General features: G+C 36.5%; 21 protein-coding genes, 1 long non-coding RNA gene, 1 other non-coding gene and 2 pseudogenes across 41 annotated transcripts in view; 12 read left to right on the top strand and 13 right to left on the bottom strand.

The window, feature by feature from the left end:
* Positions 1–3923, bottom strand: part of LOC18769015 — a 4007-nt pseudogene extending 84 nt beyond the window's left edge. Inside the window, exons 1-5 of the transcript XR_002272741.1 lie at positions 3438–3923; positions 2373–2833; positions 1972–2246; positions 1307–1714; positions 1–383 (exon numbers count right to left, since the gene is read on the bottom strand). The exon at positions 1–383 is cut by the window's left edge and continues 84 nt beyond it. The product of XR_002272741.1 is annotated as an NAC domain-containing protein 82 (transcript). The remainder of the gene's footprint in view (positions 384–1306; positions 1715–1971; positions 2247–2372; positions 2834–3437) is intronic.
* On the bottom strand, positions 8233–9593 carry LOC18769778. Of its 3 annotated transcripts, none has more exons than XM_020569423.1 (2): positions 9312–9593; positions 8233–9205 (listed from the first exon to the last, which is right to left on the bottom strand). In XM_020569423.1, exon 2 carries the CDS (start codon positions 9189–9191, stop codon positions 8328–8330), a length of 864 nt encoding a protein of 287 aa, XP_020425012.1. In that variant the 5' UTR covers positions 9192–9205; positions 9312–9593; the 3' UTR covers positions 8233–8327. The 3 variants fall into 3 exon arrangements, with proteins under 3 accessions (XP_020425012.1, XP_020425013.1, XP_020425014.1); XM_020569424.1 differs by having other exon boundaries at positions 8233–9199; XM_020569425.1 differs by having other exon boundaries at positions 8233–9195.
* LOC18769749 (60S ribosomal protein L6, mitochondrial) lies at positions 11156–12889 on the bottom strand. 3 transcript variants are annotated; one of them, XM_020569427.1, is made up of 3 exons: positions 12731–12889; positions 12593–12654; positions 11156–11963 (listed from the first exon to the last, which is right to left on the bottom strand). In XM_020569427.1, the coding sequence occupies exon 3, from the start codon at positions 11947–11949 to the stop codon at positions 11641–11643; it is 309 nt and encodes a 102-aa protein (XP_020425016.1). In that variant the 5' UTR covers positions 11950–11963; positions 12593–12654; positions 12731–12889; the 3' UTR covers positions 11156–11640. The 3 variants fall into 3 exon arrangements, with proteins under 3 accessions (XP_020425016.1, XP_020425017.1, XP_007202740.1); XM_020569428.1 differs by lacking the exon at positions 12593–12654 and having other exon boundaries at positions 11156–11487; positions 11605–11963; XM_007202678.2 differs by lacking the exon at positions 12593–12654 and having other exon boundaries at positions 12731–12888.
* On the top strand, positions 14038–16692 carry LOC18770692 (putative phosphatidylglycerol/phosphatidylinositol transfer protein DDB_G0282179). Its single transcript, XM_007202647.2, has 4 exons — positions 14038–14365; positions 14800–14901; positions 15054–15214; positions 16373–16692. Exons 1-4 carry the CDS (start codon positions 14278–14280, stop codon positions 16487–16489), a joined length of 468 nt encoding a protein of 155 aa, XP_007202709.1. The 5' UTR covers positions 14038–14277; the 3' UTR covers positions 16490–16692.
* On the top strand, positions 17449–19165 carry LOC18771877 (uncharacterized protein At5g39865). The gene has a single exon (XM_007203598.2). The coding sequence runs from the start codon at positions 18090–18092 to the stop codon at positions 18933–18935; it is 846 nt and encodes a 281-aa protein (XP_007203660.1). The 5' UTR covers positions 17449–18089; the 3' UTR covers positions 18936–19165.
* Positions 22498–26996, bottom strand: LOC18769874. The gene is made up of 4 exons (XM_007204815.2): positions 26275–26996; positions 25138–25293; positions 24317–25000; positions 22498–23893 (listed from the first exon to the last, which is right to left on the bottom strand). Exons 1-4 carry the CDS (start codon positions 26638–26640, stop codon positions 22772–22774), a joined length of 2328 nt encoding a protein of 775 aa, XP_007204877.1. The 5' UTR covers positions 26641–26996; the 3' UTR covers positions 22498–22771.
* Positions 36037–36516, bottom strand: LOC18770631 (annotated as a pseudogene).
* On the top strand, positions 40138–49404 carry LOC18771753 (ubiquitin carboxyl-terminal hydrolase 8). Its single transcript, XM_007204811.2, has 13 exons — positions 40138–40463; positions 40578–40763; positions 41650–41791; positions 43051–43110; positions 43201–43296; positions 43795–44151; positions 44264–44404; positions 44529–44699; positions 44844–45101; positions 45430–45578; positions 47756–48307; positions 48542–48815; positions 49024–49404. Exons 1-13 carry the CDS (start codon positions 40138–40140, stop codon positions 49138–49140), a joined length of 2829 nt encoding a protein of 942 aa, XP_007204873.2. The 3' UTR covers positions 49141–49404.
* Positions 50521–52346, top strand: LOC18769498 (dihydroneopterin aldolase 2). 2 transcript variants are annotated; one of them, XM_020569406.1, is made up of 4 exons: positions 50521–50699; positions 50778–50894; positions 51125–51329; positions 51664–52346. In XM_020569406.1, exons 2-4 carry the CDS (start codon positions 50882–50884, stop codon positions 51866–51868), a joined length of 423 nt encoding a protein of 140 aa, XP_020424995.1. In that variant the 5' UTR covers positions 50521–50699; positions 50778–50881; the 3' UTR covers positions 51869–52346. The 2 variants fall into 2 exon arrangements, with proteins under 2 accessions (XP_020424995.1, XP_007204752.1); XM_007204690.2 differs by lacking the exon at positions 50778–50894 and having other exon boundaries at positions 50526–50699.
* On the bottom strand, positions 53035–55708 carry LOC18770937 (50S ribosomal protein L22, chloroplastic). 2 transcript variants are annotated; one of them, XM_020569404.1, is made up of 7 exons: positions 55519–55708; positions 55272–55422; positions 55111–55193; positions 54863–55021; positions 54050–54160; positions 53669–53735; positions 53035–53584 (listed from the first exon to the last, which is right to left on the bottom strand). In XM_020569404.1, the coding sequence occupies exons 2-7, from the start codon at positions 55396–55398 to the stop codon at positions 53304–53306; spliced, it is 828 nt and encodes a 275-aa protein (XP_020424993.1). In that variant the 5' UTR covers positions 55399–55422; positions 55519–55708; the 3' UTR covers positions 53035–53303. The 2 variants fall into 2 exon arrangements, with proteins under 2 accessions (XP_020424993.1, XP_007202432.1); XM_007202370.2 differs by having other exon boundaries at positions 55566–55708.
* LOC18771813 (agamous-like MADS-box protein AGL62) lies at positions 57193–58081 on the top strand. Its single transcript, XM_007203847.2, has one exon. It carries the CDS (start codon positions 57242–57244, stop codon positions 57887–57889), a length of 648 nt encoding a protein of 215 aa, XP_007203909.1. The 5' UTR covers positions 57193–57241; the 3' UTR covers positions 57890–58081.
* LOC18771606 (L10-interacting MYB domain-containing protein) lies at positions 58638–61424 on the bottom strand. Of its 2 annotated transcripts, none has more exons than XM_020569147.1 (5): positions 61302–61424; positions 60235–60574; positions 60019–60151; positions 59553–59890; positions 58638–59474 (listed from the first exon to the last, which is right to left on the bottom strand). In XM_020569147.1, the coding sequence occupies exons 2-5, from the start codon at positions 60565–60567 to the stop codon at positions 58920–58922; spliced, it is 1359 nt and encodes a 452-aa protein (XP_020424736.1). In that variant the 5' UTR covers positions 60568–60574; positions 61302–61424; the 3' UTR covers positions 58638–58919. The 2 variants fall into 2 exon arrangements, with proteins under 2 accessions (XP_020424736.1, XP_020424737.1); XM_020569148.1 differs by having other exon boundaries at positions 59553–59884.
* On the top strand, positions 63441–68407 carry LOC18771785. Of its 5 annotated transcripts, none has more exons than XM_020568448.1 (12): positions 63442–63750; positions 63866–64098; positions 64537–64753; positions 64894–65024; positions 65545–65653; positions 65759–65798; positions 66026–66115; positions 66233–66332; positions 66452–66588; positions 66675–66777; positions 66998–67686; positions 67833–68407. In XM_020568448.1, the coding sequence occupies exons 3-12, from the start codon at positions 64615–64617 to the stop codon at positions 68116–68118; spliced, it is 1824 nt and encodes a 607-aa protein (XP_020424037.1). In that variant the 5' UTR covers positions 63442–63750; positions 63866–64098; positions 64537–64614; the 3' UTR covers positions 68119–68407. The 5 variants fall into 5 exon arrangements, with proteins under 5 accessions (XP_020424040.1, XP_020424037.1, XP_020424039.1 ...); XM_020568450.1 differs by having other exon boundaries at positions 63863–64098; XM_020568449.1 differs by having other exon boundaries at positions 63845–64098.
* LOC18771505 (iron-sulfur cluster co-chaperone protein HscB, mitochondrial) lies at positions 69848–73139 on the top strand. Of its 2 annotated transcripts, XR_002272708.1 has the most exons (8): positions 69848–70257; positions 70577–70673; positions 70776–70865; positions 71097–71162; positions 71812–71880; positions 72102–72244; positions 72669–72753; positions 72862–73139. XR_002272708.1 is itself a non-coding variant. In XM_007204723.2 (7 exons), the coding sequence occupies exons 1-6, from the start codon at positions 69911–69913 to the stop codon at positions 72237–72239; spliced, it is 807 nt and encodes a 268-aa protein (XP_007204785.1). In that variant the 5' UTR covers positions 69848–69910; the 3' UTR covers positions 72240–72244; positions 72862–73139. The 2 variants fall into 2 exon arrangements, 1 of the variants encoding a protein (XP_007204785.1); XM_007204723.2 differs by lacking the exon at positions 72669–72753.
* LOC18769672 (putative pentatricopeptide repeat-containing protein At5g06400, mitochondrial) lies at positions 73185–76401 on the bottom strand. Its single transcript, XM_007204431.2, has one exon. It carries the CDS (start codon positions 76350–76352, stop codon positions 73209–73211), a length of 3144 nt encoding a protein of 1047 aa, XP_007204493.2. The 5' UTR covers positions 76353–76401; the 3' UTR covers positions 73185–73208.
* TRNAR-UCU lies at positions 76507–76579 on the top strand. The gene has a single exon. It is a non-coding gene; the product is annotated as a tRNA-Arg (tRNA).
* On the top strand, positions 77362–79343 carry LOC18771872. Of its 2 annotated transcripts, none has more exons than XM_020569278.1 (2): positions 77362–77638; positions 78730–79343. In XM_020569278.1, exons 1-2 carry the CDS (start codon positions 77460–77462, stop codon positions 79106–79108), a joined length of 558 nt encoding a protein of 185 aa, XP_020424867.1. In that variant the 5' UTR covers positions 77362–77459; the 3' UTR covers positions 79109–79343. The 2 variants fall into 2 exon arrangements, with proteins under 2 accessions (XP_020424867.1, XP_007202625.1); XM_007202563.2 differs by having other exon boundaries at positions 77364–77653.
* LOC18769609 (calcium-dependent protein kinase 26) lies at positions 80499–84868 on the top strand. The gene is made up of 7 exons (XM_007204810.2): positions 80499–82483; positions 82794–82937; positions 83046–83198; positions 83469–83584; positions 83672–83839; positions 84020–84244; positions 84348–84868. The coding sequence occupies exons 1-7, from the start codon at positions 81496–81498 to the stop codon at positions 84471–84473; spliced, it is 1920 nt and encodes a 639-aa protein (XP_007204872.1). The 5' UTR covers positions 80499–81495; the 3' UTR covers positions 84474–84868.
* Positions 89293–93567, top strand: LOC18771368 (protein WVD2-like 4). Its single transcript, XM_007202489.2, has 9 exons — positions 89293–89673; positions 90695–90941; positions 91056–91418; positions 91507–91562; positions 91743–91820; positions 91950–92028; positions 92379–92450; positions 92581–92688; positions 92878–93567. Exons 2-9 carry the CDS (start codon positions 90705–90707, stop codon positions 93334–93336), a joined length of 1452 nt encoding a protein of 483 aa, XP_007202551.2. The 5' UTR covers positions 89293–89673; positions 90695–90704; the 3' UTR covers positions 93337–93567.
* LOC18769221 (fasciclin-like arabinogalactan protein 17) lies at positions 98026–102037 on the bottom strand. Its single transcript, XM_020568168.1, has 2 exons — positions 100081–102037; positions 98026–98501 (listed from the first exon to the last, which is right to left on the bottom strand). Exons 1-2 carry the CDS (start codon positions 101447–101449, stop codon positions 98428–98430), a joined length of 1443 nt encoding a protein of 480 aa, XP_020423757.1. The 5' UTR covers positions 101450–102037; the 3' UTR covers positions 98026–98427.
* LOC18771742 (E3 ubiquitin-protein ligase RHF2A) lies at positions 104934–110394 on the bottom strand. 2 transcript variants are annotated; one of them, XM_007202079.2, is made up of 9 exons: positions 109954–110394; positions 107603–107740; positions 107426–107472; positions 106859–106921; positions 106676–106781; positions 106071–106453; positions 105868–105975; positions 105379–105751; positions 104934–105227 (listed from the first exon to the last, which is right to left on the bottom strand). In XM_007202079.2, the coding sequence occupies exons 1-8, from the start codon at positions 109957–109959 to the stop codon at positions 105433–105435; spliced, it is 1170 nt and encodes a 389-aa protein (XP_007202141.1). In that variant the 5' UTR covers positions 109960–110394; the 3' UTR covers positions 104934–105227; positions 105379–105432. The 2 variants fall into 2 exon arrangements, with proteins under 2 accessions (XP_007202141.1, XP_020424215.1); XM_020568626.1 differs by lacking the exon at positions 109954–110394 and adding an exon at positions 108210–108304.
* On the top strand, positions 115982–119633 carry LOC18769712. 4 transcript variants are annotated; one of them, XM_020569089.1, is made up of 8 exons: positions 115982–116161; positions 116353–116418; positions 116534–116581; positions 116698–116780; positions 117749–117796; positions 118328–118369; positions 118772–118866; positions 119098–119633. In XM_020569089.1, exons 1-8 carry the CDS (start codon positions 116095–116097, stop codon positions 119426–119428), a joined length of 780 nt encoding a protein of 259 aa, XP_020424678.1. In that variant the 5' UTR covers positions 115982–116094; the 3' UTR covers positions 119429–119633. The 4 variants fall into 4 exon arrangements, with proteins under 4 accessions (XP_020424678.1, XP_020424677.1, XP_020424680.1 ...); XM_020569088.1 differs by having other exon boundaries at positions 116534–116584; XM_020569091.1 differs by having other exon boundaries at positions 115982–116240; positions 116534–116584.
* Positions 125916–127675, bottom strand: LOC18770203. The gene has a single exon (XM_007202605.2). The coding sequence runs from the start codon at positions 126930–126932 to the stop codon at positions 126420–126422; it is 513 nt and encodes a 170-aa protein (XP_007202667.1). The 5' UTR covers positions 126933–127675; the 3' UTR covers positions 125916–126419.
* LOC18769069 lies at positions 133392–135044 on the bottom strand. The gene is made up of 3 exons (XM_020568635.1): positions 134725–135044; positions 134439–134601; positions 133392–133821 (listed from the first exon to the last, which is right to left on the bottom strand). The coding sequence occupies exons 1-3, from the start codon at positions 134993–134995 to the stop codon at positions 133806–133808; spliced, it is 450 nt and encodes a 149-aa protein (XP_020424224.1). The 5' UTR covers positions 134996–135044; the 3' UTR covers positions 133392–133805.
* On the bottom strand, positions 136362–137403 carry LOC109950266. Its single transcript, XR_002272584.1, has 2 exons — positions 136867–137403; positions 136362–136645 (listed from the first exon to the last, which is right to left on the bottom strand). It is a non-coding gene; the product is annotated as an uncharacterized LOC109950266 (long non-coding RNA).

The raw sequence follows: 137614 nt of genomic DNA, 5'->3' as shown, positions 1-137614 counted from the left end.
TCTGTTCCGTTTCAAACAATGAAAAAGAATGTGCAATGATTAAGTCAACGTTGTGTCTAGTAAGGTGAGCTTCTGAAAGTCAGCAATAATAATTTCAGTTCTCTCCCATCGAAGTACATGGCTGACTGAGCAGAGGCTGAGTATATGTCGAATCATGGCAATTCAACGGATCTACCAAGATCATCCAGCTCCAAGAATTGGTCATTGTCACCTAGCAGCATTTGAGCCGGAGCACAGACTGAATTATGCACCGTGGAGAAATTATAACCATCTTCACTCACTCTAGCCAGCTTGCCCAAGTCTCCTAAATCTTCATAAATATCATCACTATTGACATGAGGTGTAGCACAAGCATTTCCAGAAGGAATAACATTACCAAGCTCCTGCAAACCGTGAAGAAGTTTTACATTAGCATACCTTAGAAGTTTAAAGAACATTTGCAATATAATTTGTGTACTAATGTACTTACGAAAGTAATATATTTCTATTACTTCCGTAATTTATGTGTACTCATGTTCTTATAGGTGCATATAAGATCATCCAAAAGGATCCAGCATAAAATGAAAATTTCAAAATTAAAGTTCAATACCATCAACTTCTCAAGTTACGCCATCTAGTTTGAAGCTCTAGCTTCAAGAAATAACATTTGCACTATAATTATTAACACTGAGTCCGTAGTCCCAGCTTCCACACATTATCATTATAGCTATAGGCAAATATAGGCAGCAAAAGATCATTACTTAATGAAAAAACAAGGAGGGAGATCTCCCCATCGGCAGAGGATAATTACATATCATTTCTCCATGAATAAAGAGTAGGGAGATTTACCCTCCATCAATTGACAAGTAAAAACAAAAAATAACAGTAAGAGAAGCACCAAACATCAGCAAAAGCAGTATGAAATTAGAATAAGGAACCAATTAGGTTGATGAAGGAGACCAAGAGAAATAGAGAGAGAGAGAGAGAGAGAGAGAGAGAGAGAGAGAGAGCGAGAGGAAATAAGGCAAAGTACAGATGCACTGAAGTTGCAGAGCCAAGACCCTCATCAGGGAAAAAAAAGGCTAATTTGTCTCTTTCAACAACCTGGATGACATCAATGACAAAAGTAAAATACAAATTACTTATGTTCACCGAAATTTAACCCAACTCTATTGTGCCGCATTAGCACATATGCATTGGAAAGCTATGGCATGAGCAAAGTGTCACAACATAAACCTATCTCAATTAGATTATGATGCATTTCCACTTTGCTATTATCAGGAATGATATATACTACATAGAAAAAAGAGAGGGAAGAATTACACACCTCATTTTTGTCATTTTCTTTCATTAAGGAAGTGCTTCCTTCAGTAAAGCAATTCAACATTGACAGAATATCATCATTGGAAACATGAGGCTTCTCCATTGTAACATGATTACTGGAAACCAATTGGAGAACATTGCAAGAAGGTGGTAAAGCATCTGATATGCACGATTCAGATGAAGGACCTATGTGTATACCCTCCGGGGAATGTGTGCTAGTGATGATGGAACTATTATAGTTGCTCGGCACCACAAGGTTTGGCTCAGGCATATTTGCATGTGGGACTGCTTCTGAACAAATTTCAGCCTCATCATCAGTCCAGTCTTCCTCTTTAAAGGGTGCACCATATTCTGCACCATTTCTAGGCCCTGGCCCATCTTTTTGGAAAATCATACAGATCACATACGAGTCCTGCAACATCAAAAAGCCACAAAACTTAATCAACATCCCACTAGCCATGAAAAGCTACTAACAAATTGTATGAAGTAAGGAAAACTAAAATTATCAGTCCAATTCAGCAGCATGAAAAAATTCTAATCATATGAAACATTAAAGAATAACAAGCTTTACAGAAGGAGAGTATAATACTAAATCGTTTCAGAGTGTGGGACTAATTTTATTAAAACCAAAGAAGAATACAAAATAGTGAGAGGAAGAGTGTCATTTACCTGGAGCACATCACTATCAGCCAGGTTCTTAGCTTCAAGCCTATACTCATGCATAACCCAATCTGTTCTCTCTCCTTTTGGAGCTCGACCTCTATGAAAGATCAACGTTTTTATCCACCCGGAAACTTCACCATTGTAAAGAACAGATCTGTCCTTTCCCGTGGCCTTCCAGTAACCGCATTCGTTGGCACGTTTCACCCTAGCCCCAGTTGGATACTTCCTTGATGTCGGACAAAAGAAGTACCATTTTAGATCACCTTGCCAACAAGATTTTTCTGAAAATAAAAGGCACAACACAATCAGAAACTACATGAGACAAATAAGGAAAGCCAAGGTTAATTAGAATGACAAGGTCAATGACAGTGAAGAAAACAAAGAAGAGAAATTAGAATGACAAATACCTGGAAGATCCCAAGGAGCATACTTGTGAATGTCGACCTCTGCAATGAAGTTAAAATGGAGCCTTTTCCCCATTACCTTCCTCTTCAAATAATATTGTACAAGTTCTACATCAGTTGGAGAAAACCGGAAACCAGGAGGCAACGGTGATTTCCTCATCACAAAATCCAAATGTAAAGTCTCAACTATCTAACAATAGCCTTAAATCTCCAATGTAGAAATCCTCACAATATGCGAAGAAAATAATGTCTCTTAAAAGTAAACAGCAAGTAAAGCAGAGGTTACAAAAAGAACACAATTATAAACAACGCCCCTCCCAAAAAATAACTAGGTCAAGTCCAGTGCCGGAACAAGATTCTGCGCGAACACCACAGCCTCCCTCGGTTCATAAAATAAAATTGTCCAATAATTGATGAATGTTTGTTGTTGAGATCAAAAGACATTTGGATGCGCAATGAAGACCCTGTTCACCAACATTATCAGACATACGCTCAGAATAAGCAGCAGAAAACTGAAGGAAAAATAACAGAAAACTAAACAACACAGCACAGGAGAGAGAGCATATCAGAACAATTTTTTTCATATATAAAAGCTTTCAAGACAAACCAACCCCATCAAAACTGATATGCGAAACCTCAAAACCCTAATTGGTAATCACTTTTTAAATATCCCTGCATACAAATTATATATGAATGATGCCCATTTATCAAAATTAAAATAAAATATATTTTTCTTAAAGTCAAACCCAGATCATAAAGTCATCAGAATCATCTAAAAAACCCATAGAAACAATCATATAGAATCCGAAAAATACAAAACTGAAAACCACATTGAAAACCCACAGAACGCTAGCCCGCCAAAGAAAATAACGAAACTTGAACTGAGGGCAAAACCCTAACTTGAATACGAAGTAAGACACGTACGACGTAACAGCTAGTACAGAGAGAGCGCTTTATTTCGAAAATAAAAAACGAAACCAGGAAAAACAATCAAATGTCTAAATTTTTTTATTTTTTTATTTTTTAAAGGGATCAACTGAAACGTACCATCAAGAGAGAGAGTTATACCTGAATATGGGAGAAATGGGATGATGGGTTGAATGGGAGAAATGGCGAGCGAGGGTGGCGTGAATGGGAGGAAGACTCGAAGCGCGGAGTGAAATAAGCTACAGGTGACGACTCTGGTTCTTCAGTGGTTTTAGGGGTATTTAAATCACGGAAGATTCAAACATAGCCATAGTTTCTTTATTTATTTTGTGCCCAAAAATGTTTCCTTCATTATATAAGCCTGGCCCAGCTGTAGATGGGCTATGTGTAGCCCAAAAACCCTGGTCATGTGATTTAAATGAGTTAAGAAATTTTATGAAATCAACCAATTAGCTATTAATTTTCTTGAATTTATCCAGTTTTTGAAAAAGAAAAAAAAAATCCAACTTCAAAATCAAAACCAGCTTGCTCAAAAAAAAAAAATTTCCTTATAAGGTTTCATAACCGAACCCTTAATGCTTAATGGTAAAAGTCATTCATCCTTATATCACTATTACAATCCGACACATACAAAATTGACTCGTCAATAAAAGCTTATGTTCGAATGTCAGATTATCAGTTGTATGTAAAGTGGAATGAGTCCTTGCACGTACAGAACCAAGATTTTTCCTTGAGAAAAATTAGGGACGAAAAGGATTAGGCTATGAGAAACAATGAGATTGAAAAGGGTAATGGCATAAGAAACAACATCTCATGCATATGGCTCACCGAGCAGCTGAAGCTGGTGTTCAGTGCAAATGAGTTCAGTTTTGCTGTTGTGATAGTTGCACACCTTCTTTGCTATCAATGGATAAATCAGAAGCACGGAGAAAGGCCTTGTTGGTTCACCAATCATTACTTAAATTGCCTTCATTATATGTTTTACATTTCTATAAATTCTGAGTTCTTTCTTTTGCGAACGGATGATTTTGATTGTGAGGTTTTGAAATATTCGCTTGTGCCATGCTATTTGCTTCTGTTAATAGCCACAGACATTTTCGTTAGCCCTACAAAAAATTTCTCTGAAAGCCTTCATTTTACTTGAACTTAGATGAGGTTGCCTTCATTTTTCATTCTTCATTTCTCTTTCCTGAAAAGGAAAATAGATTTGGGGAGGGAGGAGTATATATGCTTTCCAATTATCCGAATTCCACCAGCATAATACACTGGTGCTTCGATTCAGGCTGCTCACAAAATGAAACTGAAGGTCTTGAATAGAGATAATGGCCTTCACAATGGATTACGAGTGTTCACTGGATTTTGTTGCGCATTACTTGAACATGTGAGCTAAAGATATGGCCTTTGTAGTTGGTTTCCATGTTATAATCTTGAATTCTCTAACAGCAAATGGATTAGATCAGAGACTAATTACTTCTTATGAACATGTGAACAGATGTGTTTAGCAGATGATAATTGAGGAGACTCAAATACTCAGCAAGGGAAAACCAGGTGAGTTCAAAGTTGCCAGTGCCAGAGTCATGGATTTCAATTTTTACATGGCTATGGCTGAATGATTAAAATATATAGGTAAGCGTGATTGATAGTCATTCTCCTGATGTTCTGACAAATATGGAAAACATACATTTTCAAAACAGAAATCTATATGCATCCCCTTTTTGGTTCCTATTTGAGGAATAGATTGGGTTAGGTGCCCGAATGAAATTGGTCCCTACATTCCCTTGGAAATAATGATGATGTTGATCAAATAATCTACACATGCAGAGGGGATCTAAACACGATATCATGGGTGCACCTGTTTTGGTAATCCAAATAAAGCTGAAGCTTAGGTAACAAACTGGCATCTGAGCAATTTCACTTTTGTCGAGTGTATTCAGGATCTTATGTTATGTTCAGTTGTGTCGAGTGTATTTAGGATCCTATGTTATGTGCAATTTAGGTTTGATCTTACACAAGCCAATTGAACATACGTGTGCCTCCAATCTGTACGAGACAAAGTTATTCCTTACTTGGACTATCACATTGAGAACTTACAAGCATTTTGTCACTTGGACCAAACTTTTGAAATACCATGCAGTGGTTATTGTGAAGAACTCTTTAGATGGTTTAGTGCAACCGGAACACCACTATTATCCCATGAGAAGGGTATGCATTGTGGCTGTTGAAGTGCATAGAAGGGCAAACAATGAAATGCCCTTCGGGTAGGAGTCTAGTCAAAACCAGTGTCTTGGATTAGAAACATGTTAAATACTAATGTTTAGCACTGTTGTATCATTTCCTTTGCTTTTGTATGTGTACGTAGTGTTTGCAGCTAGTATAATTGAATGGCATATGATAGCACACGTTAAAAGCGCCACATTGTGTGCCATATAGCTTGCAGATCAGAATACAGGCTGAAATAATGAGTTTCGCTTTTGACAGCCTTCTTTTCTATGGGTGTGTTTCTTCGTCCAATCCATTTTAGAATTCATGGGTTTTATTTTTTTCTTCATTCATAGCCAACAAAATCCATGGCGCAAATGAGCGACGCCTCAGAAGATGTCGGGAACTTATATCCGAGCCTTGCTAGAGATGATACACACCTCAGTTATACAGAGTTTGTGGGATTTGACATCAGTTTCTTTTAGTAATATATTCTGATGCAATATAGAACTGAAATTTTAGGAGACATGTCGCAGCCCAAAGCTTTTGTTTAGTCTTTGTCTAGTTGCTAACCATACCTTTGGCATTCACCAGTGACTTGGCTTTCATTAGTTGATATGCTGATGACTTGAGGCGAAGAGGTGGTGACCAAGATTGTGCATACAAGAAGATATCCATGTTTAACATTTTTTTCTGGTATAATTATTTAGTCCGCAAAATCAACTACAAATCTGCAAAAACATGGTTCCATCAACGAGGTTCACTTGAAAAATTATCACAATTTCTTTATCAGTCCAATTAACTTGAAATAATGTAGAATCAAACTAGAGACATTAACTTCACCTAACAAAACATTAGAATTTAGAGTCGTTTGAATCCAATTAATAGTCTCAAATGACATCCAAAGTTAACTTGCGAAACCTGCCAACACTTATTTCTTCTCTAACATAAGTTACTTCGAAATTTACCATAAATAGATTATATATCGATGACAATTGACAGTTTATGATAAGACAAGACACATATATGATATATCCAAAAAGCCTTCAACTATTTGAGAGTTAAATGATTTGAAGTCACATAACTTGAACTCCTGTATTTCTCAAACTCTAACTTGGGCAATAGAGCCTCTTTGGCAAACACCACACCGATTTCCAAGAAACTTAGTCGTTTCGCATGATTTTTGCAGCTCCCATGCGTTCCAACTTTTTTTTTTGGGTCAAATTCACCTTCTCCCTTTTATTAAAGAGTTAGCGAAAATGTCCTCAATACCTCTTTTACCCAATTTTCCATTATTTTGTTGAAATTATGAGAAACAAGATCAGAGGTTTTTGTGTTGCCAGTGTGTAGAATCGTTCATGTCAGACCACCATTAGTTACATGCATGTACTTCTTACCTGAGTCAAACTTAAGACAGAGAGATGGCCGAGATTGTTGTGTACACAACAAACAAACATAAAATAGATTCAAATAGACATTGTTTGCAACAACCAAAAAAAAAAAACAAAAGACATTGTTTGCAAGTGTATCTTGGGCCAAGCACTGGGTCCTCACACTCTAAACCAAAAAACCAAGGGACTATCCTTCTTCTACTCTTCCTTGAACATCAATGGATTCTCGTCACTGAAATGTAGAATTTGCTGCTCAGCCATCTCTCTCTCTCTCTCTCTCTCTCTCTATCCATTTTTGAAAACCTTAAGACTTTAACCTTAAACCAGAATTCAAATCAGAGACACTTTTGTCTTCTTTAGTGGATCTACAGTAACCTTTTCGGTGGATATTGACATTACACTCGGAACATTCCCAGACCAACCCTTCACACGGTTCACCACATGCTTGACAATCAAGAATGTGCTCCCTTTTATCAGAACGAATGACACTCCTTTCCTTATAAACAAGAGTAGCAGGGTGTGGGTGAGTGTCGTGCTTATAAGCTCCCCCTAACTTGACTTGCGGATACCTCCCTAGAATGCAATGAGGATGGCAATGAAAGTCGCAATCTGAGCAGGAGTAGAACCAATGTGTTGGAATTTTAAAAGGTTTTAAAAATTTAACCGTTTATTATACCTTCAAAGCTTTCCAATTTGTTTATATGTTATTTATAATATAAATATTTTGTATTTGGCTTTACGGAAAGAGAAAAACTATTATTTTTTATAACACAATGTTCCGGATTTCGTTTTCCTTCGCATATTTCACAATAATGTTCAGCTGGCATGTCTGTAACTCTATAGGTGAGCTTGAGATGGTGATCGTCGTATCTGTGCCGGGCTGTGAGAGGTAATTTAACACATGGAATACAAAGGTTGAAGTTGCATGCCAAAATAGTACAACTGAACCAACCAATTTGCTTAGAAGCACCACAACCCTTACATTGATTAGAACTACCCTGTTTTATGTTGAAGTAGAGGTCATGATCATGTGCCTCATGTTTAAGAGACTTATTATATTCCCAAAGAATACTGCAGTGAAGGTCAAGGTAGAAGCCTTCCTCCTTGATAAAGTATTCGTCACAGCCCCTATTATCACAGTGGTATCCGAAGCCTTGGCTGAAAGTATTGCATATGTAACACCTAAAAACGCCATCAATAGAAGGAGCCCTCGGAAGGAGTGTGAGCTTGTGCCTGTGAAGTGCCAAAAACCTCTTTGCATCGAATTGGGCACAAATTAAGTGGAGAAAGAAATGACATGACGACTCTTCTTGTCTTGCACAACTATAAAAGGCATCTGTAGTAGTGATGGGCCGCATGCAACCATTACAAGTATTTATTCTATCATCAAGGTGATCATTATCTTTATCTTTATCTACCTCATGATGATCAGTGATGAGGGTTAAGCGATGTTGATGACTAAAATGGTTGATCTGCACAGCTGGTTCTGACTTTGTTTGGTTGATCTGAACAGCTGGTTCTGATTTTGTTTGGTTGATCTGCGCAGCTGGATCTGATTTTGTTTGGTGTTGTTCTTATGTTGGGGGTCGTCGTCGGGAGTGGTCTCCTTGGTGGCGTCAGTGATTTGAGCATTTATTTTGGCGCATGTATTGTGGGCAACATGACTGCAACATTCATGACAATAATAAACAGCGCGGCTTTGGTCCATGTGTCTATTGCAAAAGGAGCAGAAACGTTGCTTTTTGGGGTAAATGTCTTCAAAGCGCCAGGTGAGCTTGAGTCTGTGATTGTGGTCTCCTATTTTGACATGGCGTGGTAGCCAAGAGCATTTCTTATGCACCATGAGCTGGCAGATGCCACAGAGGTATAAGTCGACGTTGCCATCTTTGCCACAGACATCACAAGTGAATTTAATAGTACGGTTCTTCAGGACGGTGAATTTGTGGTCATGACAGTAGTTTTCCCACTTTGAAGCGCATTTGAGGTCTATTCCGAATTTACAGACATGACAATAGTAGATGAAGCCGCTGCATGGTTGGTTACAGTCACTACAGAAGTTGCCATTTTGGGGTGGGTGGAGACAAAGTGGGTGTTTGGGGTGGATCGGGTTGTGTATCTCACGAGTTAGTTTATCTGCACAAGATTTATGGAGAATGAAGGCAGGGCTGCATTGGTTGCAAGTGTAGCTTGAGCCAAGCACTGGGTCCTCGCACACTGAGCAAAAAACCAAGCGACTGTCGTTCTGCTCCTTCTTGAATATCAATGGATGCTTGTGACTGAAATGTTGAATTTGCTGCTCAGCCATCTCTCTTTCTATCACTAATAAGTTGGTCAGGTCGTTCATTAACCAATCACAAAATTAAAGACAAATGAAATATATATAAATTAAGGATGAACCAATCACAAGAGTGTTTCCGTACGTTACCTAAATTAAGGATGAACTGGGAATTGCAAAAAACTTGTAGCTCAAGTGGTTAAAAAAAGTTATCATTGTCACCGAGAGCATGTGTTAGAATCCACCCTCCACCGTATTGTTTGTATGAAATATACAAAAAAAAAAAGAGGAAAGGATGAACTGCGAATTCTGCACGGATAAGCAAATCAATGGCTGTGAAGAGAGAGAAATGTAGAAGTAGCTGTTATAGTAACAAGAAAGAGAGACAGACAGAAAGGAAGGAAGCTCTCCCTCTCAATAAAACATCCCTGATGCATTCTTGCTTTTATAGGTAATGGGATTTTGAATTTTTATAGTAATTTTGTTCAACTTCTTGTGTCTTCGTCTTCTTCTACAAAGAAGCTTACACACACGCTAGTCCAAAAGAGAAAGAACATTGGAGTTTAAAGAAGTCGCTTTGATGGCTGCTTATGACAACGAAGATTCTTGAACTCAAACACTAGTAGGAATTTATCCTTTTCTTTTTCTTTAAAAAAGAAAAAGGTATATTTTTTTATAAGGTTTTATAACTGAAGCCTTAATGCTTACTGGTAAAAGTCATTCACCCTTAAATCACAATCACAATCTGACACATACAAAATTGACTCATCAATAAAAACTTATGCACGTATGTCCAGATTGTTAGTTGCATGTAAAGTGGAACGCATCCTTGCATGTGCGGAACCAAGAATTTTCCTTGAGAAAAATTGGGGACAAAAAGAGTTAGGCAATGAGAAACAATGGGGGTTGAAAAGGGTAAGACATAAGAAACAACAGTTCAAATGTGTAGCTCATTGATCACAAATAGGAAAGTTAAAAAAAATCTGAACTTTTATTCATTGAATCTTTAATTTTTATTGTTTTATAAATTAGATGTCATCCTTCGAATTTGAACACAAACAAAATGCTCAAGCATCAAAAAGTTATACAAAATACTTTATGGAACCTTCTCAAATAAGGATTTGTAGTAAGAATTAGTTTTAAAAAATTCTAATCTCAGTCACTGCTTAGATATGTTTGTGGATTAAACTTTTTTTTAGTTAACGGAGCCAAACCCATACCTAATTATTGTTCAGATTCTTCAATTTTCACCAAGTATACAAACTCTACCAGACTATCACCCAAAACCAAAACACGACACACCATTACCATTTTCAATGATAACTCAAAGACCAAAATACCCAGAATCCAAAATCACCCATTTTGTTTGAAAACCAGATACAAACCATCAAAAGGAAATCAAGCATCACCATCCTATACCTCCACACCAGCAGAATCAACAAAAGAATCAGTCAACTTACATAACAAAAGAAATGAATAATTAACCACATAGATTCTTATCAAAAGGAAAAAGTTGCAGTAGTCCCAATTATTTTCCAGTTGAAAAAATGATAACCATGAAATAGTTTTCTTCCCTCTAGCACCATCAAGCTACTCCAAGTAAGAAAAAAAGAAAGAGAGAGAGTGAAACCATCTTCCATATACCATTACATTTAATCAACCATCTTCATCTCACATCTCCAAAATCCAAAACGACATCGTTTTCAGTCTTAGAAGCAAATCACCCAATTCCCAGGAACAAATGAGGATATAAAACCCCAAATAAACATAATAAAACCAAAAATGGCCAAAACAAATTTTCAAATATTTTTTAATAATACCAAGAAATAGTACTCAAACAATTATCCAAGTATTGATTCTAGCTACACGGAACCACGAGAGTTTCAAGCAAATTTTCCATTTAAATAAGGACATGTGGTGTGTCTTTGTACACAACGGACTCATATTTAGTCAATGAGTCACTGTTCGACAAATGATCAGAGTTGTGATGCAAATTTATAACAGAAATTGTAACTTCAATATTTTCAGAACGTATACATGTACACATTACAACAATTATTATTGTCCCTCAACAGAAATAAGAATTTTAGACCTTCATCCACCTCATTCCTTACCAGTTGACAACAATTACAGCAGACATGCAATTTTAAAGCCATGATTCTTAAATCATAGGCTAGTCCTGTCCAAGAATAATCAACAGTGAATCCTTCAGTTTAACATCTAAAATTTAATGTGTTCTGAGGTTAACTTTATCTCCACTATGGTTCCGAAGTAGGAGAAACCTGAACTCCATTCAGGAAAGCCCCAAAAGTACAGACTATGAAACCTAAATGAGGATAAGGGATCAACTTAGAAACCCATATTAAAAAGACAATAGTTTGAAAGAAAACCCCAGACTACTGTTATTTTCTGATTACAACCAGAATGCAAAAAGAAAGATTACCAACTTCCAGCGATAGATAAGCTTTGAGACATCCAATCACTTAGACTTCTTTCCTTGCTTCTTCTTAATAACTTCATCAACGTACATTATACCCTTGCCTTTGTAAACTTCAGGTGGCTTACAACTACGCACGGAAGCAGCAAACTGGTGCACCCTATCTTTATCAATTCCAGTGCAGCAAACGACATTGTTCTTGAAGCAGAAAACACGAACAGCAGGGGGAACGGTCAACTCAACCTCATGACTGTAACCCAATTTCAGAAGCAACAGGCGTCCTTCAGCTTCAGCCCTGGCTTTGTAGCCCACACCCACAATCTTAAGAAAGCGAAAAAATTTGGCTTCCATCTGAGTAAATGCCCCTGAAAACACCCACCCAGTAAGCATTCTGGAAACAGAAGAATTAACAATTTTGTGGATCTCACACAAATTCAGGCTTATTTATCATAACCTATGCTCGAAAGCAACTATATATAGGTTATGAAAAAAATAAAAATAAAAATAACTCATAAACATTTTACATCCACACTATTCGATATGTGTAGCCTACACTTGGGAATAAAGGAAACAATACTACAATCATCAATGCAATGAGAAACAACTGGAAACAAACCATATTTCATATAACCATACATCAACATGTCAATACCAAGCTCACAATACGAGAGAAATGGATATGTTTTTATCATAAGGCTAAGTTGCAGGAAAGATGGCAGCAGCAGTCTCACAACACAACACAGTCCAAATTACTGCGTGTGAGTCAAAGGGTTTTTTCATTTCCATAATAATTTCCTTCATCCATTGAATTTTCAATAAAACAGGACTATCAAACATACCCAAAAAAAAACCCAGATGAAAAAACAGAAAGGTGAATGACATGAATCAAATTCAAACAGTCCAAAATCCCTAAATCGGAAACATCAACGCATTAAAACGGTCAAAAACAAAGAAATAACATCAAAACTATAGAACTTTTCAGAAGTTTTCATACCGATGGAAAACCAGAGCCAGTGAGAGAGAGAGAGAGACAGGAGGCGGGGTGAAAAACAAAATCTGAAATGAATCTTGGTGAGCATTAAAATTCCTACATATACATGTTTGGGTGTGAGAGTAAGCGACTGGGGCTTACCACTTTAAGATAGACCACCGCTGTCGTTGTCGTCGTCGTCGGAAGACTGAGGTTTAGCTTGGGTTCAGAAGATGGAGGCGGCGACAGCTTGAGACCAAACAGATTTCTTTGGAAGTCTCAAAACGAATAAGGCCTTAAAATTACTTTCAAAGCCCAATACTTTCAGCTCGCCTAATGACCAATTGATAAGCAGTTACTTTCAAATCTTTACATTATTAACAGTTCGCCAGCAAGATTGAAGACTTGAAATTGTACATTGTCAAATAACAAAACAAAGATCAAAATTTTATTAATTTCTAGATCATAGTTTCATAGTCAATACCAGCTATGATGTTTAAATTTACCATGATTTGGGTAAATTATGTACACTATTTATTCGCTTAATTAAGTTTTAATTTTTTTAGAAACAATTTCGGTTGCTGAACCAATGGATAATTACATCTTATAATAGGACAAACGACATTTTAGTCCCTCGAAATTTAGGTGCAATATTGAAATGGGTCTTGAGGTTTCAATTTTACCAATTTGATACCCAATGTTTACGATCTAATCTATTCACACAGTCTGTTAGATTGACCATCTAGTCAGACGTTAAATGATGATGTGGCAATTGTGAAGCTCACCACTAATGTTGACTGCACAATCCAATTAGTTCGCGTGAAAGGCATTTTTGAAAAGAGAAAACTAGCTCATCTTTAGAATGCATTCCAAGGTTTCCAAGTCGTTGCCCCCTTTAACCCAACATCAATTCAATACAAAAATTCTCACATAACATTGCAAAGAAGAAGATCAAGAAGCAAGTTCAAATCATAGAATGGAGAAAGAGGCTTCGAATTGTTGGTATGGCTACAATTCGAATGTCGTGGACATATTCGAATCTTGAAGGCGATTTGCTTTATGTGCAAAGGTACGTTAGGGTAAGAAGGGTTGTGGGTTTTGAAAGCACTTCTAAGTATTTACTGGAAAAGAGCTTTTACTAAGAAGCGTTTATGAGCATAAGTGATTTCTAGAGGAACAGTCACAAACAAGCTCATTAGGTGATTATTCATAGAAGTGATTGTTGCCCTATTCAAAATCACTCCCAAGTAAACCTTGAATGAAACTATTATATACTGGGCCGCTCTTATCATTTTGAAGGCCATGTGCTACAGTGCGACTGGCACACTACCCACAACATCCCAGGGCCGGGCCTCATTATATAAAGGTAAATTTGTTTAATTTTATTATTTACTTACGTCAATAGTAAATTAGTAAAGTAATTTATGGAAGTTTTTAAATAAGTCGGTGCCAGCGGAGAAACCCATAAATAAGAAAAGTCTTACTTCGTTCCACCTAACGTTCCTCTGTCCCCAACCGATAAGTCGTCGCTCATCTTCAGACTTCTTCTTCTTCTCATCTACCTTCAATCCTTTTTCTCACGGAACAAAAAACCTGTCTTTCTCTCTCTGTCTCTCTGTCTTCTGGTTTTTATAAACCCTAAATTTCTCACAGGTTTTTTTCGGATAATATTGTTTATTTTTGAATCGAGGAAAGCAATCCGTGAAGATATGGCTCAGTTCAAGCTGATCGCTTCCCTACTTGTATCTCTATGTCTCGTTCTACCTCTCATCCAAGCCAAAGATGTTAACTACTGCGGTTCGTCTCTCTAATCCTTGGCTCTTTTCCTTTCATAAATTTTATTAAAGTATGATACTTTGCTTGCAGATTAAGCTTTTACTTATCTGTTTGATTCCCGAGAAAATCATTACTTTTTTTACCGCATTTTAACTGATTGTTTGAAGTCAAATTCGATTTGGGCTCTGTTTATTTTGACACAAACACAACATGAAGAAATCTTTGATATTGCGTAGTCAAAGTTGAATTTTGCAATTTTCGTAGTATTTATTTTCCAAGACAAGAAAAATATATATATCTGAATGTTGTTTCTCTTTAGGAAATTTTGGTATCGGATGTATGCATGTATTCAAACAAATGGTGTTTCAGTGTCGTATTTTATTATGGTTTCTTTGTTGCTTGTTGCACTGCTTTTGGTTCAATGGAACTTAAGCGGGTTTTTGGAATATGTTCAGATAAGAAGGCTGACTATGATGTCAAGGTCAAGGCAGTCGAGATAATTCCTTACCCTGTGGCGAGAGGCAAGCCTGCCAGCTTCAGCATTTCTGCAACTACAGGTTCTACTTCAGTCCAACATTTAACTTTTTGAGTGGCTCTTTTTTTTTCATTTAATTTTAGATAAGCACAAAAACCACTCGGATAATCCAATATCATTCGAAGAGCTTGGGGAGTTTAGTTTTGACTGGAGTTCTATATGTTCTGCTAACAGGTGAATCAATCTCTGGAGGAAAATTGGTGATTGAGGTTTCATACTTTGGTTGGCACATCCACAGTGAGACTCATGACCTTTGCTCAGAAACATCTTGCCCTGTTTCAACTGGTGATTTCGTGATTGCTCACTCGCAAGATTTGCCTGGATATACTCCACCTGTAAGTCCTTGCCTAATAAACTTGTATGATTTAAGTTTTTCAGTGTTTCTAGTGAGTTGTCTCTACAAACTTGAATAAGGCACTGAGTTTAATTTTTAGTTTCCAAATAATCCAATACAAATTTAAGGTGATCCCGCCCACATGTTGTGAATACAATGAAATAGTTTATATTAAATGTTAGATAGCCACATTACAAAGTGAATGAAGACAGCCGAATGCATTATTCTAAGTAATCACATTGGTGCAATTTCACTGTCCATGACCATGGTGCACAATGGATCACTTTATTGAATGCATGTTTGAAAAGTGTTGCTGTTTTCCAATCTTCTTTCTCGTGCTTATTCTGTGTAGTGCCAAGAGGACATAAAACCTAGCAAGGTTATCGATCATCACTGCTGTGATCAAAATTCTTGTTCTTCTTCTAGGCTTCTAGCATTACAATATCTCTTCCCCTCTTTCTCTGCATGTCCAGCATTGCACCTACTTCTTTATAGCCAAGCTAAAAAACTTATTGGTATATTCTTCAACAAACAAAATTTCCTTGCACCAATTCTATGAGCTGTAGGTGAACTCATTGCTTGCAGTTAGTTTGTAATTAGTAGCATGTAATAGTCATCTTCTTAAGTTGTCTAAGAAGTGTGCTTTTTCTGAAACCAAGTGCTTTGCCTTTTGCTGTTACTTGCCATTTTCAGTCTGTATTTGGGCATTTTAAATTCAGGTTTCGCTTTCGACCTTTTTTTTTTTTTTTTTTTTTTCAGGTTTCGCTTACTTATCGTAGATATGTTAATTGAATGTTGCATATGAAATTTGAGATTTGAATTGTATTGAATCTCAAGCTCCAAATATTAGACATTCCTATGATTAAAAAATTACTAGGATCATCCCTCTTGTTTTGCTCGTGGTAAAACTTCAACTTTTGAATACTCTAATAATCTGCATTTGGATTATACGTCATTCGGCGTCATTATTCAAATTGCTGCTGTGTTGTGTTTGATTTGTTTCCTATTCGATTCTCAAATTGCTTTTGCAATTACACCGTCCCCATTATAATTGCCACTGTCATTATGTCCTCCCTCTTATCAGCAGTTTTCTTTTGTGATGTTTATATTCGTGTTCTTCTGCTACGTCTTGTATTCTGACCAAGTTTGGGACATGCAGGGTTCATACTCTCTTAAAATGAGGTTGTACGACGGAAACAAACATGAACTGACATGCATTGCCTTTGATTTTGACATCGGGTTTGCATCATCCGATTCATCCGTGGCTGATAGTTAAGTGCATCAAATGTTGGTATTTTGGTATATCTATCGAAACTACATTATTTAGCATGTAAGAAGAATTATCCAGGTCCATACTTATACTTCAAATTTGCTGGTACGTTGTGATGTGTAAATTATTGTCATTCCATCTACTTGTTAAGACTATTGGAAGTTATGGAACAGGAATTTAAATATGAGGTATTGTTATATTTCATGCCATCAAGTGTAATCCTAGGATGACAATAAATTTTTGGCTCGGCTAGGAAAAACCATAAAGAACAATAAAATTGTTAAATCATATAACAAGCAGGTGCAAGGCACGTGCAATCTTTAGCCCATGGTGCTGGCTCACACCGAGTCAAGTGTAGCTCCAGAGTGCCTAAGCCTTACTTCATACAGAAATTTGTGCTTCCATCCATGAATTGATTATAGACTACATTTGTGGGTAGAAGAAACTGTTTCATACACCACATAGAAATAGTTGATGACCATGAATCAATGATCCTGTTGGTGGTATTTTTTCCCGCTAAACATTAATAGAGGTCTCAAGTCTCAAGTTCGAATCTTCACTCTTCTTTTGATCCCGAAAAAAGAACTGAATTGCAAGCCGCCAGTCACGGTGGCCCATCATTGCCAACTGCGTGGACTCTACGGATTATGCTTTATATAGGTAGCGTCCCAACCCAAGAGACCCCATCCCCAACAACTACCTGTCTGATATCAAATGATAGAACCACCGCGCTATAACTTACCCTTACAAAATCGGCATAGAAAGATATAGTGCCCAAGATTTGGTGCACCCACAATTAACGCATGCTTTATGCAAGCAAACTAAACCTTGTGGTTGAGGATATTCTTGCTGCTTACTGCTATAATAACACAATTTTTGGAGGGTTTTGTGCGAGTGTAGAAGCTTTTGAGTTTTGACTTCATCTTGCAACATGATGGCCGTGATGGTTGGGTGGTGATTGCGGGTACAAAAAGTCACTTAATTTGTCATCTCGAGGGTTCCAAAGCCCAGCTGATGGAAAGAGGAAAAAAGAAAAAGCAGAGCTTTTTGCTCGCTTGAGATTGAATCATGGTCTAATGGGCACACCTCACTGTCTCCCCGGAATTAACTCTTGTCCCTCGGACATACGAAAGACATAACCACATTGTAAGGGATTTATAGCTCAAGTGGTTAGAAACATATACTCGTACACTCAAAATTCTAGGTTCGATTTCTCCTTCCCTGATATCGCTTGTATCCAAAAAATAAAAATAAAGCATGACCACCGCATTTCAATGATCATAAGGGGACATTTCAGTCATTTGATCTAGTAATTATGTGATGGAATTAATTACAATCATACCACTTAAATCATGAATGGTATTTGGTAACGGGTCAATTAGCTCTAAGAAACAGCCCCCACCTAAACACTAAAAAGCGTCCAACACCCAACTTTTCTCAGTTTTCACTTTGGAGAGCCACTGGAAGACAAAAGAGAAAATGTCATCCTCCTCTGGACCTCCAATCTCCTGACCAGTCATTTTCACTCAAATACACTCTTTCTTTCTCCCCTCTCTTTATCTGAATGTGATCACATGCCATTCCATGAACTAAACAAAGCAAAGAGATGAAAGGAGTGAGAGGAAAATTTCTCAAGAAATTGAAGTCCATCCCAACAATTGGCACCTTCACAAATGGCCTGCTCTTTCAGCTGAACCCCACAGAAAAGTTCTTCAATCACAACCATCAAACACTGTCTCTGCGAGTTCACAATGATGAAGAAGAGCTCAAAGATGAAGATATGGAATTCGATTTCAATGTTGGCCACAAGGAGAATATTGTTATACCACCCTCCATGAAGTCCACAGAGACAGTGCCTTCCAATGATAGCTCGGGGGATATGGTCTTGTCTCACATCGATTTGGAGCATGAAATTTTTCATGAAGCAAAGGATGAGGAGGAGGAACAACATCCATCTTTATCAGATTTTGAGGAGAAGTGTCCACCAGGAGGAGGCAATTCTGTCATTCTCTACTCAACAAGCTTGACAGGTGTCAGAAAAACGTTTGAGGCATGCAAGGCTATCCGGTTTTTGCTGGAAAGCTTCAAAGTATCGGTGCATGAGAGGGACGTTTCGATGCACATGGGATTCAGGGAAGAGTTGTGGAGGATATTTGGTGGTAGAGTGATCCCTCCAAGGCTTTTCATCAAGGGAAGATACATTGGAGGAGCTGATGAAGTAATAGGGCTTCATGAGCAAGGGAAGCTGAAGAAGCTCCTAAAAGGAATCCCAATAGACCTATCTAACTCCCCATGCACCGGCTGTGCCAACATGCGTTTTGTGGTGTGCTTCAACTGCAATGGCAGTCGCAGAGTCTTCAAAGACAGTGATCTTGATGAGACTGATGAGCTGCACATTAGATGTCCCGAGTGCAATGAAAATGGTTTAGTTAAGTGCTCCATCTGCTGCTGAAAAACTCAACTAGCTTTCCTGTTTCGATGTTATTACGTTTCGGGTTGTAAAATGCTTAGTATCTGTGATGCATTAGCTTGTCTGAAATATGAAGAACTAACAATCTGATGTTGTAGAATTTCAGCTGTAAGAATCTCTGACATATATAGTAGAGTACTAAGTAGTATTGTTGTGGTCCCACAACCATGTTAAATTGTTATATTTATAATCCTGACTCTTCTGTTTTTGCATAGTTTGGAACTGAACATGGAATTTTGAGGCTTGAAGAAAGCTTCCATTTCCATTTATTTCGAATGAGTTCTTGAGGTTTTTGGTCAAGTGAGAGGACTTTGTTTATGCTAATTTTCTCCTCAGGTTGCAAGTAGATTAATGGAACTTCTTGTGGTCAGATGAAAGTTTTGAAATGATGGGCAATCGAAGGCCATGCACATGGCTCTTCCTAAAATTTAGATAAAAGTCACTCATTGATATGGAAAAGTTTAGGTACTAAAGGATGCTGTGGGGCTCATGATAATGAAGCATTCACGCCAACAACTTTATGTTAAAAGTGCCAAGGCATCTTTCCCTTGTTTTAATTTTTTTGTATTTTGATGGGCAAGAAGAGAAAATATAAGAGCAAGCCAGCCTACCACTGCATCTTGGGACTCAAGATTATGAAGTTTACTGTTAGATTACAAATAACCTGTGTTAGTTGGCTAGTATTTGTACCGGCTTGATATTCTAATTAAGTGAAATGTTCTCTTGTCAAACAGTCTAGTATCGTATATTTAAATGTTCTCTTCGGTGTATCATCTCCACCGTGACAAGTAGGCTTTGCTCTGTTGCTTTCAAGTTCATTTTTTCTAACCTTGTTGTGGCTGATGAGTGGAGATTCCCTTAGCTGATGATGACATGGTTTCTTTTGGTTACTGGTCTTGGTTGATTTGGGCCCTTGTTTCGTTTCCTTCCTTTTGTTTTGCTGTTCAAGTAGGTTGTTGTTAGGTGTAATTATGTTGTCTTTTCTTTCTTGGTTGGGGTTTGCCCTCTTTGCTACCATTAGCTTCTATGAATTCATCTATTCATACCCACAAAGGGAAAAAAAATTGTATGCAGTATGTAAGTTATGTTAGACTACGGTATCAAATATGGATCATTAATTATGTGAACTGTTGTTTGAACGAATGTCTACCACATAACACTCTTGGCCATGCTTGCATGGGCTAGGGCATAGTTAAGACATGGTGGTGAAGATAGGAAATGATTTATGTTTACAAAGTTGTATTTACAATTAGATAATCCCCTCGTAATGGGTCCAGCCGCAAGTAAGTATCAAACTTGCATCAAATACAGTACCAAACTCGTATGCATTGAATCAAACCAAATACCTGCTCTAATTAAGTGGAGATAACTAAGTGCCAGTTAGTAGATTGGAAAATGGTTTAGGTTTGGATGGTTGAATCTTGAAAGTTTGGAAGCTACCCAATTTTCTGATACAAGCAATAATAGGGGAGGGGGTTTTTCTCACACACGCTGTTAAGGTGCTATAGAAGTTTAAACTTGAGACTATTGGTCTGCAAGTCAAGGCTCTTTTCATTGGGCTAGACCTATTGGCTTGAAAGCTATCCAATTAATAAAGCAAGGAACCTATAATGATGGGTAAAAGTGATGAGGATTTCTTAATAGCTGTCCGATCTAGCGCATAGTTATTATTAGACTACTGGATTGAACCCCCTCATTATAACCCCTCACTTTTACGGTTTTACCCCTCATTATAGAAGCTCCCTCACTTTTCCCTCTAAACCCTAAACCTAACAGGTAACCAATTTGATCCAACGATTAAGATATTGGACCTTACGTAAGAGCCATATATAAGGCCCTTACTATATAAGGCTCTTAACCGTTGGATCAAGCTAATCAATTTAGTCAAACAATTAACTAATTTGATCTAACGATTAAGAAATAGGACCTGACGTTAGGGCCACATACAAGACCCTTACTATAGAATTCTTGTAAAATCATAACAAGCCGGGCCCAATCCTATAACAGCACTCACTTAGAAGCCCATATATCCATCCCAATATTTAGAGGCTGCAACGTCAAGTCGTTTTAAGGCTGGCTCAAGACAGTGATTGGAAGTAAACTAAAGCTTTGTACATCTACTACTTTAATGTGCAAATCCTTTTCTTTCTTTCTTTTTTTTTTTTGCTTTTCTGTACGGACAAGAATTGCTTTAATGAATTGAAAATTTAAAAAATTATTCAACCCTATTCATAATGTTGATGGCTCTTTAACTTTTTCTCAGTTGTTGCATTCAAGCTTAGTTGGATTTGTGTTGCAAATACAATGACATTGACAAGGTAAATGTCTTGGTCTATTTGTTTGCTTTAATCGAGTCCCTCAAAAGCCGGCTTGAATTGATGGAACCCTCCATTACATTAAGCAAAAAAAATTCCCATTTGAAGAGGTGAAAAAAAAATACTCAACCTAAACCATCACTACCATAGTAAGGTAATTACCGAAAGAAATAAATTTAAATTCGAGAAAAATATCCAAAGGAACATCGTGCCTGAAAAGAAGTTGGAAATAAAATGTGAAGGTGGTTTGAGATTAGGCCAGATAAGGATTATGAAAATCAATTAGGGCTACAAAGAAAAGAAAAATGTAAAATCAGATCTACTGATTATAGTAGAAAATCATTTAATCTTTTAAAAAGAATAATGTTCTTAAGGTATGCTATCTAATCCCTAATTTTATCACACCGTTAATTTAGATCACATATTCGAACATGAATTTACTATTATTATTTCTAGTTATGTCTGGATGTCAGATTAGATAACATATGTTCGGATCCCCTTTTTGTTGATAAAAAGAAAATAAATAAGATGGCATTTCAGCCAAACCATGACAGAAACTTGTACCTACAGCCTAGAGGTTGGTATATACTGAACGTGCACTACAGGAGCCAAAATTCTAAAGAAAACCCTCACAAGTTCACAACAAACACCACATGCCATATGCAGAGTTAAATGTTTATGTTTTTTAGGTAGTGCCCTAGTGGTGGAAAAACTCCAGGCTTCAACTTTTCCCTCAAGACAGCGTGCATGTTTTGAAGAATCTTTTCATGTCCTCGTAGACCAAACTTGAAAGGCATAATCCATCTTTTTGTTTCTTTTCTTTTTTTCTCAGGAAAAAGTTTCCCCATGCATCTTTACAGCTAATGAGATGCACCAATTTGGGAATGGAATATCTGATTTACCAAAAAGAGAAGAAGGAATATCTGAAATCAATTTTATATATAATATATTTTTACAAAACCAGAATCCATCTGTCAAATGTAAGAGGTAGACATAAAGCTATCAGAAATAATATGGGAAATTGGAATCACAAAGTAGCTGCAGAACAGAATAGTTGGATTTTCACTACACCAGTCTGCAAAAGTTAAAAGCCATAGAAAGGGAATTTTGAGATGTGTATAAAGAGTTTGATGACATTGGTTAAGAAGTCAGAGCTCGGTCAGATGAAAGATGAAGTACAGGGTCATGTAAAGAACGGTCAAAGTTAAGGACTATGCCACAAAATTAGGTTAACAAGCACAAAGCTCCAACCGTGGAAACACACACTTTCATTTCCAGCCTAAAATCATACACTTTCTTTCCAGCCTAAATCATACACTTTCATTTCCAGCCTAAATTAGAAAGGGATACAAGCTTTACCTCTCCCATGCCACTCAAAAAGCTTAAGACAACTTTCCTATTGGTTAAATCCCTGTCCCCATTAAGAACACTCAGTTGAAGGGAAAAAACAAAGGAAAAAACAATACAGTTAGAGTAATCACACTTCCTACAATTTACGTTCTCTTATGCAGCGACCTCTGTTGTGGAAAGTTCGGGACTTTGTGAAGCATTTGCCGTCACTTCTGCTACCGGAGTAGTAGGCAACAGTTTTAAGAACTGGGTGTAGTGGAATTCAATCTGTAACCGGTGATGAAGAGGTGTGGATGCCATTAGCCCTTTCTTGATATCTGCCTGCAATTCCCTTATTGGAATTGCAGCCAAAAAGCTCTTTATATACTCTTTGCATGACTCCTTCCCTCGACACACAACCTCCTCTTCCTCCTTCTGCTCCTCCGGCTTGGTTATCTCAGCCTCTACTGTTGATCCTTCCTCCTTTTCATTGACCTGCTCGGCTTGCTGGGCCTGCTGGTTCTTGTATTCACCTGCTCCTGCCACAATTGGCTGATCACTGGTTGTTTTATCATCAGATGATTCTGCAATATTTTGCATCTTGTAAATTATCGTGCTGCTGTCAAACTTTAAGATATACGCCTGGTTGCATCCCTCATAGAGCCTCTCCCCTAGTGTATCAATGATGTAATAAGCTTCTGCTTCCACCTTGAGGATGAAGAAATGGTCATTCCAGCTGACAATATAAACTTGAGGTTCACCATTGCTAGCACATTCTGATCCAGCACGGCTAATCTCATCCCAAATGTTATCAAAGGACATTGCACCATGTAAAAAGTCAAATCGTCCCTCTTCCACTACCTCAGGATGGAAAAAACCAATAAAGGATTTCCCCGAAACTACAGAAAGAGGACGTATTTTGGCTTGAAGGACTGTTTCAAGATCAAAGTGCTTGTCGGGAAATCGCTCCCTATAGGTCTCATTTTCACAAAGATTCCTCCATTCTAATGAGCCTTCTCGAATCAGACTATCAAACTGGGACTTTATGGGCATGAGCTCTCGGTTATTCTGAAACCAATTGGCAATTACTGCCACAAGAGCTGTGCATGCACTCTCGCCTGCTGCTCGCTCACTTCGCTGATCGATAGAAGCAAAAAAGATCTCAGTTTGAAGCTTCATGTGTCCATCACGGTTTGTCACTTCTTTGTTCTCCCAACTACCTATGGCAAAATTATCATCTCCAAATTCAGACACTGACGACCGATTAGCAGATGAATCCTCCTCCGTCTTGTTCCACTGCGAAAAAATTTGACATTATTTGTAATAAGAACTTGAGAATCTTTATTTATAAAGAAATTTAGGAAGGAAACGAGCTTAGAAGATCATGAAAATCATCCAAGCAACATATGTCTCGTACTTTAGTTAGGTTCAGAAACTTTAGATTCAAGGTTGGTAGGAAAGACGAAGTTCTATCTAAGTTCAACTACTTCATTAACTAATTCTGATATCCCGGACATATTAAGATCTTGGCACAAGCATTTCACAAGGGTTTTTAAGACAGAAGTTTCAATAACCCAGGATTCAAATTAACAACCAAAACCTGAGTCGATAAACAAACTTCGGAAGCAAGCTTCCACTAGTTATGGTCAAAAATTGGCAATGCAACCTATCTTATCTTTTAAACCATGGTAACGCGAACAATTAGTAATGAATTCTTACCCCGAGAGATAGGGATTCATCGGAGCTAAGCTGCCTACGATCAAAATCAATGTCATCACCACCTTCTTCACCATAGGCCTTCTTTAACAACGGTTCTCCTTTGGCTTTAGGGGAGCGAATGAAGCTCAGCTTTCTCTTCCTCCATGATAGTAAGCCTCGCTTTGAACTTGTAGAGGACTCAGAGACTGATGCAGTTGAATCCTCAGCTTGTGAGCACCCCACATCCGATTTACGATTGCTGTAGTAAACCCAATCCTCACCTTCACCATTGATTCTCATATTGGAGTAAATTGATCCTCCAGCATAATTTGCATGAGCCAGTGTGCCATAACTGAATGACTTCCTAACAGTGGAATCCTCTTTGACCTCTTCTGATTCACCTTCCTCAAAATCATCCAGTGAATCAGAGTCAAAAGGATAGTTATACTCACCATCCTCACTCCTGGCAGAGCACCTACCCTCACTGCCATCCTCCTCACGACAGGGCTTTTTGGCTTTTCTAGCAGACACATACTCAGTAAAAATCTTTACTTTTCTAAGCCCAGCTTTAAGAGCAGAAAGCTCATCTTTTTCTGTCGAAATGGTCTCTGCTGACTGAGGCGGTGATGGAACAGGCACGAGTGATCTTTGCACTGGCTCTGTGATTTCTTGAGCAGTTCTCAGTTCCAATAAGCTGAGTGATATCTGCAAGTTTATCAGAACTTGAGATCAGAAATTCTAAAACTTCAGCAAATTAAGAAACAGCAGGATCAAGCTAATTTCTACCAAGAAAGGATAGCACAAGTGGAAGAATAACTGGAAAATAATGGGGAGGAACGTACACAAAGTGAGGGGCATGGCTCAGCAGCACCACCAGATGATATGAGGGGGATGTTTAACTGAAGCTCCTTCTGTTCAGCTTCCGAAACAAATTCAGCAAGGTTCACTGATGCTGTTCCAACAACAGGAGCCTTATTTTTGGGCCCTTGATTCAAACCCTGTATTAGAATTGCACCTCAGTTCTCTAGAAAATGGTATAGAGTTTACCAAAAAAGAAAAGAACTATGAGAAAATATTAACTGATATTGATACAGAAATTTGAACACCACTCTAATTCCATATATTTCATTCATGCTAAGGAAATATTTATTGCAAAACACATCTACTTTCAAGCACCAAATCGCATAAAACCCATAACAAAATAAGCAATTCTGAATATAGAGGTGTTGAATTCAAAGACAGATAATAACTTTCAGTGATTCGAAGACCTTGAGGAATGGGTAATTAAAGCAACTATTCATAGATTGTAAAGCTTATGGGCTGAAAAAGCCCCTTGACGATCATATATGATTTTCAACAACACTGCCCCAATCTATTGTTAACTCTGTCTCTAAGTCTCAGTGTGAAAACGCCCCAGTCAATGACCCTCCAAAAAAGTCCAACAGCCAAAATTTGACCCTGTTAAAAGCATAAAAAAAAAAAAAAAACTCCACCAAATCCATCCAACCCTTGATTATACAGGGAGATGATTTTATTTTAAGGAAATTTAAAAGAAATCCTCTGGAGAAGAAGTCAAATGACAACAACAGCTTTGAAAGAGAAATTAGGAGTTGCAGGCACATACAATAAGTATCTAATTTTAATTTCAAAAATTAGGTCTCTACTTTCAAGCTATTTTCAGAATAAATTCTCTAAATAACATTATAATTTTTATTTTTTTTAAAACAACACACATAAGGATATGATTTTTACAACTGAAATTCTAAAACAACAAATTTAACCAAAAAGGAACAGGAAAAGCAAAATTCCTCCATATCCCATCAAAATTTTATACCAAATTTCATTATCAATTGCTGAAAGAAAGAAGAAAGAAGAGTAAAAAAACCCACTAAATTTTGCACACTAATTAGAACATTATCACATGATTGGGACCCAAAAGAGATCGAAGGAGAAATATGAGAACCAAAATTGGAACTTACATTGAAGACAGTGAAGACGATCTCCCAAGGGTGAAACACATTGTCCTTGTAAGCCGAGAAAGAGCAAACGCTGTGAAATTCCTCGTCCCACTGAATGACGCCGTTTTCGGAAGAAGCCTCGACCTCTCTGGTAAAGTTCCTCTTGACGATGGCACGCCTGAGAGAGCTCAAGGCCCCGACCTTGACCTTCGATCCCTTCCACATAATCTCCGCCGTCCACTTGTCCTCTTTCTCCAGTGGCTCGGCCCCACCTGCAGCCTCCCGCACCAGATCCCAGCCCTCCAGCCTCCGCACCACAAGCCCCACTTCGTACTTCTTCGTGGTCAGAGGAGGCCATGGACGCCACCTCATCATCTTCACCACCATGCTTTTGAATCAGTCCCCAGACACCCACAAAAGAAAAAATTTCAAAAAAAAATTAAGAGAAACAACCCTTAATCTGAATCAAAAATTTCTCTAAGTGCTGGTTGGTTCCCGGGAAAATTGATAATTTTGAAGGGTTTTTTGGGTTTGGTTTGAAGGATTTTCCAAGAAAAGTTGGGAGCAAAAGAGAGAGATGGGGAGAAAGAGAAGAGAATATGCCGTTATTTTGGGTGTGGAAATTCTTAGAGAGAGAGAGAGTGTGTGTGGGTTTTAGAGAGAGAGCGTACGGGGAAGGGTTGAATTCAGGAATTTGTGTGTTGTTTGTTTGTATGGTAGAATAGAAGAAAACGTTGGGTTGGGTTGGGTTGGGTTGGGTGGGTTTGTTTTTGTTTACTTGGGTTAAATTCTCCCACCTACGGTTAATAGTTTATACCATATGGTAGGGTTTATAGCTCTATACACTATACCAATACAAGTATTTCATATAATGCCGTATAAAAGACGTATGTTGACTTGGGGCTCAATCTTGCACTGGAATTTCTTCCCAAATCTACTGTCTTTTTGTGGTTGCTTTGTTAATGCCATTTGGTTTGTTTGAGTGTTGTTAGCTTTTTATGTTGTGCAGCATAGCATGCTCTTTGTCTCTAGGTTGACTTGGTAACACTTTTCTTCTTAAGGATGTTCTTATCTTTCCCGAAATGTTAACTTATCGCCTCTAAATATGTTAATTCAACTTATTCTTAATATGTGTCCGAATTATAACGTGACATTATCAATTTTGATCTATATTGTAATTGTGTTTTCAACACAATGATTTAGTGTGCATATCAAGTGTAACGTAAGTAGGGAATATTTTTAAAGGGTTTGATTAGTTACTTTTTCTTCTTATTTTATCTTCATTCATGTTGAATGTCGTATTTTTCATTGGTTACTTGATCAATGATTCAGATTAAAAGTCTAATTAGAGTGTAGTATAAGACACTCCAATCCAATCCAAAAATTTTACCAGCTATAACATCAACATTTTTCAAGTGGTTGAGCCTTGAGTGGCTCTATGTCTATGTAAGACTTGACCCAACATATATATCCAAGCATTTCTTAGTTTGTATCACTCCTTTTAGATTTTAGGAACATAACAAAGTTGAAAAGGCAACCATTTGACACCCAAAAACTTAGAAGTTTCTTGCTTGAGGATTTGGAACTCTATATCCAACATGCAACATCCACTAGATTCTTTTTCCAAATGCTGCAAAATGGGCAATGGAAAACAATTCTTCTTTCTTACATCAAAACATCTCCCCTAGAAAGATTTGATTCTTCAAACTAATTACAACAATTCCCAAGTATCTATTTATGCAAAGTAAAGCACTAAATCTTGATTTTGGTCACAATCATGAACCCAACATGTGCTTATAAGAACATCACTTTAGGTGGTGGCATGCTCAATATTTCTTTGCTGGTGATAATTGATGTGCTTATGATGTCATGCTTGGTTAGTGAGCAATGTATATGAGTCAACGTCTAAATTAATCCATCCCCCTTTTTTAAAAAATAAAAATGAAAAATAAAAAATCCAACCCAATATTGTTGACTGTTTCTTATAGAGCAAGTGAAGGAGTTTTAATTAATTGGTGTTGAAGCTTTTTGACTCCATGTGCAACAGGAGTCACATGTACACTCGATTGCATGTGCATTTTTTGCTTCATGGGTTGGGTAGGGATCGAAGACCTTTGAAGCCAGAAAGAATCCTAGAGATAACAGGTAGGTTTTTTTCATGTCAACCGAAATTGGGTTGTTTTTAAAAAAAAAAAAAAAAAAAAATTTAAACGATGTTGAGAGAGGAAAAATCGAATTTATAATCTCGGATGCATGAATAAATAGGTTTTGTATTTTATAATTCAAATTGAAGATTTAGATAAAGCCAACTGGGTCTAGTTCAGTAGAAAATGCTCTTGACTTATAGACCAGCGACCTCATATTCGAACTCTCATAACATCGTTGCTGTGTGTGTATGAGAAACTATCACTTGTATTAAACAAAAAACAAAAAAACCTTTGGACTTGGGATTTGATTTTGGTTGTTGATTGCAAGTTGAAAGGAATCATTGCCTCATGTTAGCTAGAGATGATGATTATCATGATTGATCAAGTTACACCATAGATTAAAATATGTGGGCTCCAAAAGTAGTTATACGTAACAAATTGGCTCCACCATTATAAGCTGGATCTCAATTCAAAATTTAAGCTTCAATTTAAGTACTTAGCATATGTTGGGTGCCAACCACAAGAATTGAATAATATTAATCTACAGGTATAAGGATACTCATTTCATATAGCTAAGATGAAGAGAAAAGTTTCTGTCTAAGAAAAAATAAATACTTTTGTAAAAGAGAAATTCTTTCAATTCATGTGCTAGTTATTCTTCAACATAAGTTTCTATAATATCGATGATATATAAAGATCTTGTACGTATTTAAAGTTTATTTTCTGAATTAAGGACTTAATATATACGTGTGAGAAATCCTTTTTCTTTATAATTTAGAATATCGCTTATACGACTATTTTAAAAAAAAACATTATCAATGCATAATGACACGATCTCAACTAACTAATTCAACCACTCAAAATAACTTTTAAAAACATGGTTCAGAATTCAGATGACTAAGAAAGAAAGCTAAAACTAAATAAAATAAAATAAAAAGGTTGTTGAATTGCAAGACAACCCTATAATCTCTACATGCACTAACTTTATATTTGTCCTTTCAGAAAATGCTGATGAAATCAAGTAAGACTTGTAGCCTCTTGAAATATCTTTAACAATCAGAAAGCAAAGTAAACACCAACTGACCACATGCATCTGGATTCTGACTTTTGATGCTCTCTGTTTCCCGTGCCTTTCATTATGTCGATGTCATTAATTAGGAATTTAGCCAGAGCTTAATTATCATTATTTTAACCCTTCAAATACTATAATGTTTTCTCTTGCTAGGTTTTATTTAATCATGGCGGTTTTTCATGCAAGCAGGTATGGGTGTTTATTGGTTCGAAACCAATTCAATTTCACCAATCCTCATCAGATTCCAATATAGATTGAATTATGATTTTTTTCAATCCAATTCGTTCACATTAGAGGTTTAAATCCAATTTAATCAAATCAAATTAATGTTGGATTGGATGATCGGTTTCATAATAGAAAAAGATAATAATGGAATATGAAACATTTATCGTCAAGTTTAATATAATCAACCATTTTAATAGACCTAAATGTAAAATATAAATGAAATGTTGGAGAAAATTATTTTAATTTTATAATATATTAAACATAACTTCATCAAATTACTTAAAATGTTTATAACTTCCTTAATGAAAATTACTTAAGGGTCATGCTAAGGAGACCATCTTTAAATACTAATTTATGTATTATGTCTCTAATATAGGTGGAGCCTACCAATACAATGAGTCTCACCCTCTATTAGAGAAATGGTACACAAGTTGGTATTTAAAAATGATTATCCTAGCATTTTCCATTACCTAATGAGCAAAATAAGCATGAAACTAACTAGATTGGATTGGATCCTTACAAGCTAATCCGCCATTCGATCCAATCATGTCAGTTTTAGAAATTAGGAATTCAATCCAATACACCAAATTATAAAAAACGATTAAAATTGAATTGAATCAGTCGATTTGGGCCATACCAAAAAGATAAAATTATAGTCCAAAACAATAGAAAATTAAATAAATAAGCATGTCAATTTAAGAAAAAGAAATATATTAGTGGCCATGGAAAACCCAAATTTTCCACCAATTCTAGAAGGTTGCCTTTGATAGTTTCCCAATTGTATATCTAATACATACGATTCAATTTATTATTTTATACATGTGTCAATCATAGCGATAAAATACACGACAAAGTACATATATGATCAGAAAAAAAAAAGAAGAAAAATATAAGATATGTAGTAAATTTTATTTTGATATTCTGTTAATGAAAAATACTATCATCAATCATGCTTGGGGGTATGGAGCGTGGTAAAACCACTGAGGCTGAACGCTTTCATGCACGTAGATACTATTGATGATACGAGTACGTGACTTCTCTCACCGATTTCGAAAGCTCATTGGCGAGATTCCAGACCAAATTAACAAATCTTCGTATTGTTTTTGTGGTAAATTAATTTGCAACAAATGAACAGATAATTGCAATTATTTTTTCTTTAACACACACGTTCATTCAACAGCCTAATGAAAAGACGAGCACAGAGAACGGTCCCAACAAAAGACCACAACATCACACAAATGTATCTCCAAAGCCCCAGAAAGCCAGAAAGCGACATGTGGAATAAGTAGCCACCAATCAAAGAAAGGGGCATGGTGGGCCTACAGAGAGAGCCACCAATCACAATCACAACACGAAAAAGGAGAGCCTATTGGCCAATGGAAGGATGCCACATGCAAAACAAGAATGGCCCTTATTGGCCCAGAGAGTGATTGCTCCACTTTTGCACTGTAGGAGAAAGCGGCCATTTTCGCGAGGACTCGACATTTCACCTATTATTTTAATCTTCTTTACTTTCTTGATAATAGTCCTTCTCTCTTTCACTAGGGTTTTGTAAAACACACGTTAACATTTTCACATTACTAGTCTTTTGGTACGTGCTCACACTTGTGTCAATTGGTTTTCTTTTCTTTTTCGTCATGCATAAATTGAACCAACAATTAGGATAAGCATGAAAATTAAAGCTTTTATAAATACAGAAACTCCCAATACTCATTGCCCATGGATAAAGAATCCTAACAATTACAGATGTTTAATATAAATTTAACATGAAATGCATGAGGAGCAGCTCCGCCCTGACCCCAAGGATATTGTCACCATAACATATCTAAATAACACAAAATGAGAAGATAATGATGCAACGACCAATATGAACAATATACAAAAGAAGAAGAAAAAAAATCATAACGTAACCATTGGAAGGGGCAACTTGCAAAAGTCCTTAGTCTACAAGTATATATGAAGTGTGCGCATGTTGTTTTATAGACCAAGGTGCCGAAGGTCCTTAATTGCAATTGCACCAACCCCCAATCTTTGCAGCTCGTCGTTTGTGTAAATTAAAATGGTGTGAAAGCTAATCAACCAATTCTTTAAACGGAAAACATCTCACACCAAAAAAGCAGACCTGGCTATGACTCAGAATCTCCACGGCACAATTCCTTCAAATCTCATCCGTATTGGAGTTTTTTGTTGATTGATTCTTAAGGCCTCGGGAGTGATTCTGGGAGGACCATAATCATTTATGGGGAGAAGTACTTTTCATGTGTTTCTCTATATAATTAAGTGATTTTGAGAAGAACCATCTCTCATAAAAAAGTGAAATGAGCCAAGATTAAAGTTTTCAACAAATATATTAATTTGCCATTTGGGTTTTTTTAAAAGTATTTTGTCATCACATATTCACATTCATATTGTTCCCTTTGTCTTATTCTTCCATTCAACAATTAAATAGCCAGATCCGTGAATTCACCAAGAACATAAATAAAGAAAAATAGCTAATCTGTGGAATATTTTGCAACTTTTTTATAGTCAAAAAGTGCTGGTAAGACCTAAATTTCTTATAAAATATGGGATGTACTAAAAATATATAGGTCACAGCAAACCAAGCCAACTGCCATTCCATGATATTAAATTGGATAATATTAAGTCCCTTTTTATATTCAATATATACATTTTGTACCGTTGGGCGTTACTGTTAGAGTGCTTGTTTGTCAGAATTGGATTTTTGAATTTTTCTTTTTGTACTAAGATTTTTGAATTTCAATGCTATAGGAATGAGTGTTTTTCCTAGAACACCAATGCAATTTTGTTCGAGGTGAACCCTTTCTTGTGTTTGGTAGGAAAATCAACCTAAACAAATTTGCAAATACGATTTAGTTTAATCGAGAGAGCAATCCGTCTGTCTCTATCTGAGTTCGAATTTCTGTCACCATAAATTAGAGTAATTTAAACTGTAACATGAGAAAAAAAGACAAAAAAAAAAGAAAAAGTAGCAGCTGTCTATCTGTACTACACAATTACATATGGACAAAACGCAACAGTTCCCACAACTTTCATGGTTCTAGGCCTCTGGACTTCTAGTTTATGAAAAAAAAACTTTATATATGGTTGTAAAATTTTGAAAAAGAAAATTTTAATTGTCACGGAATCCGTGTCTGATATTATGATAGAAGCAGCTCAGAACCATATGTCTTTTTCCAAAATCAAATACCAAATTAAGATAAAAACAAGATGTGAAACCCGGAAATCCCACGGACCACATAAAGAAGACAAAATTGAAGGGCAGCCTCGAAACAAAAGCAAATGATGCATACAATGCTGGACACCAATTGAAAACCCACAAAAGTAAATAATAATAAAATCGCGATGAATATTCTATGTCTGCCCGTAGAAAACTGACAAAATGCTACGTTTATGAATTAAGTTAGTTGATTAAGATAGTGTATCCGTTTTATTGAGTTTACTTTTAACTCTTATTTATGTATATAGAGTAATTAGAATGATGTTTTGTTTAAAATGAAAAAAGCCCTATAATGAATCTTTTTTCTTTGCATAGAAATCCAAAATATGGGTTATGGGAGTATCCTATATACAGCCTTATAAGTTATACTAGTACATAATTTTCTATAATTTATACGTATAGAATGATTATTTTGGTTGATCATTTTAAGGTGATTCTTTTGTTGATGGATGCTTTATTACACTCGTAGTCTCTGAAGGATGAGAATCGACTATGTAGAATTTACATCAAGAATTCAAGTACTGTATACGTTATTAGTACAGCCACTCGAATTTTCGATATTCTTTTTAATTTCTCATCAAACGAATGACATCTTCTTCTAGAAATCCTAGCTATTCTAATATATATATATATATATATATTAGGGAATGGGAAAATATTTAGAGCAAAATGATTGATATATATTAGTGACAACTAAATAATTTCATGGTACAACCATTATTTTATACCTTTACAAAAAAAAAAAAAAAACCCCATTATTTTATACACTTTATTTGTATGTGAGGGTTATTTTTGTGGGCACCCCAACTGGATAATTATGGTCAAAGATAAACGGATACCTAATCCCACATGAAACTAATTATTGTTGATTAGGATCCAAGGCTGCTAGTATACAGTCTTAACTTAATCACCTTCTCATTTGGCCGTTAGCCTCCAATAAATTATTAGTTATCTGACTTTTCCACCCGTTTAGGAGCAAACTTATAAGACTGTTCATACTTTGTCTAGTTCAATTATAAAGGGGGAAAAAAACTTTATAACTCAACTTTCTCACACACAGTAGGGCTGATAATATTACAAACATGATAGTAGAATTTTAAACTTTATGCAAACGAAGTGAAAACCCTAAATAAATAAATAAAGCAATTACAAGCTTCGAAAATAATTTTGCTCATCATTTTTAATGATGGTAAAAACATTATCAACTCAATTAACATACGTAGATATATATAATATAACTAACCTCATTTGATCATTCACGTGTTATAATATAGTTAATTCCGTATAATCATTTAAGGATTTGACTTCTTAGGTATAAAAAAGAAAAAGAGAAAAGAGAAAAGAGAAAAAAGAGCCTAACTTTGGATGGAGCAGAGATGATGGGTTGGGATTTTTGACCTTCAAATTGTAAGCCATGAAGAATGATTATAGGCCATTAGTGGTGGGGTGAAAGAGGCCTTGAGAGCTCTGAGGGCCATGTTTTCCACTTAGGTTTCTCACCTCACGTTTATGTGCAATACTGTCACGAAGGAATCCCAGGAGGACTAATGAAGAAATGGTGCCTTGGGCGTTGGAGGACAGAAATGCATATTGTTCTACTTTCTTGTCAACCTACTAATCAACCAAATGGCACCATTTGCCTCACCAAAATTGAGAACCTCCCCTCCACTCTCGACAAAGTTAAAGTAGCCATGGCTATTGGCAAGCACATTTTACCTTTTTCCTGTTATACACATGGACACAGACAAAGTACAAGCACAAATGCGTTGGTCATTGTTGGATTCTTGAATGGACAAGACAAGAATTATGGCGATGCCAAGCTTTCTACTCCTATCTCATAGGGGGCAATAAAAGATCTGTGTGTCGCATTATTAGTGATCACATTTTTCGTAGAGATGCGATGGGCTCACATAGATGAGTCTCGTATATGTAAAAGATGTGATTCTTAAATGTGATAAAAGTAACGTTAATTATAAGACATTTGAACATGTTTGATTTTAGTTTCTTGAATGACTAAAAGTGATTGCAGGTAATCAAGATAATTTCAACGCGCGTTTGGAAAAGCATAGTTAAAAATGTTTATTTTTTGGTCAAATAGTTAAAAATGTTTGAGGTTGCAATTTAGCATAAATCTTTCCTACAAAGCAGTATAAATCGGATCCTTATAAAGAAAAAAAACCCTAAGTTCATAGCAGCCCAGATATTATAATTGTTGTGACAAATATTTATGAGGTGTTTGAACAGAGGAATCATAAGCACCAAAAGAGGTGCAATATGCATACTTCATCAGGACCCAATTTATTAGAGATCCTATGAGCCTAATCCACTCGTAAGCATCAGAAAATATGAACCCACGCATGAACCCATGAAGATGGAATCTTGGTAATGCTTTTTCGGCCCATAGATTTAGAAACAGAGGTTGGGCTTAAGGCAGGGCCACAGCTGGTTCCAAGAGCCCATTTAGTGTATGTGTTTGGGCTCTTTGTAGTGAAATTCATAAAAAAAACGAAGATCAAGAAGTAAGGGATATTCATTTTTTCCTTTTTATACAAGTGATATTGGGAGAAACGTAAATAATATCTAAGACCTAAGGTGTACGGACAAATACTCTTAATCACTTGAACTACAAACTCATCGCAAGTGAAATTCAATTGATAAACTCATAAATGATCAATTTATGTACCAATCTCTTCACCCACATTATAATTTCATTTAGGGTAAATTACAGTAAACCCCCCAACCTATAGGGTCATTTACAAGTTCATACTCAATTTTAGGGACATTTATGGGTACATACTCAACGTCATGGATAAAACATACATAATAATATATGATGATTACTAATAAAATGCCCTAGTAAAAAGATGAAATAAAACTAAAATAAGCAATTAGGTGGAACTTATGGTGGTTTTCCGAGTAATTTGCATCGATTTAGGCGGATTCCGGCGGCTTAACCACCTCAAGTTGGGCACAAGTAATGTAACATGCATTAGGCAACAAGTGCAAGTTTTTGAGGAAGTGGTTAACAAACTTATATCGAAACATGTCATGTCATAGGTACAAAAAAGATGCACAAAATCAAAGTTGCATAAATTTAGACATCAAATTTAAATACAGGATACATGATTTTTCTTTTTTGGTCAACAAAACCACATCACTACTGGTGGGAGTTAGAAATCAACTAAGATTCGAGGTGGTTGTGAGGAGTAACCACCTCAACCCTAGCAACCCCCTCCCTGTTCTCAGTAGCCTTAGCCACCTCAACCTTCCCCACCACCAACCCCGCCACGTCAGCATCCTCCCCCTTCACAATCCTCTCCTCTGCCACCTCGTCCACGTAGTTCGGGTCCCCCTCATCAATAGCCGGTGGGACCGGGTCCATCTCATTCTCCGCCACGTCATCAGGCCCCTCCCACTTGTACTTGCCGCCGTGGCCGGACTTCGGCGGCGGCTGCCCGATCCCAGTCCCGTCTCTCGCGCTCAAGGGGCTGCACGCCTTTGTCGACGAGCTTCTTCTCGATGTACTTGATTGTGTCGACGTTGTGGGTATGGACATTTTTGCTTTTTGGTTTCCTTGCAAAGGGTTAAGATGCGTGCGGTTTGATTTTGTCTGAACCTTTTAGTTGCTTTGAAGTGTGCTTAATAGTGATATTTGTGGTCCATAGTCCATTTCTGTCGTTGTGTTGTTGGAAAGGCACTTTTTTTTTTCAAACCAAACTGTTTTCAATTCGAGACAGTACTTAGTGGTCCAAAACCTCTGTATTTGTTTATGTCATTGTTTAGTCACCAATTAAATATTGAACAATTGTGTATTGATAGGTTTGACTGTTATGTGGCTTTGTAGGTGAAGATGATAAGTTTACTATTCGAATGAACCGTGGGGGTTCTTTATGTGACAACCTGTATGTAAATGGGACTCTGGATTTCATTGATTTTTGCGATAAGGACCAAATGTCTATGTTTGAAATTGGTCTGATGGTTAAGGAGTTAGGCTATGATGGTATAATGTTATATCACTATGAGCTTCCCAACTCTGCTTCTGTTGAGAAGCTTACGTCTGATGAAGATGTTTTGAAAATGTGTGAATGTGTGCCAGGAGTAAGGGAGATAGATATATTTTTGACACAGTTGGCTTAAATCATTCTTAAACAATTTAATAAAGTTGTGGACTTAAAATTTGAGTCCGGAGGGTTGGGAGAAAAAACGATTTTAGTTCAGGCAAAATCAAAATAGTTACTTTTTGGAGAGAGAAAATTTGGGTTTAGCACCTCATGGGTTGGAGAATGCCTTATAACATCAAATTCTATCCAATTCACTCGGTCATTCGACCAGGGTGGAGGTGGAGGCAGAAGAGGTGAATGATTCTCCTATGGGACCAGGCTTATGCTATCATCAGGAGATAGAGGTGAAGGAGACATCGAAGAAACCGGGCTTAGACTGTCTTTAGGAGGTGGAGGTGAAGATGACATAGACGTATCCACACTCAGAGGAGGTGGAGGCAGAGCAACTAGAGGCAAAGCCCAAACACTATGGAGACAGAAATAGAGATTCGATCATAAGGCGGTCCTATGAGGTGGTGGAAGAGGAAGAGCGGGAAGGTGAACAATCATGGAAGAGGAAGAAGAGCATGGGGTGACAGTGTAAAGGGAAGAACACGGGGTGATGATGGAATAGGAAGAGCACGAGGTGACAGTGGAAGAGGAAGAGGGTGAATGGGAACAATCGTACCATGAGGGCTTGTTCTTGAGATAGTTGTCGCTAATCAGGATGTTACGAACTCTGTCATCGACGGTCCTGCTATGGTTGCAAGATTTTGCATGTGTACCATGATTGTTTGATAGTTTTATTGTTGTAATGTGAAAACTTAGTGTCTGTGGAGTGGCGACCAGGGCATTAGGAGAGTTGGTTTGGGGCGGTGGTGCTAGACCTAAAAAGGCTTGCTTTGGCATATGGCTTCTCGAGAGAAAGTTTCAGTCTGGGTGGGTGAAAAGATGTGAATAAAAAAGGAAGAAAGGGGGAAAATGGGGCCGTGAACTAAACGGGGTCTTATAATGTGTGTGATAACACTCCTCTCATTAGGAAAGGTTCTTAAAAAAGAGTTTCATAAATAATCATAATCAGGTTTTTCCTCCAACATGTTACTTCTAAAAATTTGAAACTCAACAAAAATTGACTTAAACAAGTTGACTAGAGCATATATTGGCTTAGACAATTTGAAACTCTAACTTTTGGATATAGGTCAGCAATACGCTTTTGCCCTTAATTGGTTGTGTCATACCTCCGGTGTTGTTACTTTAAAGAAATTAGAGTGCTCTAAGCAAGCATAGGCTCTGGATACATTAGCATGGGATAACATCATATGATTTCGCTCCTATTTTTTTGGCCTTTGGGATCAGAGTAATGATTAACAGGGACAGTCTGGGGCATTCATATTTCATAAGCAGATGTGAAATTCTTGGATTTATGAAAGAAGAACAACTCCGAAAGCATTTGTCAAGCATTCTTGTAACTTAGGCTAATGATGTTTCTAGTGTGGCCACAACTAAAGTGATCTCAATGTAGTTTCATTGTTGTTTTCGCTTTAATCCAACTAGTAAAAAAAAATACACACAAATTTGCGTCTTTAAATTAAGTCAAATAGATTTATAAATAAATTTAAAAAAAAAGAAAAAGAAGGGACAAATCAAATCCAAATTCGCGTTTATTTGTATGGGTTATGGGTAAAATAGTCCATTATAAATTATTTACAAGAAGAAGAAAAAAAACTTTTCAAAGTCAATTTTTAGAGTCGTCTTTAAATCAAATGAGGAGATCTTCAAATGACCTAGAGCATTTTCCTAGACAAACTTGATTGATGATGATGATGATCATAATTTGAAGCTTTGATTCGGAACAAATTAGAAATTAACAACAATTAAAACTTTTGCTAAACACAGTAAAAAGAATAAAAAAAAGAATAACTCCCTTTGATGCTTTTTAAAGTCCATTGTTGATAGCGCCGTATCTCTCTCTAACCCTAGCAGAGAAACAAAAAACCCCCACCCCTTTAGCTCCGCATCTAGGGGGAGGTGGTCTGCCCCTCCTCCCCTTCCCTCCCCTCCCTTCCCCTCATCTCTTCTTTCTCCTTCTTCCTTTTTGAATCACACTTCTCTCATTCTCGCCCTTTTCCCAATCTGGTGGGATGAAGACCATGGGCATGATTTCCCCTATCACCACCATCTTTACCCTGCAGGCCCTGCTCCATGCCGACCAAAAATCTATGGCACATATGGATTCCTTCATCTTCACTTTGATCTGGCCTCATCCTTAGTTTGTAAATGCAAATTTTAAACGAGTTTTGGCGCGCACTTGTTGGAAGATGTGTAGAGCTCTAGCTTGGGTGTTTGCACCATCTCCTTCTAGGTTCTTGGTTCTTTTCCTTCCTGGGTAGGGAATTGGTTTTCTCATTCTTTTTTTGTTGGCTGCTGTCTTTTGGATGTTTTGGTTGGGTTAATTCTGGATTTGTTAGTGAATCTTGGGTGGGCTATGTTTTGAGGGATGTTTGGCTTGGTTTGCTAACCTACAGGTGTTTGGTTCTTAATGTAATTGGTGGTTTGTCCATCTACAGTCGTGGGGTTTCTCTTTGCTGGTGGTGGTGGCTTGGAGTTTCTCTTTGGTTGTGGCGACTAAGTTTCATGTTTTTTATTTTATGTTTAATGTGGATTTTATGCTGAATGTGGGCGTAATGCCTCTTTATGGGCTATATGCCTTTATCTGGGCTAAATGATTTTTTGTTGGCTTTTGACGTTTTAGTTTTTGGCTCAGGAATATGATCTTTATTCTATACTGTATTGATTTTATCTAGATTTGTTCATTTTTGTTTTCTGTTAATTTTCTGGCCAGTACTTTTGCTCGGCTTTGTTTGTACTATTCTCTTCCCCTTTCAGGGTTTGCAATGAATGCAACTTCAACCCAAAAAAAAAAAAACACAGTAAAGAGATTAAGCAAAGAAGAACCGTCTAGCCTCTCAAAAAACAACTCTAGAAACGCCTCAACTCCCCCACTCTCACTTTTTGCGCGTACACTACACTCTTCCAATCCGCACATATATAAACACGGGTGGGTCCAAAATTATTTTCGTTTTAAATTTATTTAATTGGAGAAAGCCGGTGTGTGGCGATGAGTGAATAGGTAAAGGCGGGCTCTGACTCACTCTCTCTATTATGACCCGACTCTCCGAGAAGCTCCGTCTCTCTCTCTTCCTGTACAAGCCAACCCGCTTTCTCTCTCTAACCCTCCTCCCCAATCTCTCTCTCTCCTCCACGCTCCACCTCTGCAAGTCCCTCGCACGCGCCCTCGCCTCCAAAACCCTAGCCTTCTTCTCCTCCTCCTCCTCCTCCGCCATGGACGACCCCTACTGGGACCTCGATTTCCGCCCCAGCTTTCGCTCCCAGCGTCTCCGCCTCCACGACGACTACGACGACGACGGCTGCTCGAACGACGACGTTTCGCACAATGCCGTCGATAAGCTCTACCTCGTTCCCTACAGGTGCGCCTCCAGCGAGTGACTTGTCTACTGAATTGCTGTTGAGCCCTTTTTTGAGTTGTTGAGATGGTTCTGTTGCTGCATTGGATTTCATTTCGTGTTTTCGTTTGGTTTCAGGTGGTGGAAGGAGGTTCGAACGCAAGACGATCAGATAGGAGGGGTCTTGTACACTGCGTCTACGGACGACGATGCTGGCTCGGAGATTTTTCTGAATTTGAAGAAGAAGGACGTCGCTGAAGAAGGGTTTTCGGGGCGTGAGTATGCATTGGTCCCTGAACCTACATGGTGTCGCGCTCTCAGACGGTGAGGAAGCTTTCTGTCTCTTATTTTGCAATTCTTTTTCTCATTTTGCAATTCTTTTTCTCATTTTAGATGGTCCGAATTGTGGTATCTTAAGTTGCCATTAGATTAGGGTAGGTCTTAATGGAAGGTTCATTGTAGGTCCTAACTGTTACTCTAAATGCTGTCAAATGAGGCTCATTTTCAATTATTCTGGTAGCTTGCCAAAATCTTTGATTGCCCGTTTACGGTCGACCTTTAATGATAATAATAGCACATTTCCCTACTTAGCCCTTTTTCTTTTCTTTTTTCTTTTTTTTGTGGAAAGAAAAGGGGTGTAGTAGTTCTGGGGAAATGTGGTATGATGGCAATTTTCTTGATTTTATAGGCGTAAAGGAATAGGAGGGTTTTTGAGAATGTTCTTGGTGAAGAGGGTGGAGTGCTTATGAGATTAGGGTCTGCTTTTTGTCTTCTTTGTGGGCGTCTATGGTTTGGGGTTTAGGGAGCTGTCTTTCTATGTTATCTTATCGGATTCGAAAGCAGATGTTTTGTAGTTTTTCCAGAAGTGGACTCCTTGTTCGCTATTTGTACATTTTTTAGTATTTAATGAATAGTTTTGTTTCTCATAAAACAAAGTTGCTAAAAGCTTAAAAGGGGTCTTGATTTCATTGTTTAGGCATATGTTTACTGTGCTTCCTGGGATTATAGGAGAAGGTAGAAAACAAACTTATTTTCTTTTGCGTTCAGGGATTTCTTTCTTTCTTCTCCAATTTCTCCTGAAGTGCCTTAATTTATTGTTATTTTTATGTCTATATGATTTGACAGTGATTTATGAGAATGGAGCTTTCTCTCTTTATTCTCCACCACCTCCCAAATAATAATGGCATTGATTTGTCCACTCTTCCTGTAGGCATAATGATTTCTACACGGCAGCAAAGGATAACGTGAGCCTTTTTGGTGCAGAAATTTTCTTGAAGGATGTGTTTTCTTTACAAATTAGGCTATTTGTCTCATGGGAAACGAATTCATTGGTTGTAAAGATCAGCCAAAAGGTTAGTTTTGTAATTTAGCCTTATTTTGCATCCCTTTCCCTCTCATTACATTACTGTATTGGATGAATTCTAAAAAAAATTAGTTATGGAAGTTGGATACCTGTTGTACTTTGGAAAGGAATGTCTGGGAGAATAATGCCTCAGATTAGAAATGGCATAATCTGAAGTATGTAAATTTTTTTTGTGAATTTTATTTATTTATTTATTTATTTTTTAAGAGAACTTGTGATGCTCAAAACATTATAGGTAGGTGAAGTTGCTGGATAATACACGCATTAATCCTAATTTAATTTGAGGTAGCAATTGACCAACTGTGTTTTGTGGACCAAAGTGGTGAGGAACAACAGAATGATATAGTTATTGAACAAGATGCTGAGAAGATGAGTAAAAGAGAGAGATCAAGAAGGGGAGTGTACTTTGAATAGCAAGGATTGTAGTCCCAATAAGTGATAATGAACTATTTTTTTAATCAGCTTATCAGGTATTGGATTGGAATTGTTGTGTGATGGAGGTGGCGTGAGTCAAAAGGAAGGTTATTTGCGCTAAGAGGAGTCAGATTAAGAAATTTATAAAGAATCAGAATAGACAGCACATGGTTGATGGATTATGACTTTTAGCAGGTTGACATGAAGCGGAACAGTTAGCTTTTACAATTTAAATGTTTGAATGTGGTATTTGTGTGGCATTGGGATCCTACTGAAACATGGGCTGTGCAACTTTCACTTTCTTTTCTTTAAACTTTTGTGTGTTTGTGACATGCATATCATTCTCATTATTGCGCTTTTTTGATACATTCCCGTGCTTAAATGTGATTGTTTCTATGGTCTTGGTCACAACATCAATTTAGGAAAGATGTTATCACTTGGACCCAGTTAGTTGGGGGTATAATGGAAACACAATCCAGTGAATGGACTAGCAGTTGTTTTCCTTAGAATCTGCTGGAACAGTTGTAGTTGGGAAAATTCCATGCAACTAGGCAACAAATCAGTAGGTAGTTATGCAAGCAACACATGTTTTGTTTTATGGACTCCTGCTTCACAATCACTTACAAGTCTTTTTGTCTGGCATATAAGTTGTAATTACTAGGAAATAGTGATGTATATGCCTTGGAATTGCTATATATATGTGCCCTTGCTTAATAGGGTTCATATAATGTCATATAGAATACATTATAAACTTAGTAAAGTTAATAACCACTTTTTATTTCTTTAGAGTTTCGATTGATTACCTTCTGAATTTGACTAGACTGCAATTTTCAGGATAATACAGTTGATTCTTACAAGAGGGCCTGCAATATTTTCAGTTCAGAGTATGTTCCAGTGAGTTACCTGACGAGTGACAATTAGTCATTTACAATTGGTCTGATATGTATGTGATGATATTTACTCATCCATGGATTGATTTTACAGTTGCATATTTGGGACTTCTCAGGGCAGACAACCCAAATTTTCATGAATGACAGTATTAATTTGCCAAATGATATTCCTGGACAACTGAACAAAGAGGTGAGTGATTATAATGTATGGTTCTTATTTATTTGTTAACTCTCATATTTCATCAATCTGGTGGGTGCCTTTCACCAGAAAGCGGATGGATACTTTCTATTTGATATTTCACAATCTACTGGAGAGTAGCGGCTCAACTTTTTACTGTTTGTGCTACCTTTCTAGCTTAGGCCTTTGAATTTTTAATTCCATTTACTGAATCTTGGAATTGCAAATACAGTCTGAATTGCATTGATGGTTATGTTAGTAAATATTATTATGATCGGAAGTTGGTTGGCGTTGAACTTTCGCACCAGCATGCTCACGTTGATCCTTTGTTACTGGGAAGTATGCTACATCGAGTCTCAATTTTTTTCTTAGAAAATGGATCCAGATTTTGTATATAAATGTCTACCAAAATTAATTTTAATGCTCAGTGTTGCAGTTTATATATCTTTACATGCAGATTAATTTCTACAGTTTAGTTATATGGCCTTTCGTTTCATGTTGTCCTTTCAGATTCTCCTTGAACTGCGACTCCATGGATTTTCAGATTATATGAAAGGTAGAGATTGGAGGAGTGATGAAGTGGCTGATAAACATCCCAGTATGGATAGTTCTACTTATGGTGGCTCTATGAAGATGAATGGGAGCACTGACTATGTGAATCCTTATTTAACTCCAACCAACTCCTTGCAAAGTGGTACAATCTATAGAGGAGCTGGTTCCTTAGGCCTTATTGGACTAGAAAATCTTGGGAATACTTGTTTTATGAACAGTGCCATACAATGCTTGGTGCATACCCCAGAGCTTGTTGATTATTTTCTAGGAGATTACCGGAAGGACATAAATTATTCAAATCCACTAGGAATGAAAGTATGTAAATGGGTTAATCCTTTAGTTTTCATTTTAAATGGCTGCTTTTTTGTGGCATCTTTCGCTTACTTTGATTGTTAGCTCTCCTTTTTACTATAGACTTATTTTCCAGGGAGAACTTGCTTTGGCATTTGGAGAGTTGTTGAGGAAGTTATGGGCTCCAGGTGCAAAGCCAGTGGCTCCAAGAATGTTCAAGCTAAAACTTGCGAGTTTTGCTCCCCAATTCAGTGGCTATAATCAGCATGATTCCCAGGTTAGTTCAGTTGGTTTTATGTTTAGTTTTTCTTCTTTTCTTTTTTTCAATAGGTGTAAATGTTTAATTTTGTTGCGTGGGAAATAGGTTTATAAATTGTAATTTGTCGAAGTGCCTCATGTAGGAACTTCTTGCTTTTTTGTTGGATGGTCTCCATGAAGATCTAAATCGTGTGAAATGCAAGCCGTATATCGAAGCTCAGGATGTAGAGGGTCGTCCAGATGAAGAAGTGGCAGAAGAATATTGGCAAAATCACCTTGCTCGCAATGACTCCATCATTGTTGATGTGTGCCAAGTCAGTTTTATGGTTTAAATGCATTTGTAATTTGTAGATTTAAGTTTCACCTATTCCTTCTTAAGATAAGTTTATTGGGATCAACTTCATTAAATTTATTTTTTTAACACTATATTGAAATTTCTTTTCCCCTTGCTACTGTAGGGCCAGTACCGGTCAAAATTGGTTTGCCCTGTTTGCAGCAAGGTGTCCGTTACATTTGACCCATTTATGTACCTTTCTCTACCATTACCTTCAACAACAATGCGGACTATGACTTTGACGGTCCTAAGCACAGATGGGACTGCATTGCCCTGTACATTTACTGTGACAGTGCCCAAGAGTGGAAGGCTGTTGGATCTGACTAATGCCTTAAGCGCTGCATGTTCTTTAAGAGATGATGAAACCCTAATGCTTGCTGAGGTATATTTCTGGAGCTCTGTTTTTAGAGTTATTGAAACATTGCTGTATGTCATTGGAGTGAGAGGGTGGGGTGGGAATTGGAGTTGTCATATGGATGACATGCATGCATAGTAGCTACGGTCATGGAGCAGTCATGCAGTGTTGTGTGTGGACTCTGGTTCTCTAGCACCATTTGTTGGCATTTTGACAATTACGTGGTCTGTATTTGCTTTTTGCATGCCATCATAGTAAATTCATGTCCATGATTGATTTTGTAACTATTTGTAATCTTTTAAAGATCCTTCACTGAGAGGTTAAGAATGCCAAGTCATTGACCCTTTGTTTGTAGGTATACAAGTGTCGCATTTTCCGTCTACTGGAATATCCATTTGATTCATTAGACTTGATCAGAGATGGTGACCGATTGATCGCTTATCAGTTACCAAAGGGTTGTGAGACGTCCCTTTTGGTTACGTTCATTCATCAGCAGATGGACATGTAAGTTTGGTTTCTTGAGTAAATCATCACTGCTTTATCAGTTGCCCAACTCAAATTACTTTATTAAAAAATTAAAAGTGATAATGCTTCTAATTTTTGCTATAATTAGTTCAATGACCTTTTTCCCCTTGCATTTTAAACTAAATAGGTTAGGGAACTCAGTGAGCAACCTAAATAATTTTTATGTGATTGCCAAAATAGCTCAGGGACCTTTTGGGAAATGTTCAACATGATAATTTCAGTTACCTGGTAATCAAGGTATGTTGTATGCCTACTATAAGCTTAGACATGAAAGGACACATGATGCTAATAGCAATGATGGTGCCTGGTTCGCACAATTCAATAGAAACTGTGTACAAAATATAGTCTTTGTGATATGTTACCCCTAAAAGAGTACTTGCTAGTATGTGTTATTGCTCGTGTAATAGAAGCTGTCGTTGAATAATGCAAGTAGTTGGTGTGGTGAGAAGTATCCCTTTTCTTATTTTTGTTGTCAAAATGATGGAAAATCTGGTCAGACTCCCAAAGTATATTGTAACATTCATTTTTGATTCATTTGAAAGTTTACGGCATAGAATTTGTCTTATGGGATGGTATTTATGATATATACATTGTTTTTGTTTCTTTTAGTAACTAATGATATTTTTTGTATGCCAATAAACTCAATTCTACTAGACTTTGATATGGTAATGATAGAATTAAACAAGCACCCTGATTCCAGACTTGAATCTTTGGACACTTTGAAATCTCTGTAACCAAGAAAGAAGTCAATTAGCTCCTGAATCAATTTCCTTCATTTATGTACTTGAGAAGTCTATGATTTTTTGAAATATAAGATCTTCCTCATAAAACTTTACGTCCAACATAACAGTTAGTCTCAGGTCCAGATGGTAAGTTGTCACTTTTTATCAAGCATTTCATGTGTGAATTGTGTTTAGGTTTGAACCCAGATTTTGTTGCTCTTCCAACTATCATCTTCGGGTGTATCTTGTTTAAAAGTCTGTATAAACCATTGCCTTGTCAAATACAACATCAGTTACAGCTTACATATTGTTTTTATTTATTATTATTTTGGTATCTGGTATTGCGAACTGTTTGTTGAAGATTTAATTTATGTTAGGGAATGATTGCATATAGAAACAGTCAAATTTTGTTGGCTTGTTCATTCCATCTCATTCTGACATGTTGAGTCATTTTCGTTCACACCTTATATGTCAAGGCTGAAATTATTTTATCGCAGAAATAGAAAACAAATTTAAAAAAAATGAAGTTGAAAGATGACCATCTATGAGTGATACTGGTGGTGCGTAATATGTTTTTGTTTGATATAGTTGGGTCTGTTTAATATATATCACAGCCTTTGTATATGCAAGACAAAGGGTGGTTCAATGCATGACACTCCTTCCAATGCGTCTGGGGAAGGCTAGATGCATCAGCCATACCCCTTGTCCCAGAGAGGTGGTTTCCATGATTTGAACCTGCAACAGTTTGGTTAGGGAAAACCAGGCTGTTGTTGCGTCATGCCTTGCCCTCATGTTACTAGCCACTTTTTTAATAAAGAAATCTGATTACCTAGTCGTACACAGTAGGATTTTAGAGTAGTTGAAAGGTCATTGTTGCTGTAGAAACTTGGTTCTGTTGGGATATGTGGAGTTTGAAGTTTTGATCGAATTCATGCAAACTTTCTGAATTTTGGATAATCCTATATGTATTTAGCAGATGTTTGCAAGTGCGTACTGAATTAATAATTTTTAAATGTTTTTATGATCCAACCTTGTAACTATCTCCTGCAGTAAGTTAGGCCTTCTCTGTAAGTTTCTTGACCGATTTGAAAGTCTTCCCTTATTACGTCTTTTAGGTTGTAAATAAATACCACTGGCTTCCTGTTCTTTGAGGCCATATGGCCACCAGGTTTCAATAACTATTACATGTGAATGATTTCTCTGTGGAAAAATGCAATGGACCTCATAAACATAGATAATGATGTTAATTCGTTATGTTGTGACCGTTATGTGTTGTGATGATAATGTTTTTATCTTTCCCCCCTGTTACATGATCTCTTAAAAGGATACAGCTTGCATTTCTATGTTTTCACTATTGAAAATATTATTATTATTTTTATTGTCTTTGCCTTTTCCTGTAAAAAAGCCTAAATACATATTTTTGTCTGGGATCAGGTGTCACAATAATGGGGAGATGAGATTAGTCCCACAGGTGTTTGGCATTCCCCTTGTAGCAACATTGCCTGATGTTTGCAATGGATCTGATATTCGTAACGCGTTCCTGAAAGTACTTAATCCATACTTGATGAGCCCTGGAGATGTATTAAATATTTTTTATGATGATTTTGCTAATGAAGATTCTAATGCTGCTACTACTACTGCTACTACAATTATGGATAATGATGCCGACTCAGACAGGGAATCAAGGGATGAAGCAAATTCGGATACTGACTTCCAGTTTTACTTACCAGATGCAAAAGAAGCTATAAAAAATACCTTGATAGAGATGAATGAGCCGATCGTGGTCTCAGGGTTGCCTAAGAGGTTGGAGGTGCTTGTTTTATGGTCCGATAATATGACTAAAAAGTACGATACATGCCTTTTAAACACTTTGCCAGAGGTTTTCAAGCCCCAATTTTTCGTGAGGAAGCCTGAAGAATCTGTCTCTCTGTACAAATGCCTTAAAGCCTTTATGAAGGAAGAACCTCTAGGACCAGAGGATATGTGGTTAGCATCTAACTTCATTTGAATTACAAGAACAAAACTGTTATGCATCCTCTTGACTGTTGTTTCTTGGCTTAATCTAGCTAGAGATAGAGCATGAAGTTTATTTTGTTCATTAATTATGTCAGCTGTGCAGTTTGTCTTTTTCGGTTTTCAGAATTTTTTAAATAATAGATTGTAGTCATATACCTGCTGCCTATCTTAATGCTAGCTTTTGCAATGATATGTTGTTTACAGGTACTGCCCTATCTGCAAGAAGCCTCAGCAAGCTAGCAAAAAGTTAGACCTTTGGAGATTGCCTGAGATTCTGGTTATTCATCTGAAAAGATTCTCATACAGCAATTTATTTAAGAACAAGCTCGAAACATTTGTTGATTTTCCAATTTATGGTCTAGATTTCTCACCCTACATTAGTCACCGAAATAGCCAGTTATCCTGCCAATATATGTTGTATGCAATTAGTAATCACTATGGCGGCATGGGTGGTGGTCACTATACAGCATTTGTTCATGTAAGTTCTGTTTCTCTTATTGTTAGAAAATTCCTTGGGCTTTTGTCCAAGTTTCTCAATTGAATCCTTTATACTCATTGAAAGCCAGACTGCACTTAGATGCTCCTTTCTTTTTTTTTTTTTTTATTACATGCATTTTATCCCCAAGTTTTCTTCACTTTAGGGCTTTCTCAATTGAATTGGTAAACAATTTTTGTTCCCTGTGCAGCTTGGTAATGGTTTGTGGTACGAGTTTGATGATGAAAAGGTTCTTCCTGTTGGTCAAGAGAGGATCAGGACATCAGCTGCATACGTTCTTTTCTACCGAAGAGTACCGGATATATAAACACATAAACAGACAGTTGTATAGCTAAGTAACAGTTGGGAAGCAGGTTGCCGGTGGCGGGATGCACCCGGTTTAGATATTGGAGAGCGGATATTTTGTAGAGAAAAGGAGCACAGGATTCATGTTGTACAGCTTTTAATGGCGTCAGTGAAAGAGGCACAATAGAAGTATTACCTTTTTTGGTATTTGTTTACATTGTATATGTATACTTTGACCCAGAAAAATTATTCAAATCCCATCCCTTGTTCAACAGGGTTATCTTTCCCTCTTTCTTCAGTATTTGTTTTATCTATGTTTCTCTTTTACGGAGTAGAGATTCGAACTTTCCACTTCTCCCAACATTAAAAAAGAAATACCATTAGCCCTGTCTAATTTTTATCTGGTACTAAAATTGCAGAACGCGAGAGAGAGGCACTCATATTATTATTATTATTTTTTATAGAATTTTTTCTATTGAAAGAGTCGACAGTATACTAAATTCACACACACTATACGGAGGTTAGTATTCGAATCTAGGACCTTTCTTGGATGGAGTATTTGCTCCAAACTACTACACTTACTTGGTCCTTTGTTGAAAATAATTTAAAATTAAACTAAACTATAAGGCTTTATTTGGTGGATCGGATTGGATTGGACAAATTCAATTAAAATTGACATGGATCCTAACTATTATTTGATGGGCTTAAAAAATATCTGGGCCTGGATATGGGTATTGAACAGCTCAGAATATGAGCGGCTCCAGAACTCATCTCCAAACATGGGTTTATAACGAAGTCTATTGATTTGATAGTGGCATTTCGGTCCAAGTTCGAATATTCTTCCAAAAATTCAATAAAAAGAAAATTGATTTGCTGGTATATGTGCGAATATTGAGCTGCACGTAAAGTAGATGAGACACAGTATTTAACGAGGTTCGGCTATGCCTACATCCCCGGAGAGCAACATCAGTAACTTTTCCACTATGTAAAATAATAGGGCTACAACTTTGTGTTTACAATATGTATGGCTCACTCAATTTTCTCTCTTGGAGAATTTCCCTCTTGCTCTCTTTCCTCTCAACTCACTCACCCTCATTCTTCCTTCTCTTCCTCTTCTATATGTGTAAACTTCTCTTGATAGAGGTATCTATTTATAGGCCTAAGACATTGGTTGTTCACCTCACAATATAATTGGTAGACAACATCATTAATATTCTTCAATCAACAACATCATTAATATTCTTCAATCAATTGGGTAGTGGTTTGGTTTGGTGGGTGTGTGGTTAAGTTTGGTGGATGTTAGTTGGCTATGTGGGCTTCACCTATTCTTCTTTACTTATCCTTCTTTACAACAGATTTGCCAATTTTGCCATTTGTTGCTTACGTCATAACGGTCTAGCCAATGCCAATGTAGGTGTAGCGCGCACTATCCAGTAACCATCTGTTGAATAGTGCTAAGATTCTTTGTGGAGGAAAGAGAAAGAAATATTTTTTGTGGGTTCAATTCTCACATACACAGGCGCTCTCGCGGCTGTACTGCGCCGAATATACATATAGAACTAATGGCTGCGCACACTTCTGGTAAACTGGAATTCTACTTATAACCACATACTGCTTCCTTTTCTTGTATTTTTCATATCGAAAATATTTGAGATGTAGGTAATGGGTTCTGAAGCCTTTGTGCTTAGGAGCATATTGGCATCACTGGGTTCCTCCTGGATTTACAGATTTTGAAGAGGAAGAGAGAGAGAAAACAGAGAAAGATGTCTCTTTGTGGTGGGTCCTAGGAATTTTGGGTATCCCAATTCCGTTAAAAACAAAATTCCCATTCCCACATGAATAATTCTTGTCTAGCTTAGAAATCCATGTAGGATATTAGGAGTTGGGGATAGTTTACAAGCAAAGATGTAGTTTTTAATAACTGGTTTTGTCTGTGAGCATGAACTTTTGTCCCTCGTGTCCTTCTTTTGATGCTTGGTGTTAATGTGATAATTGACTTTCATCAGGAACAATACAGGAAGATGCTGCAATAAGAGGGGGAGATAAGCTCATATTAAGGGGCTTGAAGTTCCATGGTTTTCATGGAGTGAAGCCAGAAGAAAGGACGCTGGGTCAGAAATTTGTGATAGATGTTGATGCTTGGATGGATCTCCGGGAGGCTGGTAAATCTGATCGTTTGTCAGATACCATTAGTTACACCGAAATTTATCGGTTAGTAACAATATAACAACACCACCTTCATTTTCCATTACCTCGAAACTTGGCATATATCATGTTTTAGTCTAGTCTAGTGCTGCAGTCCCATCATTGGCATATTGTTGTCAAATATTTACCTCAATTTGCAATGGCATTGAAAAATTATATTCTATTTGGGTCCTTTTTTAGTTCGATCTGTTTTGATTCGGTGGTTGTGGTCTTATAGAAAATGGAGATGCAAAAAGCTAGGAATTTGTATGTCCAGAAGAAAAGATTAAACACAATATGCTTAAGGTTTTCTCAGACTGATACTAGGTCACTTTTGATGTTTTGCATTTGTAAACCACAGCATTGTAAAGGAAGTTGTAGAAGGGCCACCTCATAATCTTCTGGAGTCTGTGGCTCAACTCATCGCATCTACCAGTTTGAAAAATTATCCCCAGATATCTGCTGTCTCTGTGAAAGTTGGGAAGCCGCATGTCGCTGTTCATGGTCCTCTTGACTACTTGGGTGTCGAGATATTTAGATACAGAAGTGTTGATGCGCCAAACTAAGATTTTATGAGTTACTCAAAAACAGGCAAATCTGTGCCCCTTGTGACAGCCTGACACATTTGACTTGGGTGTTATTTTGTTTTCTTCTCTTTTGAACTTGTTTGTGGGGATCCTTGTTCCGTATCTTGAACCAGCGACAGTTATTGTTTATGTAGTTCTTTCTTGTGCTTATCCTGATTTTTTACTTGGGATTTCATCTTGGTTACCTTCTTTTGAGTACTTGGTACACCTCTGAACTTCATTTTATTGAATTTCTTCGTCAAGATTGCAGCAACGGGTCAAAACCCGAACTTATACGTCAGATGCAAAGTCAGCTGGTCTCGACTCATGGGTGAAAATAGTTTAAATCAGTTAGCATGATTTGTTAGTAGTTGTAATGAGTTGCAAATGTGGTGGAAGAAATGAGTGGATCTTCTCAACAATAGCTACTATGTACAATTACATCCATTCAGAAAATAAAATACAAAATTGTTGTGAAGATGACAAATTACATTCTATTACGTATTGCTATGCCGAGAGCGCTCTCTCTCTCTCTCTCTCTCTCTCTCTCTAGTTTTCCAAGATTGCATGTCTTCAGTTGTCTGAGTCTTGTTGGTTTCATTAAAACGAGCAACCATTGTGGGCAGCTTCTTTGATCAAAGATGATACCAAGATTTAATTCATTTCCTTTTGTTTTCCTCCCATCATATGATCATATATATGCTTAGAGTCGGACAAGTTCTTCCCAATAGCTTTTGCAGTTAGAATCAGTATGTTCTCTATGCTTACCGTCAGGAATCAAAATTTGTGTTGTATAATCGTTGCTTCCACTAGTGTCTCTAACCTTTCCAAAACATTTGAAGATTCTTATACAAATATACAGCTAATATGCTAAAATGGACACTTGTATACAACCTGCCGAGAAATGTTAAAAGTCCCACAGTAGTCAGTATGGTTTAAACTTCAAAGGAAATACCAATATCCAAAAGAGTTTAGGGGCTGCCATTTTCAGACGTTTGCTGTTTGTGAGAATTCTGGAACCAACAGCAGTGCAAACACAAACACCATATTTCTTTTACCGCACTATCTAACGGATAATTTGGTTTTTCATTTGTTTACCTGTGAACTCCACTTAGGCGTAAACATAAGCACGAGCTCATTCTCTGCTTCGAAAAGAGGCCAAGGAAGAAGGGGAAAGGGTAATAATTTATTATCTCAAATGAAGCCAACTAAGAAGGGACTACGACGATACTCAACATATCAAGCGTTCAAAACTATAATGTCTAAAAAAAACACATTTAAAACTGCATGCAGCCACTACGAGAAACTGTGACAAGATTGCTCTTCCTACTCTGGCACTTCATCATTCACACTCGGAACATTATCAAAATTCAAGGTCACAGGAGGAGTCTCAAAACTTTCTTTTAGAATATGAAAGCATGGGAAGGAAGCTTGCTCATGCAGCGGCACCATTTCGTTCACGCTCACGCGCTTTGCCTTTGCGGTTCCAAATAGGAGTTGTCTCAATAAGCTTGTGAGGAACAAGCCTTCTTTCGCGCTTTGTGAGCTTCACGAAATTCTTAACTTTCAGTTTGGCTATCTCTGCCTCCTCGTCAGGGGTGATCTCCCTTACGACCACTGTCAGTCGGCATTCTGGTCTCACTTTAACTCCACATTTGCCTTTAGCATGGTAGGACAGTCTCTTTTTGAAGTATCCCTTTCCAACAAATGCCTCAGCTACAAATAAGGGGAGAATGCAGAATGAGGGTTGAAATTGGAAACAAAGAGAAAGAAGAAATTAATTTCGCTATCATTATTTACCAACAAGGAGACGGTCTGGATCCAACCCGTGATTATGAGTAGCATTTGCTCGGGCTGAGTGAATGACCTGCAAATAGTAGTTTCTCACATAATGTTGAAATTTTGTTGTAAGTTCTATTTCGTGTTAGTAAGACAGGAGCATAATGAAGCCATCGCATGTGAAATACCCAACCTCTATACTGATTTCAAATGATGATAACTAACTGAAGAACTATTTTTTAAAGTAAAATTAAAAATAAAAATTCTCAATGATACCACAAGAAGATGCATCTCCTCCATTCCTATCTTCTCAGAAGTCAAAATAATTAAAAAAATAAATCACTTAAATGTTCAGTCCATTCATTTCTGTCCTCTCAAAAAGATGCATGATGGCTGTATCACCTGGTACACAGTTTTGGAAGCTCGCTTTACTGTCACTTGCAACTGCAACAATGCATCTTCAACACGCATACCACGTACCAGTGCAGCAACCAAGTTAACCTTCTTAGGACTCTGAGAGTGGAAGTGAGTGAGCTAACATCACTAAAAGTATTTACGTATAAGGGGGAAACTTGAAAATAATATCAACTATACAAATTTTAGAACAGCCATTTAGGTGACCAGGGATCCTTTACGTTAATGTCTAAACTGCAAGAACATGAACTATCCAAGAAACAACTCCAATGCTAGGACTATTAACATCCAAACTGAATGAAAAAAAAGGAATAGACATCATTCTTAACAAAAGGCATGCCTCCCTGTGGCATAGAGAATGTCTGCAAGATTACTGTTTTCACTGTTGTCCTTTCTTAAATACATCACACATACCCACATAATCAGAAAAAAGGAATAATATTTGTTTTCAGAGGAACTTGTTCAGTCAGCCATCCAATCATTTCTAAATACATTACACACGTAATCAGAAACAGGTATGATATTTTCCTTTCTAGGAACTTGTTTTCACCACCTCCCCCCCCCCCCCCCCCCCCCCCCGCCCCGCCCCCCTCTTCATTGGTCATCAATTCTAAGGTAAAATTGGTAGTCATGCACAAATGTTTACCCAAAAATTAAATTTGATTATTGGGCAGCAAAGGAACATACCACATGATAGAACAAAGTGTTTGATGCCCAGATGCATCAAAAACCAAATCCCATAAAACTTTAGAATCCATTACAAAGCTTTATAACGATGCAACCAGAGCGCAATATCAATACCTGTTTGATGCCCTTTAAGATTGCTTGAACTTTATCAGGTTTAGTCAGTGATTTTTGCTTGTGCTCTTCATCTTTTCCAGTGTTCGATGTCAGAAGAGGAGTCAATGGAGATGGAGAAGGTGTTTCCTCAGCTAGTAAAGTCCTTGAACTCGAAATTCCCTGAGACAAAAAAAGCCAAGACAAGTTGAGGACAATACAGAAATGAACAATTATCGAAAGAACATAAAAATTACAGATATCACAACTACCAAGTGCTGAAAATATTGATGAAAGGGCCTTGAAATGGTTGGAGAAGATGGTTTGCAAAGTGTTTGAAAATAAGGCAAGACACCTGCAACATTAAGATTCTTATTAATCAACACTTTCTTATAAAACCAACTAAGCAATAGGACATTTTGAAGCTACTAACCCTCTAACCGAGAAGAAGAAGACGAAGAAGAAGAAGAAGAAAAGTTAGCAGAAGGGTTGTAACTACATTCCACCCTTTTCCCAATTTGACGGATTGCTGACTGAAGATGCCTCTGCCAACCCACCATGGCTGCAACAGAGAAATTACCCACCTACCAGAACACACCAGAACACGAAAAATACACACATTCAGTATCATATTTGAGCATTTGGCTGAGAATCTGAGACTGGGAAATCTGAAAGTTCACTTCTTTTTGTTGATGGCTGCTCAAAACCCAAATCGACCCACTCCTACCTGAGCCTTCTTTCAAACCAGAACGGTACCGCAAGCCTCAAGCTTGAAGTCTCTCAAAGGCCTCTTACCGCTGCAAACCTAATACTCCCATTTCTCTGTATTTTACGGGACTAAAAATTTGAAGGCTGAAGCTTTTTGGAAAAATATTTTAGAAAATATTTATTTCATTTACAATTTATATGATTTAAAGTTATCCAAATAAATAAATAACAAGAAGCTCATTCTATATTTTTTTTTCATATTATAATATAAGTAAAAGGATAAATAGTCTTTTCTTTGTAGAAAAAAAGGATTACATAAATTAGTTAATTAGCTCATCCCTGATAGTAATATATAAATTTTTAAATATCAAAAGTGCAATAGCCCTATTTTTTGTACAACCATGATCTACCAACACAATGATGGATTGGAAATTGGACGTATAGTTTGGCTAATTGATAGAATGGCAGATGGCTCCTTTCCATTATGACTCCACAAATTAATTAAGTGCACTCTTAGAAATGTAATATACTCGTATATATCAACATTTTAAACAGTAACATCATACCCGTAGTCCTTTTTGTGAATTTTTTGCGCCCCTATGGGAAAACATTTGATGAATATTATTTTTTTACTAACTTACACTTATTCTAATATTCAAATATCACTTTTTATTAATAATTTTTAATTAAAAAATAAGAGTATTATTGAAAAATTAAACAACTTTTCATTCATAAAGTTGCACAAACCAAATTTAAGAATGAAAGAAGATGGCTTTTTTGGTCGTCATTTCCCAGCATTCCCAATCATATTTTATTCTAATCTTTTAATCTTAGACATGTGAATTTCATTTCAAAAAATTTATTCCAGAAATCGAATATGAGATTTTGTTCTTTTATAGTTAATAGCAAAACTACAAATATGTTATAACTAAACATGTAATGTGTTGGACCAAATTAGGCCCGCATTAGGTCAATCAAGCGGTCCGAGCACAACATGAAGTACAACTAAGTCGGCTTTAAACGTCTCGTTTGGCCCATTGTAGGCCTCTATTTATAACCTAAAATTAATAATAAGCAACTTTTTGGAGGAAAAAAAAAAAAACTTAGACTAATTACAAATTTACATACACTAAATTATAATGGAAACGAATCAGAATGATAAAAAAATTGAAACAGGAATGAATTTGAACAAGGCATTACCATAAAGTGCTTACAAGTAAAATCCTAAAATTGGAAAACGATAATACTCTTACCATATTAACATGCTTACTAAACTTGTAGGAAACAAAACATTCTGATTTTATTTTTATTTTATTTGCCGAAATTAAAACAATTTAATTCCTAAAATGCTCTCTTGTACATAATCTTCATTCCGAGAAAGTAAAACTGTTTTTTTTAAAAAAAAAAATTATAAAAGAAACCAAAGGTTACCAAAAATAATATTGATTGAAAAATTAAATCCCCATTTAGGAATGATGATGAGTAACAAACAAGGAAAAGGTTTGGATATATATCAAGACTAAATTAAATCAAAAACGAAGAAGGAAACCGAAACTGATTTTGAGAGTTTTTTCTTGCCTATATATATATATATATATATCTCCTCCTCTATAGAAACACCAACCCTACCTAGTATATATCGCCTCGCCTGCTCAATCAATCTTTTCTCCCTCCATTTTTTTTTCGGCTGGAGATATGTCAGACGATTCTAGTAGCACTGTTACAAAACAAAAAAGCACCATGGGCCGCAAAAAGATTGATATCAAGAAAATACAGAAAACAAGCTCCCTCCAGGTCACGTTTTCCAAGCGAAGAAACGGCCTTTTCAGGAAGGCCAGCCAACTCGGTGCCCTCTGCGGCGCTGAGGTGGCCATCCTAGTCTTTTCTCCCCACGGCAGGCCGTTTGTCTTCGGCCACCCCTCCGTGGACTCCGTCATCTCCCGCCTTGCAAGCACAAGCACCAACGCTGAGTGCATGCATACTAGTGGTGATGACGAGGACACGCATAGCAGTATAGTCCAGTCCAATCCTTCCCACTCTGGTACAACGCACCAAACAAGTCCAGATAAAGAAAGCCTCTCCTTGCGATTGCGAATTGGTGGCGGCGGAAGCATGGGACTAGTGAAGGAGGAGACACAGGAGGTGGCGGAGGCGTGGAGCGGAGGCTGTGGGTTTTGGTGGGACAAGCCGACTGAGAAGATGAAATTGCGTGAACTCAAGCAGTTCAAGACATCCCTAGAAGATCTGAGGGCTAAGGTGGGCATGCAGTTGGATGACATGTCGAGGCGTAAATTGGCTGCGAGGGATTTTCTGGGTGTAAATCGTAATGGCAGCTGTGGTTAATGATCTTTGGGTTTCATGGAGGCGCGGTAGATTAGGTTAAAATGTGTTTAAATTTTATCAATTTCGTTTTGAGTTTACATATTTTGATTTTGATTTGTTGTCATTTGATGTCGTTATTAAATTCTTGATTCTTTTGTTTTTGGTAAGAGTTAGATATTATTTGATGCTTTGGCCACAAGCATGGAAAGTTTACTACACAAATATATGGAATGTTTACTGTTCTTGCAAAATAGCATTAAGAAAGAAAATCGCATGACCTAAATTGGAAATTTAATAACTCTTACCACACCAGAACTTGTATTCAACAACGGGCAGTAAACGTTGTGAATGGCCTTTGACAACACGCTTGCAAGTGTCGTGTACCTTGAAGTCTTGCAATTTTAATGTCTCTTTGATGTTGTCGTACATATCGATGCACGTTGTTTAAACTTATTTCACAACATTCGAAAACTTATTTCACAACGCTCCAAGGACATGGTAGAAACTACCATTCTCTTATTCTTTTAACATCCTATGAGCATTGCAAATTAGGTTTTCACAACACGCTTTTAATGTTGTCATGTTGCTATCCACAACGGGATTATGTGTGCTGTCAAATCCTAACTTTTTTTTAAGAAAAATATATAAATTAAAATATGTGAATGATATAAACATAAATGAAATAACAAAATTTAGCAATTCTTGGATTAATGCTAAAAATATTCAACAGTACTATCTACCAAAAAGATCTTTTGCACTCACAGACAAGGAAGTTCAAATTTGAATGCCATTTTATCACTACGCATAAAATAAATTCAATACAAAAGCAAGGTTCTAGCCCTAGAAGAGACAGAGAAATGAAAATATGTTGTCGAAATAATGGAAAAGAAATTAAAATATTACTGTCATTAGATTTAACCCTACATCAACTGATTCAATGACTCTTACTGCAACCCAAGGCAAGTATAATGACTGTATAATTCTTGACCACTTGATTGGTGAATTGAGAAAGCTATACACTTCTACAGCTAATGGGGAGGAAAAAGATGGATTACTGTGGACGAAGCTTTCTCATCAACCACTTCTTTCGGAGAGCCGCATCCAGTGCTAAAAACATTCTGGCTCTCCCTTCATCCTCTAAAAAGTCACAGGCATCTAGTAATAGATCATCGTCGATGTCTGGTATAGATTTCAAGACACCAATAACCTTTTCTATGGATACAGATTCCTCTTTCTTTAGTTTCTTCTTCAATGAAGACACTGCGACTGCCATATCTTCTAAAGCATTAACGGCCACAACTCCATCCGTTCTTCGTGCTTTTTTAGACTGTTGTAAGGTTTCTGGTATTTGAGGACAATGCCTTTTCTTTTGATCTGATAAATTCTTGACACTACCTGAACCTAATGGTTTTCCTTGAGCATAATGTTTGTCAACAATAGGCATAGCTTCTCCATCAGTTTTCTTAGCAAGGGTTCCCTTATCAAGAGCTAGATTGCAACTTGAAGTAGCTTTTTTCAAAATTCTAGCTTCATTTCCACATATGATGCACATATCAGAATAATATGGCATAGCTTTATTTCTATACATATGAAAACTGGGATGTGCCTGCATTCATAACAAAGTAAGGTACAAGCAATAGACAGTGTTTTCCCTTTAAAAATTAATCAAGAACAGTTCATATACCTTGATATATTTATTCCAGACCCGATCATCAGCCACCATCTTTTGTTCTGTTTCATCCCACTTAAACCCCCTTTGATCAAGCAGAATCTTAATGCTACTGTAATGCCTCCTAAATATACTGTACCGGTTTTTCAAGACAGCCCTACCATGCTGAAACCCGAATTTCTCATTAAAAGATGTGATCATGGACACCCATGATTTCTTCTTGAAAGAGCGACCGACCTTATTCCCTTTACACACCTCATCCAACATAAGTTCAACAAAAAATTGGTCCATAGTCTGTGACCACTCAATTTTAGGATCATCATTAATGGGATCTTGACAATCAATTCCTATTGCTACAAAATTTGAGAAACATTAATAATGTTGCAACACTGTTTGCAGATAATGATCAAATAAAAAAATAGCTTAAATAAAGATCACCAAATTGACAGGGATGAATAGCAATTTCTCACACTATACATACCTTCGTTTTCAAAGTCTACATCATAACATGAAAGACTGTATCTTCCATCAGCAACTGCATGCCCACATATTATGCACAACTCGTTATAATATGAAACGACTTTTGTTCTGTATGGTTGCATTTCAGGGTGGGCCTGCATGGAACATATGCAATCTAACTGCAAAATAACTTACTTTTTGGACAGTGGAATTGAAAGATTTAGGTAAAATGGTGTACCTTGATATAGTCATTCCATACACTATCATCAGCTGTTATCATCTGTTGTGATTCATCCCATCTAAAAATAGCCTGATCGACAAGGCTCTTCATCTCACTATACTGCTTCCTCAATCTTTTGTATCGATTTTTCAGAATATCTGTATCATACTTAAATCCAAATTTGGTATTAAAGAGTACAATCATATCTGCCCATCCTTGTTTCCTAAATCCATGACCAGTTTTGTTCCCTTTCCTCACTTGTTCTAGCAAAAGGTCAATGAAGAAACTGTCTTGAGGTGGAGTCCAGTTAGCCCTTAAATGGTCACCGGTGCTAGAAAAACCAGAATTCATCCTTCACCTGCAATTTTAAGAATCTTGTCAATGAAAAGAACAGCTGATGCTAATGAAAATGCAATAAGCTTAAAAGAGGTACTTAAGTCACAATAGCTCATACTGCCTAGATGAACACCAGATTTGTAGTTGTAAATAACTGCATGCTGCATTATATAACTTTTAGTGTCAAAATCAGACATTCATCCACAACCACTTAGACCAACAATGCCACCACCATCAATCTCACTGCTAACACAACCACCATGCCGCTTCGCGCTACACTAAAGTCTCATCCATTGCCACCATTTGCTTATTATGCTATTGCCTCCCTTCCCCACCAAGACCGCCCACATAAACTTGTCCACCATTAGTCATGACCCTGCTACTCTCAGTCTTATAACTCTTTTTTTAAAATATTTTTTATATTTTTAAATATTGATAAGATTCGGCCTTATAACTCCTAAAGAAATAATGATTTTTTTTTTAAAAAAAAAGAAGTTCTTAGGGCTGCAAAATTATTTTGGCCACAACACTGTAATTGGATTTCAAAACTTCGACTAACCAACAACGCGTAATTGCTTCGAAACAATTAGATAGAAACCTAATCCTCTGCTTGGTTGCCGAGAAACCGTTTCCGGACTATTTCTCAAGATTCAGAAATATTAAAATTCACATACAAGCAGAAATCATATGGAAAAAGGATAAAAATCAGAACTTTGATAAAACAAGAAGCGGTGAAGAACAGAAAGTACCTGTTGGATTGGACTGGTCTTGAGCCAACGAACTGTGGGTGGCCAAAAAAAGGAATAAGATTATCCACGGATAAGAGTGAGAAAACTTGTGTTTGGCTTTGGATTTGGCTTTAGCTTAATTTTAGGAATGCCCTTATTTACATTTACATATATTTGATTTGAAAGTAAAAAAAATTTTTCGTCTTTTTTGAAATTTTTTTGAAATTTTTCAAAATTAAATTTTTTTTTATCGCTAAAAACTAAATTTACTATTGTTCTAATCATGCCCGATCTTGACCAAAGTAGCAAGTGCGGGCCCAGAGCCCTAGCTTAAGGGAGGGCCCCAAAATATTTTTTTTCATTGTGAGGACATATTCAATGCCAGCTGTGATGGTGAGGCCTAGTTTTTAATTCAAGTCCTTTTTTATATAGAGATCTGTATTAAATAAATGATATTATATCTTTCATTTTATAATATTCTAAACTCGTATAAATTTTTCTTGTGTAATGTATGTATATAGGGTCTATTTTCGACGTTGCTTTAGGCCTTAAAAATTTCAAGACCGATCTTAATTCTAGTCCCTTAACACATATTCGTTAGCATCATTGGTCATATTGTCATATTTGTAATTTTTTTATGTTAAATTTAGGGGCCAAATGGACTAACAGAGAACGATCTCATGACCCAATCGTCATCAATTTCAATCATCCAAGGTCCCAATCTAACTCTAACAAGGAACAACCTTATCCAACTTCGACATGGAACCACCTGTCCCGCTACCTTTTTTTTTTTTTGGTCTGAACACCTGTCCCGCTACTTAGCCAAGCCAAAAACCCACATTAAATGTCACATCAACTTCAATCAATTATAACCCAAAGGCCCAACAACAGCAGTGCAACCCATACCACACACACAAACAAACTCCTTGTATTTTCCCAACCTCAATGGTTCTTTGTGTTAAATTTCATAGTTTTGTTAGAAAATAAGAGCCTTAGAGTATTCTATGAAAATATTTTTGCACCCAGAGTTACTAGTTATTTAAAATCCCATACTCACCAAAGTTAGAAAGATGAGCGAGAAAATTCACACACACGATAACACAGATACCATAAAAATTTGAACCCACGACCAATTGAAGCACACCCTCAACTTGACCTCAACCAACACACACCATATTAGTTTTCTATCCCCCTTTTTTGTAATAGGCGTCCATTTATTTTACTCACCTACCTACTTGCAAGGTGGCAAAACAAGTGTGATGAGTGGAGGTCCATACTTTTGATGTTTGCATTCATTACTTTATTAGGTAAGAATAATAACATGATCTAGACAGAATGCTCTGTTCTTTTCCGGAAAATTTATCTGGAAAGGGTGTGGATATTGAACTTGTCAACTTTGCTCACCCCATTTAAATCCTCAGTAGGTGCGTGGGGAGAACGAATCTAGGGGTCATGCCATTTCCACCGCCCACAAAAGTAGAAAGCATTCCGACGGCACCCAATTCCTTACGTGCGACACCGCTTTGCGAATAACACGTGTCTGACTCATTCACCCGTCTTGCTCAAAAACAGCATTATTCTGAAGTGTAATGCACTCATCAAACTTGATCGGGGAATTTTATTTCCGGTTAGTATCCCGTTATCACAAATACCACTATTACTATCAATTGAATAGATAACTAATAGTTTTAATACTCTTGATGTGATCATTTTGAAAAAGAGAATAGGATTTATATGATCTGTATTAAAGAGGTGGTAAGTAATGTAATACTGTAATGATGATACTTACAACATTTATTTTTTATTTAGATGTGACACCCTAAAATTTATAGAGCAATGCTAGTGACACTCGACATGCACATAATCAACTGATGCTATCACAATTTAAAATACATTTATTTTTACTTTATCTATCTCTAACATATAAAATCATAATAAAATTAGCTTGTGATTGACCAGGCTATTGTCCACTCTAATTTCTTAAATTTTTTCTTTTTTCCTATAAGAATTTAATCCACATACGAAATAGTTCTCAATCCAAACTTCATCTTATGCGTCCCAACCCAACCAAAAGGAATAACCTAGTTCCGGCACACTGAATGGATATCGAAGCATTATTTTACAAGTAACTCTATCTCGATGAATTTAACGTTACTGTTATAAAAATTGCAAGTATACAAATATAATTATCGAACTATAAAATTGTTTATATCTCTCATTATGTGAAAAAAAAAAAAAAAACTATTATAATTGCACGCAACCGTAATAGGGAAGAATTACTCCGACTCAGATTTCATCTTTTACTTATTTGCTATAATTTGCTAGGTTTTTTTCTTGGTACCTATTAATTACCCCCAACCTCCCGTATTAACGATGTGGTTGGTGGGCACCTTCAAGTGTTGCCTCACCCGCCCGACACTCTTCTTCATCCTTGTCTTAAGGCCAATACAAGTACAACTGCAAACCAACCGTATGAATTCTCTACTGCCATTTTGATTCCATTTTCATTTTTCTTAAAACAAATACGTTTTGTTTTGTTATTTATGATTATATTGATAGTTTAGTTATCGGCTATGCGTCAGCAGTCCGTTACACCCAAGAAAAAATAGGCCTTCCATGTTCAACATCCGTCTGGGCGGTATCAACGTCAGCTGGCCTTGTCTGTCGTTACAGAGCTGAGAATCATTCCTTTTTATTGAGATCTTCATTTGAACAGTGAAGATTTCAGGTTTTATAATCTGGGTTCTGTTCAGACTTCAGAGCTGTGAAGCAACTGGAACTGGGTTCTGTTCATAGTTTTCCGCAGAGTTAGCTTCCTGTGAGTTAAAGTTTTATGATTTTGATGTGATTTCAATTATGGGTACTTTCATTTTTGTTATTTATGCTGTTGTATTGGATTGGTTTTTGATTTCATGCTAACTTTATATTTGCAAGGGACATGAATTAGTTTCTGTTTCATTTTTAAATTCAACTGGTCAAAGCTGAGAAATTTTATGCTTTCAGTTATTGGACTGATAGTTTCCTTCAGCTTCTATTGGCTCTCTCAGTTAGTATGCTTGTAAATTTCGATATTTTTCAGTATTGTTTCTGAGGCTAGCTTATTGTGTATGCTCAATGATATGCTTAAATATCTGTTTCTGGTTGCTGGTGATTGAGAATTCTATTGCTACTGGTGATCATAGAGAGCTTCCTTGATTGCAGTTTCTAATTTTTCTTTTTGGATGTAATTATAATAAATCATGGTATGAAACTGAAGTCTGTCAGGAATACCGGGCTTAAATTTCCCGCATAGCTTTCTGAGGGGGGCTCTTCCCAGTTTGTTGGAGATGCAAAGATGGAGAAAACACAAAAGATCACTCAGTACAGAGAGAGGCTGGACAAGACACTGGCATCTCCTAATCTAACAAATAGGGAGGCCTTAAAACTCCTTGTCAAGAATCAGCTGATTCGTTCTTCCAAAAATGAAATTGAAGGTTGCTAATTATTTTCTTTTTGTGTTCTTTAATCAGCCACCGATTGTATGCCTGGATCTTAAAATAGCGTAAGAAAATTTTGACAAAAGCTAATTGTATTAGGCGAACACATAATAATTTTAGCTTTATGGGTCCTGCAGGATGTAATGAGAATGTGATAGAAGAAAAGACTGCCGAAGTATCCAATTTACTTGACATGTTGAGGAGTGCTTGCATTGTTGATGACAAGGGATTGACTACTTGTGATACCACATTACATCCTGAATGGAAAGTATGCTATCTAATCTGCATTATCTTCTTCAAATCATGTTTTGCTCTGGAACTGTTCTCTTGGTTATAATATTTCACTTTTTCCTGTATTGTATATGTGTGTAAGTGCGTGTGCATCTCTCCCTGACAGCCACACCTATAAATTTACTTCTATTGAATCAATTTTGTAATAAGTGGGGCTGATGAGTTTCATTGTTATCATTCATAAAGGATAAGAGGTTCTGACTTCTTATGTCCGTGGTTGGGCCTTTACAGATGCTGTCTGAGTCTCTTTTTTAATATGTACAACTTCTATAACTTCAAATTTTCATTAACATTTTAAAGTTGTAAATTGTTACATTCGCATGTTTGAAACTTATTTCTAAAATTATAAAAATTTAATACAGTTCATTTACTGACGGCATATTTCATAGTTTAGTCTTGACCAGTCATCATTAAACGTTATTGAATTTGTACTAATGAGGCATTGTGACCCTTATATTGTGAAACTTACATAGTTGCAAATATACTTCATTCTACAGTTAAAACATGATAATGAACAGTTCCGTGTTATGTATCGCGAGGGAATCCAAGGCACTCCCTTTCATACATTACTTGTTGAAGGCTACGTAGACGGATCTGTAGATGACTGTAAGTTAAACTAAAACACTTGAAAGTTCGTATGTCTCATGCTACAATAGTGAACTTTAAATAAGTCAAGTCTTTTTGAGGCAAACAAGTTTCATTTCATTGCAGGTTTATGCGCCTCATGGGAGTCAGAACTTTACAAGAAATGGTAAGTCATTTCAATCATTGCATGTGCACTTCATTTATGCATCTCTCTTGTAATTAGATCTGGTCGGCTTGATGGAAATTTATGTTGAAATAGTTGTTTCGTGTTTCCTCCTACTTGTCTGTTTGTGTGTGTGAGAGAGAGAGACAGAGATTACAAAAACTCTTATTCTGTAATAAAGGAATTTAACTGTTATTTATACAATAATTTGTTTTGAACCCTTCTCCCAGGTGGCCTCAGTCTACCATTCCAACTTTCAAAATTCTCTCAGCCAAATGTTTGCAGAGGGTCCGGATTGGTGAACAGATATCTTTAGTGAGGTTTGTCTATAATAAGGCATAAAACCAAATCATATGTTAAAGATTCTTTTTTTTCTTCTACTTATGAGAATATTTCCATTCAAAATGCTGACTTTTATTTATATTTTTGGAAGAAAGGATGAAGGTTCCATGGCCACTTTCACCTAGGGAGGCTGTTGTACACTATTTTATGTTTGAGTACTTCCAAGATGATCTGATTGTTGTTCTCTTAAAATCGGTAGTTAACTGAAGTAGCCTGTTGACTTCAATTGTTATTTTGCTTTCCATATGTCCAATCTTCCTGGAATTCCAAGATAGAAACCTGAAAAACTGACTTTATTGCAAATCCCGTCTCAGGTCTCTGATTCGGAAAGCATTGATGGTGTCTGTGGTCTCATGAACGAGGAAACTGCTGGAGCAAAGGATTTGGTAAGGATAGATGTGGTGGGTGGCTTTGCTATACAGAAGGTTACCAAAGAAAGAAGTTACTTTCGGTAAGCTATGGTGGTGTGAATGTGAAATTTGTTCACTTTGTTCAGTGGTTTGTAATTAAAGCCCTCAACATTGTCAATTTTTGTAGGACAATAGCAACTATGGATATAAAAATGGACTTTGTCCCGCCATCCCTTATAAATTTTTTCTCAAGGCAGCTCATTGGCAATGGTTTCCGACTCTATCAAAAGGTTATATGGTTTCCGGCTCAGAAATTTCCTTTATCTTTCCATTTCCAAGATCCAAAGAGTGCCTTCAAAAGGAAAGGGGTGGATAAATTTTTTGAATTTACATGTTGGCCATTTTGCTGGAACTGCATGGAAACATCCTTTCATTCTCATGACATGAGACTCTGTTTTTATCATTTTCTTCTCACATTTTCCAATGCTTAACACCATTACAAACTTACAGGCAGTGTCTTCTAAGCTTAACTGTGATGGAGATTACAGTAATGCCTTGGAAGGCCCGCTGTACACTCAGATACGTGAATCTCTTTTTCCACTTAATGAACCAAACAGACCTCTGGAAGGAGAAAGGCTAAACAGTGACACGTCCAATCTCTCTGAAGAACACCTAATGAAAAATCAGATGAGTGACTTGAAGTTGGTGGATATGGATCAGAAAGTTGAAAAGGATCACTCTGCAAGTGAAGCTGCCCCAGATGATGCACAAGTTCACCCTGCAAGTGAATTGATGTCAGATGATGCATTAGTTACTGGCAGAAGCACTTTTGGTGAGATTGAGGAGGTAGAGAGCGAAGACGGGGGGCAGCTTGAGAATCAAACATCCAACAGAGTTGCAGAAAAGAGTCTAGTCAATGGAAAGAGAAATGTTGTTATCAGTTCTGAGGTAGAACAAGCTTTAGGAACATTAGAAAAGGTAATTTATAAGGTTCGAAAAAATGGATTGAATGCTCAAATTCGGTCCTCTTCTGGCTTTACCAATGAAGTCCCCCGAAAGGAAACTGATGGAGGTAACCCAAAACCCTTAGAAGGTGGAATGTGTGTAAGTGGTGAACATTTTGTTGAAGCATCTAAAGAAGTCATTGAGAGGACTTTGCCTAAGTCTGTGACAAATAGCTCTGGCCCTCACAACTTAAGGTAATTAATTATGTATATTATTGATCATAATCATTTCCTGCGCATTTTCCTAGAAATTTGGGTTCCAAATCGTATACCTTCCTTTAACACCATGATTTTATCTAGGAGCCAAAAGGTTAACCTTTTTTATTTTTCGTATGTCCCAGCTATGCAAGATCAAATTCTCTGTCAAAGGAAGTTAACCAGAACAGAATAGTACCTACTTCCTTAGAGCAGGAACTTTCAATTTCTTGTGATAATAACCAGTCTGCCTTGTGTTCCTCCAAAGACGGGACTGCGGAGGTACCAGTATTGGACTTGAATCATATTATGAACAGTACCACCAACCACATGAGCTCCAAGGCAAATGGCATGGATGAGAGTGGCCCTAATAGAGTAAAGAAGATGAGGCAGCAACAAAAGCATTGGTACTGTTGCTTCAGCGTGAATTAAAGACGGGCAATTTTTGTGGGAAGTTGAAAATGCAAGAGTCTGAGTTTTGTTAAGTCACTCTACATTGCAAGCCTAATAGATGACTGAAGAGTGGATTTGTAACATTTTACTTATAGAATGGTTAAATGTATAATACATTGTTTATAAGGTCCAAGAGGCAGTGAAGGATGTACCAATATTTGAGAATAATGATTTACATAATAAGTTGTAATGCAAAATTTATTTTTTAATATAGAACATGGGACTTGTTCTTTCATCAGTTCTGTGATGAAAAATTGTTCTCATTATAGTTGAGAGTTGTGATTTGGGAATACTTTTTAGTCCCCATCTTGAAAGTACCGCTAGTCCACTTGGATGAGCCATGCTTGGGAAATAAAACAGTGAAAATGGCAGAGAACAACTTGCATCCAAGTTGCTCACCTGGTTGTGAATCTTCTCTTTTGTCCAATTGTCTGGCAACACAAGATGCTGACCTTGTCAGAGTATGAACCACATAAGCATTTGACTGACAACAGATTATCCTACAAAGAACAGCAGAGAACTTGTACCAATGATCACTTGGGTTTTTTATTTTTGATTTTTGATTTCTTATACAAGAGATACTGGAGCAAGGGAAACGTAACCTAGGAACTCAGGTGCAGAGATGAATTCAGATATTATACACATAAATTCTGCATATTATTGAGTAAAAATAATATATATTAAATAAATTAAATAAATCATATTAAAATATCATATAGTGGCCGAAATTATCAGTTGTAATTTGCCAAAATATTGCCGAAAAAAACATGTATGTATTTTATTCATATTTTTCATGTTCCTTATTTTACTAATTGAAAGAATGTGAGAGGCTAAGATTATTTCTTACTTGTTGTAACAAAAATGCAAGATGGTGATTTTGCAAACTCTTTGCCAACCAGAACAACAATTTTAAAGAAAGATCTATGGGTATAGTAGTAAGCGAGGTGGTAATATTCTTCATGTAAAGTGTTGTTTGAAATGTGAAACAAATACCAAGAACACTCCAACTCAGCATGCAATTCTCTACAACAAATAATGTGTGCAGTAACAAAATTTTTCTCTCTTCAATATCTACTTTGGATATGTCGAAACTATCAAATTAATATCTATAAAGTATAAACTAATGCAACTAGAAGGGTCTTTATGTTTTATTTATTTTTAGCTGCCAGGTGGGTGACCCTTTTTTTAAATAAATAGTATAGCCGCGCGGCTATACTGGGTAGTTTAAATAAAACACGTACAGCCGACGGCTATACCACGGTTTTTATTATTAAAACTTGTATAGCTGTGCGGCTTTACTATTTGACACGTGGCGAAAACAGCGCTATGCGCATGCGGTCCCTTTTTTTATAACTATTATAGCCGGGCGGCTATACTGGGATTTTTATAATAAAAATAGTATAGCTGGGCGGCTATACTATTTTGACACTTGGCAACCCGGGCGCTATGTGCCTGGCGGGTCCTTTTATAACTATACCTAATCTATACGCGGTGTTTTTTATGAAGAGAGTATAGCCGGCCGGTTATCCGAATTTTATTATTATAAACAAATAGTATAGCCGCGCGGCCATACTCGGGATATTTTTTTTAAAAAGCGTATAGCCGCCCGGCCTTACCGTTTTACATAAAATCCCTTCCAGAAGACCCTTTTTATCCTTCCCCTTCAGTAAAATTCCTCCTCTGTCCCCTAAAATATTGCCATTATTCCTTGAACCCTGGAAGTTGCCAGACACTTGTTAACCCAACCGCCAGAGGTCTGTGAGCTCCAACAATGTCGAACAAACACCTACTTACTTCTCTCTCCTCCGTTCTCCGACGAACCCTAACTCCGACGTCTCATTTCTCATTCAATTCCACCAGGTGGTTTCAATCCGGCACTTTCTTCTCACCCAATGTAAAAACACACCACCGCCTTTTCCCGTGTAGCGGATTGGATTTTCTCGAGATTCACAAAATTCCCGGAAAATGTTTTACCTCCTCCCAATCAGCGGAGAAAGCCAGCGCCAAGTGCTGGAACTGTAGTGCCGCGGCTGAAGCGGTGCCGTTTCTGTTTTGTTCATCTTGTCGGTGCATTCAACCTGTGGATCAGTCGGTGGATTACTTTCAGATATTTGGACTGTAAGTAATTGAATCTTTGAGAACTATAAATTCTTATCAGTATTTCGTGAATTCAGTTATGTTTATTTTTATTCTCTCTGCTTTGAATTTATGGTTCGTATTTGTTTGGTTACCGAGAAAGCGGAGAGGGAGGCGGAAAGAAAGTGAAAATTTTGTAACTTGTTTAACGAATTATTGGTTTCAAATCTTTAGTTTATGTCATTCTGATTTGAGCATTTCCTTTCACAAATTAAAAAGAATGAAAATTTGGAAGTTTTAGCTAGTGTTCACTCTTCAATGTGATTTCCCTTTTTTTTCTTATAAAAATTAGTTTTGACAGGGAGAGAAAGTATGACAGTGTGGTGGACAATCTGGAGGGAAAGTATAAAGACTGGCAGAAAAAATTGCACCCTGATCTTGTTCATACAAAATCAAAGGTATTTCTGATACATCTTTGTATTTCAAAATATAAGATATAAAAATAGTAACTATACGAAGGAGAAAGTTTTGTTTTGCTTTAATGTTTATTATGTTGTTAGGAGGAAAGAGAGTATGCTGCTGAACAGTCTGCTAGGGTGATTGATGCATACCTCACACTTAGCAAGCCCTTGGCGAGGGCAATCTACATTGTAAGTGTACTTTTCGCCTATTAGGTTTGTATTCGTTGTTGTGCTCAGAGTTGATTCATTTTCATGGTACCTTGTTGTGTTGAAAACAATGTTATGAGAACCGCACTGTTAAGCAGAAAATGGTCTTGGTCGAATGTGGTTATATGGTAAATATTCACACACACACACACACATATACATTTATATATATACTACGGGTTTTAGAATTTACTTGTTCTATTTTGTTTTCAGTTGAAGCTTGAAGGTGTGGATGTTGATGAAGAAGAGACACTTTCGGAATCAGAGTTGTTAACTGAGGTAATTTGCAAAAGTTGACTATGTTGTCTTTATACAGTATATTCTCTCCTTGTTTTTCCAGACATAACAACTATATCTGTTTGTAACTGGAGCGTTATAAATTATAATTTTTCCCATAGTCCAAAATTTTGGTGCAAAGTGACTGAAAATCTGTGAAAGAGTTTGTTGCTCTATATCAGATGGAATCTTTGACATTTAGAGTGCACTTGTTTCGAGACAAATATCACCCATCAGGGTCTCCCCCATCTTGACAAATCTTTCATGGTGAAAATATTTTGTAAACTTAAAGATAGTTGACGCGTGCTTCATAGAGTAATTTACATTGGTATTTGAGGTTATCAATATGGCTTTGGCTGTTGGACATGTTGGAAGTGACATGACAGTTTTGTGGTGGAAGTTTGGCATGGTTTGCAGTGGAGATAGTTTCTTTTTCTATATTTTTTTTCTTCAGAAAAAGTAAACTTGGGTTATAAATATTGGAGAAAGCATAGTACCTATAGACGTTTTGGAGTCACTGACTTGTTTTTATTTTGTTTGTATGGATATACCGAAGTTGATGAGAGTCATTGAGTCAATTTTTTCTTTTTCTGATATCTGGTCTCCATTAAAGACTTTGATTTTCTTATACCTTCTGACTTTGAAATTGCAGATTCTGGAAATCAGGGAAGCTGTTGAAGAAGCTGCTGACTCTCAGGCTTTAGTTCAGATTCAGTCTCAGGTATGACCCGAGACCTTTTGAATACATTCGGGAATGATTAGTTAAACATCACAGTAGCATGGCACTTCTCTTATCCTGCCACATATGTGGCTTGCAGTCTAATTTGTAGAGCCTTTTTAATTCACGTGTTAAGTTAATCAGAATATGCATGATGGCGAGTTTAGTGCCCCTTCATTCATTTTATTTCTTTTCTTAACTAACTTTTCTTCTTGCTCATCCAGATGCAAGAGAAACTGAAGCACTGGTCTAACTCTTTTGCAAATGCATTTCGAAGCCGGAACTTTGATGAAGCTCTAAAAGCTATCCGGAGAATGACTTACTATGAGCGTGTAAAAGAAACTATTGTAAAGAAGCTGTAGTCAAGGTAGTGTATACAAGTCCGTAGCTAAATAATCAATATTCAATAGACACCATGAGTGTAGGAGACATCATATAGGGCAAAGTATATAATTATGTCTTGCTCTGTTCTATCCAACGCATATGTGTTTGGTTTTCTCTGAGGCATGGTAGTCTACGGTCGTACACACACATACTTCATAGGTATTGACCCAGAAAACTCACCCTTGACCTCCTACTTATGGGAAACTGAAGGGCACCATTTGCTACATATGGTTATGAACTTATGTTGTCATCATATAATGTCAAGTAATAAATCGAATATACAGAATTGCCAGTTGGTTTTCCTAGAAAATTCTTTATTGGAAAAGATTGGACCTTTTTTTATATATTATTATTAAATTATGAACATATGAACAATTATAATGAGCCTGTCATTTGGTAACTTTCAGGCTCTTTAGTTCTGAAATTGGTATGGTTCTGGAGCAAACCAAATATAATTCCATGATTGACAAGTAGAAGATTTGATGGCAACATGTGAGTATTTTTGGATTTTAGAAAAACAATGTGATGCTTTGTTATTTTACTTTATCCTCTTTTAATTTGCATGAATGAAAGCTGATCCTAGATTGTTCCTCATTGCAGCCAGATTTTGATTGAAGACCTGGTTGAGATTTGCCCGGCATCCTTCCGAGACAAATTAAATGTCAGAAAATACAAAGATTGGGCTGACATTTGGTCCAGCTGCAAGTACTTTTTTCATCGTACTACTCTGTAACCTCTTATAATGGTTTAGAGATAGCTCTTAATAATACGAATGCTTGTTGGATGTATTGTCCATGCACAAGCTGTACCTGGCAAGCACTCTCTTGCAGAATAAGTGTTCTATTTATCTTGTTATAAAATGAAAAGATTGTTCCAAATAAATGCCACAGAAGAGCGAGCCAAATCAAACACCATACCAGTCATGCCCGTAAAACAAGGATTAGGAATTATGTAAACTTACGTTTTCTTATTAAAGACAACTTTTGCTGCATTACATTGCGAGCCAAATCTTGCTTACCTTCTCTGTTAAGCCCATAAAATACGGTTCGAAAATTGACCACACTGGGAACAATCCCAGTGTTCAACATTTCAGGTATAAGCGGTATGGCTTCTTCAGATTTACCCACCTTACAAAGACAAGAAATGAACATTGAATAAGTTCTGAAATCAGGCAATGGCCCTTTTTGTTTCATCTTGTGGAAGACTTCCCAAGCTTCAGCAAACATTTCCATGTTCATGTACCCTCGAATGAGCGCAGAATATGTAACAATTGTCGGTTCACAACCCTCCTGTTGCATTTCCTTGAAAATTTCTAAAGCTTTTCCTATCTGCTTCTCTTTGAAGAAATGAACTATTAAAGATGTATATACATGGACGGTTGGATTTATGCCTGCCTGCTTCATAGAATCCACCTTGGCCAGTGCTGCTTCTAACTGTCCACTCCTCAGAAGTCCATGAACAAGGCTCCCATAAGTGTACTGATCCAGTTTCGACCGGTCCTCCCTGACATCATCCATCAATGCTGCAGCTTCTTGCAATCTCCCAGCTCGACAAAGAGCCCTAATGTACAAGGAATAACCAAGAGGAATTGTAAAACCAGCTTTAGAGAGCAAATCTATGCATCTTCTAGCATCTGATAGCTCACCAACTTCACATAAACAACCAAGATAAGATTCAACCAATTCTTTGTCAGGTACATGATTGGCACGAATCATCTCCTGGAATATTCTAATTGCTTCATCTGCCTTTCTACCTTTTCTCCCACAAAGAGATATGATCAAATACTTGTAGGTACTGCCAGTTGGGCTGTAATTATTAGACTTCATCTCTTCAAAAATCTGAAGAGCAATCTCTGTCAGACCTGTTCGACCATATTGCATTATCATTATTGTCCATGTATCTGCTGTTATTGAGAAACCTTTTCTTCTCATTTCATAGAAAAGGCTTCTCATGTGTTTGAAATCTTTCCCTCGTCCTGCGATTTTGATAGCCATGTTATAAGTTTCGGTTGTCTGGTTATAACCAGTTTGCTTTCCCACCCATGCGAAAAATTGTAATGCTACCAAACCATGCATACTGCTACTCCTCAAAATTTCCAGAACGAGCCCTGGAGTGAAATCAACAGAAGAATTCTCCAAAGCTTCCTGAATAGAGCACCAAGCTGTTGACGAGGACAGAATTCTACAAATTTTTTGCAAGTCCTGCTCATCATAAGCTTTTGAAAGTGGCTCCAATAAAGGATTGCGATCCATCCTCGCTGGTTCTGAATGGTTAAAGTCCAACCCAGTATTGAGCTCCTCTCCCTTGCACAGATCCTTACTAAATACCTCTTCTTCTTGTGGTTGAAGTTTATAGTTTCTCTGCATCTGTTTTACTTTTTCAAGGTTCTCTGTCTCTCCCTTTTTCTCCATATGATGTATAGCCAAGTTAAATATGTCATCTCGAATGACTATACTAGATGCTTGCATATCATACAAGACCTTGAGAATCTCATCTGTCCTTGAAATTCTGCATAGCTCCTTGATGAATACAGAATATGACTTGACAGTGGGCTCGATGCCTTTCTCCTTCATTTTATTAAATACTTTCCATGCTTCAGATATATGGTTTTGGCGGACGTGACCTGCAACCACAGCTGTGATTGCCACACTATCTGGTTCAACTCCACTTTCCAGCATCTCTTCATAGAGCTCACAGCCTTTTTGATATTCATTCAACTTAAAAAGGTGTTGCATCAGCTCTGTGTACGTAGAAGTCATAGGAAAATATCCAGATTCTTTCATGCTATGAAACAGATCAAGTGCTTTAGAAACTTCATTTATTCTTAAGTACCCATTGATGATAATCCCATAAACCTTCCCATCAAGAATATTTCTTCTCTTCATGATATCCAAAATTTCCAACGCATCTACAATTCTATCAGCCCTACACAGTCCTTTCACCAAAGTCTCAAAATACTCAGGGCCAAGAATAACCTCTTTGTTCTTAAGCTCACGAATAAATTCTAAAGCTTCTTTGATTCTTCCAGAGATACAGAAACACTTGAGGACAGAACCATAAACAATGTGTTCTGGAATCTGTGAGACTCTAATCATGTCATCTGAAACCAAGGCAACAGCACCAGTCTCTCCAGATCTAGCTATACCATTCAATAACAGCTTGTACAAATTCGTGTCAAGCCCAATGTCCTTCTTTACCATCTCCTTGTAAAATTCCATTGCAACGTCAGATTTTCCAGCAGCACAGAGTGCACGTATCATCAACCTATAAACCACTGCATCCGGTTCGTAACCGCATTTCCTCATCTCTTCATAGACCAACAAGGCTTTGCCAATTAACTTAGCCTTCCCATACTGTGAGATAAGAATAGTCCAAGTCTTAACGTCTTTCTGGCACGAATTCTTTTCCATTTCATCCACCAACTTCTCCACCATTGCAAACTCTTTGGCTTCCCCAGCTATAAAGAGCATGGTATTATAAGTCTCTGTGGTATGACGAAACCCTTCTTTGAGCTTCACCCAATTGAAGAATCTCAAAGCCAAATGCGGCACTTTAAAGCACCTCTTCAAAACTTTGTCAACAATCTCTGAATCTAACTGAAAACCCATGTTTTCTAACAGCTCTTCCATAGAAATCAAACCATTTTCCGCCCTGACAATCTTTGTAACCTCATGAACAACCGGGCTAACATCAATTTCAGCCACATTTTCCAAGTGGGCATCTTCCAAAACCGTTATATCCTCCTTTTGTTGCAGTACACTATCCTCCGCATTTCTACGAACAGCTAGCGTGCAAGGCGGGCACTCTTCCCCAATCTCACCAACCCTCACCTGGGCTTCTTCAGATATCAAAATCCCAGACAGAGTTTCCTCCGCAGTAACATTCTCAGCGCCCAAAATCTCAGTTATTTCACTGAAGAGCGAGCCAAAGCCGCTGCTTTCTGCTTCTTGTTTCGAGTGGGCTTTCTTAGGCTTAGATGGTTTATTGAGTGTAGCAAAATGATCAGCCTTGTAATACTTTGAGAAGCGGAAATGAAGTATCTTGCTGGTTGAGCTTGAACACAACGACTGCAGTTTGATGAAGCTTCTCATGATTTGCCTTCAAATTCTCTTCTTAGCGGGAATTCATATATAGATGATACATCTCATCAGTCAACAGAACAACAAAGAAAATGTCTGACCAGAAAACAAAAAAAAAGGCGGGGAAATCACATAAAACTGTAGATATTTTGGTGTAAAAGCAAAGGCGCCCGTGGCCTAATGGATAAGGCGTCTGACTTCTAATCAGGCGATTGTGGGTTCGAGTCCCACCGGGCGTGACCTGGTCAATTTAGTTAAAATAATTTCTGTTTTTTAAAAGAAAATTGTACGGTTATACCAATAATAAGCTAACAACTAACTTTCTTTTTGTACTTTACCACTTTTTATTTCTCGATTAAAAACGTAGAATCAATATTTTTTCTGAGATGGCAAATTGCAACAAACACAATATAATCACTGTATTGAGATATAAATAATAAATTCTTTGGCAAAAAATAATAATAATAATAATAAATACTACTTTACATTGAAATTATTTAATTCCAGTAACTTGAGCCAAATTTTAATTTTCGCAAAAATGTATAATAGTTTAAGTGACTGAGAGCTAACTCTTGCACATAAAGTTATGTGTTTAAATCCCCTTTAATCTAATATCGCTTATATAAATAACCAAAAAAAAAGAAGCTCATTTTGTCTACAAATTATCTCAACAACAAAAATAATAGCTTAATTCTGCAACCAAAGAAAATCTGACACAAGTAGCATGTGAGTGCCATAATGCCAGAGTGAAGGGAGCGTTGCACCTGAGTTCGATCCCCTTTTCGTATATTAGAGTAGTTTAAAAAATAACTTTGTAAAAAATAATAATAATAATTTGAGACTATCTACCAACGACATCTCGTTCTTTGACTTCAATGTGATTTTTTCATTCAATTATATGAGATGTCGGTTTACGTGGTCGGGCCGAAGCCCCTTTTCCAACCAAGTGCACAAAAGGCCCAAATCTAGCCCAACGAGCCGCCTTGGAGCCCAAGTAAAGCAGCAATCTTCCCGGACCTTCCACCGAGTAGTGAAAAATCGCAGAGAGATTTTCTGGAGTTCGCTCAAAGGCACGCAGAGAAAGAGGCATAGAAGGAAAGCATACAGAGAAGAAAAAAAATGGGATGGGTGTGGAGGGACGATGAAGACGACAACAAATCAACTGCGGGTGACATAAACCCTCGATCGGTCGGCGAGCGATGCTCGACGAGGAAGGTGATGAAGACGCAGTGCAAGACTGAGGAGGTGGAGCCTGGAAAGTTTGTCCGAAAGTGCGAGAAGACCGAGCAGCTTCTCAGGGACTGCGCTGGCAGGTTTGCCTCTCTCTCTCCATTTCCTTAAAATCCTGTGGCAAATTAGGAGTAGTTCAATCTAGGGTTTCAATGAATTGCCTAATCAAAGCACTGTGATTTTAGCGGCCTCTATCTTTTATGCTTTGATATACAGTTTCAATATATTTTTTAAATAACTAGTTCTAACCCTTTTGATCTCTATTTCAATTTGGGGTTTTTTTCTTTTTCTCTGTATTTTTTGTTTGGATTTTTTGTGTTATGAGGATTATGGGTTAGGATAAAACATGTTAAGAGTCATGAAATTATGATATTTGAAGCTAAATTAAAGAAGCAAATGTTGGTTATGCTGTGATGATTATGAAAACACAGTACGAAGGAGAATCAAATTTCTTTCTTCTGTCTTGTTGACAATACATGATAATATGGACCATGTTTTGATGCCCGAACTATATAAATTGCTCAAATGCGCTTGAATTACAGTCTAGCAAAGTATGATAGCGTGTGATTATTTATAAGGTTGTTTTAGTTTTCTTCGTTCCAATCAGAGTACAAACAGCTAGGACATCTAACTTTATTTTACAAAAAGTATTATGGTTTTGGCTACAGTGTTCCGATGAGTATGCTCAGAGGTCCTGTAATGGTCATGCAAAATAGGTTGTTGACGTTTTTGTTAGAGCCAATATAATCAAATTCTTTACATTGGATTGGGAATTAGTTTCAGAAATTTGTGATGCTACCGGTTACTTGATAAATTGTTTTTTAGATTAATTTGAATGATTCCACGACAACATGTAAACAAGTATGGCATGTCAAATTGGTTTGGCAGTTGATGAAGTGATTTATGCTTATTTAGACAAATGGCATGGACTTTAAAGCTGAATACTATGATTGTTCAGTGGGTGTATGAGCTACCTAAGTAGGAAAATCTTTCTGTGAGCATCATGTCTCCCAACTGTGTCTTTGCTAGCCTCTGAATGTAATTGGAGCTATCCGCTACATAAAAAGTATCCATCTCTTTTTCTTCTCCTTTTTTGAGCGTTGGTATTATTTATGTTACTACAACATTGACCAATGTTGGGTACTTTACTTTTTGTTAGGCCTGTTGAAGTGGTGCAATCCAATAAAGAGTACACTGAAGATGATGTCACGGAAGAGGTGCTCAAAGGGTCTGTCTACCTTGGGTCATCACAGCATGGAGCATTTGACTTCCCTGGGCTACGCAGTGATATTGAAGATATTGAACGTACCTTTATGGGTGGCCTCAGCCGTTTCTTTGATGCTGCTGAGGAGATGAGGAATGGATTCTTCAGTGCATTTGGGGTTCCACGCATCTTTGATGAGGGACCCTCTTGTTCACTACCATCTAAGAGGCAAGAGGTACCCATTGAAGGCAGTCAGCAGGAAGCTTTTCCTAAAGCAAATGGCGGCAACGACTCAGGGCAAGTTGATCTTTCTGGGTTAGCAAGAGATGTTTGAAGCAAGCCCACGGTAGGTCACATCAATGTTGTCCAGTAGCTTGTTAATAGAGTGACCATCAGCCTTCTGCTGTTATTTTCCTATCTTCCCGTTCGCCTCAAAATAGAATACACAATATATGCATTTCCTATGAGGGCTTGACCACAGGGCCATTTGACAATAATGGGTTCATGTTATAATGCAATGGTTTCTCAATGGTTTTATGTTTTAGCATGAATCATCTTTCTCGCCCTAAGATATGAATGTGCCTACTAATGTTAGAAAAATCCTATTTTCTGATTAGCACATCAATTATTTCCCCACATAATAGAATTACAAAACAGGGGATATACTTATATGACATCTTGATGACATATTATGCTGCTCTTATTTCGTTTTCACACTAATTTCATACTTTCACACAGAATGAGAATGGGCCAGTCGATGCCTAGTTAGTGCCACACCTCAGAGTGTTGTTGGATAAAATATAATGTTTTTTAATCTAGGACAATTTAAGGATCCTCTGTTTTTGACGAAGTTTCCAGTTACCTACCAAAAGCCAATACCAAAATGCAGAGATAGTGGTGCTACACGACTACAAAGCCATTATTGACCAAGGAAAGATTTATCAAACCAAAAACACAGCCAACCTCGTGGAGTCAAACAAGTTCCTACGATGTTATCTGAATTACAGTTGGATCAGTGTCAAGTCAAGTCAATGGTCCTCCCTCTCTCTCTCTCTCTCTCTCTCTCTCTCTCTCTCTCTCTCTCTCTCTTGGGTATAAAAAAGATGGTCATTTCAGTTGTTAACAACAATAATATTCGCATGAGAGAATTGGAAGACTACATTTATTGCTTGGCATGTCATATGCTCTAGGAATTTGGAAGGAAACTTCCACATTACCTAGAGAGACATCTAAGAATGAATCTAAACTCTTGATAAACAAAAGAAGGCAAGATGAAGCATGCTTGTGAATATTGCTACCAACCCCAATTTGTTTACCAAAAATTTTGTTTGCTTAGTGGTAGTTGTGTCTTATTTATTTGAACAAAGACAAATTATAAATCTCACTTATTTTTATTTCTAATAAGTAAGATACCGATACATTGTCAGCTAAGAAAATTTGACGATTCAATTAATTATTAGTAAATTTTTCTTCTATGATTCTGTGGTTAGTGACATAACCAAAAGCGGTACAAAACATAATTCAATTGCTAACTACATTTTTCTCAACCAAGTGACAATATTCATATTACCCTCCAATTGTGGGAATTGAACATATTAAGAAAATAGAAAGGAAATCACACCGGCTTGGGCCGGCAGCCGGCGGTAGCCCGGCCCACTAAGATCCCGCAAACCGGCAAATCCTTGTTGTACAGCTGTAATAACTTGATGGTGTGCCGGTCATAACAAAACAATCTGAAAGTCCTCCAAGTCACAAGATCTCAGCCGTCCATTCCGCTTTGCAGTCCAAGATCATAGATATATTTTATCAAGTGGGTCCCAATCCGAAAGGTCAAAAGTTTCTGTTTGGGTCATCACAGTCAAACATAAGGCAAAGAAAGAAAAAAAAAACGCGTCTTTATAAGTTTTGAAACATTCCAACAGAAAAACCTACCTTCTCTCTCTCTCTCTCCCTCCCTCCCTCTCTCTTTCGTTCCACAATTTCCTTCCTTCTTCTTGTGCATGATTATATAAATTTGGAACAAAGGTAGAGAGAAAACCCTAGTACTCTTTTTCACAATCCAAAAACCACACAAGACGACTGTGTCTTCATTTTTTTTCCTTTTTCTTCTGCCATTGTTTATTTCTCTGTTTTTTTTCCCTCCCTTCAGAATCTGAAAATTTTCTTCCTTTTTTGACGTGGAATTTGTCAATATAGTTGGCCTCAAAATATTGGGTTTCGTCGAAGTTTGGGTTTTGGATAGTCTTTCTTCTCCGTCGGGTAATGCATTGGAAGGTTGAATGGTTTTTGAGGAAATTTTATGTTTTTTTTTTCTAACTTGTAAGAGAGTTTAGGCAATTGGGTCTTTTGGGTTAGCTTGATTTGGTTGATGTGTTTGGACTTTTTTTTGGCTGAGGCTGAGGCTGAGTCTTTGTGTATATTTGAGACTCTTTCTGGGGCACCGCTTTTGTTTGAGAAGATTATAATATGTTGATTAGAATTGTTTGAATTCTTTATTACAGTGAGCAATACAGAATTCTCTGCTGGTTGGTGGATTCATTTCAAGTATTTATTGTCGTTAAAGTAATTGCGATTGAGTTGGTAATTGGGGGATAATGCTCCATTTTTGGTCCTTTCATTTTAGTATCCATTACCTTTTTGGGAGGAAAGAAATGGGATTTTGGCCTTCATATGATATGTCTCTGCTTTTAGATTTTTGATGAGAATAGAGATCAATATCCGATGGGAAACAACTGCGTTGGATCGACGAAGGACGGTCTCTTCCATTCAGTCTCGAATTCGCTTTGGTGGTCTCGATCGACAGGTTTTGTTTCTCATGGCAGTAGAGAAATTAATAGTACTGATGCAACACCACAATTGAGTAAGAAGAACTCAGAAGCTCCTCTTTGTGTTCAAAACAAGGCCCCGGAACAAGTTAAAATAGCTACGGAAGACTATAAGCCGGTGCAGCCTTCAAATCAAAAGGAGAAGGTTCAACCAGACAAGCCTAAGGAACCGGCACAACCTCAGAAGCAGAAAGAAGAGACCATACTTGCAAGACAAGTAACACTTCAAAAAGGAGAGACTAAACCAGCACAACCAAAAATTCTCAAGGAACCGGGACAACCAATACCACAAAAGGCAGAGACTAAGCCAGCAGTGGCGGCAAGACCAAAGAAGCCTCATAGTGTCAAGAGGGTAGCAAGTGCAGGGCTTCAGGCTGACTCTGTCTTGCAAACCAAAACAGGTCATTTGAAGGATTTCTTCGATTTGGGCGAAAAGCTTGGGCATGGACAGTTTGGGACAACTTTTCATTGTGTGGAGAAATCAACTGGAAAGGAGTATGCTTGTAAATCCATTGCTAAAAGGAAACTGCTGAATACAGAAGATGTGGAGGATGTGAGGAGAGAAATTCAAATAATGCATCACTTGGCAGGGAATCAAAATGTGATCGCGATTAAGGCAGCATATGAGGATGCTGTTGCAGTTCATGTTGTCATGGAATTATGTTCAGGTGGTGAGCTGTTTGATCGGATTATCAAGCGGGGCCATTTCACCGAAAGAAAGGCAGCACAGCTAACAAGGACTATAGTTGGTGTTATAGAAGCCTGCCATTCTTTGGGTGTCATGCATCGTGATCTTAAGCCGGAGAACTTTCTTTTCGTCAATGAGGACGAGGATTCGTCCCTTAAGGCTATAGATTTTGGATTATCAATATTCTTTAAGCCAGGTATGTCTTAACAATTGTCCTCTTTCTTACCTTACAGATCAATTCCTTTTTATGATTTTATTTACTGTTACATTTTCTCCTATCTGAAGTGACAGCATATATTATTAAGCAGGGCGTTACACCTTAGATGATTTTAAAATTGATAGCCTTTAACATTTTGGTAACTGATTATGACAAACACCTATTTTGGTAACTGTTTCTTTGCATGCTTCCCCACTGCTTATTTTCATGCCTACAATATTTTATAAGTTTTGTGGTGCTTCATACTACTTTTCTTTGTCTTCTATATCATTGACACTTAAAATGACAGGGGAGATTTTCGGTGATGTGGTTGGAAGCCCGTATTATGTTGCACCTGAAGTCCTGCGCAAGCGCTATGGTCCGGAAGCAGATGTATGGAGTGCTGGTGTTATCATTTACATTCTCTTAAGTGGGGTGCCTCCGTTTTGGGGTGGTAAGAGTTTTACAATGTCTTTCCTGTCTTGAGTGTGTGCCTGTGCTTTTCCACAAAGCACTTGCCATTTTTCTCCTCTTCTTATTCTCTCTTTTCCATTTGAAACAGAAACTGAGCAAGAGATATTTGAAGAGGTTTTGCATGGTGATCTTGACTTCTCATCAGATCCCTGGCCTAGTATTTCTCGAAGTGCCAAAGATCTAGTTAAGAAGATGCTTGTTAGAAACCCGAAAAAGCGGATAACTGCTCATCAAGTTCTGTGTAAGTTTATACATTTCTGTTTATTATCAAGAAAGTGAGACTAGGACAATCCCCTTCGTCAAGAGAGGCACAAATTCAATTACATTTCTCTTAGAATCAGATCCTGCAATATGTTTAACCTAGAATGTAGAATGAATTCTATCGTCAGAGCCATTATTGGTTTAAATGAATCTTGAGGCTGTGCAGTTTTATAAGGAAAAGATTGGTCTTGTACGTTGGAGGATGCCATCAGCATTGCAAAACAATAATGTTTGTTCTGATTTCTTGCAGGCCACCCTTGGGTTCAGGTTGATGGAGTGGCTCCAGACAAGCCTCTTGATTCCGCAGTTTTAAGTCGCTTGAAGCAGTTTTCTGCAATGCACAAAATTAAGAAAATGGCTCTTAGAGTAAGAGTCTTTGCCATTGTATTTTATACTTCTAAGTTCATTAATTCTTGTGAAGCTGGCTTCTAACTCTATTTGTATTGTCTGCAGGTCATTGCAGAGCACCTCTCTGAAGAAGAAATTGCTGGTTTAAAAGAAATGTTCAAAATGATAGATACTGACAATAGCGGTCAAATTACTTTTGAAGAACTTAGAGATGGACTGAAAAGATTTGGAGCTAATCTAAATGAGTCTGAGATATATGATCTTATGCAAGCTGTGAGTATTTATATCAGCATTATCCTTCTAAACTGAATGATGCTACCTATTGCCTTTGATAGGTTTCTGGAAAAGTATGCCTCAGAGACAAAAATTTGTAATTCCACATATTTCCTTCATCCAACTTGTTTGTGGATCTTCAATTGTTCTTATGCAAATGTTACTTGTTCTGAATTGCAGGCAGATGTTGACAATAGTGGCACAATCGATTACGGGGAGTTCATAGCAGCAACTTTGCATCTAAACAAAGTAGAGAAAGAAGATCATTTGTTTGCAGCTTTCTCATACTTTGACAAAGATGGCAGTGGCTATATCACTCAAGATGAGCTTCAACAAGCCTGTGAGGAGTTTGGCATTGTGGATGTTCACTTGGAAGAGCTAATCCGGGAAGTTGATCAGGACAATGTGAGTACTTCTGTGGCACATAGAGAGAGTAAACTCAGAACTTTCTGATCATTTACATGAAGAATTAATTTTCAAACTTGTTTCTTTCTTCTTCTTTTTCCAGGATGGTCGGATCGATTACAACGAGTTCGTTTCCATGATGAAGAAAGGCAATGCAGATTTTGAGAAGAAGGGCCTTCATACAAGTGCTCTTAGCATTGGATTTAGGGAGGCTCTATCTGTTTGTTAACTGGCAGTGAGGCATTTTTCTTTGGACACATTTTCCTTCCACCTTTTATGAATGTCTGCAACTTTTCAAGGCTTACAGATAGATCATGAGGGCTCTGGTAAATATGAATAGATGCCTGCAACTTCACTGCTCCAACATTTGAATTTGCCCAATTAGTTCTCATTCACTAATTTGTATTGGAACAGATGGTACAATAGGCTATCTTCTCATTTAATATATGGTAGAAAGACATCACTGTACATAGAGAGGCATAACCTCATTCTTGTTATTAGTTTATGTTAAATTTTTTTTTTTCTTAATGGTTGTTATTAAATCAAGAGGACGGTGTGTGTGCACCATTACCATATAGCCTATAGGAAGATTTTTTTAAAGATAATAAAAAGAGGATTTAAATATATCTATCGCTCATGGATTTGAATTTAAAATCTCCAACAAAATGTATATTGTGTGTCGATAGATAAAATGGTCATTGGCAAACAGTTTTGATTCTATGTAACATGCCTGAGGTTTTTTTCCTTTTGTCAAAGTTAGGAAGGGGAGGGAGGGTTTTCTTACACATACTGCCACGGTGTCATGGAGATTCGAACATGACTGATCTGCAAATCAAAGCCCTTTTTTCACTGGACTAATTCAAAGCAAATTGTACATAACACTTTCATGGGAATGAATAAGACATAAAAGCAAATTATATAATCTTTGCCCAAATTAGGGATCTGAGTTAAAGCCATTTGTGTGGACCAAATCGCCAGTGTTTGATTAAAGGACATTATTGAGTGATGGTGGTACGATAAGGATCAATTCCATCATATATCTAAGTGGGGTTTGTTTGGTGCATTACAGGGTAACAAGTATTAAAACCATATCATAGTGGGGACATCCAACTTAATTATTCACATTAATTAACTTCGAATTCCTATTCTCCTATTATCTGTCTGTTTATATGTCTGTTTTGTCTAATAAAATTTCTTTTTGGCAACCCATTAAATGATTTCTTATAAAAAAAACTTTATACATTACTATGTATATACTTACATTTCAAATTAAAATATGTTTCCAACAATTGAAGACAACCGATATAAAGTCTAATCGAGGTGGCGAGGAAAGTGTGTAAAAAGGAGAAAATTTTGCGTGAAGCTATTGCTATTATGTGTTAGTGATGAATGATAGAATAGTCGAATTACTATTACGTGGCAAAGCAATTGAAATTAAGATAGGTCACAAATTCAATCTCACTCAATAGATTAAAACGAGATCTACACACATGCGTTGCTTAGATTAAAGACCAAAAAAATTAAGGAGAGGAGTAGACGAACCATGGTCTCTTAACATAAAGGGATTAGAAAGTAATTTACCCTAAGAAATGCTTATGATACATTGCATAATATATGGTTGATGAGAAAATGATGCTTGGCAATGGGGACATTGACACTATCTGGCCACTGGCCAATGACCAGTTTGTCTACGCTAATAGACAAGCCGTAGAAAAACTGCAGTTTGGACTGCAAACAACGCATGAGCTTCACATTATGGAGCAATGCCAATTATGTGTTCATTTTTGGCCCCCATCCTCCAAAAAACTTTTTGGTACTATTTCTTTTTGTTTTTTTATCTCCATGGGAAAGGTGGGCTCTTATTGTTTGTTTTCTTTGATATTGCCCATGGTGCGGTTGTTTTTTATTTTTATTTATATATATATATATATAGTTATATTATAGAGAAATTGATGTTAAGGAACTAATTTCATTGTTAGGATACTAAGAAATATCCGGCATTGGAAGAGAATTTGTAATTATAATAGGATCGACCATGAATCAGTAAAATATGTTTTGCCCATATTGAGATGCACGATTTGAATTTATTTATTCAACAATACAACAAATTTTCCTCCATAAAATTTGAAATCGATACTTAATCTACACTAAAAAAATTAAAAATTAAAAAAATGTGACAACAGTCACTATTATTTGGTGACATTTGTTGCCACTTTTGTTTATGGTGCTAACCAACTAAAAACTAAATGTCATTAGCTCAAACGACCATTAACAAATGCCCGGTCTAGATTGAAGTTCGCTTTTATTTGATTTTCAATTCAAGTTAATTTATTATTTGTAATATGGCCCCTTTAATTAAATAATAATAAACAAACAAATTGTCAATGAATCAATAGGTGAAAATTGGATGAAAGAAAAAGAATTTGTTTTTTTTTTCTTGTGGCATGAGGCCGATGAGGGCAAAGTACCAAATCACAAATGAAGAGGATACTTGAGAAGCCAGCCTAGCCGTTGAATGCAACTCACCACCTACAAAATCCCAAAAAAATATTTAAAAAAATCCAAGTTCTCCCCAAACGTGGAGCATGATTGAGCCCCGAACGGACGGCCAAGATTGTCTGGTTAAACGGAACCAGCCGTAGGATTGGCACTGCGCTCGTAATCTCCCACGCACGTTGTTACAGCTCACGCGCGGTTGGTGGACGTGGGTGGGGTGTCCAGGTTGGCCTAACGTGAGACCAATCATGTTCCTTGGTCGTTCCACGTCAGCGAGAAAGACAGCAACGCCACCTGTGACCCCCACACACATAAAAACACTCTTCTCCCAAGTCCCAACGTTCTCCAACAGTAACCTCCGTCCGGCTGTTTTCAATCATTGGCTCCTTTTTAATTTACCATTTTGCCCTCACAGTTGATTCTATTGGTTTATGTTGCCTGACCATAATGCCCTTTTGCTTGCTTGCTCTGTTATTTGACCTCAACTTCATGCTGATGAATACTGATAGGACCCAACTTTTCTTGAATTTGATCTAAATAAAAAAATTAAAGGGAAAAAAATATTTTTTCTCCTTTTTTAAAAAATATTTTGTATTTATTATTTATTGCTTTGAGACATCACAATGGTGTTTTGAGTAAGCTCCATCTAGTGGATGATAATATACCCTTCAATTAGTTTTCTTTGTTTGGTATTGATAAGATATATATATATATATATATATATATTCATCTGATTATCTATCACACCCACTATTTGAAGGAGATTGACAATGAAATAAGATAATCCACTAACCAAAAAATTGAGTGAAACATTGATTCATACTTTTGATCATCCTTGTAAATTGTAGAAGATTGGGGTAATGCTAGAGAATTTCTGATTAAATATGGCAAATGACAAATGTTGGATGGAATATGAATGCTACACGAAAGCAATAATATCTTGTCAATTGGGTCTATCCCAGTGAAAAATGATATTAACTTGTGGATTAGTGGTCTTAAGTTCGAACCCCCATGGCACATTGATAGTGTGTGTGTGTGTGAGAGAGAGAGAGAAAACTCCCCTCCCCTGTACAGTTAAAAAAAAATGCTATAAGATCTTATGCTTTGTGTCTGATTGTACCATATTCAGGTTCATGACCTTTTGATAGTGTTATTCAATTTTTATTTTGTTGAAAGAGGTGCATGAATTCAAATCTCATATATGACAATTTTTTAATAAAATACAATAAAAAAGTGTCCCTTATTCATCGGCTGCCATCCTTCTCGCCATTAATTTGATATTAGTTAGAGCAAATAAAACTACAAAATGCCTGGATATTTCACTTGTTCCATTTTAAGGTTTTAGAAGTTCATTGATATTATTATAAAGAGTGTATCTTTAAATCATTTATAATTAAGAAAATTGTACTTGTACGTATGTTAAGGAAGATGAGAATAATTTGAGTTAAAATCTTCCTGCAGGAAACCAACAACAACCCTTGTACTCCAAAGTACAGAATGACCCAAATTTGCTGAGACTTAGAAAACTAGCTTCAATATAGGTGAGTTTTATTCAATTTCAACTCCTTTTTATTTTTCCTTTTAAGACAAGATGAGAGCTCCATACCTCAAAGCAAATGTGAAGGGCAGTAGAAGCCTCCACCATTGTTAAAACAATATTTGTTTCTAAAGTTCCAATGCCCCTTTTTGAGTGAAACACAAAATGAAAAGGAATTGTTTGAAGAAAAAAAAATGAATGGAATTACATTTTAAAAAATCTTCATATTTATTATTTTGTATTTTCTTTAAGTAAACCCTAGGTTTCAGAACTGTAATTTTTTTTTTTTTGTTAGCGGGTGAGAGGGATTCTAATTTGGGACTTCTTCTAAAATTAAAAAAAGAAATAACACTAAATTGCTAGGTAGTTTTAGAACTCGCAGTTGAGACATAATGAATTGACATATAAGTTTTTTTTTTAAAAATCAAAATCAAAGTTGACAATATCCCTCCAAAAAAATTTCAGAAATCATTTACAACATAATTCATAACATCTTATACTTGAACTTGTGTAAGAAACACACAAGTGTCTTCTCGCTTATATGTATATGTAAACTTTTCTATAATATGGTTAACCGCATTTGCAGATAATTTCAATTTTGTATATTGGTAACCATTCAACCGACAATACAAAAATAGATTATCCCCAAACACAGTTAACCATATTACAAGAAATTCGATGTAAATTATCTTATTGCTAATAACCAATTCAACAGTTGAAAAACTTGTCCTCATTAGAACGATATTCGAGAATAATTTTCCCTCCAAGCCTCAGAGCTGCATAAATGGTACCCCCCACCAAAAAAAAAAAAAATCAAATTACTCAGATTTGAGCAAAATCCATGAACCTGTTTGCCATAATCTCATTATAGAGGAGAGAAAATCCTATTGTCCTTTTTCTTACCTTAACAAGAGAAATTCCGACAGCTTCCTACTTCACATGATAAACAAAGTGAGACTATAAATAAGTAACTCCGTTTCCCTCCATCATCATTCAGAATTCAAAACTGCTAGTAACTTCCATAGTGGCAGTTTAGTCATTTCCTCACTATTACCTATCCCTATCCACTTCATTGACATACCCCTTTCTCTCTCTCTCCCCCTCTCTCTCTCTCCCCGAATTATCGAAACCAAACTAGAGCGTGTCACCAACTCTCTATAGCTTTCATGCTCAACTATCACCAAGTGCTTCTAATCTAAACCACTATCAATATATTCCTATACTCTCTGCTCTGTTCCTATCTTCTCTTCTTCATTCCCTCTCTATCATAATTCCATCTTGAAATTTTGTTTGCATTGCCCCTTTGGTCTCAGTATCAATCAGTCTTTGAGTGCTTATTTAAATCACTACAGCCCAAATTCAAAAACCCAAGTTTGGAAACTGCCTGCTAATCTCTGTAAGTTATATATCTCTTTGATCTATAATGTCTTTTACCTTGGAAATTTGAATTCTTTAACCTCTGTGTTGCTTATTGTATTGGGTATCTGCTCTTTCTTTGATAATGTTGCTGATCCTTTTCTGGGTCTGTTTTGAGAACTTTGCGTGTATTGATGATCTCAAGAAAATTGGGTTTACTTGGAAAATGTGAGTGCACAAGAACTTAAAGCCATGAGCCTGGCAGTGTGTTCTCTATTGATACTTGAGATTGAGAAAACAATATTGACTGCAGTTGACTTGTTATACAATTTGGTATAATTGGTCAGGTTTCCTTCTTCTTTTGAAGTAATTTGGAGCCACATAACTTTTGTTGTGCAAGGCTGTGAGCCTGATAAAAGGGTTATCTTCTACTGCTTGTAGATGCTCGGTTATTCGACGAATTTTGCAGAACTGTTGTCATGTTGAGAGTTATGCATTGTGGGCCTAGAACGATATGCATTATGATTTAGAAATTTCATGACTGAAATTATGGGAACTCTTTCTTGGAGGCTATATTGGGATAATTTCAGAATGAAATTTTTCATGGTTGGGTAGTCATGCCACAGATTGTGTTTTTACGTTTTCTTTTGGATGGGGGCTCCTCATCTTGTTATTTGGTGCATAGGGAAATAGCAGAATAGACCCTTACCCTTTTGAGGATACGATCAGTAGTTGAACATGATAGACATCTTATTACATTTCTGGCTGTTGCATGCCTGCTCATGTGGGTTTTCTGTATGTTTTATGTATTGTTATTTCCTGCCCCTCATTATGTCTTGCTGGTATTTACTGAAGTTGCATGATTGATGTCAATCGAAATGGCATAAAATATAAAGTTTCTTGTTTTTTGTTTTTTTGGTTTCCTCATTTTTTTTCCGAAAAGGTTCATAATTCGCTGTCAATATTAGTTTCGTGATTTGTGGAGTAAGCCAAGTGTTATGCTCTTTTGCATCGTGGAGATACTGCCCAACTTTGCTAAATTTTGTATTTCTGTTCTTTAGTATTTTCCAAATGGAGTCTGCAAATGGGATTACTTCCGAGCATGAGAGTATTGCTATTGAGGAAAAACATGTGGACATGCCAGTACCGGATTTGAACAAGGATGGTAAGAATGATAGTAATGTAGAAGTTCATGCCGCGAATGGAATATCTGAACCTGGAACAAAAGATGAAGGCATCAACTCTTCTGGAGTTGCAGTTGAAGCCTCTGCAACTGTTCCGCCTGGTAAAAATTCGAAAACCATGAAGGTACTGCATGCATGCCAGAGTTCTTTGTCTTTTGTGCTATTTCTCTTATGAATTTGCATGACACGGACATGTACTAAATGCACCTTTTTTCTCCTACTTGTTTTTTATGTTCAGGATCCTCATGCTCCGAACAATGGTTTTTCAAAGAGCAAACTGGCCAAGGATAAACCTAACTTGAAAGGCATAACTCAGATTCCTCGTAACCAGAGGGCAATACTTTCTCAGAGCCTTTCTTTCCCATCAAGAGGATCTCGTGGAGATCCTATGAAGAAGAGCATTGATGCGAACCCAGTGAAAGCAGTAGCCAAACATGCTCGAGGAAATGCAACCAAAGCTGAGGCCCATTTTTCAGTTTCTCGCTTGAATCCAAATAGGCGTGCATCCACAGGAGTGTATTCAAAGGAAGAGAACACAACTGGTGGAGCTTCCCTTAAGAGGACTTCTTTAGCAGCAATACCTAGCATTAGATGCTCTTCAGTAAGGCTTTTTCGATATGTTGCATCTACATTTTACCCTTCTTAATATCTTCCTTAATGTAGCTAATCTCCATTCTTAATTGTGTCAGTCTGGGAAGCCTGGTTCTGTGAATACATCTGCTAATAGCCCATCTAATGTGATCCGGTAGGTTACAACCTCTATTCAGTACAGGAGTATACTTAACCTCTCTTATTTTTCGTTCAAATAAATAGGTCGATTTTACTGTTCCATTTTTCTTCTGCATGATTTGTATATGAGAAAAAAAAAAATGCATCCGCGACAACTGCTGAATCATTCATTTTATGATGTTTTATGTAATTGCAGAGCAGTTGATCAAAGTTTAAATCCTGTAAAAACAACTCTGCCAATCAAAGAGGATGATGATGCTCATTCCATTGCTTCGTATGTCTTATATCCTAGAACATTATTCTTATTGTTGCTCATCTATTTACTGCCAGTATCTGAGTTATCCATTCTGTTTTATTCACACTTCCATTTACTCACACTTCCGTGTATACTGTATTTTATCAGAAGTACTACGCCAAGTGGACGGCGGAGCAGTGGTTCTTTTGCCTTCAGGTTGGATGAACGTGCGGAGAAACGGAAGGAGGTTGCTAACACATACCTTTAATATCTGGTTGATAGTTTTTGATAAAGTTGATTGATTTACCACTATTCCTTGAAACTTTTAGGATGTGAGACAGAAATTGTTTTGTATTCTAAAACATCTCCTCACAAGTGGGTCTCTCTCCACCATTGGAGACCAACATGTGGAATTCAACTTATTGGGAGGATGGGATTGCAGGGATTCACACAGGATCTCCTGCTCAAATACCATGATAAAGTTTGCTGGTTCTATTCCCAGAAGCTTAAGCTTTAGGATGTGGGCCAACTAATGTTATATGTTGCAGTTTTATTTTCAATGTGCAACACTAATCAAACTTATTTATTGTTTATTAGTTCTTTGACAAACTAGAAGAGAAGATACAGGCTAAGGAAGCAGAAAAAAATAACTCACAGGCAAAATCGAAGGTGTGGGACTAATTTACAGCACTTATTATATTATACCTTTGCCGTTCTATATTAATTTGTTTATTTCTATTTTCCTGTTTCATATATGTTCCATTTCAGCTTATTCACTCTGTTTTCTATATGCTTACAGGAAAGCCAAGAAGCAGAGATCAAGAAACTAAGGAAGAGCCTAACATTCAAGGCAGCACCCATGCCAAGTTTCTACAAAGAGCCTCTTCCAAAAGTTGAACTAAAGAAGGTAACTGTTAGAGTATATCTGACGCGAAAAATCCTACTATTTCCAGATCTTTTCACAAGCTGAATTCATTTTTCATCATCATTTTTTTTTTCAATTTTCCATTGCTACTCTCCTCTTGCACCTCTGCTTCACTTTGCTTGCTTTTGTATAGCAACATTGTGTTTGACTCTTCTCTACCAATCAATTTAGATACCAACTACTCGTGCAAAATCTCCCAAGCTTGGAAGGAACAAGAGCTCCATTTCTTCATTGAACAACTCTTCCGAAGGTGGTGGGGCGTGTCTTAGCCCTCGTCTGAATCAAGAACTGAATAACTCAAAGAAAGCATTAAAGACTAGAAGCGAAAAAGATGTCATAGACTCAAAGAAGCCTATTAGGAAGTCCCACAGCAGGCTTCATTCTCAGGAAAATGTTGCTACCAAAGATGAAGCAAAATCTGTTAAGTCCCCACCAAAGGCTATTGGAGAAGAAAGAAAATACCAGAAAACATGCACCACAGAAACAGAAGAAGGTCAGGATCAATCTGGGCTTCTTTCTGAGTGCAAAGAGAAGATAGAGTCTGAAGTGAATGTTGCTGAGATCGAAGAACCAGTCCTCAGTGCACCTACTCCCGATATCATGCCTCATGAAGTTAGCATTGGAGCTTAATGACATATTTGTGATGCATTCTGTTAATAGTCTGGAAAGTTTTAAGTTTCATATTGTTGTGAATATAGAGATCATGGGATGCTCCTTAAAGTCATATATAATGTAGTTTATATGTGATTTTTTTTTTTCAATCATCAAATTACTGTGGAAGTTTGAAGACATTATGCTGTCTTCAGCAATCTATGGATTATGAGTCTTTCATATATAGTTGATGATTGCCATTTCTCCCTACATAGTTGATGAGTTTTTTATTTGAATTATCTTGTTTGGAAGAAATGAAGAATTTAATTATTTCTTAACTTTTTCATACCATTGTTAAAGAAACACAACTAAATTGGCCAATCTGAAAGGAAATTAAGGGCTGCCGATGCCGTTAAACACATCAATCACATGCCAAATAGTTATCGCAAAAGTATCTTTCAACTTGGCCCACCTTGTACCAAGAAATCTTTGTGCAACAACAAGACTTAGTAGGGGTTGCTCGGCCTAGGTCCATTTGTATTAGCCCCATGGGCTAGTTTTTAGTTTTCTTCTCTTTTTCGGTGTATCAGGTGTGCCCTTGCTAACCCGATGGGGATAGGGCATGACGAATGCAAACTCACACGCTACATAATTGTGATTTCACTAGACCAATTTTACCCGCCTAGTTTAAACTCCGCCACAAAGCAATCATTTTAATAGTCTACAAGCTCATGTTACAAGGTTCGGCATTCTAAAACAATTTTTCATACGAGAGTCTAACCACAATAAGACAATGAAAACCTACGTCCAAAGCAGAGTTGAAATCCAATGGGACTTAAAATCTTTGGGCCAATTACACATTGCGCTAGCCATTGTAGCTTGTCAATGATAGTCTAGTCCATGTATTTTAAAATTTGAAGAAAACAATCATAAAGTTACGAATCGTTACATCATTAGCCCTCTCTATCAGAATAACCGTGAAGTCAAATGTTGCTTTTTTAAAATAGCACTTGGAAGGCCAATTCTTAGCGAATATGAGAGTCAAGTAGATTTTAGGATTATTAATGAAATTAATAGATACCATTGCCTCCGCTTTATCTAGCGTTCTTGCGTCATTGTAACCAACAGGATTTGACAAATCTAATTGACCCAAAATGTTTAAAACTATCAGATTCCTTTACAAATTAAATGTACATCTTATGATTTTTTCAGTAATAAAAACTCTAAATTGCCACATTTTACATTAGGGTTTTTCCCACAACATGTTCCATGTAGTTGCCAATTAGAATATTTTCTTCACGATTCTTGATACTTATATATGCTAAACCAGTGGTTAAGGAATAAGCGTTGCTTTGACCCCAAACAAAGCAGACCTGGATAAAAGAAGATTCCTCGTTCCCACTGCTGGCACAGCTTGTCAAGTTTTGAGAAAAGATCTTGGGAATTTTATTCTGACCAAAAAAAAAAAAAAAAAGAAGATAAAGATCTGGGAATTTAAGTGCCAGTGAGAATGCATGGTGCCTGGTTTGTGACAGAAATGTAAGTTTTGTCCAAAACCTGCCCCATGAAAACAGGGCTTGTAATTGAAACTTATCTCAGATAGTGTACATGTTTTCTTCTTCTTTGACCACAGGAACACACGTTTGAGGTCAAAACTAGTGAAATACACATTTTCGTGTGGAAAAAAATAAAGCTATGGTCGCATCTCACATGTTTAATAAAGTTCAATTTTTCTACATTACAGTGCTGAACTTTACACATCGTCCGATTTTTAAGAGTGGTAATTGGGTCTTCATAATTTCAAGCACAAACACTTGAATTTGATGCATCACCACGGCAAGCATAAACATTATGAAGCCCATGAGAATTTTTTTTTGTTTTTTTTTAAAACGAATAAAGCTTAAGCTTCCAATAAGGTCTCAATCTGTAACATCAACCCTTAACCCTTTATAAATTCTTTGTCCCTTTTCAAGTTTTAACACACACGTTGCACTAAAAGCTATGTTAGTCTGTTTTATGTTGCATTATAACCAAAGCCTTTGACGTTTCAACTTTTAAGCTTTCAGCCAGGGCCATCTCCAGCTTTCACTGTTGCCAAAGGGTCCTACTTACCTAGCACATAATTTTAGCCCCAGTCCATCTTCTCCTAGCTTTGACTGCTTTATTAATTAGTAATTAAGTATGCATGAGGAACTTTCTTCTTTATACTTCTTTTTTTTTATTTTATTTTTCGTTCTTATAATTTTGCGTAGTTTGATAATAAGAACCGTCTATCTTCTAAATCCCTTTAAGAATTATTTTTGCAAAAAAATTAACTTAATTCAAAAATTGTTTAGTTATCTAACTCTTCAAATAGGTAAATGGACTCTGTATTTTGGTAGATATTGAATCATAACATTTTTAATCGAATAGCTAAACGATGCTTTAGTTGATCTTTTACACATAAATTTATAAATGATGTTGTCAAAAAGAACTATCTCAATTATCATACAGCATTACTCATAAAAATAAGAAAGAATAATATATATATATATAGAGAGAGAGAGAGAGAGAGAGAGAGAGAAAGTATAGAAAATATTCATTTTTACACATAATTTGTAAATAATGATCTCGAAATGAACGATCTCAATTATCATACAGCATTATGCATGAAAATAAGAAAAAATAATATATATATATATATATATATATAGAGAGAGAGAGAGAGAGAGAGAGAGAGAGAGAGAGAGAATGATGATGTCGAAAATGATGATGTCGAAATGAACGATCTCAATTATCATATAGCATTACGCATGAAAATAAGAAAGAATACTGGAGAGAGAGAGAGTATAGAAAATATTTATTTTTATACATAATTTGTAAATAATGATCTCAAAATGAACGATCTCAATTATCATACAACATTACACATAAAGAATAAGAATAATAAGGCAAAGAGAGAAAAAGTACCGAAAATATTCTTCATCAAATATATAGCATGAAAAAGAACGACAACAAAAAGATTTCCATTTCAATGAAAATATGGTCTCTTAATTAATTCCCCAAAGAAAGAAAACAAAAATGGCACCTAGCTTTGAAAGGGTCCTACTAGCCCATAGTCTTAAACAATATCAGTTGGTAGCTGTCACCGATCAATGATGCTTAAAAGGTTGAATTTATGGGTGCAAAGCCCATTTTTATTACACTGAAAATAACTTAACACTAGTAAAATTTTGGGTTTCTTTATCTTTATTTAGGTAGACTTTAAGCTTCCACCTTTTCAATTATTATTATTATTTTTTTTTGGGTTTCTTTCTTCGTGGGCACGAGTTGAATGGTATATAAAACTTTGCTTTATTTTTTAAAAATAAAAGGCAAAAATACATGTTCCACGTGGGTTCTAATCAGTGATCACTCCACTTCCAAAGGATCTTGCTACACTTAAGGCTCTGTGAGGGTGGCTAATTATTCCTTTTTTATAATCATTTTTTTTTCATAATCAGTTTTTATGTCCCTTAAGCTTGATTAGAAGAAACAAAAAGAAGATTGTTATGATTATAATTAATATATGAGCATGCAGGAAGAAGGGTTTTCTTTTTATTTAATTAAACAACAACCAATAATTGACCACAATCTGTTGTTTTTTCTTTCTAATTTTATTGCAGAGTGACAAATGAATACCAACTTAATCATAGCATGAAAGACCACCAACCAACTTGTTGTGTCTATATTGAATCCTCCTGCAACTACCAACTCAATCTCAACTATTTTATATTTCTGAATTAATGCCAAAGCAAGTTGAGGTCTACATTCATATAACAGAAGCTCTATTTGTTTATTTTTGCTTATCGGAAGCTAATTTCGAAGTGCATAATAATTTCACGTTCAGAAAATATTTGGATTGAGTAAAGTTCGATCTAATATTAACTAGTTCTTTGTTTAATAGCATTTCTCTTCCACATTAGAAGAGGTCGGGAATTCTAATCTTCATCTTTCCTTGATCAAAAAGTTCAACCTCCAAACCCATGTCGTTAGAGTCAAAACTTAGAGCAAGATTGAGAAATTGTTGTGTATATATAATAATTTTAGCAAATTCGATATCATATTATCATGCCACATTATATCAAATACACCTAATAATTTTTCGTTCATATAGCACAAAAGCCACAACTTCAACCACAGTTTGAATGGTATGTATCTATGGTAAGGGTTGAGTAAGAATTCCACTCAAAGGAGTTAGATTGGAAAAAAAATCTCATGACATGATTGTGGAAGAATACCAAATTAGGAACCAGGATGAATGCAGAGGGCAGTTTTTTCTACTAATGCTCTAGGTTTGCTCCTATGTCATTATCATATCTCAGTGATTAATCCATTTCAGCACCTCAATTATCACTTGCTTGGTTACTTAATTGCACAATAATACTTTCATTATTATCATGTCTTGTTCATTAATTGCTCTGAAAGTCCTTCATATCCCAAAAAGAAAGCAGAACAAACAACATAACATAACCTAAACAGCTAGGTTGTTGCTTTCCTTATAACACAAGTTCAAATTATTACAAGTCAAATTCTTTTTGCATGCCTTTCATGCCTATTTTCTACTCAGCCTAGTTTTAGATCGATTCGCACGGTGACACGTGGCGATCCCAAAAGGGCACGAGAATTTTGCTTGGTTACACCCCAAGCAAACATCATGTTGAAATTTGATTCACAAGCAATGTCACAGAAGAAAGGGCAACCAAAGCATAAAAAAAATAATTATTAAAAAAATGAATATGTAGTGCTAATTACAGTTTTGATAACAAATCAAGAGGGTGGAAGATTCTTTTTGTTGAATCAAAAGAAATCCTGCAAACCAAAGGCTCCCTCTGTTTATACATTCATTCATTCATTCATTATGATATAAATGCAGAGACTCGTGATCCTAACACTGCATATATATGATTTAAACAAAACTCTGTTTACCCAAAAAACAAACGTGTTTGAAACAAATTACAATGAACGTAGAGAAGGGAACTGTATTTACCATTATCAATAACTGTTTACAGTGAAAATAATTTTTTTTCCTCTTTTTTTTTTCCTTTTTTTTTTTTGGGTTTCATTTTGGGGGGGGGGGGGGGGGGGAGAGAGAGAGAGAGAGCATTTTCTTCATTGACAAGTAGAGAAGTGAGAATCATGTCCAAAAGCTCCAAGCATTCTACACGCTACTTCCATCAACTTTCCTGCTAAGCACAATTAGGTGAATGAGAAAAAGCAATTGGTCAACTGCAGAACAAGCCATATGTCTATACATCACATGCACATAAAATAATATAAAAAAAGGAACAACTTGGGCAAGCATAAAATTTCAATAAAAAATAATATAAAAAACAATTTATTTATTTTTTAAACAAAAAAGAAAAGAATAATGAAGGTCAGCTAGTGAGGAGGCCAGCTGACTTTTAAATTAGGAGCATGGAATTAATTAGGGACAGGCTGTGTTTGGTGGCATCAAATTTTTGGTGGGTCATAATAACATATAGATCACAGCTGGGCAAAGCCAGGCTTGATTGCTTGGCATCTCAGAGTGGTGTCACATGGATTAAGACCCATTACATTTTTCATATGATTTGGAATCACACTACCTATGGTTTGTGAGGGGCACTGGGACCCTCTTTACTTTCTCCTGATAACAAAATCCGTGACATCAATTTCGCTTTGCACCGACACTTTGCAGCCTAACACCATTCCCAAATACAAACCCTCCTCCTAAATACAACCCTAGGAAAATATTAATATGCTCTTATGTGGAACTTATAACCTCAAATGCACGGGTAAATATTTTCAGTCACGACTCATTTCTAGCTCTTATAAATACCGTATTTCTTGTTGTCTGTACGTATTTATATTATATATAGGTGACTAATAATCGCTGATTGATGTAGGTCTCACGATAATCGACTGTTCAAAATTCTCAACGCTAGAAACTTAGGGTAGTTGGCTCTCTTTCTAGGATATGCCTATGCCTACAACTTAGTGACAACTCATATAAACCCCAAATAATCAATCAATGATCACATCATCATCCTAATCATTTGTGACAGTGGGCATAAATTTCCCATTTTTCTAATGCCCTAATCAATCCCAGCCCATTTGTGAACTTAACCCACTCCACCATGAACTTCAATCCTAATCTAACCTAAAAATAAATGCATTTTCACCAGCCTAATTAACCCATTCGTAACCCATTTACCTGTCGGTCCAAATTTTAGCATCTCAGAACAGCATTCATGAGTTTTCAGACATTACAAACCTAATTACTCAATCAATCAATATCAGCATAACAGATAACAAACATCAATTCAATCAATTAACCCAAAAAAACAACACCAAAAACTCTCCTGGATCATGGGAGGTCCAGTAAAAGCTTCGAAAACCAGAATATCAACAATGGAAGATGGGAGTGTGATCTAACTTAGGGTTCTTAGCTGCTATATAGGGAGGGGAAAAGGGCAGAGGGTTAAGAAAATAACTGAAAAGGGGTAAACTTCCCCGAACACATGACCTCGAGTGCAAGGTTCGTAGCATTTAGCATAACATAATTGAACCATTTTTACAATGCCCAATTTGTAAACGGATACTCAAAATTCAACCCACTCAGGTCTCCACCATGAACATCAATCAACAGTTAATCACTCAAAATTAGTCAGCACATGAAATAAAAAAAAACATCAAATTCAAGCAATTAGTCAAAACAAGAACAAAATAGTAATGCAGAGAAAGATAAATAAAATTAAATAAAATAAAAATAAATGAACATACCTCTCCTGGGCTTAGCAGCAACCTTAACAACAGGGGCCGTTTTCTTCTCGGCCTTGACCTCCTCCTCCTCAAACGGAAACAGAACCCCATCAATCCCCTGCACCGAAATCCTCCCGTCCGTATAAATATCGGGGTCAAACAAGTACGCCGAAACATCGCCCTGGCCGAATTTCACCGACCCATCGGCCTCCTGCGCCACCACCTTATGCGGCAGCCTCAGCGTATCGTACCGGACCTTCCCGAATCTTCTCACTGAGTTGTACATGCTCTCCTCCGTCTGATACTCGGGTATGATGTGGTAGTACACAATCTGCTCCGGCGCCCCCGGTTCGCTCAACTGGTCGGTCGTCAGCTTGGCCATGGCCTCGTCGTTCGGAGCAAGCACCGTCAACACGTAGCCCTCCGAAACTAATCGGCCCATCTCGGTCGCTAGAGAAGTCAAATTGACCAGAATATCGGCCATCTCGTTGTACCCGCCGTAGTGCAGCAGAGTGTGGATGAAGTCCTTCACCTGGCTCTCGCCGTCGAAGTGGTGGTGGGGCCCGCCGGGACCAGGAGCCGGAGCCGGAGCTAGAGACGGGCCGGGAGCTAGAGCGTCGTAAACCGGTAGAACTGGCGGAGCCCCGGCTGGAACCGGAGCTGCTGGTTTTTTCAGGCGGTGGGTTCTCGGGTCGACCTCGGGTGCTCCCTCGGGTAGAATGGCGGATATGGTGCGGAGATTCCGCCTCCGGTTGAAGTCGTCCTCGACGGAGCGCGGAATCAGGAGGCGCTCGATGCCGTGGATGACACCGTCGGGTCGGGTAACGTCGTCGGGTCGGATGATCTGGGCGGAATTGACCGATTTGCGGCTGTTGTTTTTGTGGGTGGCCAGGTGGAGGCGCTCGTGGCTGCTGCAGAGGGTCTGGTGATGGCGACCTGACCCGGGATGAGGCCACTGGGTGGAGCCGATGCGGTTGGGGATAATGTGGAACATGAGGAGGGTTTGGAGGGACTTGAGGTTGCCGGGTTCGAGCAGGAAGCGCTTGAATTCGGGGTCCAGCTGGCGCTCGAGAGCCTCATTTTTCGGGGCGAAGATGGTGATGTTGTGGTTGCCCACGGCCTCCTCGAGGGTCTGGAGTAGGAGGGCCTTCTCGACGAGCTCAGCGAGCTCAGTGTAATGCGAGTCGAGGAGCGCGACGAGGACGGAATTGGAGTTGATCTGCGCTGTCGTTGTGGCTGCCGCCGCTTTCGTAGATGAAGATGATGTTGTTGGAGAGTGAGATTTGGGTTGTGGGTTGTTGGGCAATGCGGCGAGCGTGGAAGTAGAGAGAGAAGCAATGGCGAAGACGATGAGGAAGAAGATGGAGCGACCATAGATCTGAGAATCCATGGTGCTCAGTTCAGCTTTGGGCTGCGTTTTTACTTGTTTTCTGGCGAAGTGGGGTTTTGAGGTGGTGGAAGCAAATGCAGAGAGGAAGAATGCGGAGACACAAGAAGAAGAAGAAGAGGGTTGGGAGAGAGTTGTGTGGGATTAAAGGCTTAGAAAAAGGTGAGTGAGAGACGAGTTAATTTTGCGACAGGCTGGAGATGGGGACCACACGGCGACTTCCTCTCTCTCTCTCTCTCTACTTGCCACCTGCTTACAGAGAGAGTAGTAGGCTTAAGCTTAGGGTTAGGCTTGGCTTCAGATACTTCTTCTTCTTCTTCTTCTTCTTCGAAACTGAGCCTGAAGCTGAAGCCGCGCCATTTTGATTATGTTACAGAAAATGTTCTTTTCTTCTTTTTCTTTTTTTGTTTTGTTTTTGTTGTCTTTTGATGAAATTAATGTTATTTATAGAAATTGTTGGGGGAAGAAAGATGTGGGGTAGTTGTCAAAATAGTGGAGCCATTTGGCGGGCTATTATTTTTTCCTTTGGGATTTTAGTTTTCACTGTGTCGGTTGATGCATTGTAGCTGTGCCCTGTTTGCTTGCGTGGCAACTTTAAGAAATAAACTCTTTTGTTTCTCCATATATCTTTTAATCACGTTGCATTGCATAATTGCATTCAACTTCAAATTTTCATTTTTAGGTTTTTCTTTTCTTCTTACTCATTTTCAAATAAAACAATATTTTGTAATCATTTTACCCTTGAGAAAAAATATAAAAAAAATATTTAAATACAAGAACAAAAATATCTTCTTCTTTTTTTCTCCACATGATATGATAGAAGATTAATCATCGTTGTATGTGACTAAGCAGCATTGAAGCCTCGTGTTGAAAAATTGTCCGGAGGTCGATGAAGTCATTTACAATTTAATTGTTTATATATCAGTTATTGTACCTGACCTACAATCTAATAAAAGTATACCCTACACATATTTGCTTAATTAAATAAAGTTTTTCCTTATATCATGAAGTTTTTCTCTACACACAAAACTGTATTCAATAATTTCTTGTTATGTGATCATATTCTGGTATCATACAATAATTTCTCGTCGCTCTCATTTTTAATGTTTTGGGTAAGGGTTGTTTGAGGGGTAATTAAAGACTGTTTTAATTGTGGTGCTGAATTAGTTTATTTTGTATTTCTTTGTTTAATCTAGAAAGAGTTCGTACCGTATAAGTTGGGAGTCCAAGTGCATGTGAGTTGGTGCAAAAGGTGAAGCCGAAGGGGCAGCTGTTTTAGCTCAAAAGGCTCAAAAGGCTCAAAAGGCTTCATGGCAAGCTGTCGGTGTCTTCTTTTTTTTTTTCCCCCTTTCCTACGAACAAAGAACAAAATCACATACAATGCCCTCAGTTCTACGCTAAGCTACAAAACCCCAACCCCCTTACGTCACCCCTAAAGCGCGAATGCAACGCGTGAGCTCACTTTCCCTCCTTATTAAATTCCCGGACGGCGACGTTTTGTCCACTGGCAGATTGCTTGTCAGCCTCAGCTCTCCAAAAATTCCAGTGTCCACATAAACCCAATACAGCACAGCACACATTAGCATATAGTATCAATTTAGGGTTTCTCATTTTTCGGTGTGCTCAAATTAGTTGGAATTTAATTTTTAACTACTTGTTGTGATAATCTCTCGTGAACTTTAGAAACTGCATTGGTAAAAAAGTAAAAACAAAAACAAAAAGATTTTTATTATTTTGATAAAAATAATGTGAAAGGTGGTTAAGTTAAATGGCCTTCGGACAATATTATGTTGCATATATTTGACAAGTGTATATGATGTTATTTTAATAATCGATCACGTGATCAGCAAATAAAAATAACTGTGATAAGAACTTTTATTTTGTCAAAAGTTCTTATTGAAGGAAAGATGAAGAAATTAATCGGTAAATTGTAGTAATTTCGGATTAGATATACGAAATTAATAGCTACGATTGAATTTTGCAAATTATGAAGAGACAAGACAAATGGAATTAGAAAAGAACCTTCAACCTTTTTGAAGCATTAAAGTGATCGAACAAGCTTACTATTTGGTTAATTATTGCATGTATGCCCGACTTTTTCCTGCTTTTCTAGAACATCACTCTTTATATTTACCAATTATTGTTCAACACACAGTTGGAAAACGATACACCAACTTTTGATGTGTGTTTTTTTTTATATATAATTAATTTAGTATTTAGGAGATAAAGTAAAATAAAAATATTTACGAGGCTTAAAGATTTAGCAAAAAGAAGGGGACAGTGGAGTTGTCATTAGGGTTATATCCCTCCTCTTTACTTTAGGAATAAGTTTTCATCTAAATTTCCATGTGAAAAAGTGACCATTGTGCCTTTTTAATGATAACGAAAACTGAGAAATGAAGAATGAAAATGAAATTTCTTGGTCCGAATAATCGTTTTAATAAGAAAATGAAGAAGAAACAGAGTGTGTGATTTCCATTTGACATTGTCTGAGTATGGTGTAGGAATGGGACATTGAAACTGTTTTATTGTGTTGTTTTTGGTGAATTAAGTAATTAGCCCAATGGGTCAAATTGCATCAGTTTACCACATTTCGGTAACACACAACCACCCACCCCCCCCCTCCCAAAAAAAAAAAAACCAACAGATTTCATGGCTTCCATTCCAGATTGGAATTAGTTCAGTCGCTTGAGGGCACATGAGCAACCTCAAAGCATTATCGATCAAGAATCACTCATACTCGTATGGACGACTAACCACATCACTACTCTTGATTCTTGGTCTCAGCTTTTTAGATGTCGTCTGCGCTTAACATGTTTTGATATTTTCTTCACGCCCCTAAGATCTTGTGTTTAAACCTCCCCTCCTCAATATCACTTGTATAAAGCTCCGTTGTGCTTATTATCTCTTCATGAAATGAAATATTTCACTAAAAAGAAACATGTGGCATTTCCAAAGGGAAACTAGGACACACTGAAGCAACGCCAAAAAGCCCTTTTGTTCCATATTTGAGAATTCAAATTTAAATCTCTTAAGAGGAGAGATGTGTATCATCTGGGATATGTTGTATAGCTCAAGACCACTCACAGCTTCTTAAAGCCCAGGACAGGGAGGTTAGAACTAATGTGAGACATGAGTAAGAAAAATCTAATGCTGAAATTTACACTTTTTTTTTTGTTGGTCGGAGAAATTTACAGATGCATCTTCAGAGAAATGGTCTCTTACCAGACTTATGCTGCTAAACGATAAATCTAAACCCATTGATCAAGTTGAGTAGTTGCCAGATTCACAATTTAACAAGAGAACATAAAAATCATTTTCATACCTTACCAAAGGGTTGTGTAGATTTTAGTTTTATTTAGAGAGGGAGTGCAAAAAATCTCAGATAATTTTTTGTTAAGTTTATCCTAAATGTTCAATGGCAAATAGCTGGTCCTGTACGAATGTGAACTGAAATTTCAGGGCCCAATTGACATCCACGGGGAAGTATACTCAGAAAGGCTTCCATAACATTTTTCCTCAGTATATCCATAATAAATCAATGCCATTACAAGAGCATCCAGACATGTTAAAGGTTACATATAAACATATTCACATAAATATACCCATTTATAAATGTCTGTCCAGATGGAAGCTCTTCTGTCAAGACCTCTTCTTTATTTGAATTCAGACCACAATCACGATAATTTCACATACCCGAATACTTAAAACTCCGGCCTGAAGCGCAAAGCATCTCATCCTCAGCATGCCATGTCCTGTGAAATGGCTAACGTGGATCAACCTGAAAAGGTGGCAAAAGTACATAAAGCAAAAAGATTTGAAATTTCAAACACTAAATACCACTTCATCGATTTAAGGTCCCATGAAAAGTTGATGGAGTGGTTTACTTTGATACCAGAATAATAAAAATTGAAATCAACATCACTACTCACCTTAAATTATGAAATGCTGACGACAGATGCATTGCTGAAACAATTAATAACAGATCAATTTGAAGCAGAACCTGCGGGACAAGTAGTACCAGGCCTATTGTTGTCACTCAAACGGTTTTCTCCATGAATCTCTGAACTGTTTGGGTTGTTGCTCTGATCTGCAGCAGAACCATCTGCCGTATGATTTGCTACAGAAGCCTCAGGGGCTCTACCAATATCTTTGGTCTCAAGGCGTTCCATCATACGTGATACAGTGGCGATTCCAGCATTGACCTCTCTACGAACTTCAGAACTGAGTTCTGACATAGAAGTGCTACGTGAGAACAGCCTCTCCTTCCATCCTCTTGTACTCCTCGAAAACGACTCCTTGTACCTTTACAGCAATTGAAAATGGTAAAAGAGCAAATCTATAGGTACGCACAGATGCACACCGATTAAGCTAGTCAGATGATGTCCAAAATAGAAGAGTGGTTACATCATGTATCATACCTCATTGACATGGAATTAAACTTAGATTTCAGAGACTCTGAAATGGACTGAAGGTCTGATGGTCCTGCTCGGTCCTGATTCAATGGAGAGGATTGACTAGTAGAGTTCCTACAAAAAGATACTAATTGTCATAAAAATACCTAGCACACCAGTGCATACCTCTGCACAATCACACAAATGCAACATAAGACAATGATTACTACCAGTGACTGGAGGAAAGTCCTTGACGATTTCTGTGCATGCGTACAGACCCAGATGCTGAGGGCGAAATTCCATCAGTCTGAACAGAAGGAAAATGTGCACTCCTTCGTGATGATTCATCCCCATCTGATGTAAGTGGGGTAGACGGACTTGCTACAGTTATTTCGGCAGGTTCACTGTCCCCTCCTGGGGCAGAAACAGGACCAAGAGGAGATGCACTAGGATGAGTAGAAAACACCGAGAAGTGTGGATGACCACGAGCAGATGACCGGCTCCTCTGGCCTTCCCTTCTACCATTGTGGTGGGCCCTTCCCATGGAAGCAGCAGCTGCCAAGTGCTGGATTATACGCTCTTCAAGTTCAGCATTGTTAGTACCCCCAGGTAACTGCATTGCATTGCATAAACACATTAAATAACATGATTGCAAAATCTTTAAATTAATAGTTTTAATTTCTTCAATGCCTTTTCTTTTTTTCTTTTTTTCTTTTTTTTTGGAGAGTCAACATTTGATCAAGGCCTTGCAATGTTTTAAAGAACCCAAGAACTATTCCCAGAAAAGGGGAAAAAAAAAAAAAAAAAAAAGGGAGATGAAAGATAGATATTAGACATGCTGAAATTCAAAATCGCCAAGGGTGGGATGATGAAATATAGTTGCATTTCTTGATGTATTCCTAAAGCTCCTCTCCCGTTCAACTGCCTCAAGTAACTCTTGACTGCCAATATATGCATCAGAGTTAACTCCAGGTAAATAATTACAACACATGTAAAATTAAATAACAGCAAAACGAACCTGCAAGAATCCTTCAAGCTAATGGCCTGCCAACACATGGGGCACTGAGAGCTTCTCTGGCACCTATATGTATATGTATAACCTTGTTTAGATTTTAAGAGCATTGTACCTTTTCCCAAATAATATTATAAAGTGAACAGAACTGTGCAGATAATTTACTCCAAATTTAAAAAGTTATTGATGAACTAAGGATTCCTTGTAAACGCATGTGGAGAAAGTGTGTCAACATGCGTGTTTGGGGAGATGGAGAGATAGAGTACTGAAAAACTAAAAGATTGAAACACGGATGTTCTCATAAAACCAAGAAAGAGTATGTAAAGTGAACGGAAAAAAAAAAATTAAGTGGATCTCTCATAAGCAGATGAAATCCAAAATAATATCTTCAAGAAGTCCTACTTTAAATTTATCAGCTAAGTCACTGGACCCCTTTAATAAAGAGTGGCGCAATTGCCAGTGGCACCCATAAATCAATAAAATTAAAATGATAATTGATTTTTATTATAAATATAATTACTTAACAGAAAAATAAAGAATGATTAAATATTTTGAAATTTAGTATGGTAATACCATTCAAGGATGCAGTGGAGGTGAAACTCATGCTTGCAAGTAGTCACCTGCAAGGCAAGGCACAAAATGGAGTTGAAGGTACATCTATATAATAAGATAAACACATTAAGAAAATCTGTAAGATTCTCATGCATGAGCAGGAAAAAAAGAAGGGGAATGTATCTTCTGATATGTTACCACTGAAGGATCACTTTCACAAAACTCCTCAAGGCATATGCTGCAGGCCTCAGCACAAGCCTCTTGTATTCCCCCTTCCACAAATGCTGCAGCTGATATCATATGACTTTCACTCTTCTTTGCCTCCATATCTGGAACCTTTTGACACACAAAATACAATATCAATATTGACCAGTAGAGTACCGGGTTCATGAAAAGCAGCATAATTAAACCCCAAACACAGTAAGCATCCATTCTCAAAGTGTTGACCAATCTCAGTCCTAAACTGATGAGAAGTAAAATAAGTACTGAAAACGAAAACGAAAAATATATATGATTCAGTTCGATTATGAACAAAAAATCTGAGTCCAATTATTATTTTTTGTTTCTTTGAGCTTCAAGAAGAGTTGAGTCGACAAAATGAATTTAAATCTAAACTTTTCCTTTATTTTCTCAGTAACCAAACAAAAAATAAACCATGTTTCAATAACCAAACTTTCCTGAACCCTTTCTCTACTCCATCTTCATATCAACTAAACAATAAATAAACCATATACAAGAAGTACAACCATCTACTCCATTTTCATATCAACTAAACAATAAATAAACCATATACAAGAAGTACAACCATGACTAAGACACCAGCACCGTGTTCTCCAGTGGAAGGCTGCTGACAACTAAAGATCCAAGTGCGATCAGCACTGTGACTTACGTGGAGAGAGAGACACACACACACACAAATGAGAAGGAGAAGCACAGAAGAGAGAACGTGGACAGATGAGGAGAGGGAGAGGTACAAAAGAGAGAGGCTGAGAGAAATGTTCAAAATGAAAAAACAGACCCTACCATTGGAATGCGGCCAGTTCTATTCCAAGAGTATAGAACTGGTGCAGAAACCAATCAGAATTAGTTGACTTTTTTAGTCAACAGAGTTTTTTTAAATTTTATTTTGACTAGGTTTATCGGTTCTTTGGTTCCAGTGCCCACCCCTAACTAACAGACTTACAGCTGAACGCTAAGAGCATCTCCAAGGGAAGAGGCAAATGAAATAGGCAAAATTGTACTATAACAACCTAGGTGGCATGTTGCCTACCCATTTGCCTCATGAAAAAAGTTGGTCACTCAAAGGGACTAGGCAATGCAAGTCTACAAACCATTATTATATTATTTATTTTTATCTTTACATTTTTTATTTTATTTTATAGAAAATAGGTGAGAGAGTGGAGATGGTATTTTATTATAAAAAGCAGTGGGGCCCAATATACCTCTTCACTTTGGAGTAGGCAATATTGCCTTGTTGGGGGAGAGTAGGTATATTTTGCCTACCCATTTGCCTCTTCCCTTGGCGCATGAAAATGCTGTTGTGGCAAGGCAAATGAGGTTTGCCTACTCTTTTGCCTCTTCCCTTGGATATGCTCTAAGCTAACAAATTCTCATGAGTAGCAAAAATTATAAACCCCAGCTCAGTGAACCTTAACCAACTATCTGAAGCTGGTGACACGATCTCTCAAGGCTTACGCTGTGTAGCTCTATATGGAACCACATCCACCGTTAATTTTTCAGGTATCATTTCCTAGCTTACCACTATAACCACCTCCTTTCTAGCCTTCCACTAGTTCTTTTTCCTATATGTTGAAAACAACACATTCAAGAGATAAATCTAAAAAAGTAACATTTCTTAAAATGATAAATTATATTCTCTTAAACGTTGAGATTGGAGAAGCTCACAAACTGTATTATCAACATCACAAATCAAAATCACTTATTTTCTTACTTCCCTTTTTTTTTCTTTTTGATAGAAAAGTGATTTTTTTTTCTCAAAGAAATTGAACCGATAGGTGAAGGTTCATATATATTTCAGAAACCTTCAAATGTTTCATGTAGGGTGCAGAATTCAAACAGCTAAACTATATCTTTTACAGCTGTATCAGAGATTAACAACAGCTCTGGGAGGTCTTGCACCAAAGTAACTTCATAAGAGTGGAAAAACATTACAAATTGCCTGTAGATATTTCACAAATTAAACAAACTCTAACACATCCACGTGGTAGTTTAGTAGGTAAATTAAAGCAAGCTTTTAGCTTTGTGCCCACCAGCAGAAAAACTTCCTATGGCAATTACCATTATTTCTAACTCGGAACCAATTTCATATTAAAACTCCTTCACACAGTATAACATTTTAAGTCAAGTACATAAATATCATCATTCAGATTTTGCAAATTCTTACATAACCCGGTTGAAAAAGAAGAAAAAAATCTGAACACTGAAATCAAAGCAACAACGTACTTGAAAAACATCAAATTTCAATCCTACATGAAAACAAAATCAAAACTTTAATAAAATTTCAAATGAAAAAATATTGATGGGTTTACCTCCATTTAAGGGGATTGGAGATGGGTGGTCAAGAAATTCAGAGAAGAACGACTATGAAATTCAGAGAAGCATCGTGTTCTCTGGTGGAAGGCCAAATTTCGAGTTCTCTAGTGGAAGGCCGCGGACAACGAAAGACCCAAGAGCCACCAGCACCGTGACGAGCGTGGGGAGAGAGAGAGAGAGAGAGAGACAGAAAGACAGACAGACAGACAGGGACAGATAGGACGGTGGGAGGAGAGAGACACACAGATGAGAAGACGGAGAGGTAGAGGAGAGAGAGCGTGGACGGTACAGGAGAGAGATGCTGGGCACAACCAACCCTAGCGTTGGAAGGAAATCGTAACTGGTTTTTGTTGGGTGCGGCCGGTTCTATTCCAAGAATAGAATAGGTGCAGCAACCAATCGGTTCGGCCGGTTATTCTTTGTAGCATCCGTAATGATTGTTGAATAGTTCAATGCAATAAAAAAAAAATACAATGATCTGCAGTTCAGTTCAATAGATGTCAAAAAATATCAATTTTATTGAACTATTGCATTGAACTATTGAACAACCATTATGGATGCTTTTAATAACATAATACATTAATTGCTGTATTTTTTCTATTTTTTATTGGCATGTGGGTCTCATAGCACTTTCTATTGCAATTGCATCTATTGCAATGAACTAAATCACACCATTACAAGTGAGATTTTACTATTTTAGTTCAATTTCATGCAATATTACATTAATTCTAAGCATTGCGGATGCTCTTAGCAGACTTGCAACCGTAGGCTAAGGCTAACAAATTCACATGAATAACATGAGAAAATTTTGGAAAATCATTACTTCTAACTTAGAACCAATTTCATATCAAAACTCCTTCACACAGCATAACATCTTACATCAAGTGCATAAATATCATCATTAATATTCATACATCCATTATATCCATTCGTCCATTTGCATATTCTTACATAACCCATATGAAGAAATGATCTTAAATAATCAAATCAAAGCCAAAACACAAATGAAAACAATCAAATTTCAATGCCACAAAGAAAATAATGAAAACTTTAATGAAATTCCAAACAAAAGATTGATGGGTTTACCTCCATTGAGGGGATTAGAGATGGTAGCCTAGAAATTCAGAAAAGAACGGCCATGAAATGCAGCAGATCGAGCTCTGAATTTCCCAACCAAAGAACCCCGTTAGAGATTTACGGCAGCCTAGAATTCAGTGGTGCACAAAGATTAATGGTAAAAAAAAAAAAAAAAGAGAAAATGAGGAGGGAGATGAATAATTGAATTAATGGTGTACAAATAATACATGTCCACCTCCTCCTTTACCTTAATTATGGGTGTGTTTGTTTTTGGCCTCTCTTGGTTTTTGTTTGGAGCAAATTCTGGTTTATATTGCTGTGTTTTCACCAAAAACACATCAATTTCATTAAATTACGGAAAGTGCTTTAACGTTTTCAAATGAATATATAATAACGTTACAGGCACCAACTTGTTTACTAATTTATTGATACCAATACATCTGGCAAATAACATTGCCACTATGTTTCAATAACAAATTCATTTCACCTCATTATATGCTAAAAATAATAAGATTATGCAACTAATTTTTCTATATAAAAATATAACCCATTTGTGCGCCTTCCTACTTTCGGGTTTTTTGCTTTATTTGTTTTTGTCTTTTGTTGTGCGTTGGGAAACAGAGCATACCCACAACCACGACATCACAGAACAGAACAGAACACACAGGGGAGGCCTCAAGAGTCAACAGTCTAGTCTCATCCTTTGATTCACTTCACACCCTTTGGATCTTATCTTTATGGGTTTTTCACAATCAAACAACACAACACATCAAACTGTCGAATATAGAAGATAACTTTTCTTATAAGTAACCGTTGGGGATGCACACTCCAACTTATTTCTGAAACTAGAATATTCTAGAGGGATGAGTTGGTTAGCTATAAGTTGCTTTAAGGCAAACTAAGCATAATGGCAAGAAATAGTTGGAGAAGAGTGTGAACCACTCCTTAGGAAAAGTTGCAACAAAATGCTAAGCTGCGTCTTCAAAAAGTCACATTGTCCTGGATTAGACCTTAATTAGTTACTGACGTAATAACCTGGCTTGATCCTATAATTAGACACTTAATTACTATATGAAGCGTTTTGCTCATCAACTATTTTGTTAGAAAAAAAGTTTTACTAGGACGTCCTGAGTTTGATTATCCTCTCCTTTCAACATCGCTTGTATAAATATTTTCTTGAAAGCATCTTCACTAGAAAAGACTAAAACATTTTTTCTAATCCTAAAAACTACTTTCACCTATTCAACCGAACTTTATGGAAAATCATACTTTCAATTATGAGAAATCCCTTTTAGCATGCCAAGTTTATCCCATTATATGGTCATTGATAGACTAGTACAAGAATGGTCAAGCTACCATAAACAAACTCATTAATTTGGTGGGGTTCTCTTAGAGGATTTGGTTCCCTTGATTGTATAGTACATGGCTTTTCTATTATTGATAACAAATTGTAACTAACATCATGATAGTTGCCTGTTTCTTCTAAATTTTTACTTTGCTAACTAATAATAGGTAGAGGTTACAAGAGGAGTAGTATCTCCCCCCTAAGTTTTGTCCTTATGTTAGTAAAATTTTCTGATATGTAAAAAGAAGAGAAATATATCCATATCGTAACAGAGTCACGTACTTTTTTGGTCGAAATAATGAACATGTCATTATCAAACAGAGATTACAAAAAGCCTAATACAAAGTCATAAAAAGAAAAACAAGGGCTAAAAAAATAATTAAAAAAATAAAAGCCTAACTCCAAGTACAAAATACAAGCCCAAAACAACAAACAACCCAAAAAATACATAAAGCCTAGAATCATATTCTACAAACAATAAGTCGCAGTGTCGCCATAGAAGAAGGTCTAGAGGAACCAACAAATGGGATTTGCATTATGTAGGGCATGGGTTTGGGTGAGCAAGTCACCAATAGTCATCTTACTCAAGCGATCAAATTGGGGTCAAAATTGACCCATAAGTTACAGAGCCCATAGTTCCATAGCAAAAGCTCATATATGAGGATGGGTTGTAGGGGAGAAGCATTTGCATTAAGTCATTAGACGACCAATAAAATCATAGGAAAAGAGAAGGATTTTAGGGTTTCAGATCTCATGGGAGGGGTAGAAGAAAGAACTCATGTGTGGGTGAGGAGGGGAGATGATAAGGAGAATGATGTGAGAGAGGTGTGATGGTTGAAGTGAAGTGGGAGAAGAGATGCAAATGGAATAAGTAAGGATATACGAGCCAAAATTTGGAAAAGCAAACCACCATGAACAAACAAGAACAACAAAATATAACTCTCACATAGGAGAGAGATACTTACTTTTAACATAATCACATATTTTTATTGATCTATTATGTTATAACACATATATATCTTTTAATACTGTACTCGGCATCTACTCATATTTTAACATACGTATCAGCAACATACATAACAATACTGTTTACAACATAGTCATCTTACAATAATTTCTCCACAAATATATGCCAAAAGATCAATAGGGTTTGGCCTATTTTGATTATCTAGAAGAGTCTTTGTTATTGTTCAATAAAATTTCTTGGGTTGTCTTTGTGGCTACAAGGAGAGACAAGTACTAGTCTGCAGAGTCACTTAAAAGTGGGCAGCATAAGTGTACTTGGAAAAGATGTTGCTCAAAAAATAGAAAGCTGCACATGAGGGTGCTTTTTTTGCTGACCAAACCCATCAGTTTTCTTCATTATAATTATGATACAAAACTACAACAACATCATGGATAAGCATATATCCATTATTTTCCTCATACCAACCAACCATCAAATATACATTTGGCCATCATGTTCTAGATAATTAGAGGACTTCTTTTTTTTTGGGATATTTCTTTTTGTTTTTTTATATTCCTTTGTGAACGGAACTTGATTACCTTTTAAGACTATGTCTGTATTTAAAATCTAAACAAAAGAATTCGTGTTAGTAATATGCCTACTAATTATGTAATAGTTAGAGTTAATGACATTTTTTATAGTTGACATATTATGTAATCAATATGTAGAACAACCATAGTCTAGGGAATACACAAGTGGATATGAGAGCTATGTAATGAGATTGCATACATGGAGACTTCTCATCATCCCTAAATCTTGAATATGTTCATGGTCATAGAAATATTGATTGGACGTCAATATTCCGCAAAGACCATATACACAATGTCGTCTCTATATGCAGAGAATGGCGAGGTCTCAAGTCATTAAGTGTGGAGGATACATCGATATGTGTGTATGTGCCCGTAGAAGAACAAGTACACTAAACACGATCCAATACAAGAGTTACAACATGGAAGTTTTTACTTACATGTCAAGTTGGAGCTCATAAATTACAATGGTGCAAACTAATCCTTAGACTTGAGGCATCATAGATGTTTTGTGGCTATGTTGTTAATCTTTGAGGACACTATACGATCATGCTAAATTAGGCATAGCTTAAAGCTGCTCATCAGGATTCTCAATAGAGTCATGAAAACAAATGAATGTACAACAATGAATCTCTACTCTAAGTAAAGGAGAGAGAATACTCCAAGATATGATTGGTCAAATTTCTGCCCAGAGTAGTGGATAAGACTTGAAAGAAAAAGTCTTCAAATCTTACCAGGATAATCATATCAAAGGAATGATTCGCATTAGGATATTAACAATCAAATTCCATGATCTAATAATATGACTGAGGAGTATTGACATAAGAGAATGATTCAATTGCATAGTCATTCCAAATTGAATAGGTTTCACAATGTCTCATTTAGCTTGAATAACCGTGACTTGCTGCTAGACGACAACCATGGTTTGTGGATGTCCTAAAAGGTTTCAATTAGCCTTTATTAATAGAAAGAATTAAATTGTGGAATTTAATTCGTATATCATCTATGAGGAGTTGAGTCAACCCACCTTGCTAAAGGAAATCTACGGATCTACACACCTAAAGAATGTGATTAGAGGTACAAATGAGGAGAAATAAAATGAGGAGACAGAAGTCAATGGTTGATAATCAAATGTCAAAGTTAACGGTCAAATGCTAAAGTCAACAGTCAAAATCCAAGCATATAAATTTAGCTAGTGCTCCAGTTGGGCTTCAAGTTCTAAAGCCTTGAATTTGCACTATTGGGGATGCTTTTTTAAGAAGAATTTATATTTATGGGAGTCTTATGGTGGTTGAACCCAAATAGAGCCCCTATTGGGGATGGCCTTCGAGGTCATCATTTGGCAAGCGACCCGAGGGCCAAAGTGGGTAGCCTGAGGTTCTATGTGCCAAATTTCGGTCCAAATTGATGAGTAGGCCGTTCAATCCAGCTCATATTGAGGTTGGGTAGGGTTTGGGCTTAGGTTTTGAAACCTCAGGCATACACCAATAAAACATAAAAACCCCAATTGAATACATCAATAAAACATGGGAGCTGATTTCTCCACTCCCCTTTTCTCCATTTACACTCTCTTTTGTTTTTTAGTACTTTTTAATCAATTTTGTTATTTTTTATTCCTATTCTATCCTTACCCTACATTAATTTTTTTTTTTTTACTTCACCTTTATATTATTTCTTTTTCTTTATACTTAATTTTTCAACTTACACTCCATTTTTAGTATTAAAGGGAAAAAACTTTAATTTCTTACTCGATTAAAAGAAAAAAATACTGAAAATGGAGTGTAAGTTTGAAAAATAAGTATAAAGAAAAAGAACTTAAAAAACAAATTAAGTAAATTTAAGTTTTAGTCACAAAAAAACTTTCACTTTTGAAAAAAGCCAAAATAATTTCAAAAAAGATATAAAAACCTCTCAATTTTCCAACCAAAGACATACAAATGTAAAAAATTTCTTAAGAAATTCAAAAATAAATAAGCGCATTTTTGTTCATTTTTGCTTCTTTAGGAAGGAAAACAAACAAAATTGATTAAAAACGTATTAAAAAGCAAAATTAAGGGTAAGGGGAGCGGAGAAATCATATCTTAAAACGTAACCTAAAAGAGCGAAGAGAAGAGAAGAGAAGAGAAGCGAAGCGAAGGGTTAGGGAAGCGAAGAGAAGAGAAGCGAAGGGAGAGAAACGAAAATGGCCAGGAATTCAGTGGTTTTGATACGCCAATTGCTTGGCAATCGCAACCACCCGTGTGCTGCAGGTTTCTTCATCATCTTCACGACAAACGCATCCAAAACCTAACTTCAGTACCAAATACCGCATCATCTTCAACGCCCATGGTCGATATCGATTCCGTTCCGACCCCACTCTTTCAATTTCTGCGACAGGGATTTTAGCCCAACGCAACCCTACTTTCAGATTCAGATTCAGTTTCAAATATTTTACTTTCAGGTCGCTCAAACCTATTCGTCATTGAGAGCCTCAGCATCTATTACGATGCACTTGATAAAGTTAAAGGTATGCCAGTTTCTCCATCAACCTCACCCTCCTATTAATTTTACAAATTTTCGAAATACGAAATTAAGTTTTGTTGTGCATTTTTAATTTTAGTTTTTCTAATTCCTTGGGATAGATAAACGTATGTCTGCTGTTTTCTTCTACACAGCACCCTTTTGCCGGGGTAGTAAGTTGTAACTTCTAATCAATGAATTTACTTTCATTTTTAAGTGTAAATTTGCTTTCATCAATCAAGTCCTTTGCAGTGAAGTGCTCCTTTTTGGTGTACTTCTTGTGCAGCCTATCAGTGGATAACTCCAATCTTTGATGAGTTGCGTGAGCAATTCCCACATATAACAATGTTTAAGGTTATCATGGAACAGGTGTGTAATTTTAATATGGTGAACTTGGATCAATTTTTTATTTCTCTTTCTAGGTCAGAACAATGCAAGGGTTTAGGGTTTAGGGTAATTAGTATTTCTCTTTTGAATTGGTTTCTTGTGCCGCATGCTATGCTGTTTCATATACCACAACAAAATTCAGATTGTTTGGGCTGAGGGATAAGTTTGGCTTAGAAAGGAACCTGTAATTGGATTTAATGATTAAAAAGTTGGTGCATAAGTTAAGGGAAAACAATTGAACAAGATGTGAAAATCATTAATCTAATATTTGTTTACCCGTATGAGATCATTGAAATGTTAGAACAATGCATGTAAAAAGATTTTGTTGACAGTTATATTTTGTTTTGTTTTTTCTTGTGTGTGGTGGTGTGGTTGGTTTTGTGAACTAATTCATTGTCTTTGAAATAAAGAATATTTCTCCTTTTTTTGATTAGATATAGAGAGGAAGTTACTTTTATCAAATTGATAGTATGAATACATCACTATAGACAAGGAGTCCCCACAGACAACAATACAAAATATAGTCCCACAAATCCTGACAAATCTAAAGTGTTAACAATTTTAGACCTTTTACATTCCAAATATAGTTTAGGCTGTACTACACTTCACATTGCATCTAGACTGGATGCATAGAATATGGCTAGGAAATATTGTTGGTGAATAGATTTTGACAGTCCATGATACTGAGAAGAAATTAAATTTTCTTCTTGGAGTTTCCCTGAACAGTTGAAATGACATAAAAATGTCTAGTGAAACTAGGCATAGAGGGTTTTATCCTATGCTTGTATGCTTATCTGAGCTTTTTGTTCTGGGTGAAACTGGCATAGAGGGTTTCATTAGCTATGCATTAATTGCTTCCTCATGTCATGCATTAAGTTGTTTTCCAATCTTGATATTATATTTTGTTGTGCCTTTATTTTAGTATAGCTGATGTTGTTTATTGTCTATAGAATGGCCCTGGACCCACAGTGGATGTGTTTGGAGTTCATCGCAATATGGTAAATGATTCGATCCTTCTCTTAAATTTTTTTTTTTTAATCAGAAGGTTACTTATATCAAACAGATAAGATCAATACATCACTATAGTTTATACTATTCTACACTTCACCTTTCATCTTAAAGTGGTTGGGATTCCAGGGAAGATGTTGCTTATACTTTCGTAATAACAATAGAAATATTGTTGGTGAATATATTTGACAGTCCATGATACTGAGAAGTAATCAAAATTGTATTTTTCTAGTTCTGGGGCATAGTGGGTGTTTTCTCATGTTTATCTGCTTATCTGATCATTTTGTTCTGGGTAAAAGATGACTTAATCGTGCACCTGATTAAATTTATGTATTTTTCATTAGCTATGCTTTAATGCTTGCTCATGTAGTAATTTTTTCCATACTCTAATTATGATGCACCATGCAGCTGCACATAGAAGAATCATGATATTATTTGTTGTGCCTCTAAATTAGTAGGCACATAGAAGAATCGTGATATTATTTGCAAATTAGTAGACCTGACGTTTATTCTGTCTATAGAACACTGGATCCACATTGGACAAGTTGGGAATTCACGAGACGGTAAATGATTCGATCCTTTTTTTAAATATTTTTTTTTGTGTTACATTGGAGGAAAGAAACCCCACTGGGGTTCGATCCTGGGTGCCATGGGTTGAAGGGGGAATCCACCACCACTGTGGTGGGAACCCATTGGCGTTCGATCCTTCTATCTTTTTTAATGTAAATGTCTACATAGTTCAGTGATGTAATTTCTCATGTGTTGGACCTTTGTTTTCAGACTAATTCTAAATTTGACTTGTATTTCTTACCATATCTAAATAAATAATTCATAGAAGTATAGACAGGCTATGCTTATCCTGGAAAATGGGCTAAACAGTTTGTTCAAGCTGAGTGAATATATTTTAGCGTTGATTTCATTTTAAAATGGAAGATTACTCTGCTGATGTCTGCATTTTGCTGCAGCCAACGTTCCATTGCTATCTAAAGGGGGAAAGGGTACATGAGGTTGCTGGTATTTCCGCCAGACACTTGAAAAAGAGACTTGAAAATGTCTACAAGTAATTATTCTATCTGTTACTCTGATTGAGTTATTGTATTGTGAATGGAGTCATATTTTGGTGCCCATTAAGGTTTTTGACTGTAGACGTCAAGTTTTCTCCAAATGTGATCTTTATATATGCTATTATTTCTATCTTTCTGATATATGGATGAATGATATAACAAGTTACTAACCGACCTTATTGTTCAATTTTCTCATCTTGTGTACTCGCTGCTTAACGTACGTAAAGTCCATCTGGGATAAAGAAAAAGAGAAGACAAGGTAAGGAAGATGACAAGGATGGAGGAATTGTTGAAGTACTTCCCTGTAGGATTCCTGAAACATCAATTCAGAAAGTGATCTTGGAACTTGAACAATTAGTTTTTGATGAAGATCATCTGAAAGTTGATCTGAATGATCTGGATGATCTGGAACTTGATCAGAAGAGACATGATCAGGACAAGATGTGGTGGTTTGCAAAAGGGTTGGTTTCATGTGAAAAGAAGATGAAGATCTTTTGTAAATTGAAAGATCCTAAAGCCAAGCTCAAATGGATTAAGAGGGAAATGGCTAAGGAATGAGCTGGAGGCACCTATATTATGCTTTACGTTTTTCTACTTGTGTCTATGGTTTAGACTTGTGTGGTGCTGGATTTGGAATTTGGCTAATTACCTTATGCTTGACTATGAGTTATGTAATAGTAGTATGTTGATTGCTATCTTGTACTATCATGTAATTGTAGTAAAGCTTATTTAGATTTTTCAAGTATGCATATGGGCGGATCAATGGCATTGTCTTTTTTGCACAAATTATGACACAAGTTTTCAACCATTAGATTAGAATGGACTGAATGGTTGAGATTAGGTTTCAATAATTACTTAAATTAAATTAATCTCTAACATTAAGTAAATTTCATTTTTATTTATTAGTTATAATAATTCTAAAAATCACTCAATTATCTTTCCTCCTTTTGTTTTCTAATCATTTTCTCTCCGCTTAATTAATATCCTGCAAAATCTCACCATTACCTTCCACTTGCCATTGCCATCTACACCAACCGAGCATTCTTCCATGACATAGAAAATTTGTCTCAAGCTACCAATATTAAAGAGAAAATAGGATATTAAATAGAGTGCTGCTAAACAAACTTTAAAATTAACTGAGTACACCCTATGATCTAAGTATACCCTAATATTTTAATACAAATGTAAAATTAACAAGTACACCCTATTTAACTACCAAAAATACCCCTTGTATAACCCTAATACACTCTATCACACAATACCCTAATACCAATCCTAAACTAGATTTATCTTTTTACATGTTTTAGTAACTCTTTATTCTTAATATTTCATCCTTTGTCAGTTGTTCTTTTTTTTTTTTTTTCCTTTTCTGGGCTGCATCACTAGTTCTCTTGTCCTTTTTTTTTTTTTTTTTTTTTTCATTATGCGAAGCTTTCCCATGTGAATCATTATATTAACTCCTATTTCTTTTTACCTCATATTTTGAACCCAATAAATAAATATGCAAATCTGGCCAGTTTGGTGGCAGGTGATTTGAAATTGGGACGACATGGACATTTTGACTCAACTTAAAATAGCAAACATGTAAGCCAAGAACATATGTATCAGAACAGACAAGGATTTGCAATTGCTTGGAATCAAACGCAATAAAATTGATATGATCTGATTATGTCTCCATAAATTAGGTCTTAATCAAAATTAGGTCAAGAGTCTTATAAAAAGGACGTCAGATTCACAGTTTGAGGACCGACAATCTTTTCAACACCAATACAGAACCCTAAATGTAGGTTTTCCAAAGGACTCAAGTGCTCGCTATGTTAAGTGAGGTCAATAGCCCTATTGAGATGCCTTTCCTTGCGCCTTCTCTAGTACTTGCTGCGTTGTTTGTCTGGGCACCAAGTAATACAAAATCTTCTATTTTTTTGTTTTTTGTTTTGTTCAAATATGATGAGCTAGTAGTGTGTACTTATTAAAATTATATTTGTTTCACAATTTCATATATCTTTTTTGGTAATTTTATATTAGGGTAAATTAGTAATTCAATAAACACTTTGGTAGTAGGATGTACTCAATTAATTTTAGGGTTCTTTTAGCAATAATCTACTAAATATTAATATTTAACCAGAAAGGGAAAAGCCCAGATGTGTTGCAATATTTCTTCTCTACGGTTTGGTTGGTCTAACTCTATGTTGCTCTCCTTGTCTATGCTTTTTTTTTCTAGGGTTGGCATCTTAGACCCAAAAACCACAAATACCGACTGAGGTTTTACTGCATCTAAACCGACCTGTTACGAAAACCGACCGCAACATATGGTTTATAGAACCGACTACAATATATGCAATTGCGGTTGTAGTTGCGTTTCCTTATATCCAAATAATGTGATATACCACAAACAGCAATATAATTTAATTAATTATTAAAATAAATACTAATAATTATTTTATATTCACTAACAAAGGCTTCTTTTTTTTTTTTCTTTTTTTTTTCTTTGAAGGCCTCTCCAAATAAAAAGGTCGATAAATATCTACAAACTCACATACATGCCGATGCGGGGGGTCGAGCCTAGGACCGCTCATGGGAAGAGGCAAAGCCCTAACCACTGCACTGTGGTGCCCATCCTCACTCTTCTTATTCTTTCTTTTTTCTTTTTTTTTCTTGAATGGGTGTTGAAATTTACATATATAGGGGGCATTCACAAATTGCTATGAATGGGCTTGATGGCATTTTTGGAATGCTTTCCTTGTTTATTTGTTATGACTTTTTGGAGAAATTCTGACTTTGACATCTACATGTAAATTTGGTATCTAGAAAGTATGTTCATAATTTTAAGTGAATGAAACATGCATCTGATGCTTAGGAAATGAAGTTTAGCCACAACCTATACAACAAAGACATGCTAAATGGGGGGTTCATTTTGTTTATACTAGTTGAGCTAAATCTTTTTCATTTAAAACCAAGTATCTTAGCCTTGTCTCTTTGAACACAAATAGGAAAGGGAAAAAAGGCATAGATCTTTACCATTGATGACCTTTTCTTGATTTCTCAAGAACGAACACATTTGTTGGAAAAGCCTTTTCTTTCTTTTGATTTTGACTCCTTCACCTTAAGGCTCCAAGATTGGAGTCATCTACCTCACCACACTAAATGCTCCTAGATATGAAGATAAGGCAATCAAGAAGTATGGATGCTAATCTACTTGTTGATTGACCAATTTTTAGTTTATGGAAGATGATATACAAAGATGATCACTCATCAACCAAAGTAGGCAACCAAAAACTCTAGCTAGGTTTTCTCCAACACTTAGCTTATATAGGACAACACAAAAGGCAAGGGGAGAGCTTCCCCTTAGTTGCCAAATTTTGGATGGGCATTTGGGGCTCCAATTCGGTCCATCGGTCATGTCATCTTATGCCACTTATCCCCTGTACCCAGTAGCAAATAAAACTTTTTAAATTGAAGTTTGTTAACCCACGTGTGGCAATTTGAAAAACCTTATTTGTATTACTCTTCAAATATGATAAATAAATAAATAAAAAGAATTATATTAAATTTTAAAATCAGCTGTACATCAAACCCAGCCAGCAAAATAAATGTTTCTAACAGTTTTCTTGTGCAACTATTGAGCATCTTACATCTTTTCTAAGTACACTTATGCTGCCCACTTTTAAGTGACGCTGCAGACTAATGCTTATCTCTCTTTGACCCCTTATTAGCAGCCACAATGACGACCTAATAAACTTTATTGAACAAGAACAAAGACTCTTCTAGATACCAAAATAGGCCAAACCCAAATGATCTTTTGGCATATATTTGTGGAGAAATTATTGTAAGATGATTGTGTTATAAACACTATTGTTATTAAATGTTACAGATACATATGTTAAAATATGAGTAGATGACGAGTTTAGTACAGTATTAAGAAGACGTATATGTATTATAACATAATAGATCAATAACAATACGTGATTATGTTAAAAGTAAGTATCTCCCTCTTATGTGAGAGTTTTCTATCTCCTTGTGAGAGTTTTATTTTGTTGTTCTTATTTGTTCATAACTGTTTGCTTTTTCAGATTTTGGCCCATATGTCCTTCCTTATTCCATATGCATCTCCTCTCCAACTTCACTTCAGTCATCACACCTCTCTCACCTCCTTCTCTTTCTCCTCTCCTCCCCTCCCCTCACCCACACATCAGTTCCTTCCTCTCCCCCACCCATGAGATCTAAACCTCCTATTTCCCTATGATTTTCTTGATTGTCTAATGACTTGTTGCAGATGCTTATCCCCTACAACCCATCCTCGTATGATTTTCTTAATCGCTTGAGTAAGATGACTATTGGTGGCTTGCTCCCCCAAACCCTTGCTCTACAGAATGCAAATCCCATTTGTTGGTTCTTTTGGACCTTCTTCTTTTGATGGCAGTAGTGGCGACTTATTGTTTGTAGGATATGTTTCTAGGGTTTATGTATTTGTTGGGTTGTTTGTTGTTTTGGGCTTGTATTTTGTACTTGGAGTTGGGCTTTTACTTTACTTTATTTTATCTTTTTGTTGAGCCCTTGTTTTTCTTTTTCTAACTTTATATTGGACTTTTTGTAATCTCTGTTTGGTAATGACATGTTCATTCCTTCGACCGAAAAAAATACGTGACTATGTTACAATTCGGAAATATTTTCCTTATTTTTACATATCAGAAAATTTTATGTTAATGTTAGGAGGGAGATACTACTCCTGTAACCTCTGGCTATTATTAGTTAGCAATAGTAAAAATTTAGAAGAAAAAGGCAACTATCATGATGTTAGTTACAATTTGTTATCAATAATAGAAAAGCCATGGACTATACAGTGAAGGGAACCAAATCCTCCAAGAGAACCCCACCAAATTAATGAGTTTGTTTATGGTAGCTTGATCATTCTTGTACTAGTCTATCAATGGCCATATATATAATGGGATAAACTTGGCATGCCAAAAGGGATTTCTCATAATTGAAAGTATGATTTTCCATAAAGTTAAGTTGAATAGGTGTAAGCGGTTGTTAGGATTAGACAAAACGTTTTCTAGTGAAGATGCTTTTAAGAGAACATTAATACAAGCGATATTGAAATGAGATAATAATCGCACTTAGGACGTCTTAGTCAAAAAAAAAAAAAAATTATAACAAAATAGTTAATGGGCAAAGCGCTTCATATAGAAGAACTCTCACACATTGCCCTAATGCCATAAGTGAGCTTGTTTTTTTTACCTCTAGTTTAGAACTTGTTAAAGCTCTTGGAAAGCAGAAAGTTGTATAGGGAAAAAGAATAAGAACAAAAAAATCGGTTGTAGAATGCTTCATCTGGGGAATTTCCAAATCAAAATCATTTTGGAACATAATGTAGAAAACGAAAGAAAATGAAAGGTATCAATTTGGGAATTTATGTTAACTTTGAGAAATGCTGAAGTGTGGTTCGAAAATGAAAAAAGAAGAAAGACATTACAAATTCTGGGATTTTAGACTGAAATCATGATTTATATACTGTACTTTGAACACCTACAAATACAGATATTTTTTTGTTCTGTTTTAAAGTGGCCCCCGTCCCATCTCACTTCAATTGGGTTTGGAATATTCTAGTTGGATAAAGAACAAGGACATAGATAATTATGGTTGTCCACATGTGTGATTATTGGTACTTTTTAATTTCACCGCCCAAGTACATCTGCAATTTTGGTCCGGTGTGGGAGAACCAAAACCAAAAGTTTCTGCAAAAGTAGTAACTGGGATTTTACCTTTTTTACTTTGGTAAATAGGATGAAATAAATAAATAACTGAGAGGGAGGGCACAGAGAGAGGCATTAAATTTAAAGGGTACCCTTTATTTTATAGGACAGGGACAAAAGTAGGGGTCCCAATCCCACTAATGTATAGGGAACAAAAGGGACAGTTTACACGCCCACACAACTAGCACACTGATTCAATATTCAGATCTGAACCACCTGACCTCACAACATCATGTGTGTAGAGTCTGGAAAGTGACTTCGAATTTCTTTTTCGTTTTTATTATTATCGTTTGGTTCTGCTCAGCCACAAAATGAGAAAAGGGGTAAAAATTGGTTCACGAGCCACAAAATAAGACGACTAGAGTTTTTACCAAAATTTGACGCCTGGCTACCCTCACCACCATAAAATTCGACATTTACAACTCTCACTATCGTCTCAAAAGTATCGAACTTATAATATCTAATGCAGAGTTAAATCTTCTTAATTACTTGAATTATACTTAATTTGTGATAAAAAGTTGATGCGTATAAGACTCACATTTCATCTACGATGAAAAATTGTTCACATACGTGTAGACAACTAACTTTAATAAAATTGAAGAAAATATTCAAGGGGAGTGTGATATGAGACATTTCTTTATTATTGTGGTGAGTGTGAATTTGACCCTAAAAAATGTAGTCAAAATTGTGTCAAAAGGTGAAGCAACAAATCAGAAAGAAAAAATGTTATTTTGAAACAAGATATAGCAAAGAAAGCTATCTGCATATCCAAGAGAAAGCCAGACACATATTGGCCCTACCAGGATCCTCATGTTTTTCATTTGAATTATCGAACCTAGGACGTTTCCTTGATCCTGCATTTAAGGGTTACTATCATATTACCTACCATGATAAAAAGAAATATCAAAACTTCACATTAAAACCCTTTACATACAAAGCAATCAAATCGTTACATAGTTTTTCAGATAAAAGCTGTTATTGACACTCCAAAATAATCATCATATAATAAAAGAGTCGAACTATAAACTCATAAATAAAATAATTATTTTGAAATGTCAATAACAACTCACCGTAACACAAATTCCGGAAAGGTTTGGACTTAGGTTATGTCCAAACTAATGGTCAAGCATCAAATTTAATTTGATAGTGAAACTATAGACACTAGCTCCTCAAATGCATCAGTTTGCCGCATAACCACCACAAAAGTCAGCAAAAAATTAAAGGCAGAGTTTCATACACATAGCCATTCATTTTTGCCTTTCTTTTTGCTGAGACAAATTAGAAACATAATCTAGAAAATATGTTGAATAAATAATGCAGAAAGAGGCCGGCAAAGAATTCGATTCCATTAATCTTTGAAACCTTCAACACTTTTTTTTTAAAATGCCCACAAGATCCACATAAAACCCCCAAACTCAAAACAACTCTTACAAAATATACAGAGAGATTTGCATGTCCACACGACCAATTCTCCATCACCCAGAAAATAAAAACAAACCCATTTCCACATCCCCAATATTTACATGATTAACCAGAAATTACAAATAGTTTTAAATAATTTTTAAAATAAAATAAAATCCCTGACCTTTGGCAAGACCAAACCAAAGAACACACACAGACACACATGCACCACCCTGCAGCCAATCAATCGAAGATATGGAAGAAAGGGAAATTCAATTCCCAGGTGAAATTGAACCAAACAAAACAAATCTCTTTTTTTTGTTTTGTTTTGGTTGTTTAAAACTTGGGGGTATTTTGATCATTTCTGGTGGTTGATATATAATTAAATATTAAAATTATATACCAGGGAGAACCTTAGAGGGCTCTCTCTGGGATGGGCTTCTCCAAAACCCAGTGCTGTAAAACCTGTCCCACATCTCCTTCTCGAGCTTCAGCACATCCTCATCAACCGACTCGTCGTCCGCGACCTTATGCGACATGTCGTTGATCTCCAACCCGCAATCGAAACCCACTTGGTGGAATTGGAGCTCCGACCCGTCGAAGCCGCACGTGCAGTTGCAATGCCTGGGCTGCAACAACCCCTGCTTGACGTGCCTCTTGCGCCGCTTCTTCTTCAAGACGCGCCGGCAGATCCCCGCCGGCACCTTGTAGATCACCAGGACGAGGAGGTTGACGAGCCCGCACGGGCAGCAGCAGCAGACGGCGGCGCACTCGGCGGCGGTGCCGCCGGCGACTTCCGCCAATCGAACAGTGCTGTGGGAGACTTGGGTCCGGAGCAGCGGCTGCCGGCGGTTGCAGGAGACCTGCCGGAGAAAGAGTTGCCGCGATGAGGTTATGGATTGTGACATGGTTGAAAAGTTTGAAGAAAAAATGGGAGGTGGGTTGTCTTAGGCTCGATGGAAAGTCGGGAAGACGGAGAAAATGGTTCTGATCTGGGTCTTAGAGATTGGGCGATTTTCTGGGATTTCAGAGCCTTTTTATTACTGGGAATCTCAAGAACTTTGCAGAAAATCAGAATCTCTAAGATGAGATGAAAAAAGGGAAAAAGGAATGATCTTTGGTGTCTGGTTTTGCCAACAAAATGAAAATAAAAAAGAAATTAAAAGGGTCTCGGATCCTGAACAAGGAAGAAGATTAATCTGAAAGGGAATTCAAATTCCTTGCTCCAGGATCACCTGGGACCCTTGTACCATACAGAAGGTCAGAGGGTGGAAAATAATATTAAAGAAACTGGAGTCTCCATCAAAGAAAAATGATGAAGACGAAGGAAGGAGGAGGAGAAGGAAGGAGGGTGGTGTGTGTGTTTGGGAAAATGGGTTGGCCTTGGGAGGAGAGTGACAGGGCAAAGGGCAGCTTATCAATGGAGTTGGTAGAGGTTGGATGTAGGAGGCCGAAAATGAATGGAGGGAGGGAGTTGGGGGAAACGAGTATTGCGGTGGTGGAAGTTTTGGTGTTTTGGTTGGAGGGCCTCTTGCTTTATTTGATTTTGTGGGAAATGGGGTCTTTGCTTTTTTTGACCTCCTAAAAAATTGCAAAAAAAAAAAAAAAATATATATATATATATATATATATAGAGAGAGAGAGAGAGAGAGAGAGAGAGAGAGAGAGAGATGAGATTGGAGTGGGGTATTTAATTTAATTTAATTAGTGAAATGATTAAGAAGAGAGTGAGGCAGCTCGGGAGAGAGAGAAGGATGAGTCAAATAGCAATCAAATACAGAGATAAATTATAATATAGTTTTTGTCTTTATTTGCAAAGAAACAATTTTGTTAGAGTAAGATGATAAATTTTTATCATTTCTCTTATCTTAATTTAATATAATGTTGTATTTTTGACAATATTTTTATTATATGATATGATAAGCAATCGATTGAAACGTACTTGGGTTGCGATTGTCCATGATTTTAATATTTTTAGAGAAATAAAGTGATTTTTGTATGAAATTCGAAGGATGGCAACAACTTTTTTATAGTTGTCAAGTGGTAGAGAACTTAGTTTTAATAGTCAAATGATTTTTTAAGAAGTGTAGTTTTCATACATACGTAAGTAGGGAGTCCAATCTTTTGAAGCCGACATCGTTTTACGTAATGAGTAAGGCTACTCGTACTACATTTATATATCACATTTTCATACCATTTTATACGATAGATGAAGTGGACAGTCATATCAATTAAAAAGTGTCACTTTTATGTCCATATCATTTGCCACATAAGGCAATATGAAAATATAATACACAAATGTAATAAGAATAGTATTACTCGTAACGAGTAATATTATTTTATATTCTCGTGACAAACATCCAACTATCAGAAAATGTAATACGTTATGTTTGTGCGTCGTGAATTGAAATGATGATTCACATAATTTGGTAATTCTCAAATTTTCATTTGATTCCGTAACGAGAGGGTATGATTTTGATTGATCTTCTAAAAACCAATCCTCCAACAACGAGAGGGTCCTCCAAAACGCACCATGATGTGCCGTCACAACTCATTCATTCGAACACGTGGCATTTATTTATTTATTTAATTTTATTTAATAATGAAATAAACAAAGCATGCTCCACCCCGCGTACTTCGAGACTTTTTGTTGTCGTTGTATTAGATTAAATAAATAAAATATAAATTAGTCGGAGTAAGAGAGAGAAATTGAGGGGCTGTTTTCTGACGTGGAAATTCAACCGTTTATGATGGGAAATAGGACCCTCACGTTTTGGTCTATCTGTACTGATGTGACCTGCTTTGGCTTTCACTGTAGCCCAATTTTCCTTTTCTTTTAACTTTTTACAGCTTTGACCCAAAGTTTGGTCACACAACAACCCAAATCCCATTCACCATCCACTATATAATTAGGAAATTTAGGAGTGGAAATTAGGGCATGTTGGTGTCCAATCAACCTTATTAAGAATTTAGGATCATCTGAATTAAGTCGGTTGATTAAGGCAATAAGTTTGTCTCTTTGTATATAAGTTTGAATCTCTCCTCTCGTAGATTATATTAATTTAGAATAGCTTAAGTAGTTAAAAGTATTTACCTTGCACTTGAGATCCAAGTTTCGAATTTGATTCCCCCAGTTCTCAATATTACTTATATCAAAAGAATAATTTAAATTATCACTCATATACAATATAAAAAAGAAATTAAGGCTAGCCTCTAACATTTTTTACTCTAGCTACTAGAAAATTTATTTGTTATTTTGAAAAAAGAATGTCATATCACTAATGTGTCCTTTAGAGATCACTTGTTAAGAAGATGATCTATAATTGGAGTTTTAATCATCAATAATATATTTTTTATTTTAGAGTTTGACCTATTGCGTACAAACACATTGAGCTCACCGCATAAAAATGAGTCGTATTTATACGTGGTATTTGTAATATAGACACGTGTCTATATACATGACCAAAAATTAGGCAAAATATATAAAATTTTAGAAGCTATCAATATACAAATAAAAATCCGTCTCCAAAACGAAGGCCAAGAAGTTTTGATTTGAATATCAGAACTGAAGCTTGCAGGGAAATATGTCTCTTGGTTGACATGAACCAAATTTGTACTCAATTTGCAATTAATCATTCAATTGCGTCACATCGCAACATCTAGAGTTGAATTATCATCCTTCCACTTGATTAAATATTTATTTAATTGTGAAATACAATTCGGGAAATATCTAATCACATTTGTATACTACATTCTCTTACTATATTATATGACAGATAAAGTGAACATCTATATAAATTAATGTGGTTGTCCACTTCATATATCACACAAAATAATATGATAATATGAATATATATATATATATATATATACAGTACTGATCTCTTGGACTACAGGGGTCCAAGAGATCGGGACTGTATATATATATGCGCACAAATCAACAGCACCTTGATCACTTTTTCAATTAGAAATATTAAATTCCAAGGATCAAACAATTTCTTGCAACATGTCTGAATAAAAAAATTAATGGCCACGTGTCCATTTAAATAAAACAACATGTAGCCACGTCGACATTGTGTCACTCTCTGTAACGTGCTTACTAATTATATATTTTTAGTGCAGATGGTGAGTCATATGAGTTCCATGAACAAACTTTTCTTTAAACAGGAAGATTGATTGAGTTGATGAGGCATGATATTAGATCATTCTAGAGTTTTGACTTATAATCAACTAATAAATAAGCCCTTGTTTTTTTTTTTGGTTGAAAAATTCAAGAAACTTATAAATAAATAAAACTACGAAAATAACCCAAATAACCAAGTCTCATTAGGCTGACATCGACCCACCAAAAATGGGTGATTCATATCCGTCGTTATGCTAATGGAGTGGCTCGTCGTGTTGCACACTTCATTTTACACATTGAAACTTCTTTATCCTGGTATGACGAATCTCTAGATTCTATTTTCTAATTTACTTTTTTTTGGATTGTAATAGTTAAAGTATTTTGGCCGTTGGCTTTGAAAAGGATAAAGAGTTCTTTATTATCCGCTAGGGTTCCCTTTAATCGCTACTAGGCTACCTCGTTAGTTTGATGACCACTTCCTTATATATAAAAATGATCGCCTAATCCTCTTCGTTTATTTTATTTTAGTCACTTCGTACCATGTTCTTTATTTTTTCAATAAATTTATATTGCTTTTTTCTTTTAAAAAGAAAACGGGTGATTTGGATCCATCTTAGTTGATTGTATCCACAATAGAATTAGTTATCTTTGTTAAAGAATATAAGTCCAACATCAGAAACTTGACTAAATAAAATACAACATATAATGAATGGTTCCACTACTAATATCATAAAGGCCATTTATGTAAAATCCCACACATACTAAATATGTGGTTAAGTTGGGGACAATATCGATATTGCTAGTAATGAGCCAAGGGTCTGTCCCTCTGAAATTTAACTTTGAGCCAGGTTTAGCTAAGACGCACTTGGTTCATGGTGGAAGCGACTCAAGTAAAAACTCCTAGAGCGTCGGATAAACATGGAGCAGGCTAGTGGAGCAAAGGCTTAAGAAAATCCTAGGTGTAGGTGGAGCAAGGACTCCTAGCAATGCTCTAGAAAATCCTTGTCGGAAGAAGTGGAGTTGCGAATTGGTTGCACGAGGCCTTTTGTGATAAAACCCCACAAATACTAGGTGGTTAAGTTGAGGACAACAACGGTATTGCTAGTAATAGGCCCTTGAACCGTCTCTCTAAAATTTGACATGGTATCAGAGCGGGTTTATTGACTGAGCCTGAATTATTGGGCCTTTATCCTTACCCCTTACCCAATATGTGGTGTTTACATGTTCGGTTTGAATGTTTACCTTTACCCAATATGTGGTGTTCACGTGTTGAGCTTGAATGTTTGACTTCGATGTGTACTTGGCTCCAAGTGTGGCCCACTATGTGATGGTCCCATATAAGGGGACATGTTGAAGAATATAGGTCCCACATCAAAAACTCGACTAAATAAAATACAATATATAATGAATGGTTTCACTATTAATATCATCAAGGCAATTTGTATAAAATCTCACGCGTGCTAAACAGATGGTTGAGTTGGGTACAATACTAATGTTGCTAGTAGTGGGCTATGGGTCCATCCCTTTGCAAGGCGGTGCAGCTACCCCTCCCTTCGTCGGAAAAGTCTTTATACGCTCTACATATTGCCCATTTGCTAAGGATAGGTGGTGCACTCCAAGTGTTCGACAAATTGCCTCAAGCGCAGCGCACATCGCCCTTTTTTTTTTCTTCCTAAAACATTATGGCCAAAATGACACTGTTTTGAACCATGCTTTGAAAAAAGAAGAAAAAAAGAAGAAGAAGAAACGTAGACTTTCGTTTCGTGGGCTTTAACAAGGACTTTCATGGGTATATTCTAGGGCTGCTTAATAAATGATAAAAGGCTTTAGAACAATGGCTTTAAATTCTAGAGCTTTTAACAAGCTTTATTTTTCTTTTCTTTTTTAAAAAGGATTTAATAAAAAAGAAAAAAGAGGGAAACTCTTGCATTGATTGCACAACTCCTTATTTAAATTGGACTTGGAAAATTATTTATCTCTATAAAGGCAGTGTTTTTTTTTTTCCATATTACAAGAATTAAAATAATCCGAAGTATTCTGCGTTTTTTTTTTCTCAAAGCCTTTGTAGGTTATCTGTAATGCTATTTTTTTCTATGAATTATGAATGATATTGATAATGTTTAAATTATAAGGATATTTGGTTGTCAAATTTTCTTTTAAATAAAGTTTTTAGCCTTTTCAAAATTGTACCTCCGCTAAAAAATTCCTAGATCGCGAGTGTCCATATACTACTTAATAACCATATATGTTGTGTTAAAATCTTCGTTAATGAATACTGGCTAATTGGAGTTAGTGTCAATCACCACCTAATGATGCTTAAGTTAGCTAACGAAACTAACTAACTCATATCATTTTTCCCAATTTGTTGGACAACGTCACGGCCATGTTGATTATGGGAAGGTCTAAAAAAAATATCACTTATAAATTCTATTCGGAACATATCACCATAAGCTCCCACTATCACCACCACAACCTCCGTTTGTGTCACTCTACTACTTTTCTGATAATCCAAAAATGAGTGGAATTGGCTACACTTCTATTTTGATTGGATGTGGATTATGCTATTTGGACAGGGAAGTGTGCCCAATTTTTTACAACCTAAAGTTCATTTCTCATTTCTTCTAGATTATAGTTTAACATTAATTTAGAGTATTACTTGTATTAAAAGAAATACGTGATTGTTAATTTAAGGCATTCACTACATATACAAAATTTATATAATTTTACTAATTGTTCAATTTTTTTATTGTTGGTAAAATTAGGGGCAAAGCCGAAAAACACAATTACACATAAAACGGCAGAAATGCTATAATGAGGGGGTTGTGGAAGGGGTTCAATCTTGCCGAGAGTAAAAATATTGGACTTAAACTTTTTTAATGATTGGATGGTTGGATTGAACCCCTTCTTCAATCCCCTCACTCAAATCCCCCTCATTGTAACATCTTCCCGAAAACGAAACTATGCCAAAAAAGGCTAGACTTATCCTCATCTAAATGTTTGAGTTGAAAGTTGTATGCAGTCATAAAAGTAGTGTTGGGTAATATCCACAAGGCCCATAAACATGTGATCAAAGATCATGGATCCAAACCCAAATGAGGATAGTGTTACTCTGTATGGACTTTTGAAGAAAGGCCGGAGCCTGTTAAGAGCCGCAAAAAATGCACTTATTGGGAAACCCATGTTAAACTTCAAGAGGGATTGAAAATTCCCATGTAACACTGGGAAATGGAGACTAGAAAATATCAGTATTAGAAGTCAAGGTTTATTCAATTTTTTTTTTCAATAATACACTTTAATTAAAATTTACAATACCTGCAGAAGAAGACTAGTCATAATTGCGAACATAGGTTTAGACAATTGGCTAAGGCAGTGTGCCTCCCTCCTTACACGGATTCGATTCGCTTTACCATACATTAAAATAGTTTAGAATATCGCTTTGATCAAAAAATAAAAAATTACAAATAGTCATAGCATATTCATCCCCTCTATACTGCATCGATTCATTGAACAATGATCTACCTAAATAAGTAAATTTCAAGAGAGAGAACAAAGATTCATATTCTCTAGACGTTTATCCCCCCATATAGGTAAGGTGAATCCACGTGATCCTTTGATGTATTTTCCCATTCCAAATATGTATTTTCTCTGAGCTCCCCCTTCATCGTTTGTAAAACCTATTAACCAAAATTAGAAAATATAAATACAAAGCTGCAAAACCACTGCACAAAGAATTTACAATAACCTGCAGACAGAGCACTGTTTTATTTATGTCCATTTTTTTTTATATACAAGATACAGAAACATTGCACACAGTAAAAATACAACCAAAGTACATGACAATCTTTGATGGAATTATCCTTGATATTTCCAAGGTTTTGGTCACAAGAAACTACTTCTTTCTATGCCCAAATTTCCTAAAAAGACTTTTCAAATCCATGGAGCTAAGTCTATGGGCGGCTAAACCTCCGAGGAAGTCTTCACTACAGTTTGGAGTACACACTTTCATCTCATAATCTTTTCGTCACATAAATAACACGTGACGAGTCGCTATAAAATGAATAATATACATGCATGCCGAACCATAGCTTTTTTTCTTAAACCTCTCATTATTTCTTTTAGGAAGGGGGAAAAGTTAAAATTAAAAAAAAAAATATGAAACAAACTCCTAAATATACACAAATTAAAGACATGCAAACACGACATGAACACGAAAAAAAACAAAATTAAGCTTCAATATACATGTGGCCCCTTGAGGGACTTAAATTCAATGATCCCTTTGTAAAGAGCTTGCCTATTGAGTGGCATGGTGTCCATTTTATAATTTCCATTTCCCTCTTTGGCCTGCTTTGTTGTTGGTGCAAAGCGCCTCTTGCGGTACTCTTTGTTGTTTGATGATGGCTCCGCAACATCCGCTGCAAATCTAACACACTTCTTGCCTTGGATTTTCTCAGATCCTAATCCCCCGAAAAATCGAAACAAAAAAAGAGTCAAATTTTAGAAATTTCGAGAGAAGACGGGTCAAAGTTCAGGGACTATTGCTAAAATATTCCCGCGACAAATGAAACAAAAAGACTTACCAGAAGCCATTTTTTTGTGGTGATCAAGCAAACCACCCATTTCACATTCAATGTTCTTCATGAAATCTGAGAGAAGGCGCTTGTGGACTTGATGGGCAAGAAGAACCACGCTTCCAGATACCGCAACAACAGCCATGAACCCAACTCCAATAGAGTTATCCATCTCTCTCTCTCTCTCTCTCTCTCTCTCTCCCTCTCTCTCTCTTGGAATAAAAAAAGTTTCAATTTGGATCAACACACTGTCAAGAACATTTTGTACCAATAAGAACATGGAAAAAAACCCAAGAAACGCATCATAACAAATGATTAAAAAAAGAAATTGGCGTTGATTGAAGTTGGTGTAAGATGAATATATAGTGTGAAAAGGATAAATGGGCGTTAAAGATCGACGAAGTTTCCAAGAACGCATGACATTGACCATATTAAGGCATGTGACTAAAAAAATATCTGGACCCAGTTAAATTAAGACGGCTAAACTAAATTAATTCATTTGCTCTTTGTTAATTGGGTTAATTTCTGCCTGTATTATCCTCTGCCTCTAATTTTAATTGCAAACAAGTAACAAACCTGCTGTCTTTATCTATATTCTTGGTGTTTAACCGCAAATCTGCCCCATTTTAACTTAACGAGTTCTGTTTCCTTTTTTTAAATTTGGTGACGAGGAAAATCTTACAATTCACTTCTTTATTAGGTACAAAATCTTAAAATAAATCCATGATAAAAATAAGCAGCCAATGATTGTTTTTAATGTATACTAGCCCTTTGACACATGCTCACGCATGTGCCAATTGGTTTTCTTTTTCTTTTTTATTTTATTTTTAGAATTAATAAAAGATAACAGGGTAGTTATGTTCCATAAAAGTAGGACCTATTATCTTATTTTGTTTTTAATTTTAATTTTTTAAATATTAAAAAAATATGAATTTACCATATTATCCTCATTTAATTAATAATTTCAATTCTTAATGTTTGAATTAACAAAGGGCATTTTCTGGTATTTTGAATGTTTCACCATTCTCTGCCTTTTGCTTTATATATATAGAAGATAGATAAAATAGGATGATGTCTTGTTTTTTTTCTCCTTGAAAAAAAATTAGAAATAGAAAACTTATTTTCTCACCAGAGCAAACAAAAATCCAAAAGGAAACCAATTAAATTCGTTTTATAGACGAGGAAAAAAGGGGGGGGAAGGACGGGCAATGAAAATGACTTCTACCAAGGCTTTCATTGGATATGGAGGGAAAGTATGAATTATGCAAAATGGTTGTACTATAATGGTAGGTTCTTGGTTATCAACTATCCAATTAGAACCAAAAAAAAAAATCTAATTAGATTGTGTTTGAATTATATTATGTTTGAAGAAAACACGTATCTAAGATCTTTTCTACAATTGACGGTGGTGAAATTAGAAACTTAATCTTGAACTATAATAATAAATAAAATTCCGAGTTTCTGCATTTACGTTCATTTAGTTGTCACATCAGTTAGTCTAATTAAGTGTAAATATTAACATTAAGCTATCACGGCCAATGGTTTTTATTTTATTATTTTGGATTTGAACACACCAGTAGTGAAGCTTGTTTCCAAATAATACAAGGAACTGTGAGGTGGTTCTGGATGATAATAGTCAAGACCAGTGATATAAACAATGGATATGATCAAGAATAAGTTAACATACAATTTTAAAATTCAACCAACCAGCTTTTATTCAACTTTGAAAATTTCAATTCAGGAATCTGATCTTTATTTTCTTTTTTCTGAGTCCAATCCTCCAAGCAACACCAACGTCATGGCTCATCATGACTCCTGAATGCTATTCCTAGCCCAACAAAGAAAAGCTTCATGACCCACCCACCACCATCGTAAACATTCCAGATAGCCACCACATCATAAAAACATTGTTGAAAATTTATTCCCATGACTGTAAAATCAAGCCATTAGCTAAACAATGAACTTCAATCAAACAGTGTTGGCACCAAAATACATCAAACTAAATCGACAAATACACACTTCAACTTCATCCTCACTTATAAAAACTTGCAATATCAATACCACACACATCAACAACGTAACCCACAAACAATACAAACCCAATTGAAGTATATATATATATATAATATAAAAAAAACCAAACCAAAATACCTATTTTGTGGCTAGCTAACCCAATTTTTTTGGTCTTGTTTTTGGTCAGCATTTGACCTGGTGGAGGCTTAGCTTCCCATCAGTCCTCAGGTGGTGTAGTAGAATACTGGGTGGAGCATAAGGTGGATGAGCTTGATGCAGGCGCACGAGAACGACAGAAACAGCACACCATACACAATTCTAAATCCCATTTCTGTGTTCTAAACCTATTGCTCTCTCTCTCTCTCTCTCTCTCTCTTATCTCTCTCTCATTTGAGATCCACAAAAATGGGCAAATTTATAGAGGCAGGGAGGGAGAGAGAGAGGGAGAGTTAGATTTGAAGCTGGGAAAGTGGATAGGGTTTTAAATAAATGATTTGAACGTTTGAGTATGGTTTTTTTTATCTCATACGTGTCATGATGGGCAACTTTGACTTGCCACCTGGGAAATTGGATGGAGGAGTGTTACGTGTGGTGCTTTGGTTTAGTGCACCTGTATGTTTGCACATGTAAGCTTAAAACGTGACCAAGCAAAGCAACAATGCAATGCAATTCAAAATATGATATGATATGCAGTTATTTTGGATCATTTTAGGGTTTTATTGTCATTTTTGTTCCATAAATGGATTGGGTAATGTGTGGTTTGGGATACTGGGGACTTTGGAAATTGCAATGTTTATCTGTGGTTACTCATCACCATGTGTTGTTTGTGTTATGTAAATCATATGATACGTGTTGAGTTTAGGATTTTAACGTTTTATATTAATGA

This window comes from Prunus persica, chromosome G7 (genome assembly GCF_000346465.2).
Source record: "Prunus persica cultivar Lovell chromosome G7, Prunus_persica_NCBIv2, whole genome shotgun sequence".
Taxonomy (NCBI): domain Eukaryota; kingdom Viridiplantae; phylum Streptophyta; class Magnoliopsida; order Rosales; family Rosaceae; genus Prunus; species Prunus persica.
Note: the sequence above shows the minus strand (reverse complement) of the source record. Positions and strands in the feature narration are given on the sequence as shown.

Excerpts from the sequence above, each read along its gene's own strand:
- LOC18769498 (XM_007204690.2), top strand. Across the intron at positions 51,330-51,663 it reads AGTTACACCGAAATTTATCG|CATTGTAAAGGAAGTTGTAG; the intron begins GTTAGTAACAAT and ends TGTAAACCACAG.
- LOC18769874 (XM_007204815.2), bottom strand. The coding sequence starts at position 26,640 with ATGGTGGTGAAGATGATGAGGTGGCGTCCATGGCCTCCTCTGACCACG. Across the intron at positions 25,294-26,274 it reads TCGTCTTCACTGTCTTCAAT|GGTTTGAATCAAGGGCCCAA; the intron begins GTAAGTTCCAAT and ends ATTCTAATACAG. Across the intron at positions 23,894-24,316 it reads ATGAATCCCTATCTCTCGGG|TGGAACAAGACGGAGGAGGA; the intron begins GTAAGAATTCAT and ends ATTTTTTCGCAG.
- LOC18771753 (XM_007204811.2), top strand. The coding sequence starts at position 40,138 with ATGACCCGACTCTCCGAGAAGCTCCGTCTCTCTCTCTTCCTGTACAAG. Across the intron at positions 45,102-45,429 it reads AAACCCTAATGCTTGCTGAG|GTATACAAGTGTCGCATTTT; the intron begins GTATATTTCTGG and ends CTTTGTTTGTAG. Across the intron at positions 48,816-49,023 it reads ACTATACAGCATTTGTTCAT|CTTGGTAATGGTTTGTGGTA; the intron begins GTAAGTTCTGTT and ends TTCCCTGTGCAG.
- LOC18771742 (XM_007202079.2), bottom strand. Across the intron at positions 106,782-106,858 it reads AGCTTGAAGGATTCTTGCAG|TCAAGAGTTACTTGAGGCAG; the intron begins GTTCGTTTTGCT and ends ATATATTGGCAG. Across the intron at positions 105,976-106,070 it reads GGACTTTCCTCCAGTCACTG|GAACTCTACTAGTCAATCCT; the intron begins GTAGTAATCATT and ends ATCTTTTTGTAG.
- LOC18769672 (XM_007204431.2), bottom strand. The coding sequence starts at position 76,352 with ATGAGAAGCTTCATCAAACTGCAGTCGTTGTGTTCAAGCTCAACCAGC.
- LOC18769069 (XM_020568635.1), bottom strand. The coding sequence starts at position 134,995 with ATGTTCTTATTGGTACAAAATGTTCTTGACAGTGTGTTGATCCAAATT. Across the intron at positions 134,602-134,724 it reads CCACAAAAAAATGGCTTCTG|GATCTGAGAAAATCCAAGGC; the intron begins GTAAGTCTTTTT and ends TCGGGGGATTAG.
- LOC18771606 (XM_020569147.1), bottom strand. The coding sequence starts at position 60,567 with ATGAATTCTGGTTTTTCTAGCACCGGTGACCATTTAAGGGCTAACTGG. Across the intron at positions 59,891-60,018 it reads TGTAGACTTTGAAAACGAAG|CAATAGGAATTGATTGTCAA; the intron begins GTATGTATAGTG and ends CAAATTTTGTAG. Across the intron at positions 59,475-59,552 it reads TCTGGAATAAATATATCAAG|GCACATCCCAGTTTTCATAT; the intron begins GTATATGAACTG and ends TTATGAATGCAG.
- LOC18771813 (XM_007203847.2), top strand. The coding sequence starts at position 57,242 with ATGTCAGACGATTCTAGTAGCACTGTTACAAAACAAAAAAGCACCATG.
- LOC18771872 (XM_007202563.2), top strand. The coding sequence starts at position 77,460 with ATGGGATGGGTGTGGAGGGACGATGAAGACGACAACAAATCAACTGCG. Across the intron at positions 77,654-78,729 it reads CTCAGGGACTGCGCTGGCAG|GCCTGTTGAAGTGGTGCAAT; the intron begins GTTTGCCTCTCT and ends ACTTTTTGTTAG.
- LOC18771505 (XM_007204723.2), top strand. The coding sequence starts at position 69,911 with ATGTCGAACAAACACCTACTTACTTCTCTCTCCTCCGTTCTCCGACGA. Across the intron at positions 70,674-70,775 it reads TTGTTCATACAAAATCAAAG|GAGGAAAGAGAGTATGCTGC; the intron begins GTATTTCTGATA and ends TTATGTTGTTAG. Across the intron at positions 71,881-72,101 it reads TAGTTCAGATTCAGTCTCAG|ATGCAAGAGAAACTGAAGCA; the intron begins GTATGACCCGAG and ends TTGCTCATCCAG.
- LOC18769609 (XM_007204810.2), top strand. The coding sequence starts at position 81,496 with ATGGGAAACAACTGCGTTGGATCGACGAAGGACGGTCTCTTCCATTCA. Across the intron at positions 82,484-82,793 it reads ATCAATATTCTTTAAGCCAG|GGGAGATTTTCGGTGATGTG; the intron begins GTATGTCTTAAC and ends TTAAAATGACAG. Across the intron at positions 83,585-83,671 it reads TTAAGAAAATGGCTCTTAGA|GTCATTGCAGAGCACCTCTC; the intron begins GTAAGAGTCTTT and ends TATTGTCTGCAG.
- LOC18769712 (XM_020569088.1), top strand. The coding sequence starts at position 116,095 with ATGGCCAGGAATTCAGTGGTTTTGATACGCCAATTGCTTGGCAATCGC. Across the intron at positions 116,585-116,697 it reads AGCACCCTTTTGCCGGGGTA|CCTATCAGTGGATAACTCCA; the intron begins GTAAGTTGTAAC and ends CTTCTTGTGCAG. Across the intron at positions 118,867-119,097 it reads AGACTTGAAAATGTCTACAA|TCCATCTGGGATAAAGAAAA; the intron begins GTAATTATTCTA and ends ACGTACGTAAAG.
- LOC18771785 (XM_020568451.1), top strand. The coding sequence starts at position 64,615 with ATGGAGAAAACACAAAAGATCACTCAGTACAGAGAGAGGCTGGACAAG. Across the intron at positions 66,116-66,232 it reads GAACAGATATCTTTAGTGAG|GATGAAGGTTCCATGGCCAC; the intron begins GTTTGTCTATAA and ends TTTGGAAGAAAG. Across the intron at positions 66,778-66,997 it reads GTTTCCGACTCTATCAAAAG|GCAGTGTCTTCTAAGCTTAA; the intron begins GTTATATGGTTT and ends ACAAACTTACAG.
- LOC18770203 (XM_007202605.2), bottom strand. The coding sequence starts at position 126,932 with ATGTCACAATCCATAACCTCATCGCGGCAACTCTTTCTCCGGCAGGTC.
- LOC18771368 (XM_007202489.2), top strand. The coding sequence starts at position 90,705 with ATGGAGTCTGCAAATGGGATTACTTCCGAGCATGAGAGTATTGCTATT. Across the intron at positions 90,942-91,055 it reads AAAATTCGAAAACCATGAAG|GATCCTCATGCTCCGAACAA; the intron begins GTACTGCATGCA and ends TTTTATGTTCAG. Across the intron at positions 92,451-92,580 it reads ACTCACAGGCAAAATCGAAG|GAAAGCCAAGAAGCAGAGAT; the intron begins GTGTGGGACTAA and ends ATATGCTTACAG.
- LOC18770692 (XM_007202647.2), top strand. The coding sequence starts at position 14,278 with ATGGCTCAGTTCAAGCTGATCGCTTCCCTACTTGTATCTCTATGTCTC. Across the intron at positions 14,902-15,053 it reads CAGCATTTCTGCAACTACAG|GTGAATCAATCTCTGGAGGA; the intron begins GTTCTACTTCAG and ends TTCTGCTAACAG. Across the intron at positions 15,215-16,372 it reads TGCCTGGATATACTCCACCT|GGTTCATACTCTCTTAAAAT; the intron begins GTAAGTCCTTGC and ends TGGGACATGCAG.
- LOC18769749 (XM_020569427.1), bottom strand. The coding sequence starts at position 11,949 with ATGGAAGCCAAATTTTTTCGCTTTCTTAAGATTGTGGGTGTGGGCTAC.
- LOC18769778 (XM_020569423.1), bottom strand. The coding sequence starts at position 9,191 with ATGGCTGAGCAGCAAATTCAACATTTCAGTCACAAGCATCCATTGATA.
- LOC18771877 (XM_007203598.2), top strand. The coding sequence starts at position 18,090 with ATGAAAGGAGTGAGAGGAAAATTTCTCAAGAAATTGAAGTCCATCCCA.
- LOC18770937 (XM_020569404.1), bottom strand. The coding sequence starts at position 55,398 with ATGGTGGGTTGGCAGAGGCATCTTCAGTCAGCAATCCGTCAAATTGGG. Across the intron at positions 55,022-55,110 it reads ATCAATATTTTCAGCACTTG|GGAATTTCGAGTTCAAGGAC; the intron begins GTAGTTGTGATA and ends TTTTTGTCTCAG. Across the intron at positions 53,736-54,049 it reads CTTCCAAAACTGTGTACCAG|GTCATTCACTCAGCCCGAGC; the intron begins GTGATACAGCCA and ends TACTATTTGCAG.
- LOC18769221 (XM_020568168.1), bottom strand. The coding sequence starts at position 101,449 with ATGGATTCTCAGATCTATGGTCGCTCCATCTTCTTCCTCATCGTCTTC. Across the intron at positions 98,502-100,080 it reads TGCTGCTAAGCCCAGGAGAG|GAAAGTTGATGGAAGTAGCG; the intron begins GTATGTTCATTT and ends TGTGCTTAGCAG.